Raw genomic sequence first — 144,179 nt, forward strand, 5'->3', positions numbered from 1 at the left:
AAAGAGGGTTGCAAGGGACATCCTGTGTGGAATGAGAAAACGCTCCCGTCATACTCTAGATAAAGATAGCTATCTGTGTGTAGAATTTCCTAGATGCAAATTGGTCTATTTTAACTTTATGAAACTCAGTAGTTGGCTTATATTATAAAGTGGTTTCCCAAAGTCTACAGAATAAAACTCAAAATGCTTTACATAAATGCCTTGGGCATAAGGTCCCTTTCTACCTTTCTCAGCTTTATCTCCTGTCCCTTCGCACAGGCTCTGTCAGCTCATGTCATTGTAAGTTTCTTGCAGTCTGCAAAATATATTTTGTTAATACTATTTCCTCTCCCCAAAATGAGATCCACACGTTGTGTCTCTGGCTAAAATATAATCTTTCTTGAAATTCAGCTTGTATCGTCCACTCCTTGGAGCTGTCCTGCTTTCTTCTTCCTTCTCTCCTGAACGAGGCAGTGTCATTTGTTGGTTCCTTTTATATCGAATCATGGAGGCTGAGAATTGGGGAGTTACTGGCAGCTTTTACAAAAGACTAAGATTTTGTAGTCACTAATTACCCTTTCTGTAAATACGGTACATCTATCTTTTAACCTGTTCATGTAATTAAAAAAAATTTTTTTTAACGTTTGTTCATTTTTGAGAGACACAGAGACAGAGCGTGAATGGGGGAGGGGCGCACACACACACACACACACACACACACACACACAGAATCCGAAGCAGGCTCCAGGCTCTGAGCTGTCAGCACAGAACCCGATGCGGGGCTCGAACCCATGAATTGTGAGATCATGACCTGAACCAACTGAGCCACCCAGGTGCCCCCTGTTCATGCAATTCACAGGAGTCAAAGTAGAAAACATCTGTGAAACACTAATAGCTTTAAAATAAAAAAAAGCTTACAAAAATAAAACACTAGTATAAATATTCTAATTACTATATTCTTTACTATATGTTCCTGAGGAAGAGGGCCTTACATTGAGCTCTGTGAAATGCACAATAGGGCCAAATTCTGGATAGAAGAGTGAGGTAGACATTTCAGTAATCAAATGTGTATTTGTCAATAGAGTCTTCTCAGTATCATCAAAATTTTGCTTCTGACACTATTAGTGTAAGTAAGGACTAATTTTCTAGTTCCAGAGATGGAGTGTGAGTAAAGACATGCGAGTTCTGTTCCCCCTCCCATCCCCCTGCGTTGCAGAGGGAAAAACAGGAAAGATTTTTGTTGACTCGGGTGGTGGGAGGGGTGGGTAGAGAGGTGGGGACCGGTTGGTTTTTGAAATGCATAGGTTTCCAAGGGACTAAATTCTTTTTCCACTGGCTGGAGTAGAGCACTGGCATTGGTGGTCTCAGCGGCCAGTGGAGTGGGCTCAGTGAAAGGGGTTGGTTATTCATCCTGTCACCCCAGACTGTCCCATAGTTGGGGACCCTGAACTCTGACTTAAGGAGCCAGCTGGATATACCTGTGCTTGTGTAAGCCTGGTAGGGCATTCGGGGTCTGGGCTGCCCAGATCCAAGTTTCTTCTTTTTCTTCTTCTTGCTTCTCCCCCTCCTCCTCTCTTTCTTCTTTTTTGTTTTAATTTATTTTTTTTAATGTTTATTTATTTTTGAGGGGCGGGGGAGAGGACATGAGTGGAGGCAGGGCAGAGAGAGAGGGGGCAGAGGATCCAAAGCGGGCTCTGCACTGACAGAAGCGAGCCCTATGTGGGGCTCGAACCCACGAACCGTGAGATCCTGACCTGAGCCGAAGTCGGACGCTCAACTGACTGAGCCACCCAGGTGCCCCTATGAGTTTGACTTTAAAGAAAAATTCCACATGTAAAGGGTACCATGCAATATGTGTCTTCCACTGTGTGGCTTATTTCAATTAGCATAATGCCCTCCAGGTTCATTCGTGATGTAGCAAATGGCAGGATTATTGTCTTTTTTTAAAGGCTGAATAATTTCAGCATGTATGTGTGTGCATGCGTGTGTGTATCACATTTTCTTTATTCATCTGTCAGTGAACACTTAGGTCGTTCCTATATCTTGGCTGTTGTGAATAATGCTGCAATCGACATGGGAGTACAAATATCTCTTTGAGATAATGATCTCATTTCCTTTGATTAAATAACCAGAAGTTGGATTGCTGGATCATATGGTAGTTATGTTTTTAGTTTTTTGAGGAACTTCCATACTGTTTTTCATAGTGGCTATGCCAAAATACATTCTGCCAAACGTACAAGGGTTTCCGTTTCTCCAGATCCTCACCAGCATTTGTTATCTCTTGTTTTATTGATAGTAGACATCCTAACAGGTATGAGGTGATATCTCATCATGGTTTTGACTTGCATTTCCTTGATGATTAATGATGTTGAGCACCTTTTTATGTACCTGTTGGCCATGTGTATGTCTTCTTTGGAAAATGTCTATTTAGGTATTTTGTCCAGTTTTAAATTGGGTTTATTTTATTTTATTTTATTTTATTTTGCTATTGAGGCGTATGGAGTCCTTGTATATTTTGGATATTAACTCCTTAATGGATATGTGATTTGCCAATATTTGCTCCCATTCCATAGGTTGCTTTTTTAGTTTGTTGATAGTTTCTTTTGCTGTGCGGAAGCTTTTTAGTTTGATTTAGTTCCACTTATTTATTTTTGCCTTTGTTACCTTTGCTTTTGTTGTCAAATGCAAAAAAATTCATGGCCAAGACCAATGTCAAGGAACTTACTCCCTGTTTTCCTCTGAGAGCTTTAAGTCATACGTTCAAATCTTAATCCATTTTGAGTTGATTTTTGTGTATGGTGTATGGTTTTCTGGGCTCTCTATTCTGTTTCATTTATCTATTTGTTTTTATGCTAATACCATATCGTTTTGATTACTGTAACTTTATAATACAGTTTCAAATCAGGAATTGTGATGCCTCCAGCTTTGTTCTTCTTTCTCAGGATTGCTTTGGCTATGGGGGCTCTTTTGTAGTTCTGTAAGAATTTTAGGATTTGTTATTCTATTTACGTGAAAAATGTTGTTGGGAGTTAAGTAAGGATTGCACTGAATCTGTGGATTGCTTTGGATAGTGTGGATACTTTAACAGTATTGATTTTTCCTGTCCATGAACATGGAATATCTTTCCATTTATTTGTGACTTCTTCAATTTCTTTCATCAGTGTTTCATAGTTTTCAGGGTATAGTTTTCAAGACCTTTCCCTTCCTGGTTAAATTTTTTTCTGAGTATTTTATTCTTTGATACTGTTGTAAATGGGATTGTTTTCCGAATTCCTCTTTCCAATAATTCATTGTTAGGGTACAGACACGCAGCTGATTTTTGTATATTGATTTTGTATCCTGCAACGTTACTGAATTTATTTGTTTTAATAGTTTCTTAGCAGAGTCTTTAGGGTTTTCTACATCTGTGAACAGAGAAAATTTCACTTCTTCCCTTCTAACTTGTATGCCCTTTCTTTCTTTCTATCTTGGCCGAATTGTTCTGTTTAGTAATGTCCCTGGTTCTGCACAACAGTGCTCTGTAGAGTAGCTTTGGCCATCAAGTAATTTTTTCAATGCTCACAACACTAGCACATCCATACTCATGCTTAAATATGCATCTAAATATTTGAATCGGTTACATATCTGCAAAACACTAGACGTTTTACTCGAGTCACGGGCAAATGATTATGGAAATGGAATCCAGTGACCTTGCTATTCAGGCCAGAGTAACGAATGACAGCTGATTATCTTAGCCTATATAGATCATTTTCTTGATTTTGGCTTTCAAGATGAGTTTTATCTTGATTGCAGCTACATGAAGGACCACCTTAGAACCTTCAAATCACAAATGGTAGTATTCAGAACTAGTGAGTGATAAAACATCTGGAGTGTTCTTCTGTCATTTATTCTGGTGAACCAATTAATTAAAAACTGTACAGTTAGGAAATAGAAATTGCAAATGTTTCTCATTACAAAAACTGTAATATTCTTTAACAACATTCTTTTGACAAAGTATAAAGCATAGCAACGTTCTAGTCACATTGATTCCCAGTTAGTAATGCCAAGCTTAGAATGACAGCTTTGGACTTGGATTGTATTTTATTAAGATGCTCAGAAACGTAATGAACAGAATCCAGAAGTCCTACATGACATATAATGTTTGTGATCAATATTAATGGGTTAAAAAAAAAGTCACTACTGTTTCACTTACTGTTACAATTTGAATGCTTAGAGCAACATTGGTTTGTGCTAACTTTTCTCAAGGGTAAGTACCAGGTAGAATGCTATGACTTCAGTGGAAACAAATTACATGATAAGTGGATTATATGAAGACCTACATTTTCTTTTCTGCAAAGATAGGCATGCGTTTGTAAGAGATAGAGACTAAATTTGAAATGAAGAAGTCACCCTATTTGGAATGGAAGAAAACAAAATCTATTTTAGTATCATTTTCTTTTTGGAAGATTTCCTTATTTTAATATATCAGCTCCATGGTGAAAAATTAAATTAGATTAATGTGATAGAGAAACTCATTGTATTTATGGGTTTGTATTGTGACTTAATCTTTGCATGAGTTTGGCCTCAGTCTTCCATTAAATAAAGATTTTAGAATATATTCTCCCTCCTTAATTTTTTTATTCTTACAGAGGAATCATGGTTAAAATAAGCCCTACAATCAACTGTTCAAGAAATCATTAGCTCCTTCAAATGCCCTGAAGTTTGAGGTATAGACAAAGTTAAAGATACACTTTAGGTAATGCTACTGATTTGTGAATTACAATTTTTTTTGAATTTATAAAATTTCACTTATAATGTCATAGATTATACTCTGCTTGAAACTATAAATTATTTGTTTAATATTTAGTAATTAAGACATTCACTGTAGACATATCTATCCATTATAATTTTTGAAAATATTAACAAGCGATGGGGATCTTTCCCCATCTACTTATTTCAAAATATACTATAGGTGATTATTACCATCTTCTTTTGCTTATTTTTTTTCTGTTGTTCAAGTACTTAGATCAAACTTTATTATTTTTTTTTAAAGTTTACTTATTTATTTTGAGAGCGAGAGAGCAGGGGAGGGGCAGAGAGAGAGAGGGAGAGAATCCCAAGCAGCCTCTGCACTGGCAGCTCAGAGCCCGACGTGGAGCTCGAACTCACGAACTGTGAGAATCTGAGTGGAAATCAAGAGTTGGATACTTAACCCGCGGGGCCACCCACACACCTCTAACTCTAGTTAAATTTAAGTAAGAATTTTCATTTGTTTTTTAAGCTAGTTTTACTTGTCATTTCTTAATGTTTATTTATTTTTGATACAGAGAGAGACAGAGCATGAACAGGGGAGGGTCAGAGAGAGAGGGAGACACAGAATCCGAAACAGGCTCCGGGCTCCAAGCTGTCAGCACAGAGCCCCACGCGGGGCTCGAACCCACAGACCGCGAGATCATGACCTGGGCCGAAGTCGGACGCTCAACCGACTGAGCCACCCAGGCACCCCTACTTGTCATTTCTTAAAATAAGTGATGGAAAATAAAATAATTTGGAAACGAAAGACTGATAACTCTGTCCCAAATTAGACACCACTCTCCAATAATGTGTAGAAACTAAACTACCTGTCCCTAGAATGATGCTGCCTTGGAACCAGATCCGTGTAGGGTGGCCCCGCCCTTCAAATAAGGAAGACGCAGAGGACCCTCCGGAGTCGGGATGATAGTCACCACCTGCCATTCAAAAAGCTTGAGCTCAGCTCTTTTTCTAGCAGTAATCATTTATCACTCATGATCCAACCAAAATCTTTGGCCCATTTCGGTTAAGAAAGTCAAGGCCAGATCTGACCCAGGATCCTGGCCTCAATAATACCATGTGCTATTGGATTACCTTTCCACTCACCATAACAGGCAAAAAAGAGGAGATCAGAGAACCATTCTTTGTACCTCCAACAGTCCCATTTTATTCAACACAGTTTATTTTGGTGTTTCTGATCTGAGTTGTATTTTACATCAACCCGCTTATTTTCAGTTCAAGGGATCCTTCAACTGAGATCGTTAAACAGACACAATTGTTTAGCTTCTTCCCCTTCTTCTTCTTCGTCTTCGTCTTCGTCTTCTTCTTCTAAATAAGCTGAATGTCAGAAGCCAAACCAGGGAATCTTCATGTCAAGGGGTTGCTTAGATCACAGTTCCTACTGTGAACATAGGTTCCACGTATGAGGTAGAGGGCTGGCTAGTGGTGAAAGAGGTCATTCTAAGGCATCCTTCACAGAATGAGATGTCATCTCAAAGGGATATATTGTCTCAGACACCTTTAATCCATCTTTTTCTTTAAGTGGGATGCATCCTATTTTCTTTTAAACCTCACAACCTCTAGCAAACAAGCTGGTATCTCCATAGTGCAAATTACAGAAATTGAGTTCAGAGTCAAAGGATTATCAAGTCGAAACTAAGAGCTAAGGGACTATGGACCCCGACCACTAAGTGAGGCTGATTTTAAAGGCCTGGAGTCAAGTACACAATGGGTATTGTTTCCTTGGAAACTCCAGCTCTCAGGCTTTTAAATGATCTTTTTAATGGTGTGGCTGCCTTTCCCATGAGGGGATCGCACCTTCCCAGTGGGTGCTCAGGAGTATTACCCTTTTGAATAGCCAACAGGGCCCCCCGCTGATTCATGACCGTTTGCAGAACAGGATCAGTCTCTGGGGTCCTTAATTTTTTTTCCTCTCCTGGTACAACAAGACGAATGCACTGAAACTGTGCCCAGGTTTTACTTCAACCATAGCATGAGATAAAGAGGATTTACAGGCAAAGAACTCCCTTGAACAGCAGCCAAAAAAGCAGATAACTTTTAAATAACACGATGTGGTGGAAGAAACTGCCTTGTGGCAATCTACTTTTGAGAAAAACAGCAACTATTTACAGTAAAGTGTTGGCAAACTGTGTGTGTTTAGGCTCTAGGAAAGGCGGAAGGTCACCACACTGCTTATGGGTTTTCTTTCATCGAGAACACTGACTTGAAGGTTACAGACAGAAGTTACATTTTTATTATTTATCTTCAACCAAGTTCAATTGATTTACAACAATCAGCCATATGACTCATTCACTTTGAATGGAAATGAATTCAAAGACGACATTAGAAGAAACGTACAATGAGAAATTATCTAAATTATACAAATGTACCCCCTCACTTGAAACAGATTCAGGCTTATAATAGATAATTGCTTTCTTCTACTGACGGGTTCTTTTCCTTTTCAGTATAAGGTGATTCATCTTCAGGTTTCCATAAATAGTGAACTCTCTTAATGTTCTTAAAGTCTAATTAGTTTTCAAAAATCCTTTTCAAACACATGTTTTGTGGAATATATCCACTGAATCAAATGAGGTTTGTTATGCTAAGACTCTCAAGTTGTTAACGTGGGAGAGCTGACAATGTCATGTGCTTTAATTAGCATCCAACACCACAGTCCTTATGGGTAGTGTGTGAGGGTAATAACACCTAAGGACACTGATTTTTTTTTTAAGTTTGTCCATTTTTGAGAGAGAGAGAGCGAGAGAGAGCAGGAGAGGGTCCGAGAGAGAGGGAGAGAGAGAATCCCAAGCAGGCTCCGCCCTGCCAGCACAGAGCCCAACAAGGGGCTCGAACCCACAAACTGTGAGCTCGAGACCTGAGCCGAAACCAAGAGCAGGTTGTTCAACCGACTGAGCCACTCAAGTGCTCCAGGACACTGATTTTTGAACACACATAATATGAAGGGACAAAACGTCTCCTAGCCACGGAAATAACCACATAGACCGTAACAGCATCCAGGGAAGAAAGATGGTGAGTCTGAGGCGAGTAATAATCCAGATGCGAAAGAAGCGTTGTCTACGCTACGGTAGGAGAATCCATTAGATGTCTCATCTCCCCTGGCCCTAGTTCACGTTCACCCGCAATATTCTGATAGCTAATTTGCTGCTCAAGTGCCTTAAGACCATGAAAGGAAGACCACTGGTTTAGAGGAAGTGACAGTGGTTTTCTTTACAAACTCTAATAGACACAGTTGGTGATCTCTGCAGGTGTGGACAGTGGCAAATTCCTGGACCAGGACTGTTGAAAACAAAATCCTATACATTCAACCCAGAACTTCTATCGGCCAGCAAGTCTTTAGATGAGCAGTTCTCAAACGTTTCGACATCATGGCATATGAGGAAATGGTAATACTTGTAAGTCCCCCTGAGGTGAACTTGAGGACATTTAAGGAGTCACTATGGGGCTTTGTGCAAAAATGATTGCATTCCCTTTATGTTACATATTGATGATAAGGCAAGAAAATAAAACTTAGCTGAAAATATTGAATATCGAGTTTGTAAAAAACTTACAGATAAAATGGCTTCACTCTTTTACATGAAAAGTGGAGTTGGGTCCTGAGAATATTTTACACACACACACACACACACACACACACCTGATTTGCAGCTCAAAACTGTTCCATGTAATTCCTGATCTGAACCTTTCACGTTCTTCATAGTTACCTTGGTCAGAAATTATGTTTACAGAAGCAGAGGTACCAAATAACAGATTATCACTTTTTCTTCCATGAATGGAAACTGTTTTCTTGCCCTTTATCTTTTATTTTTTTAATGTTTATTTATTTATTTTGAGAGAGAGAGAGAGAGAGAGAGAGAGAGAGTGAAAGCATGAGTTGGGGAGGGGCAGAGAGAGAGAGAGAGGGAGAGAGAGAATCCCAACCAGGCTCCTCCCTGTCAATGTGAAGACCAATGCAGGGTTCGATCTCATGAGCCATGAGATCATGACCTGAGCAGAAACCAAGAGTCGGCTACTTGACTGGCTGACTGAGACACCCAGGTGCCCCTGATCTTTGGTCTTTTAAAATCTTACTTTGGGGGTGCCTGGATGGCTCAGTTGGTTGGGCATCTGGTTCTTGATTTTGGCTCAGGTTATGATCTCGTGGTCCTGTGGATTCGAGCTCCACGTTGGGCTCTGTGCTGATGGTGCAGAGCCTGCTTGGGATTCTCTCTCTCTCTCTCTCTCTCTCTCTCTGTCTCTCTCTCCCTCTGTCCCTCCCCTGCTTGCACTGTCTCTGTCTCTCTCAAAATAAATAAACCTTCGCAGGTCTTAGAAAGCTATTATTGAAAAAAAAACCTAAAAATCTTCCTTCGTAGGTTTATCATTTTTAAAGAATGGAAGTCCCTTCTCTTTGACAAATGCAACATTGAAATGTTTTGTGATAATGAGTGGATTTTGAAGCCTTTAAAATGTTCTCATACTAAATATTTCAAAGTTTTCATGAAGTTTTTCTTCCAGCATAAAGATCTTGCCCCACTGGTCTTACTAATAATTTCGAGTTTGAATTCTAACAGTTACTAAACATCAGTCATGGTATTTTTCTTTGAACGCATCAATATTGACACTACACGTTCATTTATTTCATGGGGTCCTCCCAATCTTGGGTCAAGTTCTTTAAGAAGCTCAACAATATTAGTTAACACATTTTGAAGCCACCATACCAACCCTCATATGTGCAAAGTAAGAATCATTTACACCCACAATTTCAATGGCTCTTTCAGCTCAGAGACTCCAGAAATTTTTCCTTGGTCATCCTCTTGGGTATGAACTGGTAGTATATGTTTCTGATCTCAATTTTTTGCATAAAGCTCTAAACAAGTGTGACTGTAGTGGCTTGAATTCACCGTTTTGAAAATATCATTTAATGTGGAATAGAGAACCATGGAAAATCTTTATGCCAACATTTCTCTGCATTTGTAATTGAAACACGAAGGCTTTCCTTGATGGGATTTGGGGGGACCAACATTAGCTTAACAATGAAATCGTCAATACACACATCTAAGCCTTGTACCTGATATATATTATTTGTTTCGGTACATTGACTCAGCACTATAAGTAGCTTATCTCAAGCGCTTTGTTTTGGTACCTCTTTGCAGAATAAACAATGTTTTGCTGTAGCGTTTCTCGTTAGGTAGCCCAACTGGATCTATTAACTGGGCACACTTTGTAATGCCTGTAGATTCAGCAATCATTTTTGATATCTAGATTAGCGTTAGCTCCATGGCGACTCACACGTCACAAATGCATCTATTTGTGGCACTACTCAAAAGTGACGTGTTTTCTATGCCTTTACTTTGCTTGCCCCAAACATAGACCATTTTAACACAGGCTATTAAATTGAATAATCCTATACTTCGGTCTGTGAGCTGGCTTTAGCTATGAAATTGAGTCTAATCTCACACAAGTGTAACTGACGTCATAAAAAAAATGTCTTCTTTTTAAAAATTTAAGCTTGCAGATGCTTTAAGAAGTTCAAATCTTTTTCTCTTTGAAGAGATAAGCTTTGTGGAAGGGAGCTGGTCTGATGTGCTAGGCATTGCTGCTTCATTTGATAATTTTTCGATGACAAAAAAAAAAGGCTGAGGATTAAAAGAATTAATGAAGAGCATTAATGTGAATTTGAGATAAATCCTCATTATTCTGCGTGAAAGTGATTTAAGCTTCTTGATTCCTTGGCTTTCTTGGATGGCCACATCTGCAGTGTTTTGCCCCAGATTTACCGAGATATAATTGACACACAGCATTGTATTAAGTATAAGGTGTACCACGTGATGTTTTGATAGATATACATATTGCAAAATGAATATCACCACAAGGTTAGTGAACATATCCTTCACTTCACGTAATTACTATTTTATTGAGGTGGTGGTGGTGGTGAGATTGAAACTTTGTCCTCGTAGCAACTTTCAAGTGTACAATACAGTTATTGTTCACTACAGTCACCATGCTTTATCTTAGATCTCGGCAGCTTATGCATTTTCTAACTGAATGTCTGTACCCTTTGACCAACATCTCTCCATTTTTCCCGACCCCTCAACCCTGGCAACCACCATTCCACTCTGTTTCTGTGAGTTCAACGTTTTTAGATTTCAAATATAAGTGGGATCATACAGTATTTGTCTTTCTCTGTCTTATTTCACTTGGCATAATGCCCTCGAGGTCCATCCACGTTGTCGCAAATGGCAGGATTTCCTTCTTCTTTATAGCTGAATAGTATTCCATTGTATACACTTACTTTCTTTATCCTTTCATCTGTCTGTGGACATTTAGTTTGTTTCCACGTCTTGGTTATTGTGAATAGTGCTTTGCAACACTGTTTTGAAAGTCATCTCTGCTAGTTCAGTCCAGAACCTGTCACTCCAGCCCTTGCAACAATCCTATAAATCTCTAAATCCCTGCCAACTAGACTAGATTTTGCTGTCCGCAGTAGAACTTCAAATGATACAATGACTAGTACCAGAAGTGGTTGCTGACCTCAGAAATTCAAAGACATAAATCTGGAACTGGTTGTTTAATCTGAGTGGATCTGAAAACAGTGACGAGATCTGTTTACCTTGAGAGGATGTCTTATGGGACTCACATGTGGTCTCTTAGAGAGAAGTAACTTTTGGAGACAATTTTGACAGACCAAGCCGCTACTGACATGGCACAGTGTGGTGGACAAAAGCACCACCAGGGATGTGAGATGGGTGAAATCCTTCTAATTATATTTAGTAGTTCTGAGACAGGAAATGACAGCCTTAGACTTTTCAGTTTTAAGCCATGGCCAGAGAACGAGATAGCTCCAACGACTGCCATACGATGATATCTTATCTCTTGTAACCACAGTCTGGATCTGTAGATTTCTGATTTATCATGTGTGCTGAACTCATAGCTTCACCAGGTTTCTGAAAAGATCTAGAAGCAGTGACCAACCCAGTAGCAATGAGAAGCCCTCGTGTTTAACTTATGGTCTCTAAATTTAATTTTCCACTATGACGAACCTGGGCAGAAAATTTTTCCAAGTTATGTATGATAAGTGACTTGTCCCCAGAAATATAGAGGACTATTATGAGTCAATAGTAATAAGACAAACAACCTGTTATGAGTAGGACAAATGTTTGAACAAATACTTCACAAAATAAGTTATAGAAATGGTTAACAAAAACCTAGAATGAGCTCACCATTAGTCATGAAGGAAATACAAATTAAAACCAGAAGGATACACCACTACACATCCAACAGAATGGCTGAAATTTATAAATTTTTTAACGTCTATTTATTTTTGAGAGAGAGAGAGAGAGACAGAGACAGAGAGACAGAGAGAGAGGGCGAGCATGAGGGGAGGAGGGGCAGAGAGAGAGGGAGACACAGAATCCAAAGCAGGCTCCAGGGTCTGAGCTGTCAGCACAGGCTCCAATATGGGACTTGAACCCACAAACCGTGAGATCACGACCTGAGCCAAAGTTGGATACTCAACTGACTGAGCCACCCGGGCTCCCAGAATGGCTAAAATGGAAAGGCCTGCCAATACCAAGTGCTGTAGAACATAGGAAGCAATTGGATGGCTCACTCATTGGTGGTGAGTATGCAAATACAGTATAGATCCTTTGGAAAAACAGTTTGGCAAGTTCTCATAACATCAAGCGTACACATGGCATAAGACCCAGAAATCCCATTCTTGGGTATTTTCCCAAGGAAGGAGAAACATATGTTCACACAAAAACCTGTGTATAAATGTTTAGAGCAGATTTATTGATAACAGTCCAAAACTGGAAAGAACCCAAGTGTCCATCAACCAGTGATTGGATGTTGTATATCCGCGTAGTGCAGTCGTCCTCGGCAACAGAAAGGGACAAGCTCCTGACATATGTGCCACCATGAACAAATCTTAAAAGCTAAATTAAAGAAGCCAGACACAAGAGGTAGCATACTGCATGGTGCAACCGATAAGACATTTTAAAAATACAAAATTATGGGGAGAGAAAACAGACCAGTTTTTCCCGGAGAAGAGGGTTGGAGGGAGAGAGGTCTGACTTCAAACGGGCATGAAGGAAATTTGGGAGGGTGGAAATGCTGTGCATCTTCATTGTGATAACAGTTACACAGCTGAAAACATTTGCCCAAACTCATCCAGCCATATATGTTCAAGTAAAAAGGACCAAGGCTGGGGGACGGACAGAGGCAGGCAAGGGACGGAGTTTGGAAAAGTATGAGAGGAATTCAGGAGAGGGAGAGTTTTGTTTTGTTTTGTTTTTTTACTAAAGTCAATCAAAGGGTCTTGTATGACGATGGCATTTGAGCTGGGCTTCGTTAAGTAGAAATAAAAGAGTATTCCAGGGGTTACACAAGTTGCGGATGACCTGGCAAACAGTAGGTGCTTAATAAATATTTGTGGAATAGACGCAATGATGAAGGGACAGTGAGCGAAATCCAGAGGAGAAAAGTATGGAAAAATTGGGGGTGACAGTCGGCTTGGCTGGGGCTTGTGTTGGGGGAGAGAGGTGGGCGGTCCAAATAGGGAATGGGCAGACGGTTTTGCATACCAGGCTAATGAGTTCAGACTTTATTTTTAGGAAGCCGACTGAAGTTTGAATAGGGGAGTGACACGTCTAGAATGAGAAGTTCTGGAAGGCTGATCTGCCTCTGGTATGGTGTCTCGTATCGATGCAGGAATAGGAGGCAGAGAAGAACCGAAGCCATCAGACGCCAAAAATGGTGGCCCGGATTGGGGTGACCGTAAGGATTAAAGAGGAGGAATAGATTAGGAGACAAAATGAGGAGGGCCCGTTGACCTAACTGCTGATTGGAGTGGAGGAGGGTGGAGGACGAAGAAGGGAAACTGAGGTCTTAGGCCGTTGGGAAGGGTGGCATAAAGAGGAAAGAAAGGTGGAAGAGGAGGAGATTTTGGCGGGCCAACACAAGTGCCGTGAGGACAGACCGGACACCCTAGGGCCTGGAAAGTGGGCCACGCAGGGGTGCGGCTTAGGGGAGCCTGGACAGGGGACGGTGATGTGGCAGCCATCCGCGCAGATTCCGGCTGGGGCCTGTCTTTGGGAGAAAGCGCTAGCATCCCAGAGTACGCGAATCCAGAGCCGGTCCGCGGGCCAGAGGCTGAGGCTGGACTGCCTGCTGATTTCCCGTGTTCACCCGGACTGGCCGCGAAGAGCAGGGTTCCCGTGTCCACCCCGCGCAAAGCTCTGGACTCGGAGCTCAAGGCGCCTTCGCCGCAGACCGCTCACCCAAGGCGGGACGGGGGGCGCGCGCGCAGCCCAACGCGAGCTTTCAGGGCCGAGGCGCGCGCAGGCGCGGCCGGTGTCGCCTAGCAACCAAGAGCAACAGTGGCCTCGGAGGCGCGCGCGGGCGGCGGCGGGTGCGGTTCTCCGGGCGCGAGGGGCCGCGGCTCGGCGGGATTTGCCGGCAGGTAAAGGCGGGCGTGCGGCTGCGCGGCTACTCCCGCGGTTTGGAGGGGCCCGGGGCCGAGGTCCCCGCAGAATTTGGGCAAGGGGGAGGTGCCCAGCGCGTGGGGACCTCTGGGACAACCGACGGAACGAATGCCTCGTTGGGGGTTGTCGGTCCCTGCCCTGTGCGCCCAGTATCAGCCGGGCATCCGGGTGGGTTTCCTAAGCATCCTGGCCTCCTTCCGTTTAACAGGTGACAAAACAGGCCCCGAGAGGGGATCTGAGAGTCTAAGATTCCTTTCCGTGCCTCCCAGCAACTCAGGAAACGAGTCCCCACTGGCTGTAGTCTTCCCCCTTCCTTCACAGTTTTTAAAATAAGGCTCCTCCTCAGAAAACATTTAAGATCGCACAGGCTGAAAGCTCACAAAGAAGTACAAACGGTCGACAAATTTGTGGGGGGAAAGCGCGGCTCCTTTCTAATGACGGAGGAGGTGCCCATTTAAAGCAGATTTGTTTTTGTACTCAGTGCGGTGAAGTTCATGCCTTTCCATCCAGTTATTTGCCTTTCTCTTAAAGAAGCAGTTGAGGACGTGGATGAACATTTTATGTCTGAGGAGGTTCATTGCAGCCTTATCCATAATTTCAGGAAATGAGAAACAAATGTTCAACAATAGGGGACTGTCTAGATACATAGTGGATTTGACAATAGTATTTTAAATGACATGATATGCTGATTCACTGGAGATGATTGGAGCAATGAATGGAGACAGAGATTTCACGAACCTGTCCATTAGTGTAAAAAAGCAGTAGGAAAGGAGGGCACTTGTGGGGATGAGCCCTGGGTGTTGTCTGTAAGTGACGAAGCACGAGAATCTACCCCCAAAACCAAGAGCACACTGTACAGCCGGTATGTTAGCCAGTTTGACAATAAATTATATCAGAAAAAAAAAAAAAAAAAAAAGAAGAAGAATATGGTAGGCAAAGGGTTCCAGGAAAGGAAGTTGAGAATAGGAGATCGAAACCCATGTAGCATGGTAAAATCCCTATAGAAAACACACAAAAAGGAACTATCCTGAAACAGTGCTAATCTCCCTGAGTTTATTCCTGAGTAATTTTTTTTTTATTCCATGTGCCCTTCCTTGTTTTCCAAATTTTCTGTAATGAAATGTATTCTGTATAAGTGGATAGTAGACACAGAACTATACAGTTAAGCAGTGTTAAAATGGTAAATTTTATGTTGTGTATATTTTAGCACAATCGAAAACATCACTGGGAAGGGTGGTAAAATAGTCAAGGAAAGCAGGTGTGCTTCAAAAAGTCAAAGGGATTTTTTTTTTTTAAATTTTTAAAGTGTTTATTTTTGAAGGAGAGAGAGACGGAGTGTGAGCAGGGGAGGGGCAGGGAGAGTGGGAGACACAAAATCCGGAGCAGGCTCCAGGCTCTGAGCTGTCAGCACCGAGGGCCATGCGGGTTCTCTCGAACCCACAGACTTGAGAGATCATGACCTGAGCCAAAGTCAGATGCTTAACTGACTGAGCCACCCAGGCGCCCCAGGATTTGTTTTCTTAATGTGGCGTCTCTGGAGCTTTAGAGGCAAACAAATCTTTAAAGAATAAACTAACATAAGATAATGTGGTTGTATCATGTTGATTGTAAGTGAAATGTTGAATTTACAACGTTAAAAAAAAAACACCTTACGGTCATCTTTGAGGCTCATAGCCCCTGATCTATGTCAGCTAAATACTTTGTCCCCCATTAACTACTATACTCAATTTGGTAATAAAAACACAAACTAAATGCTTCCTACTTTACGGTACTGCCTGGGATCGACTCCATTGCTGTCGTCCTGTGTTAAGGCAATTCTAATCTCTGTACTCTTCAGTATGCCGTTACTCAAAGCCACTATCCTGAAATGGGAAAAAATCAGTTCCTGAGTGAAAATCAGATGATGTACAGTAATTTAATGCAAGTATAATTCAGTTCTTCTTTAAAATTATTTTTTTTAACGTTTATTTATTTTTGAGACAGACAGAGACAGAGCATGAATGGGGGAGGGGCAGAGAGAGAGGGAGACACAGAATCGGAAGCAGGCTCCAGGCTCTGAGCCATCAGCCCAGAGCCCGACGCGGGGCTTGAACTCACGGACCGCGAGATCGTGACCTGAGCTGAAGTCGGATGCTTAACCGACAGAGCCACCCAGGCGCCCCTAATTCAGTTCTTCTTAAACATTATTCATAAGGAGTTCTTCTGTAAATCAAAGGCTGCTCTACCTTGGAGTCGATTACGAAGCGCTCTAAAATTTCTTTTTCCTAGAGATTAATTGCAAGACAGATTTGCATTTGTCCAGAATGGTTTCTGTCCATCTGCCTGGAATATCATAAACACAAAATCTAGGGTCTGTGTGCTTTTCAAACACCTATGAAAGATGTTTGAGTTTTGAAAAAAGTATTGCCTCTAAAATCTGAAAAGAAACTTGAAAAATTAATGTAAATGGTTTAATATTAAGTTATATTTGAGAACAGTTTTCTCATTTTGCGAGAAGTTTGAGGTATACAACCTGCTGAATAATTTCAAATGCTTGATTTCAAAACTTTATGTGATGAAAATCGTATTTAATGGGGAATGTGGGTACATTTTAATGTTTTAATATACTGGATGTGAGGGAGGGCATCACAGTGTAAGCTTGCCCAGACCCTTAAAGATCTGGAAATTTATGTGACCTGAACTGAGGGATCTGGATGTCTTTCAGAAGCCCCTAGGAGTTTCTATGAACATGTGGCGTTTTAAAACATGTGATAAATTCTGGTTAGTGCCTCTAATGCTGAGAGTTGCTTTTGTCCCTTGAGAGACCATCTGAACCAATCCTGACATTGTAGATTCTCACCAAAGATTTTTGACTTCCCAGAATTTTCTGGAAACTGTACTAATTTCCCTGAGACAGGTTTGTAGCATCTAAGATTGCCCAAATGCCGAACATAACCTCCCATTGGAGAAAACTCGAAAGGTTTCTAGAGTTATTTATTCTAACAGTCCCCAACATCTTGGAAAGTCCTCTGTACCCAGGTGGGGTTACTGCTCTGTGGTTTATCAACTATCAGTACCAATCCTTTGACTTTTTGTCTGCACAGTTATGGACATATGAGGGCAGGTAGAAACAGGTCTTGCAAGCAGTAACCCCAACTTCTCCAGAATACATCTCTTCAGATTCTCAATTACTTTTTTTTTTTTTTATTGAGCTATGGATTATATTAGAGAAAACTTTTGGTTATTTGGGAAAATGACACCAACGTTAATTTGGAGTTGCCTTGTCTTGGGTATCAGTCACAAAATCATACTCCCAGGAAAAACAGAGTTAATGATTTTTATACATATCGAATACCTACCATGTACCAGATACTGTTGGGATAGATCAGTGCAGGAATGCAGACAAAAATCCCCCCCTTTGTGGCAGAACATTCTTGGAGCTCTCAAAAGTAAATTGGATTTAGTCTCCTAAGCACCCCATCAGTGAGCTATATGCATGGTAAACTGTTTCCCGTTATGTAAGTAAAAGTTATGTCCTGGGTGTGTTCTCTTCCTTACAAGCTGGAAGCCAGGACTGATGCCCAACAATCTTAACAGTGAGTTCCTTAAAAACTGTGGCGTTTGAAATACGACTGCAGGTAACGTATTTGTACACGTACGACCATTTCTACCTATTTCACATCATCTCTTTTTTAGGTAAAATTGCAATGAGGAAATAAATCTCCTTCGAAGGGCATCCACAGGTAACTGAGAGATTTGTGCATATACAAGGTACAAATGGCACTTTAACTAATTACTGCATCTTTTTCCAGAATGGGTAAAAAGGTAAAGAAGGAAGCAGAACCCCCTCCTAAGGATGTGGTAAGTTTCTGATTTTAAGACTAGTAGCACGTTAACAACCAGTTTTAAAAATAAATTGTTCCAACTGTTTGGCATGTACCAGCATATACATGAGTACACATTGGCAGAAGTCCAAGGTCTGAGTAATGATAAGATTAGTTAGAGAAATCTAACATTATATAAACAAACATTTACAACGTTGTCATTACATAATCAGCACAATTAGAGAGTAATTATTAGCTTTTCCAGGATGTGGAGGGCGTGTTTATGGGCCTAGTTAATGACCAAATAGTTTTGGTTTGTTCTTTTAAATATTTTAAATTGATATTTGCTGGTCCCTCGTTTATGTTAATCATCCGAGTGCGTTTTCCAAAATAACTAGGAGTTTATGCTATAGCTATTAGCTCTGTATATGAGGTTGTCTGAAGATGACCATTTGAACATCAGAAGGCTCGTATTTTCCATTTCTATGGAGAGAAAAGTCTGGGTTCATCATCTTTTTCTGTTCCAGATGTTTGAGTAATACATTGCCTAAAACACAAAGCCCTGTCTCTCTTTTTATTTTTTTTTAAATTTTTTTTTTAACGTTTATTTATTTTTGAGACAGAGAGAGACAGAGTATGAACGGGGGAGGGTCAGAGACAGACGGAGACACAGAATCTGAAACAGTCTCCAGGCTCTGAGCTGTCAGCACAGAGCCCGACGTGGAGCTCGAACTCACTAGCCGCGAGATCATGACCTGAGCCGAAGTCAGACGCCCAACCAACTGAGCCTCTCAGGCGCCCCATGTCTCTCTTTTTAAAAGTATGTTTTTATCTTATTTCTCTAAGGTTTATGAATTACCAAAAGATGATGTTAAAAATAAAAAATGAACTTGGACAGTTTTCAGATTAGAAACTTATTTTGAGGGACACCTGCCTGGCTCAGCCGGTGGAGCGTGTGACTCTGGATCTCGGGGTTGTGAATTCGAGCCCCACGTTGGGTATAGAGATTACTCAAAAATCAAATCTTAGGGGCACCTGGGTGGCTCAGGCAGTTGAGCGTCCGACTTCGGCTCAGGTCATGATCTCACGGTTCGCGAGTTCGAGCCCCGCGTCGGGCTCTGTGCTGACAGCTCGGAGCCTGGAGGCTGTTTTGGATTCTGTGTCTCCCTCTCTCTCTGCCCGTCTCCCGCTCCCTCAAAAATAAATAAACATTAAAATAAATGAAGAGATGAAAAATCTTTAAGGGCGAAAAGAAACTCATTTTGAAACAGACATTTGGTGTGATTTTCTTCAAATAAAATGTGACTGAAAACAAGTGTTTATGGTCCGTCAGTAGACTCACAGGGATTTTATAGTTTGAAGGAAGCTGGGCTTAGTGCAAGGTCTTTCCAACAGCACTGGAGCTTTGCGGTTACAAATGTGAGCTACGTCCCAGCTCTGCGTCTCCTGACCTGTGTTATTTGGCACAGTGTTGCCAAATGTGGCCATGTTCTTTCAGTTCTTGTTTGAAATTTCTTCAGTGTGAATTGTGAGGCCCAACTCATTTTGGTTGTTGTGTGAATTAAAATGAAGTAAAGCTCATCACGTTCTCAGTGCCTGGCACATAGTTAACGCTAGTAAATAAGACCTAATGTTGCGGGTCTCCTTTCGACTCTGATACACAGACCCACACAGACACACACCTATGTAACTTCCTATGTTTGATCCTTCAGTACAGTTGGGAACGAAGACTCCAGAAGTATCTGTCTGGGGGCACCTGGGTGGCTCAGTCGGTTAACCGTATGACTCTTGAGTTCGGCTCAGGTCATGATCTCACGGTTCCTGAGATCTGGCCCTGCACTGGGCTTTGTGCTGATACTGCGGAGCTGGCTTGGGATTCTCGCTCTCCCTCTCCCTCTCCACTGCTTCTGTGCACTCTCTCTCTCAAAATAAATAAACTTAAAAAAATAAAACGAGATGAAGGAGAAGCATCTGTCTGCTCAGGTCTAGGAACACTTTGCAGAGATAGATGCCCATTGTGGTTTACGGTACAGTTTCATCATTCCAGTTGCTCTCTTTTGGACATCCTCCTAAAATGTTCCAAATTCTCTTATTTTTTTTTCATTGCCACTTAAGTTTGAATTATCCCTTTTTGCTGCAAAATAGCATTTTTAGAAAAAAGATTTTATTTTTAAGTAATCCCTACACCCAGCATGGGGCTCGAACTCACAACCCCGACTGAGCCAGCCATTTTCCCCGGTCAATATCATTATTGACATCTTATTACCGGAAAGTGGACTAATGAACACAGTACTTGATGACAAACATTTTCTTTTTTTTTAAAAAAATTTTTTTTAACGTTTATTTATTTTTGAGATAGAGACAGAGCATGAATGGGGGAGGGTCAGAGAGAGGGAGACACAGAATCCGAAACAGGCTCCAGGCTCTGAGCTGTCAGCACAGAGCCCGACGCGGGGCTCGAACTCACGGACCGCGAGATCATGACCTGAGCCGAAGTCGGCCGCCCAACCGACTGAGCCACCCAGGCGCCCCGATGACAAACATTTTCTGATTAAAATTAGAATTAAGGGACCGTTAAACAATAGATATATTTGTCTAATACACTTTCTATAATTTTGTAATGTTTTGCTGGCTTGTCCTCTGTATTCCAGTCCTTGGGGGGCACAATCAAGGACTTGAGAAACAGTTTTAAACCTAGCGTTAACAGAAAACTAGCTCTTCTTTCTCAGTTCACGAGAGCCTTAGGGACAGCCAAAGCATGTGTAATGGCCAATGTCAAAGAAATTGCTGTCTATGTTTTCTTCTTGGAGTTTTATGCTTTTAGGTCTCATAGTTGCGTCTTTTCATCCATTCTGGGCTTATTTCTGTGTACGGTGTAAGAAAGTGCTCCAGTTTCATGGTTTGTGTGACCGTGTAAGCATGGGTTTATTTCCGGGCTCTCTCTTATGTTCCATTGATCTATGTGTCTTACTTCTGTGCCAGAATCATACTGTTTCGATGACGACCGCTTTGTAGTACGTCTTGAAATCTGGGATTGCGATACCTCCAGCTTTGTTCTAACTTCTCAAGGTTGCTTTGGCTATTTGGGATATTGTGTGGTTCCATACAAATTTTAGTATTATTTGTTCTAGTTCTGTGAGAAATGTTGTTGGTATTTTGATAGGGATTGCACTAAGTATCCATCCATAGATGAATGGGTAGAGAAGATGTGGTATATATATATATATATATATATATATATATACACACACACACACAATGGAATATTACCTAGACATAAAGAGGATGTGGTCTTGCTGTTTGCAACAATATGGATGGAGCTAGAGGGTATAATGCTACAGGAAGTAAGTCAGACAGAGAAAAATAAATACCCTGATTTCAGTCAAAAGTGGAATTTAAGGAAAAAAAGAGATAAACAACAACAAACAGACTTTAAATACAGGGAACAAACTAGTTAGTGGTTGCCAGAGGGGAGATAGGTGGGGAATGGGAGAGATTAAGAGTCTACTTATAGTGGGGCGCCTGGGTGACTCAGTCAAGCGTCTGACTTCGGCTCAGGTCGTGATCTTGACGTTCGTGAGTTCGAGCCCCGTGCTGGGCTGTGTGCTGACAGCTCGGAGCCTGGAACCTGCTTCAGATTCTGTGTCTCCCTCTCTTTCTGCCCTTCCCCTGTTCCCACTTTCTCTCTCTCTCTCAAAAATAAACATTAAAAAAGAGTATACTTACTGTGATGAGTACTGAAAAATGGATAGAATTGTTGAATCATTACATTGTACACCATAAGCTAGTATAACACCGTATGTTAATTATGCTTTTTAAAAAAGTAGAGTGATCCAAAAAAAAAAAGGACGTATATAACAATTACCAATGGGCCTTGACCATGGCCTTTCCTCTTAGTCCTTCCATACTTCTCTTACTCTGACTATATGTTAATAAAGCTGGCAGATTAGTGTTAACTATGTAACCACTTTCTATCTTGTGAATTCAAATACTTCAAAACAGTATACCACAATGTCAACTGTCTGAACTTGGCATTTGTGCCAAGGTATACCTCTTCAAAGTCTATGAAAGGGTTCTTGTACAGAGTATAAAAGAAAACCACATTTCAAAGATGGATATATAACTGCTTTAAAAAGTTAACTTTCCTGTGCCAACTAATAACAACTTGCTTCTTATTTCCAAAGATTCGTGTTGTTATTAGTCTTTTGTATACTAGTTAAAATGGGTAATGGGGACAGAAAGAAGAATGTTCAGTTATATGGTTAAAACAAAAAGCTCCCCTTGCTTTTCTTAATTTTCGAATCGTCAAAACATACATTTAATATACGCCCGTGTAGTTTATTGACCTCCATTCCTTCTCGTGAAAGCGACCACTAGCTAAGAAGATGCTTAGAGGCGGGGAAGATAACAGCTTGAACGACCGATGCAACTATAATCTACCTCCCCAAACATTTCCATGTCTGGCTGAAAGGTTGTTTGTGATGCTTTAACAAAAGGAAAACTTTCTATGGAATGATTGCGTAAGAGAATTACTAATAGAAACAACCTTAGAAGGCAATATTTACTATAAGGCAAGATATTTAGGGACTAAGGATCCAGGCTCTGGAATTATACCACCAGAGACTGAATCCTCACTCCATCTGGAGGCCAAGTTCCCGAACTCTGTATACTCCAGTGAGGATATAACGACAACCACTTCACATCTATTCACAGTGGGGAGGCAAGCTTAGGTAAATATGAGACGCTTAGAACAGCGCTTGGCACTAGATGAGAACTTGGTCAAAGTTGTTATTCTTTGTGATGTAATTGAGGGTACTGTTGATCATCCCACAAAACTTGAGAAGTTTTGCGCATTGTCAAGGGAGGCAGGGAGATCAGCTGTGGAAGACCAGCTGGCCACTAAAGTTCCTGGTGGCCTGGGGTGTGGCCCTCATGCTTCATGGTCAGGTTTTCAAGTTCATGAGCATGGAATTTTTATTTCCTTGATATTTCAGAGGCAACTGAGTTTCAGCAGACTAAATCCACAGTATCCAAACTCACAAGGGACTGTGACCTGGTTCTGGAATCTCACTGTCAAGTTAACTGAGCGTTTATGTATTTACGTTAATGGTTCTGCACCTTCTGTCCATAGTTAGGTGCAAATGGGGGGAGCTAAGCTCCCTGAGTGTTGAGTCAGAGCGTCAGGCGACAGCAGGATCTGCTTCCTCATGTGGGTGACCAAACCCAGTTCCTTGGAAGAGTGGGATGTCTCCAGTGACTTGTCTTCCCCGGACGCTCCCGTCAACCTCAGAATGCAACCCTTAACGCGTTGTCACGGGCTGCCAGAACTGCCTGGACTTATTTCAGAAATGAAGCTTCATGGGAATTAATTTTCCGACGTTTCTCCTACAGCACGGATTTTAGAAAGTCATGATTTAATAAAAATTAGTATAAATTAAGAAACATGCACAAAACCATATTCTAAAAAAATCTTGCTTACCTTGCTCTAAAAGTTTAATTCAAGTTGTAAAGAAACCTAGAGGCCATTTTGGCTGTTTTCATTTTAACCTTTACCCTTTTTACTGGATTTTAACTGATGTCTAGATGCTCTCTACTAAAAGTCCCTACTAGAGTGAGACAGTCCATTTCTGTTAATCTGTCTCTCTTTTCATGTATAATTGGTTTCCCCCCTGATCTGAGACCAGTGATGTAGCAAACACGCTCCAATAGCCGTCAAAAAAGCCTTTTCTTTGCCCTTCTTGGTACCATAAAAATTACGAGACTATCATGATTTATCTATTTTCACTGAGTTCAACTTTACAACTTTGTATTCTTTTAGGCCCGGCCTAATGTAGCAGTCACTAGTCACCTGCGGTTATTTAAATTTAAATTAATGATGATTAAAGGCATAGTAATTGAAATTAACAACTAAAAATAAAACGAAACATTCAGCACCTCAGTCACCTTACACTTCAAGTGCTCAAAGGCCACATGCGGCTGTGACTGCTATATTGGGCAAAGCAGAATCAGAACATTTGCAGTGTTGAACTTTGTGCTGGACAGCATTGTTCTAGAAGGTCTTGTGTCCTTAACAGAGATGTAAAAGTATCTCTGTAAGACTATGGCTGCGCTGATTGACTGAACTTAAAATTCAGAGTTTAGCCAAAATGCTTCCCCTTTATTTCACCCTTTCTGTAAATAACTTTGGTTCATCATTTGTTTTGTATACAGCGTGAAATTATAATTTCACAACCAGCTTGCTGGTGAGTGACTGTGAGTTCCTCACGGGAAAGCAGATGGGCTATGTAATTACAGCACAGTATCATTTATTTAGTTGTGTGGCATTCTGTGCTAGCTATCATTTGATTCTCAGCACCTTTTTAAATAAAAAATTACTATAATGCTGTAGGCTCTGTAGGAGAAACAGATGTCATGCCAAGTTTTCTCCGCTCTCTGCCAAATATTGGTATTTCTCCTCCTTTTACAGCTCTTTAGACTGTAACTCTCAGTCTGAACCTTCCCTTCAAGCCTCTTGTACCCCATGTTACCTTTTTCTTAACGACGACCAGCAGATAGGTCAAAATACCAAAGTGTTTTCTCCACCGCTGAAGAAGGGTTACAAATCTTTACGATGGGTTCGGGTTAAGTATATTTTCAGGTACTCCTTTGACAACTGCAGTCACTGTGTGGAGATCGTGACATAAGTATGTTTTAACAGAGCATATTTATTCACATGCTTATAACATCAGCTTTAAAAATATTGAACTATCAGTGGTCTCTGAAGTGCAAGTTCTGAAGTGGAAGGGAACTTTGTCCTGAGTGGGGGTGGATAGAGAAGACAGCCAGCAGAATGCCAGGGAAACTGTTGTGGGCGGCAAAGAGGATTTAAGGCTGTGATTCTCAAGGGTTGGGGGGGGGGGGTGCGGTCAGGGAGCCCTATGAGGGTGGGATGGCCACTGTGGACTCCCTCCCCACAAAAATGCCCACCAAAAGTTTTACATACAATTTTAGTGGAAGGATATATCCCTGAAGCCCACGGATGGCTCCACGAACCTCAGGTTTAGAACCTTCTTTTCTGACATCAAGAGACAGTACACGGTTAAAGCCCTCTCAGGCCACAAGCATAACACAGAAGTTTCCAGAGGTATTTTCATGCACGTCTTTATAAACATTTATTGAGTATTTCCACATCCTAGGTTTATTCTAAGTAATGGCGGTAGAGAAATTACACAGTCCTTTGCCGGAAGAAATTCATTCACTTATTAGACAAATATTGAGTGAATGCCACGTACAAGTGTTTTTCTACCTCCTGGGCATATACATGGGAGCAAAACAAAGTTCATAGCTTATATGCTAGTTAGGGGAAGCAGTCAATTAACAAATAATAATATAATTCAGGTAGTAATAAGATCAATGGGGAAAAATAAAGTAGGATATAAGGATGGGGAGGGATGGGGCTACTTTAAATAGAATCCAGGTCAGGGCAAGCTTTCTCAGTGGGGTCACATTTAAGAAAGACAAATGGAATGAGGAAGTCTGCTTTGCAAATATCTGGGAGAGAGCACCCTAGCTAGAGAGCACTGTAGCCATACTAAGACCTTACTTAGTATACTTGGGGAATGCCAAGAAGGTTGATGTGACTGGAGACTAGAAAGCAGGGAGCAGGAGATAGGGATTAAAGGTGGGAGGCTGGTGGTGATCACGGCCTTTTCCGCTATATTAAGGAGGTTGGATGTTTTCCTAATGTGCAAAAAGGGGAATCCATTGGAGGGTTACAAGTAGAGGATTAGTGACATCTCATTTATATTTGAAATGAAAAACATTAAGATCATTCTAGCTACGACGGGAAAAGTGGAAACTGGAAGACCAATATGGAGGCTATTACGGAGGAGCGATGAGCTATGCAGCCCGGTGGCCTGAGTAAGCAGCCATAATGAAGGCAGAAATGACAGGATTTGCTGATGGATTGCATGTGCGGTGTGAGAGGAGAGGAGGTGGGAGATGGTTCCAGGTTTTGGGCTTGAGCAACCCAGGAAATGACGGTAAACATACTGAAGAAGACACGTAAACCCAAGAAACAACGCAATGCATTAAGTGCTGTTACAGAGAAGTTCAGAGGAATATAGCTGTGAAACAAAACAAAACAAAACAAAACCTTCAAAGCAACAACTGCCACAACCACAACAACACCCCAAGGATTTTTTTTTTTTAAATATTATTTTTGAGAGAGACAGAGACAGAATGCGAGTGGGTTGGGGCAGAGAGAGAGGGAGACACAGAATCCAAAGCAGGCTCCAGGCTCCAAGCTGTCAGCACAGAGCCCGACGTGGGGCTCGAACTCTCGAGCTGTGAGATCATGACCTGAGCTGAAGTCGGTCGCTCAACTGACTGAGCCACCCAGGCACTCCCACCAAGGATTTTTAATACCCAAACTATCATGAAAAAAAGCAATAAAAAACTCATCCAGAAAGATGCAGGCCTGACAATTCAAGTAAGCCATAAGCTTCTACAGTTTCAAGCATTGTTTGTTATTTTAATTCTCTAGAAATGAGATTAAAATGTCAAGAAGTGATAAGTAACATGGTGTTCACTGTTGATGGTCTTAGAAATATTTTGGTGAACCAATGAGGATGAAAGTCAGAGTGGAGATGTTTAGCAGGAAGTATGAGGGGGAGAAAATGGAGGAAAATCAATAGTTCCTAAGAATTTTTTCATAGTTTTTTTTTTTAATGTTTATTTTTGAGAGAGAGACAGAGTGCAAGCAGGGGAGGGGCAGAGAGAAGGAGACAAAGAATCTGAAGCAGGATCCAGGCTTGAGCTGTCAGCACAGAGCCCGACACAGGGCTTGAACCCAGAAAATGTGAGATCATGACCTGAGCTGAAGCCAGACGCTCAACTGACTGAGCCACCCAGGCGCCCCAATAGCTCATAAGATTTTTGACTGTGGAAGGGAAGGAGAGCTAAGATAGCACCTGGAAGATGATTAATATCTAGGGAAATAATTACTTTTGTTTTAAAATAAGAGAGTTTTGAGACGTCAGAGTGTAGAGAGGCTAAGGTGGTGGAAGTTTGCAGAGTGCCAGAGAGGAGGGAAATATATAGGAAAATAGCTCCAGAAATTTAGTTAATGATTCCCTCGATTCTTTGAAGTCTAAGCTGCACAGGGCGAAACTCATGTTCATGACAAAGAACAGGCACGAACAACTATCAGAGAGCTACAAGAATAATGTTAAGATTCAGACCCGTCTGGAGGACATTCTAATTTTGATCCAAAAGATTGGAGAGATCTTGTTGAACATCTGGGGCATTAAGTAGAGCCCCCAGCAGGGTCATGCCTTAGTTGTAGTATGTCTAACCCAGCCCTAGAGCAACGGCTTCCTCAGACCTGCTGGAATAATGTTTTCAAATAGGCCTTACATAGATAAAGCTGAACCATAAATAAGACAACTGTCTAGCAGAACAAAATTCAACATCCCTTAAGAGAAGGACCCCCAGGGGTGCCTGGGTAACTCAATTGGTTAAGCGTCTGACTTAAGCTCAGGTCATGATCTTGGGGTTCACGAGTTTGAGCCCTACATTGGGCTCTGTGCTGACAGCTCAGAGCCTGGAGACTTCTTCGGATTCTGTGTCTCCCTCTCTTTCTCTGCCCCTCCCCTGCTCACGCTCTGTCTCTCTCTCTCAAAAATAAATAAACATAAAGAAAATAAAAAAAAGAGAAGGCCCCCAATACAATCCAGACACTCAACAACATAATTTTTACAATGTTCACTTGCCAGTAAAAATTATTACGTATGCAAAGAAAAATGTGACTCATATTCAGAAGAAAACTCAGTTGATAAACCAGTATAGGAGATAAAATTGGATAAAATTGGATAAAATTGGATAAAAAATCCAATTGTCCGAAAGAAGACGGAAAAAGGAACCAGGGAACAAATCAGAAAAGGAGAAAACAGGGCCGCCTGGGTGGCTCAGCTGATTGAGCGTCAGTCTCTCGGTTTTGGCTCAGGTCATGATCTCACAATTCATGAGTTCAAGTCCCTGGAACCTGCTCTGGATTCTGTGTCTCCCTCTCTCTTTGCCCCTCCCCTGCTCATGTTCTGTCTATCTCTCCTTCAAAAATAAATATTAAAAAAATTTTTTTAAGTGAGAGATTGTCAAGCTGAATAAAAAAACAAGATCCAAACTGTAAGCTGTCTATAAGAAATCTTTAAATATAAAGATATAGCTAGGTTAAAGGTCAAAATATGGAAAGAGATATACTGCAAACTAAAATCATAAGGAAGCTGGGGTGCCTATATTAATACTAGATGAATTATATAACAGGGCAAATAATATTACCAGAGAAAAAGAGACCCATATCATCATAATGAAAAGGTTCATTTGTAAGAGGAAAAATGGTCCTAAATATTGTTTACCTAATGACACTTGTTTAAAATAGATGAAGAAAAAAAGATCTCATTTGCCATAGCATCAGAAACCACAAAATATTCAGAGATAAGTTTAACAAAATAAATGCAGTGCCTATATGCTGAAAACTATAAAACATTGCCAAGACAAATTAAGGAGGACCTAAATAAGCGAAGAGATATACTATGTTGGATACAGATGCATTGCTAGTGGGAACCAAGATAGTAAAACTACTTTGGAAAAACCTTATTTTTTTGGAAAGTTAAACCTGTACTACCAGTCAAGCCAGAAATTCTACTCCTAGGTATTCACTCAAGAGAAATGAAAATATACATCTACAAGAAGACTTACATGGAAAAGCGCATTGCAGCTTTCATTCATAATGGTCCCAAGTGAAATAACCCAAAGGTCCATCACTAACTGAACGAATAAACAAATTGTTATGTTCATACAATGAGATACTACTCATCAGTAAAAAGGAATGAACCACGGATACGTGGAATAATACAGATGAATCTCATAATCATTCTGCCAAGTGAAAGGGGCCATACGTAAGGGGTACCTGTGCAATAATTTCATATTTAAAGAGTTGAAGTTAACCTACGGTGAAAGGATGCAGATCAGTGGTTGCCTAGAGGAGATATGGGAAAGGGAATCAGCCGCAGAGAGGCAGGAGAGAATATTTTGGGGTAATGGAAAGTTCCACATATTGTTTGGAGGGGGTTAGTTAGAGGTACCTATACATTTATTAAAACTCATCAGACTTAAACTTAGGTGCATTTTATTGAATCTAAATTGGCTCTCTGCAAAGTGGACTCCGAAGTAATGGGAATAATCCAATTGTTAGGAAGAAGTTGACTACTCAAGAGAAAAAAAGGATGATTAATGGTATGACGTAACTGACAATGTGTAAGTTCTATGAGAATAGGGGACTTGATTATCATGTTTAGTATGCTGTTCTGAGTGTGTGGCATTATTAGGGTTGAATGAGTGTTTATTGAATCAATGAGAGAATTAAAGGTGAATGGGTTAAAAATCCAAAGCACACATTAGATACTGGGCTTAGATAGTAGGAGAAACATTTTCTCTAAAGTAACAGAAGAAGATATAGACAGGTTTGAGACTCTTGTGAAATTATTGATCTTGAATTTACAGCAATACTAATTTTCCCTGTAGCTTAACATTCTCCAAGAATGCTTGGATGTCAGGGTACAAATGCAAAGAAAGAAAATTCTAGTATTTGTCCATATTCTAGAATTGATTTGATGACAAGACAGAAGGATGAAAAAAAAGTTTATTTAGGGTTTGGCAGGAGTGTTATTAAAACAATAGATCATAATCTAAGCAAGATAAGAAATAAAGTGGGAAAAGCAAATAAAGAAAAAAAAAGCAAATAAAAATAATACCAAGGATTGGTGAGGAGGTAGAACAACTGGAACTCTTTATCTTTAACTAGTGAGAATGAAAATTGATAAAAGTACTTTAGAAAACTGTTCAACAGTGTCTATGAAAGGTAAACGCGTGTCTACCCTATGACTCATCAAGTCCATTCCTAGGTATATGCCCAAGGGAAATGAGGGCATATATCCATAAAAAGACGTGTGCAAGAATATTCATTGCAGCTTTGTTCATGGTAGCCTCCAGCTGAAAGACAAGAACCTAAACTGGTATATTCATAAAAATGGAATAAGATATAGCCATAGGAAGTATGACTTAGTAATACAAAAATGTGACTGAATCTCAGAGACATTGTGCTGAGCTAAAGAGGGCGACATGAAAGAATACATGTTATATGAGCCTATTTATACAAAGTTGAAGAACAGGAAAAACTAATGGATGATTTTATTTTATTATTTATTTATTTACTTTTTTACTAAAGGATGATTTTATTTATTTATTTTTTTTAACATTTATTTATTTTTGAGACAGAGAGAGACACAGCATGAACGGGGGAGGGGCAGACAGAGAGGGAAACACAGAATCCGAAGCAGGCTCCAGGCTCTGAGCCATCAGCCCAGAGCCCGACGCGGGGCTCGAACCCGCAGACCGCGAGATCGTGACCTGAGCCGAAGTCGGACGCTTAACTGACTGAGCCACCCAGGCGCCCCTACTAAAGGATGATTTTAAAAGTCAGAATGGTTATCTTTCTGGGGGTGTTTTTGGAGGGGAAAGGAGTGTAAGGGAAATATTCAGAAGTGATAAGAATGTTCTGTGTCTTAGAGAGATAGATCTGAATTTGTATTCTGTAAGATCAAGTGGAAGACGTATATATCACTACACAAACAACAAATTTTGACAAGCTGACAATCTTAGTTACTGAGATCTATTTGCCTTACAGATGTTTATTTTGACCACTGATAATATTTGGTTTTATTCCTATCATTTTTAGGTTTTTGGTTTTTCTTTGCTATATTTTCATGTTGTGTTTCCCTTGTTTTTTCGTCCCTTTTTCTGAGTTGAGCAACTTTCTTTTGTAACCTTGTTCTTTTGGTAAATTGGAACTTTTACTATTTTTCTGTAGCCTATTAAACACACATATTTAAACCTGTTTTTTTATATCAAGGAAAAAATAAATAATAACTAGGCAATAACCCAGTTCTCTTTACCAAAACAATCTGGTTTCCTTTACCTGAGCTTTCTTGAGAAAAATCTAGAATTTTAATTCCAAATTATTTTTTTCCCTTATAATGTGTTATCACTACTTCAGAAATCCTTAAGAATTACATCATGATTCACAACATCATTATCATTCAATTTTACTATATATCTCATTGTATTTATTGAGATAGTACTATTGTTTTTATATCTTGTCTTCCCCAGTGCCGGCTGGAGCATTTACCAAGTAATTTCTTTAAGTATATAGTTAATGTACTTGTTGGGTTTGTGAATGCCTGCTGATTTTCAAGCCTCAATCCCCAAACGCTTTCCTCCCTTAAAATTTCTCGGGGTTTCCAGCTCGCTGTGCTCTCCCGATCAGTGTTGGAGCCAGTGTCTCCGCCACTGCTCTCTGCTCTGCTAGAGGCCATCTTGTCCCATTGGTTCACGTCACTGGAAACCCACAAGTACTGTAAGCTTGGTGCTTGTGGCAGACTTTCAACGAAGATTTGTCTCCCCAGAAAGAGTCTAAGAGGCTTGAGAACAAACACCATGACTTTTGTGACTCTCACAGTTTCTAGTAGAGAGTTAGACATATACAAACAGTGGCTTTAATTCGGATGTTCGATAACGCTGTCCCCAAATCCAATGGCCGTTTCCCCTGCGAGGGCTATTTTTATCCCAGCTGTGCCCTTTTAGGTCACAGCTTACTGCTACCTTCTCTGTCTTCTGTACTCTTCCAGCCTCCCTACTCAGAGTAATCTGTCTCTCCATTCTCTGCCTGAAACTGAACACCAATGTTTGTTATATCTCCAGACACAAGAAGATGTTCATTTAGAAAGGGACCGACGCAAAGAGCCAGCTAAAGCTTTGAAATTCAATTTTTTGTCTTTAACATAAGCAGAACACCCACCTTCACCAGTCTCTGGAAATGGAAGAAAAATAGCGTAACAATTTGTTTTCTCCTTGGCCAAAGAAAACCCACAGGAGTCATGCATTTGTTATTGTGTATTTTGGCTACCCACGAATTGTGAACATCTCAGAGCGGGATATAGGTCTTCCTAGAGCTCTATACTTTTTTTTTTTAGTGTTTTTATTTTATTTTTGAAAGAGAGAGAGTGAGTGCGAGTGGCAGGAGGGGCAGAGAGAGAGAAGGAGACACAGACTCCAAAGCAGGCTCCAGGCTCTGAGCTGTCAGCCGAGAGCTCGATGCGGGGCTCGAACTCACTGACCGTGAGATCATGACCTGAGCTGAAGTCGGACACCCAACCGACTGAGTCACCCAGGCGCCCCTATTTTTCCTTATGGCTTATTACCATTTGCCCTGTTTCAGATTTTGTCCGGTCTTACACTGTGTTATGTGCAGTTTTCTATTGCTTTTTAGTGATTTCACGTATGTAATTTCTGCTTTCTCAGGAAGAGTAGTGATTAGAAGCAGGTACTAATTCTGGAGACTGTCAGGGCATCAAATATATACAGGTACTAAAGGCTTCTTGTGTATCGACTAAGAATTATGCCAAGATATGTTATTTAATGACCTTCTATTATGTGCAGACAATGTACTAAATGCTTTACACACATGATCTCTAATCCTCTCCTTGCTCCTTTGAGGAGAGAGGTATTATTATGCTGTTTATACAGAAAGGGAAACCGTGTGAAATCCTTGCAGCTTAAGTAACTTTTTGGATTCCACACGGCTCAGTTGCAAAATTAGATCTGTCAGATTCTAAAATACTCTGCTCCTCCTGCCATCACCCCAGGAATTCCAAAGCCACCAATATTGGCAACCGTATCTCTATCAGTGATTTTTTTTTAAATAAAAACTTTACAATGCACTTAGTGGGCAGTGACCACATCCTTTTTGTATGGTTATGTTCTCTTCAAGTTTCTAGACGCCATTCCCTTTTTTGGTGTGATTTTTAAGGCTCATATGTGAACCTGATCGTTTTCTCTCTACATTTCAGTTTGATCCACTAACGATTGAAAGCAAAAAAGCAGCAACTGTGGTGTTAATGCTGAATTCCCCAGAAGAAGAAATTTTGGCTAAAGCATGTGAAGCCATTTATAGATTTGCTTTAAAAGGTTTGGCTTTTTCAGTTTATTTTTCTATTTCATTAGTTTCCTAAAATATTTACTACATAATGGGTACTCTCCTTAGTCTTTAATTCACTTCTTGTCAGATGAATTCTTTCAGACAACCAGAATATCACTTAATGCATTACCTGAAAGTAATATATCTCCCTAAGTGCCTAACTTAATCTCAAGGAGTAATTTAGTCGCTGCATAGAAGAGTCATGTTGAAGGTTTGATTGTAGTCTAAAAGATTGTAAGTCACAGGAGCTGAAAGAGCTCCCAATGGTCAAAGCTGGCACGATTTGAGCAGCAAAATAAAGTCGTATTGGATTATAACCCAAAGCATAAGGAAATGTTTATGAGCCTATACTGATAAAAATAAATAATTGAATAAGTAAATAATTGGGAGAGAAGAGGCAAATCTCCCACGCAGAAGAATTCCAAGTAATTTATGCACTCTGCCCTCAAGGAGGCAGAATATAACTTTTCACTCTTTAGGTATGAGCTTGGCATAGTGACTTCTTTCCAGAGAAGAATTGGAATTTTCTCTGCAATATGGAAGCAGGGAAGAAAGAGTAAGTTGACAGTGGAGAAACTTGACAAACACTATCTCAGCCAGGTGATCAAAATCAGCATCAACAGTGATAAGTCATATTGATAATAGGTGATCTCGACACGATGTAATGAAAGTGGCCCTTCCGTTATTTTTTCCCCCCAAATTTAAAACCCTCAAATCAGAACAGTTCCAAGTCAGGGACACTCTACAAATACCTAACCGGTACTCCTCAAAATGGTCACTGCCGTCAAAAACAAGAAAAGTCTGAGGAACTCTCATAGCCAAGAGGAGCTAAGGAAATACGATGACTGAATGTCATAGGAGACCCAGGGTAGGATCCTGGAACCGAGAAGGAACATTAGACTAGAAGTAAGGAGATCTGAATAAACATAGACTTTAACTAATAGTAACGTATCCATATTAGTTCATTAATTGTGACAAATGTACCTACTAATGTAAAATGTTAATAATGGAAAAATGGGTATGGGATATGTGGTAACTCTATACTATCCTCGCCATTTTTCTGTAAAACTAAAACTGTCGTAAAAAACTAAAGTTTATTTAAACACTGTAAATGTTACAGGTTAGATTCTATTGCAAGGTTTATTCATAGAGGGTTTATAAACGCAAATGATCATTATATTTTAGTTCATTCCAAGTGGTGATAAACTGAGACTTTTATTATACTGTGTAAGTTTTTTAAGTTTCTTTATTTTTGGGGGGGAGGGGCAGTGTGCAAGCAAGGGGGAGGGGGAGAGAGAGAGGGGAGAGAGAATCCCAAGCAGGCTCCATGCTGTCAGGGCAGAACCCAACATGGAGTTGGATCTCATGAACCATGAGATCATGACCTGAGCCAAATCAGGAGTCCGATGCTTAACCGACTGAACTACCCAGTCTGGTACTGAGAATACTTGAAGAGTTTAGTGTAACTTTGTAATTAAAAACAAACAAACAAACAAACAAAAACTTTTAAACTAAGAAGGGAGCAATTTGATTTTTAAGGAAATGATACTTTAAACATTATTTTTGGGACTTGTCGGAGAGAACAACAAATCATTCTGTTCGCAAATAGTGAAATATTCTCCTTGCTATACCACTCTAGTCATCGTTGGGAATCCAGATAAAAACCAGAATCATTGCTTCTGGCAGGAATGGTTCATGAGTAATTGCGTGGAATTCTGGGCTAGACTTCAGGGAGACTGGATCATGCAGTTATGGCAGCATGAGTCTCACTCAGCCATACAGAGTCATCAAATACCATCGCTTTGCATATGACATGAGGTAAAGAAACAGGCAGATTATGTGAAATCGACACAGAAAATATTGTTAAGTCTGGTGTTTTATACTAGCAGTATTTTCTATTTTTTAAAGATAAATGATGGGACTTTTCCCCCGGCCATGAAGGAGTAAGGGGTCAAATTTACTTTCCCAATTGAAACAAGTGAGAAAACAAAAACATACGAAATAACAGTTGGCCAAACACTGAGTATTAGGCGATGAAGGACAGTGACCATTGAGAGACAGGAAGTGAAGGAAATAAACTCTATGATTACATCAGCTTATTGATTTCAGAGAGTATCCAGACCACATCACAGGAAGGGTTAACCTGTACAGAGTCTGGTAGACACGGAGTTGAGAAGACAGATCTGAAAGCTAAGGGAGGCAAAGGAAGCAAGAGTTTTCAGGACGGTAACAGAGAGGAAAGAGTTGCCTAGAAAGCGAACTGGAGATTGGTAAAGGGTCCAACTCAAGACTGATCAGGGTGTACATGTATGGGAACTATTTGAAGTCGGACAAAGGACCTAACAGGATCAGAGCTAACGGTGCCTGGTGCTCACACAGGGCCACAAGTAGGGCTCGTTCCCCATCAGCCAGACTGGAAAACTGCAAGGATTCATGGACGATTGTATGGAACATACACAAGGGTCTTACTTCAATAGTTAGAAATAATTAGTGCTAGATCGAGCTCTGTTCTAGTACTATCTAGTGAATATTTAAAAAGCAAGACCTGAAGGGATCAAATTGTTTCCAGATAATTGTGTCCCAAAACAAATTTGAAGGATATAAAAATAACCATTTACCGACTAGGTAAAATTCACAGTGTCGGGCATCCAATAAAAAATTACCAGGCATGGGGCGCCTGGGTGGCGCAGTCGGTTAAGCGTCCGACTTCAGCCAGGTCAGATCTCGCGGTCCGTGAGTTCGAGCCCCGCGTCGGGCTCTGGGCTGATGGCTTGGAGCCTGGAGCCTGTTTCCGATTCTGTGTCTCCCTCTCTCTCTGCCCCTCCCCCGTTCATGCTCTGTCTCTCTCTGTCCCAAAAATAAATAAAAAACGTTGAAAAAAAAAAAAATTACCAGGCATGAAAAGAAGCAAGAAAATTCGACCCATAATGAGGATCTAAATCATCAGTAAATCAAAACTGACACAATGTATGTGTAACCGGAGCCTTTGAAAAAAATGTGAGAGGGACAGAAAAAGAATGAGAATAAATAATAGTTCCCAATTCCTCTAATTTAATGAAAACTCTAACCTTCTAGATCCAAGAAGCTCATAAAAGCCCAAGCACAATGAATATGAAGAAAATGATATACTAAGCTCTAACAAAACAAAATTGCTTAAAAAGAGTAATAAAGAGAAAATCTTAAAAGCAGTCAGAGGGAAAAACACATTACATTCAGAGAAACAAAAATAAGGATGACAATAGATTTATCATCCGAACTATGCAAGCAAGAAGTCAGTGGAGAGACATCTTTAACTAAAGCTGAAAAAATAAAGAAAGAAAAAGAAAGACTAAATAAAAAGAAAGAAAAAAAAAACTTTAAACCTAGAATTCTATTCCCAGCAAAAATACCTTTGAAAAACATAAGTGAAATAAAGTCTTTTTCAGACATTCAAGAGCCAAAGTAGTTTATTGCAAGTAGAACCACACTACTAATTATGGTAAAGTAGGTCCTTCAGGAAGATGACACCAGATGGAAATGTGGATCTACACACTATAATAACAATAAAGGTAGAACACTAGAAATTTAGCATATAAAGTTTTTCCTTATTATTTAAGTCACTTAAAAATCAAATTGGTTATTGAAAAAAAATTTAATGAAACATTTAATGTTTATTTTAATTTTGAGAGAGAGAGAGAGAAAGACAGTGAGAGAGAGAGCGAGAGAGAGAGAGAGAGAGAGAGAAACAGAGCAGGAATAGGGGAGGGGCAGAGAGAGAGAGAGAGAGAAGGAAACACAGAATCCAAAGCAGGTTCCGGGTTCCAAGCTGTCAGCACAGAGCCTGACGTGGGGCTCAAACTCACGAAAACCTTGAGATCATGACCTGAGCTGAAGTCGGATGCTTAACCGCCTGAGCCACCCAGGAGCCCCTCAAATTGGTTATTTCAAACAAAAATAATAATCATATACTGTGCAGCATGACACATTTGTATAAATAAGGTATATGACAACAACAGAACCAAGGGAGAAAAGGGAAAAATGGAAGTATACTATTATAAGGTTCATCTACCGTATGTCAAGTGGGATATCACCACTTGAAAGTAGACTGTGATAAGGATGTATACTACAGACCCCAATACAACACAAGTAACAAAATAAAGGGTGATATCAAGTAAGCCAACAAAGGAAACGAATCGGAATCATAACAATAATCTTCAATTCATAAAAAGAAGGCAGAAATGAAGAGGAGTAAAACAAAGAATGAGACACAAAAAACAAATAGATGGTAGACTTAAACCTTAAACAGATGACCGAACTAAATGTGAATGTCTGAGCCCCTCAGTCAACAGCGTGAGAGTGTGACATTGGATAAAAAGCAAGATCAGACTACATGCTGCCTTCAAGAAATGCACTTAGAATATAATGACACAGATAACAATAGTAAGAGGATGAAAAAAAAAGGTATCTGGGACGTGAGGGTGATCTGGCTGCGACATCTGTCACCCCATCGATCGCCACGGTTGATTCGGCTGATCTGGCTGGCTAGGCGGGTGTCCCCTTCCTGCCTCACCGCTCCACGTGCGTCCCCTCCCGAAGCCGTGAGCTCGGTCGAAGAGGACGACCTTCCCCTATAGAAGAGGACCGTTCTTTGGTCGAGGGTATACGATTAGCCGTGTTCCCCTCCTGGAACCTGTAAACAAGCTCTCAAGGTCCATTTGTAGGAGAACGTAGGGTAGTCAAGCTTCCAAGACTCCAGACACATCCAAATGAGGCACTGCACGTGGCAGTCGGCCTTTCTAAAAAAAAAAAAAAAAGATATCCTATGTTAGCACTAATCAAAAGAAAGCTGGAGTGGCTGTATTAATTATCAGAAAAATAAACAGCAAAAAGAAGAGTATCAGATAAAAAACCTCATTTTTATAAAAATAAGGAAAGAGTCAATTAATCAAGAAGCTATGAAAAACACCTGAGCACTTATGTCGTTAATGTCATACCTTCTAAATACATGAAGTTAGAAATGCAGGGAGAAATAAACATCCACAAGTATAGCTGAGGATTTTGATAACCTCTTAATAAATGAAAGAACAAGTGGATAGAAAATCTGTAAGGATATAAAAGATTTGCAGAGCAATATAAATGAATTTAACCTAATGGATATTTATAGAATACTCCAAGCAGAATGTACATTCTTTTCAAATGCACAGAGGAACATTTATGAAAGTAGGCAATATTCTGAGCCATAATACAAGCCTTAATAAATTTCTTTTTAAGCCTGAATGAATTTAAAAGGATTCCAATCATATAAAATATATGTCAGACCACAACAGAATGAAATTAAAAATCAATTACACAAAGGACTCTGGACAATCCTTAAATAGTTAGAAAGTAAACTGCACACTTCTAAATAATCTGTGGTTGAAAGAATTCAAAAGGAAAATCCAAATTGAAAATGAAAACACAACATATACAAATTTGTGGGATGCTACTAGAAGAGTATTTAGAGAGAAATTTATTGTACTAAATGCCAGCCAGAAAATAAGGTCTTGGGGCATCTGGGTGGTTCAGTCAGTTAAGCACCCAACTCTTGATACTGGCTCAGGTTGTGAACATGCAGTCATGAGACCGAGCCTCGTATTTGGCTTCATGCTGACCATGGAGCCTGCTTGAGATTCTCTCTCTCCCTCTCTCTCTCTGCCTCTCCTCCTCTCTCAAATAAATAAATAAACATTAAAAAAAGAAAGAAAATAAAGTCTCAAATCAATGACTTCAACTTCCACTTTAAGAAACTAGAAAAAGAAAAGCAAATTAAACCCAATTATTAGTAATAAGGATGTATGAGCAGAAATCAATGAAATAGAAAACAGAATAATGGACAAAAGTAATGAAACGAAAAGCTGGTTTTTTGAGAAGATCAATAATAATGAAACAGAGTCTTAAATGCAGAGAACAAACTGGTAGTTGTCAGAGGGGAGGTGGGTGGAGAGATGAGTAAAATAGGTAAAGGGGATTAAGAGGTATGAACTTTCTATTATAAAATCAACAAGTGAAATATGTGTGTGTGTGTGTGTGTGTGTGTGTGTGTGTGTGTATGACTCTTGAGCCAGGTTACTAAAAAGAGAGAAGGCAAATTATGAATACAGGAATGAAAGAGGGGACATCACTCTGGATCCTACAGATATTAAAAGGATAATATTAACATTATGAACAACTTAATGCCAATAAATTCTACAACTTAGATGAAGTAGGCAAATTTATTTTAAGACATAAACTCCCATAGCTCACTAAAGAAGATATAGATAGCCTGAATATCCCTATATCTATTACAGAAATTAAAATTTGTGGTTCAAAACTGTGTCACAAAAAAAGCTCCAGGTCCAAATATTTTCTCTCTGAATTCTACCAAATACTTAAAGAAGAGGTACTACCAGTTATATATAAACTCTTGCAGAAAATTGAGAAAGATGGAATAATCCCCTATTCATTCTGGGAAGTCACTATTACCCTGATACCCCAAACAGACAAAGTCATTATAGGAAAATAAATCTGCAGGTTAATATACCTCATAGATATAGATATAGATATAGATATAGATATAGGTATAGGTATAGATATAGATAAAGATCATGACCAACGAGATTTATTCCCAAATTGCAAGGTTGCTTTAACATTTGAAAATCAATCAAGGTATTTTACTATGTGTGGTAGGCAGAATAATAACTCCCCTAATCCCTGGAAGTTGTGAATATGTTATGTTACATGGCAAAGGCGAAATAAGGTTGTAGATATATTTAAGGTTGCTAATCAGCTGATCTTGAGAAGAGGAAAATATCTTGGATTATCCACGTGGGGCCTACATAATTATAAGGGTCCTTATAGGTGGCAGAAGGAGACAAGAGAGTCAGAGTCAGAGGAAAAGATGTGACAGTAGAAGCAGAGATCAGAGTGATGTGATTGCTGGCTTTAAAAATAGAAGATGCTCATTAGCCAAGGAATGTTCATGGGAAGAAATGAGAATGGGTTCTTGCCTAATACTTCAAAAAGGAACATAATCCTGTCCGCATCTCAAATTTAGCTCACTTGGCCAACTACATACTCCTGACTTCCAGACCATAGATAATATATTTGTGTTTTAAGCCACTAAGTTTTTGGTAATTTGTTATAGCAGCATTAGGATATGAATAGACTATATTTAAAACAAGAAAAACCATCTAATGATCTGAATAAATGCAAAGAATTATCTTTATAAAGTCCAGTGTCTCCTCCTGATAAAATATCTCAGCAAAGTAGGAGTAGTTACAGACTTCCTCTATGGCCAACTAACACTTAATAGTGAAAGGCTGAATGCTTTCCCCCTAAGATCAGGAACAAGAGAAACATGTCTGCTCTTGGCTGTATGGGAAGTTCTAATTAATGCAATCAGGTAAGAAAAAGAAACAAAAGGCATCCAGATTGGAAAAGATGAAGCAAAACTATATTTGATTTATAGACTATGATATCATCTTTTATATAGAAAAGTCTATTGAATCTACAAAAAAGCTACTAGAAATAATACATTAGCAAAGTTCCAATTGGAAGTTTAGCAAAGTTCCAATTCCAGGTTTCCAATTGGAAATCAACATGAAATTTAACACTATTTACAATAGCACCAAAAAGTATGAGATCACAGGATGAATCTGACAAAAGGTGGGAAAAAATCTGTACACTGAAAACTATAAAATATTTCTGGAAGAAATTAAAGAAGTTCTAAATGAATGGAAAGAGATACTGTATTAATGGCGTGAAAGATGTCAATTGTTAAGATGTCATTTTTCCCCAAATTGATCTATGTATTTAATGCAATTCCTACCAAAATCTGAGCAATTTTTTTGTAGAAATTGACAAGCTAATTCTAAAATTCATATGGAAATGCAAAGCTTCTAGTAAAAGTCAAAACAATCTTTTCAAAACAATTTTTTTGTGTTATTTTTATTTGAGAGAGAGAGAGAGCACGAGCAGGGGAGGGACAGAGAGACAGAATCTGAAGCAGGCTTCAGCCCAGAGCCTGATGCAGAGCTCAAATTCACAAGCAGTGAGATCATGACCTGAGCCGAGGTCAGATGCTTAGCCAACTGAGCCACCCAGACGCCCTGAAAGTGAAAACAATCTTGAAAAAGTAGCAACCTTGAGAACATACTCTTCCTGATTTAAGACTATTATAAAGCTACAGTAAGTAAGATAGCGTTATTGGCACAAAGATAAACAAATAGATCAAAGAAGCAGAATAAAGAAGCCATACATGGGCCCACATATATATGGACAATTTTTCTACCAAGATACAAAAGCAATACAGTAGAAAAAGTCAGTCTTTTTAGCAAATGGTTTTAGAATGAGATATCCACATAAAACTTAAAACTATAAAACTTCTAGAACACATAGGAGAAAACCTTTCTGACCTTGGGTTAGCCAAAAATTTCTTCGGTATGACACTAAAACATAATCCATAAGAGGACAGTTGACCGGATGTTATCAAATTTACCCTGAACCCACACACCTAACCAAAAAAAGATACACAGATGGCAAGTAAGTGTGTGAAAAGGTGTCGTATGTTAACCAGGAAGTTAAAGCAAGAGTGAAATATCCCCACACACCTATTAGAAGAACGGCTAAAATTCTAAACAGCATGAATCCATGGCAGCGTGAAGTGCTGGGGAAGATGTGGAACAACAGGAACTTTCATTCATTGCTGGTGGAAATCCAAAATAGTACAGCCACTTGGGAAGACCGTTTGGTAGTTTCTCGGAAAGCTAAACATAATCTTACGCATTTCTCAGAACCCATAGAGTTGTACCACACACTCAGTGAACTGTATTGTACATTGTCAACTCTAGTTAATAGCAACATATCAATATCGGTTCATCAATGGTAACAAATGTGCCACACGAATGCATGATGTTAATAATTAGGGAAGTGGGGGAGGGAAGAGAGATGGAGAGTATGCGAACTCTGTATGTTTCGTTCATTTTTTTTTTATAAACCTAAAACTGCTCAAAAAAAGGTCTAGTAATTTTCTTTTTAAAGATAGGCTATAGATCGCTAGAAAATCTTTGTCAATCATATATCTGATAAAGGACTTGCGTCCAGAACTCTCAAAACTCAGTAATAAAGTAAACCAAGTTTAAACATACATATGAGCCAGAGATTTGAATAGCCACGTGGTTAAAGGGCCATATGGATGGCAAAAAAGTGCCTTTGGCTCAACATCATTAGTCATGAGGGAAATACAAATTAAAACCATGATGAGATACTATTTCACAGCCACCGGGATGACTCCAATCAGAAAGATCGACAGAACTAGTGGCGAGGATATGGAGAAACCGGAACCCTCGTACATTGCTTATGAGGACGTAAAATGGTACCATCACCTTGGAAAACGGTTTGGTAGTTTCTGAAAAAGCTAAATGTACATCTACCAGATGATGCAGCCAAAGTGTGGTATATCCATATGATGATGTAGTACTCAGCAATAAAAATGATGAACTATGATACATATGATACGTGCTACAACATGGATTCATCTCAAAATCATCAGACTGAGCAAAACCAGACAATAACAAATTCATACTCTATGATTATCTAGAGTTCTGGGAAATGCCAAATAATGTATAGTAACAGGAGGAAGAGGTCACAAAGCGTCAAGAGGAAACTTTTGGGGCTGTTAGATATGTTTTTTTTTTTTCCTTAATGGTGCTGTTTGGTGTCATGGGTGTTAAACATGGGTCAAGATTTATCAAATTGTTCTCTTTAAGTTTCTACAGTCTATTGTATGTCAATGATGCCTCATAAACACTGTCAAAAAAGAATAAAAATAGAGGTAAAGATTACACAAACTATTAATTTTGCAAATCCTCTTTTGCTGGTCATAAAATTATAATACACAGCATTGTTTATAAACTGAGAAGAAATGTATCTTGATGAAGAAATAATTCAAGTTATGTAATAAAATTCTCAGAACAAAAATTTAAATACAAACTTAATTTTTATGACAATATGACATATAAAATATCTTTTTTATTTAAGCATAAGTATCTTAAAATTTATATTAAAGATTCATTTGACAAAATGTTTTCATCTAAGAAATTAAGTTTTAGAATTTCCTTAAGATGCAAATATTGGAAGATTTGAAAGAGAAGTTTGTGATAGTCAACAATGCATATTTCAACATGTTCTTAGCAGGCGACAAATCTGACCATTTAGAGACAGGGCAATTTCATTAGGAAGATATAGTCTGTGTGTTATCAGAATATGGACCTATAACTTAAAATATAAAAGACTCTAATTTTATGAGAAAACTGAGGCAAGACAAGTGAAAGGGACTTTGTTCTATCTCAAATTAATTTTGAAAGCGAGATCTATGTTTTCGTAGCCCATGAAATTAAAAAGCTGAAATTACTCAGGACCTAAACGTTGTTCCTGACTTTGTAGAACGATATCCCACTCATCAAGATATAGCTAAATTGCTTCTATAGTTCAGCAAGACTCTGGCATTACGTGGCCTTCTGGGGTTTCTTGCCACAGCTAAGGAGTCCCCAGTTACCCTGGCGGCTCCCCTCTGTGCGTGAACCTTCATGCTTGCTGCAGACACATCTTGAATGACAAAATAGGTGCTGTAACCCCAGTGGGTGAAAAACGAGCTCCCTGAACTCACCCCACCATCCCACTTTGACTTGAAGTGGGGTCCGTGTATGTTAATGAAGTCTCGTGATTAATTACGCCAGTACATGACCGGCGCTATGCTAGGCGCTGAGGATACGAGAGAATAGAACAGAAAGGGTATCTGTCCTCGTGGAAAATTAAGTTCTAGTGGGACAGGCAAACGAGGCAAGGAGATGGCTAAGTGGTATGAAGAAAATAGACTAGGGAAGAGGAAGAAAGGCTTGGACGTAGTGGTAACATTAGATAGGGTGGTCAGGGGAGACCCTCTGAGCAGGTGCAGTATGAACTGAGAACTGAATGACAAGAGGAAGCCAGCTCTTGAAATAAGCATCAGGAGGAAGGAAAGCAGCAAATGTCGAGGATCCCTGCGCTCTAAAGTTTATTCCGAGATATATGCGGAAATAAAGTGTATGTATATGCGGAAGCAAAGAGGAATGTGAAAGGCAAACAGCAAATAAGAAATTAAAATGGCACGAGGGAGAGTTTTGATGAGACTGATGATATCCATGCATGATTTGATTTTACCTGTGATATCAGGTGAAGAAAACAAAGCTACCCTCCTTGAACTTGGAGCTGTGGAACCTTTAACCAAGCTGCTCACCCACGAAGACAAAATTGTAAGAAGAAATGCTACCATGATATTTGGAATCCTGGCTTCTAATAGTAAGTATCAACTCTCAGAAATAATCTCATAACCTCATGTAATGCATTATCCTTTTTTAAAATTTAACTTTAAGGGGTTTGTTTTTAATTTTATTTGAACTGACTTTGATGTTAACGAAAAGTTAAATAAATATAATACAACAGATTATGATTTCACATTTTAAGAACATATTTTTCTTCTTGATTTTACTGTTTATTTTTGAGGTGGGGGAGGGGCAGAGAGAGTGGAAGACAGATGATCGGAAGCAGGCTTTTCACTGAAAGCACAGAGCCTGTTGCAGGGCTTGAACTCATGAACCGAAAGATCATGAGCTGAGCCAAAGTCAGATGCTTAACAGACTGAGCCACCCAGGAGCCCCGAGATATTTTTAAAATATAAAAACACATGCAAATGTATCCATGTAAAACTCTCAGAGTTGGTGACGTGGTAGGTTTGAGTCTAACAAGTTGAAGGGCACTCCTTGTCTCTTAAAATAGCTCTTTTCTGGAGTTAGCGTGACGTAATTTGTCCGCCCGTATGTAAGCTACACTTCGTATTTCATAGTGAAAGTAACCCAGGGCGAAGAGGTTTGATACATTTATTTTTTTGAAACTGCAAAATGTATTTTGCCAAAAATAATTTTAGACACGTATTTATTTCTTAAATCAGACCTATGACTTGAATATTTTCATATGTTTAATGTGGTGAAATGATAGTATTCGTTAAAATATGCTATCATGTCTGTTAGAATACTGCTTTGACGAAAACTCTGCCAATAAAGGCAGTCCCTGATTAATGAACAGGATGCCTGTGTCACTTGAAAGTCATTTTCATGTTATAATGGTAGGTTTCTGAGTTAGCCACTAAAGGCCTTGTGACTTTATAATAAAACATGACATTCTTGGTGAAGACTGAATGAACTCTAAACCGAAACCCAGGCAGTTAGGAATAAACATATCTGTCTGTCTCATGGCATGTGGCTAAAGTTATCATACTCTTCCCCCCCTCACCAGTCTCAGCAAAAGCACAAGCTCAGTTTCCTCCCTCAACTTCCTGACTCCCCCCCCCCCCACTTTCCTGAACCCTTGGTGAGACAGGATGGGAGAGGAAGGGGGGCTCCTTATTCCATGCTGTCCAGCAGGGACGGTGGCATTAATGTCACAGACAGGAAGATGGGAAGTGACGGGGAAGGAGAGTTTTAGGTGGCATCTGTGCCCTTACAGCCAACGCTGCCAAGACTGCGTGAACACTGCCTGCAGTTCTGGGGGGCTGATGGGGCCCCGCTGGGGCTGTTAGTGGAAGGGGATCTGGAGGCAAGTACGGGAGCTCTAATGGCGGCTGTTCTGGAAGGCAGGGGCTCTGGGGGTATTTCTGACTGCAGGATGAGGACAGTCGTGGGGGAGTGGATGCTCTACCAACCCAGATTTTGGTAACATTAGTCAACACTCACACAGCATTTGCAATGTGCCAGGCCCTGTCCAACATGCTATTTGTACGTTCAGTCATTTAATGAGGTCGGTGCTACGGTCATTCCCTTTATATGTGCGGCAACTGAGGTACAGAGAAGTTAAACAAGGTAGTAATCATTTGTATCGTGGGGCCTTCAGGAATTTGTCTCAGGGGCTGTCTGTGTACTAATTCCGCCGTGTTGAATGAGCCACCTTGAAAGTATTCATAATCAAAAAAGGGAACATGAAAATTTTTCTTATGTTTTATTCCGTTTACACGCCACGGGATTTGAGAAGCGGGGGTGCTTTGTAATACCTCTTATGCAACTCCTCGTTTTAAAAATAGAAAAGAGCTCTGAAAGGATTAGGTTCCTTGTGCATTCATGCGGGTGGTTAATAGAAGAAATCAGATCAGAGCTAGAATTAGAACTCTACTCTCTGGCTCCTAGCTTTCGTGGACTTGTATTCATCAACTATTCTCCGATCCGTAACATGAGTGCACATGCTAACTCAGGTCCTCCTACTACATGATTCTGGGGGAGAATGCGTGTCCTTTGGAAAGGAAAGTTATAATTTTCTGCTGAGACTTCTGCCTTCTAACTTAGTGTCTAGGTTTCTCTGACTTTTTTTTCCTATTTACTTTTGTTCTTGATTTCTCGTATTCATTTTATTTAGAATTTGCACCTTCCAGTACACGAGGAGCTTATAATCTGTGAAGCCCTCCAAATTGGTTTGCCACATTTTCCCGAGCAGGGTTTGTATGTTGCATTTCACGAGTTTCCAAAAGAGTCTGTGACCCTAAAATATTGAGAATGACCGTTGCATTTGAGTGCTCAGTGTGATGGCTCTCAGACCCGTCGAGCCACCCCCTGGGAGCCGGCTGGCTGGGCTGCGACCAGTGCTGGGGTGCAATCTGCTACCACGAAGCATAACACTGGAAAGAGTTTTGCTGTCTTGGCGGTTTCCAGCGAGCCCGTGGGTCTTAGATATGATGAATGAACCCTCCCGCCCCCTGACCAAGAGCTTTCTTTTGATTCCACGAATTGGGTAAAAAAAAAAAAAAAAAAAAAAAAAAAATCAAGGCATTTATGGGAATTGATTCATTTTCTACGTGAACGATCTGATGACACGATAACCTGCTTGGCGTCCTCAATGGCTCGTGTTCCTGCTTTGTCAGTACAGCCAATACATGAATAGCTTTTGCTTCACTGTCCATCCATGTCCAAGGCGACTAAGCTAGTCATTCACTCTAAACGAAAAGGCCTGGGGCACCTGGGTGGCTCAGTCGGTTAAGCATCTGACTTCGGCTCGGGTCATGATCTCACACTCCGTGAGTTCGAGCCCCGCCTCGGGCTCTGTGCTGACAGCTCAGAGCCTGGAGCCTCCTTCGGATGCTGTGTCTCCCTCTCTCTGCCCCTCCCCCACTCACACTCTGTCTCTCAAAAATGAATAAACGTTAAAGAAATTTTTTTAAATGAAAAGGCATGTTTCCAGACTAATTTGTAAACAAACGCACCTCTGGTGCCGCATGGTTAAGTCATCTTTAGACTGTCTTAAAATAACCGCTTTTTCTTTAGAGATTTGTATCTTCACATGCCTTTCACGTACTCAATGCTTTCACTATGTTCATAGTGGATGAACCAGTACGATGTTCCAACAGAATGCCTGGTGCTAAAAAGATTGCTGTGAGAGCAAACACATTCTTGATTTTTCTTCTTTGTCTTTTTTCTAAAGTGATTGAGTTATGAGCCTATGCTAATCCTGTGTCGTTCAAGACAAGCATTTAAATTACTGTGTTAAACCTTTTAATCAAAATGGAGTTGCTGTCTCTTACGCAGCCCCCCCTCCCTGGTTTGTATTTAGTTTGATGAGGCCGTATAACAGGGGCTCATTTAATGAAGTCAGCTAAAGAGAGAGTTCATTGCCATCCTTGAAGCCCAGATTTTACATTACTTATGGCAATCTGTAGAGCTTGCCATCTTAAGAAAAGGTTGATGTAAAAGAGTATATAAGGTCAAAAATAAATTGGATGGTTCATATCAGGCAACCAGAAAGTATAAATAAGAATGCAGTTACAACAGATTGCACGGGATGTCTGGGTGGCTCAGTCGGTTAAGCCTCTGACTTCAGCTCAGGTCACGATCTTGCCGTTTGTGTGTTTGAGCCCCATGTCGGGCTCTGTGCTGACACCTCAGAGCCTGGAGCCGGCTTCAGATTCCGTGTCTCCCTCTGTCTCTGCCCCTCCCCTGCTTGCTCTCTCTCGCTCTCAAAACTAAGTAAAAACATAAAAAAAATGTTTTTTAAAAAAACCCAGAGTGAATGAAGTTACTCCAGGAAGTGAAGGTGTTGGCAGTTCTGAACAACCTAAAATTGTATGTGTCCTAGAGTTTAGCTGGAACATATTTAAAGCAAATTTTCAAAAATGTATTTATTTATTTTGAGAGAGAGACAGCACAAGTGGGGGAGGAGCAGAGAGGAGCGACAGAATCCCAAGCAGGCTCCACGCCATCAGCGCAGAGCCCGATAGGGGGCTTGAACTCACAAACTGTGAAATCGTGACCTGAGCCGAGATCAAGAGTCAGACGCTTAGCCAACCGTGCCACCCAGGCGCCCCCAGCTAGAACATATTTTCGTGGACCAACCACAATAGATAGAGTTTCTATTCAGTTGCCCTATATGAGCGTGTTCTCTGTGGAGAAAGAAGGGGGCAGAGATCGATATTGTTTTTTCAAGTGATGAAAATAGGCACTTTTCCGTTATGTTTTGCTGACTTACCCTCAGGAAAAGAAAGATCCTTTAGGGACAATTGGGTGTCAAAAAGCAGAATAACAAACTGATCCGCTCTGCCACCGATTTATAGGCACTGCCACAGAATCTGAGCCCTCCGCTGAGCCAAGAGAAAAATGGTTTAGCGAAGAGCTCTACTGCATCTGTTACTGGACAGATTTGGCTAACTTCCTATCTAGAAGGGAATTTCGTGGCACGGGTTTCTGTGATGAAGACTTTTGAGTTGTTAGGGCAGAAGAACGTGAGGTGTCACATACGGGCCCAGCCAGGCGGCCTCGGCCTGCGGGAGCATTTCCTTCCTGCAGGGAAACGAGAGAAGCAGAGGGCACATGGAGCATCGGTGTTCTTGACCTCATGGTCAGTGTTGCAGCAGAAACTTTGAAATATATGGAAGGTTCTTTTGGATACCAAATGGAGAATGAACTGGAGATCTAAAAGCCCAGAAATATTTTGCATCAAGCATGTAAAAATAGACGGGTGTGGCCTTCTCATTTGGAAATACAGACACTGGACTCCTCAGAGCAGGAATACCAAGAACACAAGTTTTCTAGAAGGTGCACCAGCACACTTGGAAAGATCTCAGTAGGATGCCTTCACTTGGTTAATTCCCTGTCAAGGTATACTTTTTTTTTTTTTTAATTTTAGAGAGAGAGAGCAAGAGAAAGCATGAGCCAGGGAGAGGGACAGGGAGAGAGGGAGAGAATCTCCCGGGGCTGGATAACTGGATCCCATGACTTAGGATCATGGATCCCATGACCCTAGGATCATGGCAGAAATCAAGAGTTGGACACTCACCCGACGAAACCACCCAGGCGCCCCCGTTTTTTGAACCAGTGTTGACTGTAAAATAATGCCCTCCACTTTGGGACGCTACCCTTTCCAGAAGCTCTACTATTCTTTTGTACTTCGAGCTTTTTCACATACATATAAGCCAGCGATAAGTTTGCTGGCCCTCTTCCGCCATTTTGAACAGAAACAGAGCAAAAGGTGTCCAATAAAAGTCAAGTCTACCCAGTGGTTAATGAGGAAAAATCCATCCAGAGACTCTCTGCCGTGAAGTGAAATTTTCCAAAATCCTAATGATGCTAATTTCAGCTTACAAAGATAACTGACCAAGAACCACTGCAAAAACTAAATGAGTACCTTATTTCTTATGCCTTATTTCTCAGAAAACACGGGTTAAGGATGACAGCAGAGAAGTAGGGGCATGTCTGCCCGGCCTTAATTAGGCTCACGTGACTAGTACAGAAGTGAACTTTAAACAAATCAATATACTTGTCTTTAATCATTTTTGGCATCTCTGATAATCAAATGGAACACAACCAAGATATAGTAATCGAAAAGGCTGAGGATAATTCTTACTTGCGTTCTGCACAAGTTTTCTTAAAATCAAAATTTAAAAATACCCTTTCCAACAAAACAACACCAAAAGGAATTTCTACTATACGGTAAACAGATGTCGGGCGCAGTAACTCGGCTTTACTGATTAGTGTTCTAGGTACACTTGGCACTTTTCTGGTTATCTTTTCTAGTGTTGTCGGAAGGTAGTATATTTCGCTGATCAAGGAGAGGGGCTAGAGTCCGTCTAGGGTCCGACAGACCTGACCATGCTACCTGGTCTCACCACTGACTTGCTGATTTTGAGCCTCAGTTTCTTTATTTGTAAAATTAGGTAACAATAAAGCCTATCTCATAAGGGACTGTTTAAACAACCTCGCTGTTACTGATAATAATAAACATTAATACGCTGTTTCTTCTTTTGCAGACGATGTTAAAAAATTGTTAAGGGAACTAGATGTCATGAATTCCGTCATCGCTCAGCTTGCTCCAGAAGGTAGTTTTGCATCCCGCATCTGTTTCAAAAACGGGACTGGTTTGTTTCTCGCATTTCATTAAACTACTCCTCGGAAATAGCCTACGTAATATCACGTAAATTTTTTTTTTTCAACGTTTTTTATTTATTTTTGGGACAGAGCGAGACAGAGCATGAACGGGGGAGGGGCAGAGAGAGAGGGAGACACAGAATCGGAAACAGGCTCCAGGCTCCGAGCCATCAGCCCAGAGCCTGACGCGGGGCTCGAACTCACGGACCGCGAGATCGTGACCTGGCTGAAGTCGGACGCTTAACCGACTGCGCCACCCAGGCGCCCCTGAAAACGTGTTTTGAAGTAGTGGTTGCGGAAGCCTTTCGCACACTTGTGTTGTTTGTCTTTGATGTGCAGAGGAAGTGGTGATTCATGAGTTCGCCAGTCTTTGCCTGGCGAACATGTCTGCGGAGTATACCAGCAAAGTGCAGATATTGGAGCACGGCGGGTTAGAGCCACTCGTCAGACTGCTGGCCAGCCCAGACCCTGACGTGAAGAAGAACTCCGTTGAGTGCATTTACAACTTGACCCAGGTGAGGGTGATTTCTAAAAGCGGGTTTTGACCAAAGCTATTTATAGAATTGATTTGCCCAATAAAAAAGGCTCAAAGGTGTTAGAAACTCCTCAGTTTTGATTCACTGTTTTTTTTTTTTTTTTTTTTTTTTTCTGGTACTATTTAGGAGTTATCGCTTGGGGGAAAAAAAAGAATGGAGGTTGAGGGTAGATACCTTTGAACTTTCACATTTTATAAGCAGTTGTGTCCCATGAAAGGGCATTTTCTTTTTTGTATTCAGTTTTTCATTTTAATTCCAGTGCAGTCAACGTACAGTTTTATACTAGTTTCAAGGTATACAATTTAGTGATTGAACAATGATATACGTATTCCGGGCTCATCGCCGAAAGTGAACTCTTTAATCCCCATCCCCTAGTTCACCCACCCCCCACCCACCTCCCCTTTGGTAACCACCAGTTCTCTATAGTTAAGAATCTGTTTCTTGGTTTCTCTCTCTCTCTCTTTCTGTCTCTCTCTGTCTCTCTTTTTTGCCTTTGTTCATTTGTTTTGTTTCTTAAATTCTTAAATCGTACGGTATTTGTCTTTCTCGGACTGACTTATTTTGCTTAGCGTAATGCTCTAACTCCATCCGTGTTGTTGCATTATGGCAAGACTTCATTCTTTTTTTGACTGAATAATATCTCATTATTTATATCTCCATCAACAGGTGAATGGACTGCTTCAATAAGTTGGTTATTAGACATAATGCTGCAATAAACATAGGAATGCATGTATCCCTTTATAAATTGGGGTTTTTGAATATTTGGAGTAAATATCCAGGAGTGCAATTACTGCATCAGAGAGTAGTTCTGTTTTTTTAACTTTTTGAGGAACCTCCAGACTCCCTTCCACAGTGGCTGCACCAGTTTGCATTCCCACCAACAGAGAAGGGTTCTTTTTTCTCCACATCTTTGCTGACACCTGTTGTTTCTTGTGTTGTTGATTTTAGCCGTTCCGGCAGGTGTGAGGTGATAGCTCATTGTAGTTTTGATTTGCACTTCCTTGATGGTGAGTGACGTTGAGCATCTTTTCATGTGTCTGTTGGCCATCTGGATGTCTTCTTTGGAGAAGTGTCTGTTCATACTTCTACCCATGTTTAATTGGATTATTTGTTTTTTGGGTGTTGAATTGTGTGAGTTCTTTATATACTGTATTTTGGATACTAACCCTTTACTGGATATGCCATTTGCAAATACCTTCCCCTATTCGGAAGGTTACCTTTCAGTTTTGTTGATTGTTTCCTTTGCTTGTATAAACTTTTTATTTTGATGTGGTCTCAATAGTTTATTTTTGCTTTTGTTTCCCTTGCCTCAGGAGCCATATCTGGAAAGGTGTTGCTATGGCCAGTGTCAGAGAAATAATTGCCTGTGCTCTATTCAGAGATTTTTATGGTTTCCTGTCTCACATTTAGGTCCTTAATCCATTTTGAGTTTATTTTTGTGTATGGTGTAAGAACGTGGCCCAGTTTCATTATTTTGCATGTTACTGTCCAGTTTTCCCAACATCATTTATTGAAAAGACTCTCTCTCCCCTTGGATGTTTTTGCATCCTTTGCCAAAGATGAATTGACCATATAATTGTGGGTTTATTTCTGGGTTTTCTATGCTGTTCCATTGATCTGGGTGTCTACTTTTGTGTCAGTTACCATCCTATTCGATTACTACAGCTTTGTATATACGTTGAAGCCTGGAGTGGTGGTTCCTCCCATCTTGTTTTTCTTTTACAAGATTGCTTTGGCTATTTGGGGTCTTATGTGGTTCCATACAAATTTTAGGATTGTCTGTTCTAGAATGTTGTTGGCATTTTGATAAGGATTGCATTAAATGTAGAGATTGCTTTGGGTAGTATAGGCATTTTAACAGTATTTGTTCTTCTAATACATGCGCATGGAATATCTTTCCATTTCTTTGTGTTGTCTTCAATTTCCTTCAATGTTTCATCGTTTTCAGAGTACAGGTCTATGAAAGGGCATTTTAGAAGTGTATGTAAATTTTCAAAGAATAGAATGGCTTGCAAATTAAGGCAGGATGAAAGTAGATAAATGTATTTCTTCTTGAAACGTGGAATCTAATACATTGAACGAGGTTTCACCCATGCAGACTTATTGACCTAACCTTGGTGATCTAAGCACATTGGATGCAATGCATGCCGTATTCAGTGTACCAAGATTTTTGGATTAGACTTATTTATTGGTGAAGACCCAATGAGTTGAGTATGCTGAACAGAGCTCATTGTCCATAATTGCAAGGTGCTTTGTCACCGAACTGTTTTTCCTTTGTTATGGAAAGAAACAGCCTGCCTTGGCCTCTTCTACCTGTGCTGTCCTGTGTCCCCACCCCTCCCGCAGCCCCTCAAGGCACCGCCCCCCCACAGCAGGTCAGCTTCCTGACACTTTGAACAGCCTTCTCTGTTTCTTTTGCTGCTCAGGTTCCTGAACAATTTGCCCACACATTTGATTAGCTTTGCTTAGATCAACTGAAAATACCAAAATGCCATTTGAAAGAGCTAGCAGTAGAATATAAAAGGAAGAGATAGTGAAGTGAAGGTAAAGGAGAGTTCACCGAGAGGTGGAGTATCGAGACAAATTATATAGAAAGAGAGACAAATGGGCTATGCCTGAAGGCGGCAAGAGCATTCCCGGCCTCAGAAGTCATTGCCCCAGGCTGGGCACTCACTGGCCTCTACCCTGGCTCCTCCCTGCTCCACTGTCCCCCTTCTCTTATCCCACAGGCCTAAATAACGCAGTCAGTGGGTTAGTATCTTTCATCCCAAGACTCCTCGTAGCTCTTACTTCCCTATAGTTTTTTAATCAAAGAGAAATGAAAAGACTTGCCTTCACTATTCTTCACAACAGAAGTACTGGTGAATAACAGCATGTTAATTTCCTCCGCCCGCCGTAACAAACTACCCCAGACACGGTGGCTTAAAACAACAGGAATTTCTCTCAGTGCTGGAGGCTGGAGGTCCGACCTTGAGGTGTCAGCAGGGCCCTGCCCCCACGGCCGCTCTGGGAAGCATCCTCCCGGCCTCTTCCTAGCTTCTGGTGGTGGCCGTCAATCCCTGGCGGTCATTGATGTACAGCTGCCATCATTGCAATCTCTCCCTCTGTTGTGCCTCCTCTTATTTATTAAAAAAAAATTTTTTTTAAATGTTTATTTCTTTTTGAGAGAGAGTGAGACAGAGAGTGAGCAGGGGAGGGGCAGAGAGAGAGGGAGACACAGAATCCGAAGCAGGCTGCAGGCTCTGAGCCCCAACGCGGGGCTCGAACTCACAAACTGAGATCATGACCTGAGCCAACGTCGGACACTCAACCAACTGAGCCACCAGGGCACCCCATGCTTCCTCTTCTTTTAAAGACCCCAGTCCTCTAAGGACACCATTAAGTACCCACCCTGCTCCACTATGACATTATCTTAACTAATAACATCTCTACTGGCCCTGTTTCTACATAAGGTCATGTTTTGAGATACCGAGGGTTAGGAGTTCAACATATATTTTGGGGGGACACAATTCAACCCACAGCAAACAACTTTCTACAGTTTTTATGCCTGTAGGAAGCATGCACTGAAGGATGGATAGAGAAAAGCTAAGCTGTTAATGGGACCTTTTCCACCTTAATACTATTTGACATTTATGATATTTTGATTTTAAGTGTCATGATTAGTAGTCAGAGTTTGGGCGCTTTTCATGACTTTTTGCTTGGTTTTCTCCACTGCTCACCCCAACTAGCCCTCTCCCCACCACTCACATACACAGAATTGCAGACACACAGGGCAGAGCAACTCACCTAGACTCTAACGACCCCTTGATATTATAAACGTCTTGTATAAAGGTCATGTGTCTGAACTCAACCTGGTATAAATTTGCGTGCACAGGGCCTGCCAGCAGCACTGTGTGCATGTAAGCATTTCATAAATAATCCATTTGGATGAAGATAATAAGGAATTGATGGCATCATTTCATTTTATCAAATACTATTTGAAACAGGGTATAGAGTGTGAAAAGAATTTGATTATGCGCAGATTTACTGTAGTGCTGTTAGTAACGAAAGGACTTTGCTGGATAATAAAGAAACAATAGGTACTGCAAAAATCATAGATCACATCTACTTCCTGTTATTGACAATGTCTGCATAGTTAAAATGAATATTTAGGTGTTGTCGATGGAGAGTTTTTCTTACTGTGTGAGTGACTTTGGAAGGGAATCTGGAATAAAAGATGGGAAATTTAAAACTTACAATGTCCTTTGTTAGACCATAGAGGTTCTCCATTCTTGTGACTGACTATATTTTGCTTTAAATTTTACTTATTTGATCATTTGTATCTCATGGCAGGATTTTCAGTGTCGAGCGGCACTTCAAGAACTAAATGCAATCCCCCCTATATTAGATCTCTTGAAGTCAGAATATCCAGTTATTCAGTTGTTGGCTCTCAAAACCTTAGGTATTATTACAAATGATAAGGAGGCACGAACAACGCTGAGAGACAATCAAGGAGTGGACCACCTTATTAAAATCCTAGAAACTAAGGTATTTGAAACTTTCATTCAACTTTCTATGAGGAAATGTATCTCTCCTACATGTTGCTATAAAATCCGAATGTAGAATGCTTTTTAAAATAAAATTTTATTATATTTAAGCATAGTGTTCAGTAAAATGGATTAATTAATTTGTTTATTGCTACATTGTTTATCAGCATGGTTAAATCAGATTAATGATAGAGGCCATTACAAAAGACTTTTTTGGGGCGCCTGGGTGGCTCGGTCGGTTAAGCGTCCGACTTCGGCTCAGGTCATGATCTCACAGTCCGTGAGTTTGAGCCCCGCGTCGGGCTCTGTGCTGACCGCTCAGAGCCTGGAGCCTGTTTCAGATTCTGTGTCTCCCTCTCTCTCTGCCCCTCCCCTGTTCATGCTCTGTCTCTCTCTGTCTCAAAAATAAATAAACGTTAAAAAAAAAATTAAAAAAAAAAAAGAAGCAGCCAAACTGTTAAAAAAAAAAAAAAAGACTTTTTTTGAGGGGCACCTGGGTGGCTCATTGGTTAAGCGTCTGACTCTTGGCTTCAGCTCAGGTCAGGATCTCATGGTTTGTGAGTTCAAGACCTGCATCAGGCTCCATGCTGACAGTGCAGAGCCTGCTGGGGATTCTGTCTCCTTCTCTCTCTGCCCCTCCCCTACTTGCTCTCTAAATGAATTAAAATTAAAAAAATAGAATAATTTTATTCTTCTGGTTTAGAAATTTAAGATTTTTAAATTCTTGTTTAGGATCTTCTTCATGATTTCCTGAAATACCTAGAATTAGTCTTTTAGGCTTTATCAGCCATAGTTTTCTCTAGGATAAAGCAGGAAGGGTTATTTACTCCCCATTGGGGAGAATCATCTGCATTACTTAGTCTACTGATTTATATAGTATGTTCATCTAGAGAAATACCTTCATGGAAACATCTAGAATAATGTTTAACCAAATATCTGGATACCGTGGCCTAGCCAAGTTAAAACATGAAAATTAATCATCACGAGTCAATTTGGCATCCATACATATCTCCTTAAATCCTACTTAATCTCAAAATCAAGGCAATAGCAAGGTCCTTGCATGCCTAGCATGATGTAACTATCCTGTGTACAACCAGAATATACTAACCCTTTCCCCAGAAGAGGATGCAATGTCCTTGGGGGATATTTAGTCTTCTCCTTGATATCCTGTAACTTAAATACTATGAAGTAAAATTAAGAATAACTACTAACTTGTAAAGTCAATACATCTTATGTTGCCTGAGGGGATAAGAGAGGGAAAAAATACCCACACTATTTCACAGACACACACACACACACACACGCGCACACACACACACTCATAGCAAAATAAGGAAGAAATACTCATGGCGGTTACAACCCTCTTGTCTACAAGTGGCCACATGGTGGTAGTTGGTATGGATAACTATCTTCCTCCACTACCCATTCCACATTTCCTTTTCCTTCAGCAAGCACTTCAACCGGATGTGGTTCTTCACCCGGTGGGGTGATCTGTATCTTCATACCTGAGGGTCTGGGCCATTCAGGAGGCCTGCTTGGATTAGGTTATTGTAGTTTTCTTTCAACCTTATTCACGGAGCATGGTAATACTAAGAGATACCCGAAGGACTTCCTGTATCCCAGATATACTCTTCTTCCTGTATTCCGGATACACTCTGGTGTGGAGTAGCAGTCCAGTTTCCCCTTGGTAGTTGGGATCAGCCACCCTAGCAGCCCGGTAACTTCCTTCATTGCCTGCTTATGTGGAGGCATGGGGAGGCCGAAGTGGCTGGGGGAAGTTTTAACTTCTAGTCCAGTGGAATCATTGTCGTGCCTCTTGGCGGAAGCGTTCTCTCCTTTGGAACTAAGACCTCTAGGCCAACAGAGCATGAGTTCTGGGAGAGAGCAAGCAAAGATATGGCAAATGGGCCACTAGGGGGTAACAATGCTACGACACCCGTTTCCACCCCCTGATTCCTCGACCCACCATCACTGGCTATGGGAGATCCAGCACCGTATATTGGCCACTGACTCAGAACATGTATAAAGTGGAGAACCGTGCCCCGGCCCTGCCAGGTATCGCCACCCACTTCACTGGCACCGTAACTGTCTTCAAAAGGCCACTCTGTTGAGCCAGCTGCTTCGGGATGGTGGGATATGGGCATGGACCCACTGTCACCCTTGGTTTGCTGTGAAGAGAGCTCCCTGACCAGAAGCATTGCTGTGTTGGAGCCCATGATAGTGGAGGCAAGAAGTCACAGACTTACAACACTTCCCTCGACCGGCTGGAGATTTTAGGGAATATGCTTTCCTTCAGCTCCTGTCTGCTTTTTCAAAGAATATTTTCTTCGGATTTTAAAATGTTTGGCGGTACGAGGTTGTATGAGCAACTCCACTGGGCTAGTATTGCTGCAAGCGTCTTTATCTGTGAAAAAATGATCCTGTATCTGTGAAACGTTTTGGAGCAGGGGGAGCAAGAAGAGACGGGGCAAACTGTGAGGGAGAGTGATGTTATGATAACTAAACAGAACTGCTTCCTTGGGCATCTGTCACAGCAGCGTTAATGAGGTTATGTTCTGACTGACCTTCTGAAGTTGTATTCGCTTTTATTATTAGGAATTGAATGACCTTCATATAGAAGCGCTTTCCGTGATAGCCAATTGCCTTGAAGATATGGATACTTTGGTGCTGATTCAGCAGACCGGGGGTCTTAAGAAGCTCCTGTCCTTTGCAGAAAATTCTACAATTCCTGATATTCAGAAGAATGCAGCAAAAGCAATTACTAAAGCAGCTTATGATCGTATGTCTCATTTTATATAAACTAAGCACACATGCTTCCTCTTGTATTCTTGGCTTTGATTAGTACTAACAAGCACTAGAGTATTTGTCTGCTTTTAATTAATTTTTAAAGTTTATTTCTTGTGAGAGAGAGGGAGAGCGTGTGCGTGCGTGCACGTGTGGGGGAGAGGCAGAGAGACAGGGAGAGAAAGAATCCCAAGGAGGCTCTGTGCCGATGCGGGGCTTGATCTCATGAACTATGAGATCATGACCTGAGCCGAAGTCAAGAGTGGGACGCCTAACCAACTGAGCCAACCGGGCACCCCAGTATTTGTCGGCTTTTAAATGAACGTTGGAGAATAGTGCTTACTATTTAAGGTCAAGATTCATCTCAATGCCAATTAGTAAAAGTAGAAATTGCTTTGTCAGGGACATAATTAACTCAATATGATTTAATTATGAATCTTTTTTTTAAAGCAATTCATTCCTAAGTTAAGCCTTTATTTCCCCTTGATTCTGAAATTTTACAGCATCCATGCCTTGCTTGTGATCCTGAAAAACGTTGTTTCAATATACCCACGTTCGGAATTATATCTGTACAGTAATTTCAACTTCAGCTGGAGACAGGCAGTGATATAGCCATGTGATATGGCTGGGAAAAATAATATGCTCACACTGTATACATAATACAATTTTCATTTCAGTGGCAAGCTATGTTGGCATAAATCTGTAAAATATGAGAGATTAATTACATCACAAGCACTGAAGATGAAATTATAGTTTTAATTTATGTATATTTGGAGTATTTTATTTAATAAAAGATGTGATTTTATTTTCCTCCTTCCACATCACTCCTCTTCTAAATGATGACAGTTTTGACTAGTTTAAATGATTTGTTTCTAAACATAGACACCCACATCTGTACATATATATGCCTATGTGTATATTATGGGACCCACTTCCTTTTCAATCCATACTGAGTTCTTCAAGGCAGAGTTTCACAGCAGTAAGCCGAATGTCACCGTCCAGTACGGAGTTAATATAGAGGGGACTTGTGAGTTGCGTTATGAATGCCAAATCTAGACAGGTTGTAAAATCAAGGTTTTTAATGTTGGCAAAAGTTGCTTGGCTCGGTGTTCTATCAAATGGAACTTAGACCTTATTGTGCCTGGTCAGTTCTGTTTTCCAGCTATCCCAGGTCTTCTTAGCTGTCTGAGACCAAAAGAGAGGACGATGGCAAGAGACAGACGATATCAAAGCCAAAATTTTTGCGACTTCTCTTTTGTGTGGTTGGACCATTTAAAGCCGGGCACAGCCCCTCTTGGGATAGTGAGTTTCATGAATTTATGACAGCAGTGGGAAGAGCCCTGGGTGGAGAGTCCCCGGTGGTCTAGTTTTACCACTGGTCCCGCTACCTGCAGTGCAATGACCTAAGTTGTAACTATGAATGAACCACAGCCTCTCTGGACCTATTTACTAATTCATTTACTAATTATTTATTGAGCCCCCCCCCCCACTTTGGGTCAATAAACCCAGAAGGGGCAAGGAAGCAGGTGATCACACTGTGCTTGATGGTGGAAGGACAGGATCACCTGGGAGGGCCACCTAAAGTCAGGTTGGATCAGATAGGTTTTCCCGACATAAGTAATTTACCAGCCACGACATAAAGTAAATAATAGAAATTGTCTGGGCAAAGAAGGTCCTGATGGGATGGGGAAGGATCACCAGTGCTCTAAGGAGAAGGAACAGGGTATAAAGGCCAGAGGAGGGACAGAGCATGGTAAATTCTAGAACTGAAAGTTTTCAGAACGGCTAGTGAATAGAATGCAGCAGAAAATTGAAAGTGATGGCTGTGGAAGTAATGAGGAGCCAGATGCTAATGCGCGATAGAAGCCAAGTAAGGACTTTGGACCTTATTTTGATGGCAACAAAGAGCCATTGAAGTGGCTTAGAAAGGTGAGGGACCATTGCAGATGCTCACTTTTAAGAGAAAGAGCTCTCTTGCTGCAAAGTGGGGGAGAGATTCGAAGTGTGCTGGACCGGACCCAGAAAGACCAGGAAGAGGACTACTGTGGCATCTAGGTGGAAGGTGAAAGTTTCCTGAAACAGACATTTGCAAGGAGAACCCCCATGACAGTGCTTGGCACATCGGGAGGGTCGGTCCATAAGTGTTCGATGAGTGACCACATGGGTTGGAGGAGGAAGAAGGTGATGTCAAGGACAAGACCAGGTTTCTGGCTAGGACAGCTGGGAGTAGAATGGTGCCATTCACAGAAATGGGGAACTCAAGAAGAGAAGCTGGTGTTGATTAAAGGAAAGGAAATGAGTTCTAGTCTTTAAAAAAAAAAAATGGTAGCAAGATATACATAATGTTAAATTTAGCGTCTTAACCATTTTTAAGCTCAGCGGTATTAAGTACATTCACGCTGTTGGGCCGCCGTCTCCACCGTCCATCTCCCGAGCTCTTTTCGTCTTGCAGAACAGACAGCTTGTACCCATGAAGCAAGAACTCCCCACTTCTCCCCCCCTGTGGTCCCCACCAACCACCACCCTTTCTGTTTCTGTGATTTTGACTATTCTAAGTACTGATACAAGTGGAACTGTAAAATACTAGTCCTTTGGTGACTGGCTTATTTCACTTGGCGTGACCCATCTCAGGTTCCTCCATGTCCCAGCATGCATCAGAGCTTCCTTCCCCTTTGGGGCGCCTGGGTGGCTCAGTCGGTTGTGCATCGGACTTCAGCTCAGGTCATGATCTCGTGGTTTGTGAGTCTCGAGCCCCGCGTCGGGCTCTGTGCTGACCGCTGGGAGCCTGGAACCCGCTTCGGATTCTGTGCCTCCCTCTCTCTCTGCCCCTCCCCTGCTTGTGCTCTGTCTCTCAAAAATGAATAAATGTAAAAAAAAAAAAAAATTCAAAAAAAAAAAAAAAAAAGAACTTCCTTCCCTTTTAAGGCTACATAGTATTCTGTATGTATACATCACATTTTGTTGACCTGTTCATCTGTTAATGGACACTTGGGTTTCTTCTACTGTTTGGCTATTGTGAATGATGCCGCTATGAACATACATATACAAATAGCTTTTCAAGTCCCCGCTTTCCAGTTATTTCGGGTATATACTCATGACTGGAATTGCTGGATCATATGGTAATTCTGTGTTAAATATGTTGAGGAACTGCGTACTGTTTTCCACAGCAGCTGCACCCATTGTACACGCCCGCCAACAGGGCACAAGCATTCCAATTCTCCACATTCTCACCCATACCTGCTGTTTTTTTAATTTATTTGGTTAGTTAGTTAGTCAGTAGCCATACTCATTTGTGTGAAGTGGTGTCTCACTGTGTTTTAGTTTGTATTTCTCTAATGATCAGTGACGTTGAGCTTTTTTTTTTCCATGTGCTTATTTTCTTTGGAGAAAGGCTTATTTAAATCCTTTGCCCATTTTTTTTTTTTTAAACCAGGTTGTTATTGAGTTGTAGGAGTTCTTTCTATATTCGGGATATTAACTCCTTATCAGATGTATGGTTTGCAAACATGTTCTCCCATTCCGTGGGTTGCCTTTTCATACTATTGATTGTGTCCCTTGATGCACTGTTTTTAATTCTGGTGGAGTCCAATTTATCTCGTTTTTCTTTCGTTTCCTATGCCGTTGGTGTTATTTCCAAAAAATCATTAATAAATCCAATGTCATGAAAAATTTCCCCTATGTTTTCTTGTAAGAATTTTATAGTTTTATCTCTTATGTTTAGGTCTTTGATCCATTTTTGAGTTGTTTTTGTGTATGGTGTGGTAGGGTCCAACTTCATTCTCTTGCGTGTGGAAATCCAGTTTTCCTAGCACCATTTGGTGAAATCCATTCTTTATTTGTAATACAAAGAAACTCAACCAGATAGTCTTTAAATCCCATCTGGCGCTTAATGTTTTATGAATCTACTTCCTTATGTTAGTTCTAAAATGACTACATCCCAGTTCCAAATTGTGTCTCCTCACTATTTTAGAATCAAATGACTAAATCTGTATTGATTTCATCTATGCCATTTGTGATTTTTTTTCATGTTTCCTTTAACCATTATTTTTCCAGACGGAAGAATCTTCAGTTAGCCTTTCCCCATACATCATGTCCTTATGCTATCCTGTGATCATTCTCTTACTTTTTCTGGATTTTCTCTTATTCATGATATCCTCTTTGAAGTGGGGTGATGTATATTACGAACAGCATTTTAGAAACATGCACCATCATTTTATGTAATATAAAGATTTGGTTATCGTAGGATTATTTTCAATTTCAGTTTTATGAAGCAAGGATTTTTTTTTTTATGGGTGCAAAACCTTTTTTTTTTCTTTTTTTAATTTAATTTTATTTTTTCAATATATGAAATTTATTGTCAAATTGGTTTCCATATAACACCCAGTGCTCATCCCAAAAGGTGCCCTCCTCAATACCCATCACCCACCCTCCCCTCCCTCCCACCCCCCATCAACCCTCAGTTTGTTCCCAGTTTTTAACAGTCTCTTATGCTTTGGCTCTCTCCCACTCTAACCTCTTTTTTTTTTTTTTTTCCTTCCCCTCCCCCATGGGTTTCTGTTAAGTTTCTCAGGATCCACATAAGAGTGAAACCATATGGTATCTGTCTTTCTCTGTATGGCTTACATCACTTAGCATCACACTCTCCAGTTCCATCCACGTTGCTACAAAAGGCCATATTTCATTCTTTCTCATTGCCACGTAGTATTCCATTGTGTATATAAACCACAATTTCTTTATCCATTCATCAGTTGATGGACATTTAGGCTCTTTCCATAATTTGGCTATTGTTGAGAGTGCTGCTCTAAACATTGGGGTACAAGTGCCCCTATGCATCAGTACTCCTGTATCCCTTGGGTAAATTCCTAGCAGTGCTATTGAAGCAAGGATTTTAATCAGCCTTTTGACCATATCAGCAAACTGGGCCAACCCTTGAGTGAAAGACCTACAGTGAGCCCCAGATCCCATTTCTCCAGCAGGACCCAGAGTTCAAAGTCTTCCATTTTAAATTCTAACATTTTTTTGATTTGTAGTTTAAAAAATGCAAGTTTTGCTTTGAAAATAATATTGCATTGTCACCGAGGCCTAGTATATGATCTATGGATCTCTTTGCCTACTACTTAGCAAATATTTATTGTATGCCTGCTATATGCAAGGCACTGTTCTAGAAGATAAAGGTAAACAATGAATAAAATAAGGGAATAGATGCTTGTTGACTAGACAAAAAGGTGTATTACCAGCTCTTTAAACTCCAGATGAGTTAAATAAAGAGACACATGAAGGGACTACTTTCAGAAGTACAGTCAGGGTTAAGGGAACAAACAAGGGATAGCGAGGTCCCCACAGATTAGCAATATTGTGAAACCATCACTCGCTAGATCCAGAGGCAAGGGGATGAACCATCGTTAGGTTTATTTCTACAACTATTGTATTTGTTTCACCTTCTTCCTGACCGTGTTTGCTGTTTTCGGCTTTTCATTTTTCTATGTTGTCTTCTTTGCTTTCTTCCTTTTTTTGTTATATAGATGAAAGGAAATTTTAAATGACTTTTTTAAAGATAGAGTGGCTATAGTTATTGAAGACATTTAACTTTTTTGCTTCCATAACTCTTCCCTTTCCTGATGTTTGTAAATTTCATAGGGGGGTTATAGATTCTCCTCTCTAAAAAATCTATGTAATTTGGGGGCACCTGGGTGGCTCAGTGAGTTGAGCATCTGACTCTTGATTTCAGCTCAGGTCGCGATCGGGTTGTGGGATCGAGTTCCGCACCAGGCTGAGTGTGGAGCCTGCTTGAGATTCTCTCTCTCTTTCTCTCTCTCTCTTTCTCTCTCCCTCTGCCTCTCTCCCCCATGCATTCTTTCTGTAAAAAATGAATACATAAATACATTTTAAAAAATCTATATAATTCTCTTTTTTATGGATCATTTTGCCGTTATACACTCAATTTTTTCCACACTTATCGTTATTTACATATTGAATCCACTTCAATGTACATTGTAAATTTCTCATGATAAAACATGCCCATTCTTAAGATTTTATTTAGGAAAAAAGCACATAGGACAGTTTGGCTGGGTCTGGAACTGTTACATCACAGCATTGTCTCCAATTTTCTACGAACCTTTTTTTTGTAGCGTCTGAGTCTAAGGGCAGTCTGATTTCCATTCTTCTTTATAGAAAATATTTTCTTTTTGTATTTGTGCTGAATCCCTTATCCTATAAGTTAAAAAAAACTTTTTCAAAATGTGTCTGATACATACCCACCCCCTCTCTCTGCCTGAAACAGAAAAGTCTTGTCATCTACTGAATCGTGGTTTGGGATTTGTTTTTTGTTTTCTAACTTAGGAAACTTTTTTCCTATTATACTTTTGGTTATTACTTTTGTTTTATTTACTGTTTTTTTTTTCCCCAGGAATATTTATTATTTTAGCCCGTCTCTGTTCTCTTTCTTCCATACCTATTACACATTCCTAATTGTGGTTTTTAATGTTTTGATGGTTTTTTTTTTTTTTTCATCAACTAGGCCTAGTTACAATAATCAGACAAGACCTGCAGGATGCCCTTGCTTATTTACCCCGTCAACTGAGACGGCAATGGAGTCCTTTAGCCCAGTTTTGGATGATGATGAGGCTTTCCCACTAATGTGGCATTACAACACTGGGGTGCTATTTTCTCCTGGTCCTAGTGGTTATATAGGAGGAAACTGATACAAATTTAGAACATTCTGAGGAGCCCATAATTGTTCATTGACCAGGAGTAGTTTACAGAAATTTGTTTCTTCCTGACTTGTCCCTGACCCACGGCCCTCTCTTTCCCCCCTTTTCTTCTCAATCGGCTTCTTTGAAAGACTAGTTAATTTTAAATAACTTCACCTCTTCATCTCATCTCCATCCCTCGACCGACTGCATGTGACTTCAGCTTCTCCCATTCTGCCAAAATAGTCGTTGTAGGATTTGACATCGACTTCCCAACTCCTAAATCCTACAGCCGAGCCGCATCGTTTACCTGATGATCTCTTCTATTTGTTGTTTATTTACTTCCTTACGCTGTTTACTTGGCCAGATCGACGATAACCACTTCTTCCCTGCCTCCCTTCTATACTGTGCCTTCTTTTCAAGCCCTACCTGTGTTTCTTATCTACCCCTTTTTATACCAAATGTTGCCTGCCTTGACTTCTCTCTGCCAGACCCAGCCAGATCTAGGATGCTTTATTTTATATTAACTAGTGACAATGAAAAACTAAAAACTTACTAAGGAATAACAAAATTCTCTCCTAATATTTCTGTATTGGAAGTAAATAATCATGAAGTCTCAAAATAATTTTCCACAGTTAGAAAACCCCAGAAGAGAGCACAGGCAGTAATTTCTCTGACATCAGCTGTAGCCGCATTTTTCTAGATGTCTCCCGAGGCAAGGGAAACAAACGCAAAAATAAGCTATTGGGACTACATCAAAATGAAAAGCTTCTGTACAGCATAGGGAACAATCGCCAAGACTAAAAGACAACCTACTGAATGAGAGAATATATTTGCACAGTTAGAAAACTCCATTTATAAGTAGGTTTTCACAAATATTGCTCCTTATCCTGTTATTAAGAATAATGTAACCATCAGTATTCACGTAAAACTTTCTTTCTTACTTTTTCATCATCAAAAATGTTTTGTAAGTTAGGGAATGCATTGTCATTGCACGTCAAAAACACACAGACACGTAATACATATTCTTTAACAAAATTTTTTTTTAATGTTTATTTATTTTTGAGAGAGAGAGAGCAAGGGAGGGGCAGAGAGAGGGAGACACAGAATCCGAAGCAGGCCCCAGGCTCTGAACTCTGAGCTTCAGCACAGAGACCAATGGGGGGCTCGAACTCACAACCGTGTGATCATAACCTGAGCCAAAGTTGGACGGACGCTTAAGCCATTGAGCCACCCGGCGCCCCTTAATACACATTCTTTAAGTTTTGTTTGTTGAGTACTTTTGAACATGCGTCCCCACAGTCGAAAGCCCAGATCAGTCAGTTTTTGACCTGGGACCGGGAGGAGGAAGGTGTTAATTACCACGTTGCCAGGAGGTTTATGAACTGACATTAACATCTCAGCAGGAGCAAAGGTGGCGCCATAGCAACTTCCCCAGAGCGCGGGTGAAGAAAAGCATCATTACGTGCAGATTTATTTCCAGTTACAAAGCCTCACGCTTTTTATTTTAGTGATACTGCACAAATGTTATCTTTAAAGGACATTACTCTATTAGTAGCATAATTACCTTGCCATCTTTATTATCTGTATAATTAAAACATAAATACTTTACTTCTCGGTGCAGCAATTCAGTGAAGGTACTTGGTTAATATGTTAATTCATCTTTTAAATCTATTATGGCCACACTGCAGTCAGCACTTTTGAGGTTTGGTGAACGCAGCTGGATTTTGAGAACACTCCCAGCAGGGCTGAGAAACTAATTGCCCGTGGTATTTAGATTATTTTTAAAAAGATATTTCCAAGAATTGCGTATATACTGGTTTTTGAATGCGACAACCACATACTCCAAAGTTAGTCTTGACAAATTAATTCTTCTGGCTGATTTTCCTGGTAGAATTTATGCTCAGAGTGTTCTGTTTAGTAAAGTGAATTTAGAGCTATCAGGGAAATCTTAATTATGAATCTAAGCATTTTAGGTCAAAGACTCTAGAAGAGTTTCAGATCTTTTTTATTCAGGGAATACTAATCAGGACTACATATATTTTAAAACCTTTCAGAAGCCACATACTTGAGATTTAAGTATTAATCGCACCATTTACAAAAGTAAAACAGTCATGACCTGCCTGAATCCTCAGTTTAAGTGAAAGGAGCAAGGGATTAAAACGATAGGATTACAGGACATGGTTCATAATTGGTTTAAGACAAATGAACAGAAGTGTTAGTGATGTAGCCAGTGCCAGTTGTGACCAGGTTGCTGTGTTTGGAATGAACAAAGGCCAAAAGTGATTGCAAAGGTGGTGACATGTGAATGTGGTTCCCCTTCTGCAAAAAAAGGGGCAATTTGAAAAAACTCACAGTTAAAAGAAGACAGAGATCCTCTATTAACTTTAAAGTGGACAAGCAGTTATGATAAGTTCTGAGAATATTCCTAGAAACACAAGTTAGTTGTAATATATGTAAACGATGAATTAGTTCCTCGTGCAGAAGTCACATACGATCGAAATTAGTAGGGCGGTTTTTGCAGAGATTTTTTATTCTAACAGAATAGTCTCCTCTTACGTATATCAACATCCTAAGAGCATATCTTACACGTTCTTCTATTTTAACCACGTAAATTGACTTCAAAGGGTAATTAATGGAAAGTCAAACCTACGATGACGCTTTTTGGAGGACTGTAAACAAATTAGCAAAGAATTATTTGTAAGCTGGTTCTTTTCAAGCTAGTCTCTGATTCCTCTTATGGCATTAAAATTGAGTTTGGTTTAATATATCTTTTTTCTAGTACATGCCTTTAATAAAGAGTAACTTACGGGATGCCTGGATGGCTCAGTTGGTTGATCATGTGACTCTTGATTTTGGCTCAGGTCATGATCTCATGGTTTGTGAGATCAAGCCCCACGTCGGGCTCTGACCTGACAGCATGGAGATTCTGTCTTAAGATTCCGTCTCTCTCTCTCTCTCTCTCTCTCTCTCTGCCCTGCTCCCCCACTTGTGGGGTCTCTCTCTCTCTAAAAATAAAAACATTAAAATAATAAAAATAAAAATTTAAAAATAGCTGTAGAACACAAAACAAAAAAATGAGGTTTTAACGTTCTAATTTAGTTTAATGCAGTGCTTGCTTAGTATAGTAATGAGGTTGTCATTTATTTAAAAAAACGAAAGGAAATCAAGAGAAAAACAGTAGGGAACAAAAAGAACATTGAAAGTATTTTCAATGTTCTTTTTGTTCATTTTTCATTAAGTGTTTCATAATGGGGTGAATATCATGGTATGTTCTTAGAGTCACAATTTTATTTGTTTTCAAATAAAAAAAAACCATGCTAATGTATGTTTAGGTTATATCAATGGCAATTTGGCAATTAAATATTTATTGTAATTTTTGCTGCAACAGCATTTATTGTAACTTGAGACAAAAATGATTATGATTTTTTGATATAAGATTATAAATCCCGAAGACTTGGGCTCATTCTCTTTTATTCATTTTTACTTTCTCCACTTCTCTCCTTTTCTCTTGAGTACCCAGCATGCCAGTTTGTATGTCTTAGGCATTCTTCAAATGTTGAGTTTTGTATTTAAAATAAACATCAGATAAACAGGGTTTTGTCCTTTCTAAAAAAAAAAGCCTTTATTTATTTACTTTGAGAAAAAGAGACAGACAGAGCTGGGGAGGGGCAGAGAGAGGGAGAGAGAGAATCCCAAGCAGGGTCCACCCTGCCAGCACGGAGCCCCGTGCGAGCTCGAACTCATAAACTGGGAGATCATGACCAGAGCCCGAATCTAGTATTAGGCGCTTCACCGACTGAGTCACCCATGCGCCCCAAACAGGGTTTTTGTCCTTAGTGAGAAGACAGCATTGTGTGAACACGGCACCGTGCCAGGCAGCATGACAGGCGTTAAATAAATTTTCGCTAAATCTGAAACTTGCCTCTTTCTTATGGTAGAATTTTCTTTGCCCTAGTACTGATATCATACAAGGGAACAGGAACTTAAGCTTTAATATTCATAAGTCACTTTGCATAGTCACTGTGTTCTAGAGGTCGAGTGGGGGAATATTTTATTTAGTGTAGAGCTTTGTGACTGAGGCTAAGAAACGGCTGGAACCTCCTGTCACATTTTAGATGAGGAAGTAGTTACCCTTGCATGGTTTTTTGCGGCAAAAATCCTGATTAATTTTTTTCCTTTTGGTTTATGAAAGCTGAGAATAGAAAACTTTTTCACGAACAAGAGGTTGAAAAATGCCTCGTAGCCCTTTTGGGTTCTGAAAACGACGGAACTAAAATTGCTGCTTCCCAAGCGATCTCGGCAATGTGTGAGAATACGGGCAGCAAGGAATTTTTCAATAACCAGGGTAAGCAAAGCAGAAAAAACCATTTCGAACATTTTTAGGTCCCCAGTTGTAGTTTAGCTGGGTATTCACAAAACCACATCTTCCCTCTCTTTTTCTGTAGGGATTCCACAGTTAATCGTGCTGCTGAAGAGTGACAGTGAAGAAGTGAGGGAGGCCGCCTCCCTGGCCCTGGCCAATCTAACCACATGCCATCCCGCTAATGCAAAGTAAGGAGAAACTCAACGCTGACTTGTTTAGGGGTATCTAACAGTCCAGGATGTTCTCATTTTAATATTTTGGCTTTCCAGGCAATTTACATATTCTTTCAGATGTTCTCTCTTGGGTTACTCCTCAGGAATCCTTATGAAAGTCAGAGTCATCAGATGGCCCTGATTTTCAAAGATGCTGCAAAATTTTGACTCTTCCGGGCTGATTGGGAAAATGGGTGAGCCATCTGGTTCAGCTCACAGTCTAACTTTTGTGGACGATTCCAGAAGAAACAAAACGGGATGGCTGCTGGAAATATTAAAGGCAACTTTGTAGAAACATTTGATAAATCTAGAGAAAATTTAAAAGATCCGTTTTATTTATTTATTTCTTAGAGTTTATTTATTTATTTTTGAGAGAGAGAGAAAGAGGGGGGAGACACAGAATCCAAATCCCAAGCAGGCTCCAGGCTGAGCCGTCGGCACAGAGCCCAACATGGGGCTAGAACTCACGAGCTGTGAGATCATGACCTGAGCTGCAGTAGGACGCTTACCCGACTGAGCCACCCAGGCGCCCCTACAAGACCCATTTTAAAAGGACATAAATATTAGGTAAATCTGGAAACATTTTAAAAAGTCAATGGAGGGGCACCTGGGTGGCTCAGTCGGTTAAGCGTCCGACTTCAGCTCAGGTCACGATCTCGCGGTCCGTGAGTTCGAGCCCCGCATCGGGCTCTGGGCTGACGGCTCAGAGCCTGGAGCCTGCTTCCCATTCTGTGTCTCCCTCTCTCTCTGTCCCTCCCCCATTCATATTCTGTCTCTCTCTGTCTCAAAAATAAATAAATGTTAAAAAAAATGTTTAAAAAAGTCAATGGAAAGCAATATATTTATGGGTAAACACTATGTGGAAAGATTGGAAAGGAGTGCCCTCTATATTCTAAGCAGTGTGGTATGTGATCTATATTCAGCACAAACTTTAATTACCAAGATGATCTGTCAGCAGATGAGGAAACCGAGGCTCTGCAAGGTTACCTAATTTTCCTGGGTACACACATCTATTAAAATGGCTGAGCTGGAAATTAAATCTGGAATCTGTGTTCTTTCCTCCACAGAAGATTGCCTTATAAAAGAGCGAGAACTTCTTGAAAGAAACGTTCATAAATAAAATAATTATTTACCCTCCCTGTATCTCATTTGGTATGTTTATTATTAAGGATTGTCTAGAGAAACAGAACCAATAGGACATAATATACAGACATGAGAAGGTTTATTATAGGAACTGGCTTATGTGATTATGGAGGCCAAGAAGTTTCATCATCTGCCATCTGTAAACTGGGGAACCAGGAAAGATGATCTCTTGGTATAATTCAGTGTGAATCTGAAAGCCTGAGAGCCGGGGAAGCCGGTGTTCCAGGCTGGAAAAGATGAATGCTCCAGCTTAGGCAGAGAGCAATTCACCCTGCCACCTTTTCGTTCCATTCGGACCCTCAACGGATTAGACGATGCCCACCCCCATTGGTGAGGGCCACCTTTACTCAGTCTCCTGACTCAAATGCTAACCTCTTCCAGAAACACCTTCACATATGCACTCAGAAGTAATATTTTACCAGCTATCTGGGTATTGTTTCGCCCAGTCAAGTTGACACATAAAATCCACCATCACGATACGTAAGTTATTAACTTTTGTGTATTATTGCTTTACGGCATTGTGGCTGAGATTACTCTTTTCTAACTTGAAATCGATCTTCCTCTACCTCCATCATATACTTAATCTATTTCTTACCCTTCCTACCCTTTCTTTCCCTTTCTCTACTCCCACACAGTATTTTATGAGATCTTAATGGAATGACTAAAAATCTAACAATGCCCGATTAAAATACAGCCAAAAGAGGATAAGCATCAGAACAAAACTGTGTTCCTTTAATAGCTCCAATCTTTGACATAGCAATTTCCTAAATTCAGGGTCATCATTATCTATGTGAAAGTACACAAATTTCTAGAATATTGAGTCATAATAAGTAGCAATTTGAAAATAGCATTGTTCCAGGATAGTGGTGCCAGTGAAAAGTCTTACCAGTGACATTAAAACACTTCTATCTTGGGTGCATTTAGATTGATATATTATCTAAAATACTTTAATAGGCCTCCAGAGTGTATAGATGTCTTAATTTGATGTGAGTTTGCCTGGCTTATATAATTTCACAGTTTTATACAAAATCATAGAAAATTAGGATGTGAAGTAGCTTCTGAAAGAGGCTCCTTCAGACTTTCTCTTGCAATTCAGTCATCTGTTACACAGAACTTTGTCATCCGACTCTATGGTTCCATGTTGTCAACACAGAAAGGTCAACTAAGACTAAATGTTGCCACGCGTCTCTTTATTTTTGTGATTTATTTTTATTTTTATAAAATTTTAATGGCAGGTATTTCTTTAACCTATTATATACTGTCCATTCTGATCATTTTTTTCAATATGTGTTTGGTATGGGAAATGGGATGTGAATGAAAATGGTTGTCTCTTGAGATATCTCTTATGGCTATGGATATCTGTCTCTCTTGAGACCTATATACTCTTTACTTTGGACTTTTGGAGCTAAAAGATATTGAAAATGAATGTTTTGGAGGAGGAAATGGAGTCAGATTTGACATATTTGTGCCAAATGCTGAAGACTGGAGTTGGCAAAGATTCTACAGTCAACCAAAAGGAATGAAAACAAATAAACCACATTGCCTATCCTTCTAGCAAGCCTCCTAGAGCATTAATTAGAACCAAAACAGAAGAGACAATAACCATGATTGATTATTTTTAATCAAAAGTGTATTCTACTCAGATTGTCTTTAAAAACATATTAGCTTAAACTCTGCATTGGTGAATATTTCTGGCATCACATTTTAGAAGCAGGGCCTTGGATCACTTTTCTTAGCTGCTGGGGTGGGGGGGCAGCACGTGAGGGCATGGGGGGCACATGGGGAAGGGGAAGGCCTGAGTTGTGACTCTGCTGCTGGGGGGGGGGGGGGGGGGGGGGGGGGGGGAGAAGGTGGGTTGTGTCTGGGGGGCGGGGGGGGGGGGTGAGATTGGGGGGTAGAAAGAATGTTGCTTTTCTGCCACACCTAAGTAGTAAGAAAAGGCAAAAACCCAGAGCTAATGTCTTTCAGGTGCAGTGGGTAGCTGTTCGGATACCTGATAATTGCCAGCCTAATTAAAAAGAAAAATTTGCAATTAAGCATTGTGAATACTAATTTTGTTTGTTAGAAGACAACCTCTTCTCTGACATTCATATCTCAATGTGCCTAAAGTGGATTTCTAATTATTTTTTTTTAATTTTTTATTATTCAAGTTTATTTATTTATTTTGAGAGAGAGCAGGGAGGGGTAGAGAGAGAGAGAGAGAGAAAGAGAATCCCAAGCAGGCTCTCTGCTGCCAGTGCAGACAGAGCCTGATGTTGGGTTCGAACTCACAAACTGTGAGATCATGACCTGACCAGAAATGGAGAGTCACATGCTCAACCAACTGAACCACCCAGGAGCCCCTGGATTTCTAATTCTTAAAGTCAGGGCACCTTCTGGAATTGGAGGCCCGTTTTATGCATTGAGTGATCTCTGGTATGTTATGATTACACGTAATGCTGGCGTAATTTCCTTTATGTAACAACGGATTTGGGGGGGAAAGTGGACTCACACCGAAAACACGACGGAAAGTGAAAGGACAGTGAAAAACCAGAAGGTCTGACATCAACCAATGCCCGTAATTGAGAACAGAAAGTGATCGTTTGTATTGTTGTGTTTTTACATGATTTGGACCACAGAAGCAACAGTGGAAACTTACCTCTAAGACTTTTCTATTTGTACTTTTCATTCTTTATTATCTGCAAGGTAAAGATCACTTAAAGTGGATAAAAATATGGAAAGGCCATGAACACAAATAAAATTAACAATTTGAGGGGCCCCTGGGTGGCTCAGTTGGTTGAGTGACCGACGGGCTCATCGTGATCTTGCCATTGACGAATTCAAGCCCTGTGCCGGGCTCTGTACTGACAGTGTAGTGCCTGCTTCAGATCCTCTGTTCCCCCTCTCTCTCTACCCATTCCCCACTCGTACACTCTCACTCTCTCTCAAAAATAAACAAACATTTAAAAAAAATAACAATTTGAAGGCATAGGAAAAAAAGGACAAGAACAGCCAGATTAACTTATTTTATTTAATGTTTATTTATTTTGAGAGAGAGAGAGAGAACATGAGCGAGCACGTTGGGGGGTGGCATAGAGAGAGAGGGAAAGGGAGGGAGAATCCCAAACAGGCTCTGAACTGTGAGCCCAGAGCCCGATGTGGGCCTCAGTCTCAAGGTCCGTGAGATCATGACCTGAGCTGAAACCAAGAGCCAGACGCTTAACCGACCGGGCCACCCAGGCGCCCCTAACCATATTTGCTTATTTAAAGTGATAGAAGGAGAAAGAAAAGTGAAATCATTTATAAGCGAATAAATAAAAAGTGAGAAGGCTAAGACAACCCTTGTAGGAAGAAATAGATGAAAATAGAAACCTAAGAGCAATAATGAATTCTATATGAAAAGGTAACCCATTTAGTCACTTTGGGCACCTCTCCTTGCTTCGTTCACTGCTAATCTTTCTGACAATTCTCCATTTGTAATACTTCTTGGAAAGGAGAAAGTTGTTGATTTTTGATCCAGGAAATAGCATCTCAGCGAAATTTCGAGTGATCTTTACTTGCGCTCTCCTGTCCAATTATTCATATTAAAGTTGTACATGATTTACACAAATAGTGAGGGAATTATTATTCGTGGTTGACGTTCTTCTGAGGAGCAGAGTCCACACATTACAAGAATATTTTAAACTGTTAATTTATAACATCACTGCCATCTGTTGGATCTGATCAGAATTAGAGGTTTTGAGTTATCTGAAGACTAAAAAGACTTTCATGTTTTTCGTTTTCCTTTCCAACACGAAGTGAATTTTGGCTATTAGTAAACGAGGAAAAGATTAGAAAATAGTATGGTTGTTGGCAGGATAGCTTTCAAACGATGCAGTTATTTTAGGAAATAAGACAAGGAATACAATAAAAATACAAAGAGTAGGGGCGCTTGGGTGGCTCAGCTGGTTTAGCCTCCAACCTTGGCTCAGGTCACGGTCCCACAGTTCGTGGGTTTGAGCCCTGCATCCGGCTCTCCGCTGTCATCACAAAGCCCACTTAGGATCCTCTGTCCCCCTCTCTCTCTGTCCCTCCCCCGCTTGCACTCTCTCTCAAAAAATAAATAAAAACATTTAAAAAAATATGAAAAGTAATAATACAATTAATACCCATAGATAAGTAGGTAATAACTGGTTTTGCCATAGAAAACACAATCTAGTCTCCGTTGTTTGTTCACAGATCATACCAACTCCTGATTCTTCCTGCTTATTCTGTGTTACCTCCGTGAAGAACTGGGTGATTTCCCTTAAGCTTAGAGGCCTTCTTATCTCCATTTCTTTTCTTTTTTTTTTTTTTTAATTTTTTGTACCCCTTCTTGGGCTTTCCACAACAGCAGTGACTTAAGAGAGTTCTAAATGACAGCACATATAATGGTTACCCACCCCTCCCCCCCCCAAAATGATTGATTACTGGGCCACTGCTGGTCTGCATGACACGAGGGTCAAAGAGCTCTTCTGTGGGGACCCTTCTACTGCTGTGTGACCTATAAGTAAGGAGTATACCCCAAAGGGATCCCAGAAAGAGCCACAGTGCCCCCAGGTTGTACGGGTGTATGTTTGAGTAGTTTGGGAACTTTTGAATGTTTTTTTTTATTATCTGTGGATAACCTGTCATTTCGTATTACTCTTCACTAACGGAGAAATAAAGCATTGACTGAATAGTTTTAAGCCCTAGCAGAATTATTCGTGGAGTACCGTGCCTAAGAAAGCCATGTAACGTGTAGAGAAACCATTTAAAAGGTATGTCATGGACAGAACTTAACACAGAACTTCAAGAAAAGGACTTCATTTTATTCACAGTGACCCGACTCCCTGTCAGTCATTTGGCATTGGCGTTATCGGGGAAGATTCTGGCCCGAAGTGATTTTCTTCTTGGAATGTTAAATCTCTGTAGTGTGTATAAAAAGCACTTTCAAAGCTTTTTTTTTTTTTTTTTTCCATTCCCATCCCATTAAATAGAGTGAGGAGAAGGTAATACATATTTATTTTTATAAATACCTCTTTATTTGTAGACTCAAGTGTAGACCAACGCTGTTTCTTAGAATGGCCTGTGTTGTGCATGTGGGGCTGCACCGAATGACGAGAGTCCTTTTGAAGGAGAAAAAACAGTCTCTCTTAAAGTTGGCAAAACACCACAAAGTTCACCTCCATCTCTGCCCTTCTACAGGAAGAGGTGGGATGTATGGCTTTGAGATGGCTGGAGTTGTGTCATTCCACCCTTTGAAATTAAAAAAAAAAAATGTTTTTTAATGTTTATTTACTTGAGAGAGAGAGAGAGAGAGAGAGAGAGAGAGAGAGAATGCGAGCGGGGGAGGGGCAGAGAGAGAGGGAGACACAGGCCCCAGGCTCCGAGCCATCAGGACAGAGCTCGACGCGGGGCTCGAACCTGAGCTGAAGTCGGCCGCTCAACCGACTGAGCCACCCAGGAGCCCCCCACCCTTTGAAATGTTAACGTCTGTTCTAGAGCATACTTTGTGCCCAATACACACAGGTTCACTTAGAAGAGGTAATCTTGTCACGGTGACTACTTTGTTACTAAAAAAACATTGACTATAGAACGAATCCACTGTGATTTACAAAATTAAAATGCGGTCTCACGAAAAATGCAAACTCATGTCATAGACTCGATGTGTCCAGTCTAAGATAGACTTAAGAATGCTGCAGCTGTACAGTTATTGTCTTTATTGCATGAGGGTTTTTCCCTGGGAAAATGTTTCTAGGGCTCTGTTTTCCCTGCCGAGCAGTGAAGGGAACCGTGTCTTTATACTGACCCCTAGTGGTACTTAAGGAGGAAGTTGGGGGAGGGGCAAAAAATTGGCAAGGGAAAGATTGCTCTGTATTTTTGTGGAAGACACATTAATTTAATTTGAAACACCCTCTGGTGTGTCTAAAGTAATAGCTTAAAACATTATTAAAATATTGTGATCTGGCAAGCATTTCATTGTGTTGCTTTTAAAGAGAGAATATTCTACCACTAACAGTGTGTTAATGCTTGAGTTTGTCTTTGGTCCTTTGTAAGGGGCAGTCGTTTAAAAATGTTCTGACACATTCACAGTTCTGGTGGCTGAGTATGTGCCGTGATATATAACCACACAGGATTAATATAATATGCTTGGACAGCATCAGTTAATCGCATCGTTATCGTAATTACTCTAGAGTTGATTTTTCGCTCTTGACTGTGTACCGTGGAAAAGAATATTTTGTGTTAAAATGCCTGTTAGTATCACTTTGTCGTAAGATGCTACCTCCTTTGAATTAGAATGCTCACAATATGAGCGACCTACAAGATAAATAAGCTAGTTTATAACCTTTTAGGAAATTCAGTTTTGTGCATAAGGATGTTTTAAACTTTTGTATTAAGGTTGATCCCTCAAAGAACTCAATGTGTTATTTACCATTTTAAAAGACTTCTGAAGTTAACAGATGAAATAAATGGGAAGAGTCTTTGAGGTAAATTTAAAATTTCTTCTTTTTTTTAAAGTTTATTTATTTTGAGAGAGAGAACACGAGCGGGGAAGGGGCAGAGAGAGAGAGAGAGGGAGAGAGAGAATCCTAAGCAGCCTCCATGCTGATGGCACAGAGCCTAATACGGGGCTTGATCTCAGGAACCATGAGATCATGACCTGAGCTGAAACCAAAGTTGGACACTTAACTGACTGAGCCACCCAGGCACCCCTTAATATTTATTCTTGTGTTATTTCCATCCAAGTTTACTGAGTGGATACTTTTCTTTTCTACCTTGATTCCTTCTCTGGCCGGAAAAAAATCATACTGGATTTGAAGAAAGAATGAAAAGTTGGATTTTGCAGTAAACCAAGTTGATTCCGTATCCCCATTTTGTGTTCCTTGTTGTCTAGTCAACTTTCACAAACTGTTTAAACTTTATCGGCTACCAGTTTTGTGAAACTCTGTGAATCCCATGAAGTGATCAATTAGAAAATTATCTATGCTGCTTTTATTACCCAGAGAGCAGATGCTAACATTTGCATTAACCTTATTTTAAAGTTGCTGGTACCTCTTTCCAGTTTAATTCCCAGCAGTACTGATTTTCCTAGAAAACTATCAAATTATTGTGCGATTTTTTTTTCTCTTGCCCTCTCAGTTTGAAGCAGTAGTTAAAACCTACATAAATTCCATTTTTACTTATCCTTGACGTTTCATATTAATCATTTTCTGTGTGTTTTCTTCTTCTCTGGAAATGGCTTTTCTTGATCATTGACTGCACCTAACTGGGAAAGGCTTGGGTGGGATCCCGAGAATGTCCCAGCTCCAGCCCTGCAAGTGTTGGAGATTTGACCACTTAGCCGAAGAGTTGTTTGAAAATGAGAATTTCATACACACTGGCAAATTTGGAAATATGGTGTTTTTCCGTGGTCCGAGAAATCGAGACAGGATATGGGAAAATCCCTGCACCAAGGCTCACTGAACAGGAGTAGACAATGGTGGTGATGACAGTTGGGCCAGGCATTAAGCTAAGTTCCTGAAATGGAATATGTTACTAAATCCTCGAAGCAGTGCCATGAGGCAGGGATAATTGTTAGGTCCACGTTGCAGATGAGGAAACAGAGGCACGGTCTTTGCTCAGGGTCACGGCGGTGGGGTCGAGCTATGCCGAAGCGGACTGCTCTGTACATCCTTAGGGAGTTTGCCACAGTGGAAACTTCTAGTCTGCACTCCTGCAACTGCTCTTTCTCTCTGCCTCCTGCTCAGTGTCTGAGTCTGAACTTTTCCAGATCGTCACTGAAATGCTTTTCTTTGCTTTCCTGATCTCTTTGAATTCTTCCAGACTGGAACAGCCGTGACTCCTTGAACTCCAGTAGGGTGCTTGGGAGGCATGAGCTTTCATTTCCTCCTTTCCTTCCTCCCCTCCTTCCTCTTCTCCCAGCTTCCTTTCCCTGTTATCCCTCCTCCACTTCCTCTTCTTCCCCCTCCTTCTATAAAGGGAATAAAGAAAAGGGAAAAAATATATCCAATGGTCACTAAGAATTTCCCCACTATGCTACATATCAGAATGGCCCATGGCCCACCTCATTTCTCATTCCCTGAGGAATGATGAAATGAACCAGGTAGATCTTGGCGCTTTTTTTTTTCCTTTTTCCTGGAAAAAAAACCCCACCGTACTTTTTTAAAGCTTCAGAGATCGATGGTTATAAAAGGTTATAGACTATAAGTCAGACCACCATAGTTTTAATCCTGTGTTGGTTGATTGACTTGCCTGGTGGTTAAGTCTTAGTCTCTCTAAATTTTCTCTCTCTCTTAACTATAAAACAAAGAAAAGTGAGCCTAGATTACCTATTATATTTTGGGTATCTGAATAATTACCCTCTGTCTAGTATCCTAGGGCGTTTGGAACAAAGCTTCCACTAGGAAGGATGGGATTGTTCTTGACCTCTTTTATTGTTTTATCTCAAAGGTGAAGGAGGTTATTACTTATGAATTTAGGTTTCTTTTGTAATTCTCTCACCGGTACCCAAGTGTTCTTTATGTCTGTTCTTAGCTGCAGGGATACCGTAGGGAACACAACAAAGGTTCCACGAAACTGCTGTCGTGAAACTTACGTGTTGGATGGGAGACAGAGACCATAGACGAGTAACTTTAAGAAGGTAATTTCAGAAGTGATAACAGCATCAGTTAAATAAAACAGCACAATGTCAGAGAGAGGGGCACACATGACACCAGGGTTGTGAAAGGGGTCGAGGGAATGACATAATGCTCGTCAAAGATGGCCTCTCCAGAAGAAGGTGACATTAGAGCTGATGAGAATAAGGCAGCCCCAGCAAGTGCTGTCACACGAAAGCACGCAGCGTCCTTATGATTTAGTTAAGAAAACCAACAACACGGTACCTCTAATTACTTTGGGATTGCGTCCCTTGTCATGTGCAGATATGCAAAGAGACTGATTTCCAGGCTAAACAGAAACATTTGGTAACCGCAAAAGCCATTTATTGCGAATATTCGAACACCTTGACCATTATTCCTATTTTATCAGGAGACAAGTCAGCCATGTAAAATGAAGACAGTTGTTCTTTCCTGATGGCAGCTAGTTAATTATTGGCAGCCATTCCAGCTTTTGAAACAGAAGGTGGCATGTATGGAAGGGAGTATTGTGATTGGACAGATAGGTCAATAAGGATTCCATGTCACTCGTAAGAAAATTGCATTTGAAATCCCTAGACTTTGGTTGACTGCCTCGTAATTGGTAACAAAAACCTGCATGCTGTTTTGAAGGTGCTGGGTCAGCCTCTACTAGGTGCTTTGCAACTAGCCATTATCTCTTTGGAAACCATGATGTCATAGCAACTAGAGCAGAAAAGCACACTCTGAAGGTCTCAAAATTATGCCACTCAGATACACCAACGTGATAGAAGCAATTTGGTTTCTCATCCTTTAAAAAATTTTTTTTGCGTTTTTCCTATTTTGCTATGGAGTGTAAAACGTCGTGCATTTGTTTTTGTGGCTGGGTTTTATTTTAAAAATTGTATGTTGCTTAAAAACCCTTCATTTTGAGCATTTGCCTACAATTCATTGTGATTCTCTCCCTTACTGCTGATAAGCTTCTTTAAATAATATTTCTTTAAAAGGAGAACTCTCTTGGCTACTTTTGTCTATCCTGGAGCTCAGCCAGAGCTGGGGCATGTATCCCGTTCTCCTGCAACCGGGGGGCTGCAGCGGGGTCTTAGTTCTTTTCGATGCGCTCAGAAATCGATCAACTTCACGAATACGCTCGACTTCTTGGATCATTACTTTTGTTGAAAAATTGGCTGGAACCAGAGTCAGGAATCCTGTTCACAGCATTCCAGATCTGGCTGTGATACCCGAGAGACCCGTTTATCATAACGGCCAGCGTCCCATCCCCAAGCACCTGTACAGCCTCACTGGGAGCCCGCAAGGCTTAACCGCGCCAGCCCTGAGCCGGCGGCATATGCACCTCTCCTGACCACTCGCGGTGTGTCTGTTGCCAATATGTCTTCCTTGGTGTGACGAACCTCGCGGAGACATATGAAAAGTCACGCTGGTGAGAATGGTTGTAATCACTGTTAACAAACAAGGTTCTGATTGCCAATATCACCATCTGTTCCATCGGGTTCCACATATTACCCTGTATGTGGGCTCTGTTAAACAGATTTCTGCACTGCCCAAGGTCACCCTTGATTCACGTAACCAGCCTTCGCAGACAGGTTAAACGTGAACCTCCAAACTGCAGCGAGGGTTTTCTGAGAAGTACCAAATAGCGTCATCTGATGATGGGACCCGAGTAAACAGGTCCACGATGTCTGCAAAGACAAAACGTAGACATCCTTTGGCACATGAAATGGATATATCCCTAAGAGGTTGTCTAAAGCGTAAGATGCCATGTGCTAAACCCCACATGATAATTACTTCACGGAAATAATTAGAGTAGCATTGGGGGTGGGGAGGGCAGCCGTAGGTGATATGAGCAGAGACCTCAACTTGGTTGGGTCCTATGCCTTCTTGCAAACTTAAAGCTGAGCCGGGCATTTTCCCTCACCCTCTCGCGACTCCTACTGAGGTTTTCTTCATTGCTCCCCTTGAGCTGAGTCAAGTCAGTTTAGGTATATTGATCTTCTCAGCCCTGGGGATATAAATAGGACTCAAGCCCTGCCTCTAAGAAGGGGGAGCCAGGTGTAGACATAGCAAGAGGAGGCAGTGAATAACAAAAGGAGGCGGCGATGGACAAGAACGGACAAGAACGACTCCACACAGGAAGGGACAGTTGAGCAGGTTTTGAAGGGTGAGCTACAGTCCCCCAGGCAGAGGTGTGGAGGGATAGGGACCTGCCTTTTGGGCAGAGAAAACATGAGTGCAAAGACACAGACGTGAAATAGCATAGTATCTTCAGGGAGCCATAAAGAGACACTTACTTGAGCACAATGTTCTTAGTGCCCATGCCCGTAAATCTTGGGGCTCCAGGATTTAAATTTTTATTTTTAATGTTTTTATTTATTTTTGAAGGAGAAAGAGAGACAGAGCATGAGCAGGGGAGGAGCAGAGAGAGAGGGAGACACAGGATTTGAAGCAGGGTCCAGGCTCTAAGCTGTCAACACAGAGCCCGATGCGGGGCTCGAACCCACAAGCTATGAGATCGTGCCCTGAGCCAAAGCCGGACGCTCAATCGACTGAGCCACCCAGGCGCCCCGGGGCTCCAGGATTTAAACGAGAAACTTTGGGCTAAGCTCCTTCCCACAACAAGCTTCTATAAAATAGTATTTCAAGATTGCTGCTGCTCTGTGTGACCATTTGCGCCAAAACATCATTTTAAAAAATGTCTCTATGTTTAGCAAACAAATGATCTTAAGCTCATGTGGAATAGAGCCCTGATCCAGTTGGGGGGTTATGCTTCCTAGAGGAAGGGGCATTTGTGTTGAACTTGGCAAGGCGAATAGGAATTTTCCGGGGGAAGAGTTTGATAGGAAGTCAGAACGGCGTTCTGGAACATCCAGAGGGGAGACAGAGCCCGGTGGCGGTAGCGTGATGCAGGTCCCCAGCGAGGCCCAGACCACAGAGCCACAGGAAGAGGTGAGAGGCCTCGGGCGGCGGTGGGGGAGGCAGGTTGGCTCCTGCAGGGACTTGGAGGCAAAGTGAGAAATTTGGAACTTCATCCTGAGCAATGGGAAACCAGAAACATTTTAAGTAGGGGAGACGTCTGATTGTATGTACTATATATTTCACTGTATATATAATTATAATAACCTGATTCTGGGGCGCCTGGTGGCTCAGTCGGTTAGGTGTCCGACTTAGGCTCAGGTCATGATCTCGCGGTCCCTGAGTTCGAGCCCCGTGTCGGGCTCTGTACTGACAGTTCAGAGCCTGGAGCCTGTTTCGGATTCTGTGTCTCCCTCTCTCACTGACCCTCCCCCACTCATGCTCTGTCTCTCTCTGTCTCAAAAATAAATAAACGTTAAAAAAGAAAATAAAAAAAAAATAACCTGACTCTGATTTTATGTATTATGTATATTACTATATGTATAATTATAATAATCCGATTACTTATTTATTTTTAAATGTTCGTTCATTTTTTAGAGAGATAGTGTGAGTGGGTGAGGGGCAGAGGGAGAGGAGGGGAGAGGGGCAGAGGATCCGAAGCAGGCTCTGCGCTGACAGCAGCGAGCCCAGGGGGCTCGAACTCAGGAACCGGGAGATGATAACGCGAGTCCAAGTTGGTCACTTGACCGACCGAGCCACCCAGGTGTCCTGGATTATTATTTTAAAAGCTCGCTTCAGCTGTAAATTGGAGAAAGGATTGGAGGGGGAGAGGAGAGACCGCTTAGAAGAGCATATCAATTCACAAGAGAGGATGTGGACTGGATTGGATCGGAGAGATACAGCTGGAGAAAAGAGAGAGGTTCGAGAAATATGGGGGAGGAAACCAGTCAGGACTTGGTAATAAATTGGATACACATGACGTGTCGAACTTCACTTCTGTTTACATATATCAAGTGATACAAACAGATGTTTTTATACATTCCCATATTTGAGTTTTAGTTTTTTTAATGCCCATTTTAAACTCTTACTTGATTAAACTCCAACTGGTGGAGGTTAATGATAGTAAGAATCAAAATATTTTCGGATTATCATGATGACATATGGCCCTACAATTCTGGATTTTGTAACAAAGCAGTTTGACTTCCGTCCCATTCATTTGGAGGATGCTATAGACTATCTAGGAAACGGAAATGTGTTTTTAAAATATGACAGGCTTCAGCTTGTGTGCACATTAGACACAGAAAAATAGAACGTATTGGGTCTGAATCACAAAATTAATGCCATTCTTTTTTTTTTTAAGAAAACTATAAATTCTGTGCTCTATTTCTATAAATGAAATTAGGGTTTGTTTGTTTTTGTTTTTTTTTTTTAGGTAAGAATAATAAGCTGGATTTTTTTTTTCACCATAATAATTTCATCTCGGTTACGCTTTTTACACTTGAACGGAGTGCACACAGCACATTACAGGCAGGGATCTACCCACAATGCAAGTAGTTCTCCCAGCTGCACGCGTGCGATTTGTCTTTCAGCGTTGGCAGTTATGTTCCATTTAGTAAAAGCTCTATTCCACTGAGTACTAGAATCTTTGGTTTCTTAAACAGCTAGGATTTTATGTACTTCTCTTTACTGGCTCATAAAGAGCACAGAAAAGAGCCAGAAGATAGGGATACAAAGGAACCAAGGCAACATATGCCTTTGTCCAGGAAAAAGGAAGAAGCCAAAATGAAACACAAAGGCTGTGGGCAGAGGTACATCTGATGAAAATTCCTGTATCTCGTAGCCCTTTTTTTTTTTTTTAAACAAATAAGAGAAATCAAAACGATGGAGTGTGATCCTATGTATTTACTTAAATTTTCCATACAAAAGACAAAGCCCTTGAGAATTGCCTGGTATGCATTTACCTAAAATACTCGTACCTCCTGTCTCGGTTGCCATTGAAATACCTCCACTGTCGGCTCCTCCTTTATTCTCCGGGATGTTTTAAAAGGTGAATCCCGTCAAAGGAAAAATCGCCAAGTGGCAAAGGAATTGTGCATTCTCACCAAGGCATAGTTTGCAATGATTAAAAACTACAAAGTAATTCGGCTGAAGGGACTGATCGATTGCATTAGGTGCCTGGAAAACAAGTCAGAGAAATAAAATGAGTTTGGAGCAGGTTTACGTCTCTAATGAGTAGAAAACATGCGTAATTTCAAATGCTTGCTGGCAGTAAGAAAGAATGGGAGACACCACAAGAAGGATTAAATATGTACCAAGGACTAGAGCATGGGTAAAAGTGGAAACAGACACTCTTGACTTTGCCTTCGTATCAATATGGTGTGTTTCCCGGATGGATTTATGCACACCAAGGGTGGGAGGTGCCTTGAGGGTTAGTACCAACCGACCCGGCCTTCTCCAGAGCCTTAGTCATTTTGTCCCCACCTAGTTGCTGTCGGTTCCGTCCACCTCTGAGCTGGTCTGTGTGACAATCATAGCTTCTTTGCTCCTCGGTGATATTTCATTTACATTCTGTACTCTCTTGGGCAATTGTGATAACTTTTTTCTTATCAATAAGTTATCAATAGATAACTCTATTCTTTTTTTTTTTTTTTTTTAGTTTTTTAAAATATTTATTTATTTATTGGAAGAGAGAGAGAGAGAGAGAGAAAGAGAGAGAGAGAGAGCAAGCTAGGGAGGGGCAGAGAGAGAGGGAGAAAAATCCCAAGCAAGATCCACACTGTCAGCGCAGAACCCGACACAGGGCTCAAACTCACAATCTGTGAGATCATGACCTTGACCTGAGCCCAAACCAAGAGCCGGACGCTTAACTGACTGAGCCACCCAGGCGCCCGGATAACTCCTATTCTTGAGGTTGTCACTTCTTCACAATCAGCAAATTTAAGTGACGACCAAATTAAATTTAATTCATCAGAATACAGGGTGGTGGGCTGAATCATATAGCCTCACTTTTTTTTTTTTCTTCCACTTTTGGTTCTTAATATGATCCTAAGTGGAATGTGTCAAATATAAACCTTAAAGAGATGTTCATATTATTGAAGTCTCAGGTATGTTTTTTGTTGTCTTGATTACCTCCATTCCCACGATGATGCAAGCGGATTTTTAACAAGAATTCGGGGTCTTCCGTTGAAACTAGGATGCTCTGTATCTTATTGTTTGGAACATCTCTCGTCTGAAGCAGTTCCAAATAGTAAGGAGCATAATTAAATCATCGTCCACTTGTTAAAATGATTTCTTTTTTTATTTTTGCTCCTTTATGAGCTTTTTAAGTAATTAGAAAGCAAGGACTATAGAAAGCATGGCGTTCTTAAAAAGAGATTTCGGCTTATTACTTGTCAGACTGTTAATATCCTTACGGATGACTGTGGTCTCTTTATAGCAGAAATAGGAAATTTACCAACTGAATATGCCAACATTACTGACAGTAGTTAGTAGTTATCATGTCAGGAGTATGACTTTGATCTTTGATGTTTAATCTGTAAAAGCAACATTCACCTCCAAAATGTTTTGCTGGCTCCAAATGTGTTACCCTCTGCCCACAATTAACAGCCTCATTTAAATACGGGGAAGATGAACTAAAGAATCTTAACTTAAACCAGGAGCATTCCCTCCACACTCATTCCTACTATTTATTTATTTTTCTTTTTTTTTCATGTTTATTTTTGAAAGAGAGACAGGGCGTGAGCGGGGGAGGGGCGGAGAGAGAGGGAGACACAGAATCCGAAGCAGGCTCCAGGCTCCGAGCTGTCAGCACAGAGCCCGAGGCGGGGCTCGAACCCATGGACCCTGAGACCATTCCTACTATTTAAAGCTTTGCGGGGCACCTGGGTGAGTCAGTCATTGGAGCATCTGACTTCAGCTCAGGTCATGATCTCATGCTTCATGAGTTTGAGCCCCGCATCAGGCTCTGTGCTGACAGCTCAGAGCCTGGATCCTGCTTCGGATTCTGTGTCTCCCTCTCTCTCTGACCTTCCCCCACTCACTCTCTCTCTCTCTCTCTCTCTCTTTCAAAGATCAATAAACATTAAAAAAAATTAAAAATTAAAAGCTTTGCTTTCCTACCGGATGGGAATATCTTGATCGACTTTCTCCGAATAGAACTTCCTGATCTTACAAGTATCACTGAGTTAAAAAATGAACAGTAGTAAGAGGATTTCTAAGATGTCGTCATGCCTTTTTCTCTAACTACAAGCTGCAGAAGTAGGAAAGGGGTAATTGAAATTCATTGTTAACCGACATTTTCCCGACATCACTAGCACCTCCATGCCGGGTTCAGCGCAGGGCAAATTAATTTCTTTCCCAAACGGTTTGTATCAGGACTCAGTTGCGGCAGAGGTTCAGGTGTACATGCCAAAGACAACGTCCTGAACTCGGATGAATGACGCTCATTTCTCCTCCGCTTCCCCAGGGCTGTCGCTGAAGCTGACGGTGTTGATCCGTTAGTAAACATCCTGTCGAGCAGACGGGACGGAGCCGTCGCCAACGCGGCTACAGTGCTAGCGAACGTGGCAATGCAGGAGCCTCTGCGCGCGGGCCTCCAGAGCCACGGCGTCACGAGCGCCCTCCTGGGCCCGCTGCGTTCCGCGAACACGGTCGTGCAGAGCAAAGCGGCTCTCACCGTGGCCGCAACTGCGTGCGATGTGGAGGCCCGGACAGAGGTGAGAGCTTTTGCTGACCTGGAGTCTCTCATTTTTCCACCCATCGGTGGATTACTCAAACACTTTCAAGGGTTCGAACCTACCCATCCTTTAGGTCCTTCAAAAGTGGTGCAACCCTTCAACTATGGACTCTGGGTGATAATAACGCGTCAGTGTATGTTCGCCGGTGGTAACCAATGTCCCAATCCGGTAGGGGACTTGATAATGGGGAAGCCGCACGTGTGGGGGCGGCGAGTGTGGGAAATCTCCGTCCCGCGGCTCAGTTTTGCTGTGAACCTAAAACTGCTCCACAAAGACCAAAATCTGCTACATCGGGGCAATACTTTGGAAAACAAATCGGCAGTATCTAGGCGCCAGGAAGCATTGTTTATAATATCTACACGACGGGAAACACACCAGTTGTCCAGTTTTGAAGAGAATGGTCAAATAAATTTGTGGTATATTCACAAAACGGAATTTCACATCAGTGAGAATGAATGACCTGTAGTTACAGACAGCAACAGGGATGCATCTCAAGCACAATGCCGAGCAAAATCAAATTGCAAAAGAATACACGTTCCAGATGCTATTTATGTGGCATTTGGAAATATACAGATCTAAGCAATACGTTGTTTAGGTAAACAGACACGTAAGTTAAAACTATAGAGACAAGCTAGAGAATGATTAACCCCCAATGCAAGAAATCCTCCTGGGGGCTCAAGGGAGTGGATGCACTTCAGAGGAGCAAACAGGGGCTCAAGGTCATTTGAAAGTGTCATTCCTTAAGCTGAGCGTTAGACAGGTGTGCCTTTACTATGACGCTTTATATCGTACATATGAATTCCACACACTCTTGTGTTTTTTGTATATTTCAAAGTTTTGAAACCTAGAATTTCATTTTTTTACAAGTGGATCATATTTATTTTTCTCTTGCTTCTCCCATATTTGCTTGTCACCTGGCACTCACTCAAACAGCCTAAGACTTTGTTCCTCTCCTGCCAATAATATAAATAACAACAGCTAACACTTGCTATGCGGTGGGCACTGTGCTCAGCACTTGACAGACATTTAGCCTCCCTCATGACAGGCTGATTCGTAATCCCCATTTTACAGATGTGGAAAACGAGGCTTAAAGACGTAGTGGGCTCAAAGCAGAGTTCGTAAGTTGGAAAATCAGGGATGCAATCTGGACCCCAAGCTGCTGCACTGTGCTCCCTGCCCAGACAACTAACAAATCTCTTCTCCTCGGTCCCTTAGGTTATCTATTCTATCCTGTGTCTTTGTTCCCATTGATTCGGTTCATTTGTATTCATCCATCAAGGCGCTAAGATTACCGAATATTTATTTTATATGTCTACTGTGTGCCGGGTACTATGCTGGGCTTCAGCAACAGAACGATAAAAGCATATTGGTCACACCTCCATGCGGTCTGCAGAATAGTCCATCCATCTCCTGGAATACTGCAGATCAGTCTACCGCTTCCCCCCCCCCCCCTCCGGGCTCCTGCTTCCCACACTGCCTCCAGGCTGATCTTTCAAATTTGTGACCCTCATCGCCTCATTGCAAGTCCCCGCCGCCCCGGGGGGGAAAAAGTTCAGCGGCTTCGAGGGATGCGCAACGGCTGTCACTGACCCGCACCTACCCACCTGCGCCTAACGCCTCTTCCCAGGCGGAACTCCATACTCCAGAAATACCATTCCATTTGTAATTCTGTCCATATGCTCTGCTCTCCTAGTTTCACCTCTTTGATTTCTCCCTTTGGAAAACCAGTGTCACTTTTGTCCGCCTGCTAAAATCCTGCTTTTCCCGCAAAACCCATCTCCGCCATCCTGCCTTCCATGACAGCCCTCGAACCCGGGAATATCCTCTGCTATTGTGCCCGTTACCCCCATGCATGCTTCCCTTGTCTGTTGCGCATCTATGGTTCCTGTGTGAAAGACTATAAGCTCCTCGAGGCTGTGGGGAAGGGAACTGAGAGTTTTTCTTTCCTGTTGTCGATGTCATTAACATATATCTGACGCAGAGGGCATGCTTAATAAGCAGTAGTTGAATGAATGAGGAAACGAATGTAGGAATTCATAAATGAGATCTTTGCCGAAAGAACACACGGACGTAGACCGTCGTGTGTTATACTCGGAAGTAAAGATGTTCCGAAGTTTGAGTTGCGTGAGATGCTTCAGGGAAACTTTTCCAAGCTGTGCATGTTGCACGTGCTAAAGTATCATCTCTGAGAGGAAACTACCCCTGGACACTGACCGAAAATGACCGAATCAAGTAGCTCTTCTCCCACAAGGGCTCTCGTCTTCAGCTACTGCACATAGAAACTGATAGACTATTCTTTTTCTTTGGTCCTCTAGGCTCAGATAATGCAATATTGCATTTCAGGCAGTAGATAAGAGCTCTGTCAGATCTTTTTTTTTTTTTTTTTTTTTCCTCCTTGGACTAATTCTATACATGAGTAATTACCTTTAGTACCTGAATTTCCTTTAATACCGTGATTAGTGCTGCCCGATTTTCATTCTATTCTTTTCTTCGTCTCTTTTTCACTTTTTGGAGAAATGACGAAAAGACGCTGTGCAGTGATAACAAAAATTGCTCTTTTTCTAGGGAATTGCTACAACACTGCCCTGGCCACACTGATGGTCTGGTGGTAGTATACGGTGGCACGTAGTGTATCAGTTCCCCCTGCCCAGCCTTAGGGACCGTGTTAGTTTCCTCTTGCCGCTGTAACCACCACGTTGTGGCTTAAAGTAATATAAACCTATCATCTTACAGTTTAGAAAGCCAGAAGCCGAAACCGGGTCTTAAGGGTTAAAATCAAGGTGTTGGCAGGGGCGTGTTCCTTTGGGAGACTCTGGGGGGGAATGTGTCTCCTGGCCCTTTCTAGCTTTTACCATCCACCTCCATCCCTGGGCTGTGGCCCCTTCCTGCGTCTTCAAAGGGTATTTGTCCAATCGCTGCTTCTCCACACCCCCTTTCTTGCCTCCGGGCACCCTCCTTTCCATCCTCTAAAGACCCTTGTAGTTAAATTGGGCCCACCTGTTGATCGGGGACAATCTCCCCATCTCAAAATTGTTAGCTTGTCACATCTGCAAAATCCCTTCCAGGGAAGAGGACACCTCTGGGGGACCATCATCCTGCCTCCCCCAGGGCCACGTGAACATTCAGGTTGAGGAGCAGAGTGAATGAAAGTAGGGCGCGAAGATAATAGGCTGTCCGCCCAGTCTCCCTCCCACCAAAGATCAGGACACCCTCCCTCCATGATGTCCCTGGGGGCCTCCTCTTGACCGTGCACAGAAATCTGGGCTCCTGTCTATAAGGTTTTACAGGAGATCTTTCACCCCGGGCTGTAAAAATTCCAATTATGCACAGATCCTAACATGCTCGTACATAGTCAAAATCTCTTCACCACCCAACAAGGCGATTACAGAAACAAACAAACAAAAAACCCCACGAATGTTTATATTGTGTCCTCCCAACGTGTACACTTGCAGTTTCTACTTTTAGTTAAGGAATTCGGGTGGCCTGGAGCCGCTGGTCGAGCTCCTGCGCTCGAAGAATGATGAAGTAAGAAGGCACGCCAGCTGGGCCGTGATGGTCTGCGCCAACGACGAGCTCACGGCTGTCGAACTTTGCAAGCTCGGGTGAGTGGGGCTGCCTCGAGTTTCTGGCTCAGATGGAGAGCAGAGGAGGAAGGCGGACAGTCTTCAGGCCCAAGGAAGGGCAGGCAGGGCACTGGGGAGCTGGGCTGGGCACCGCGAGCCTCCCAGAAAGGACAGCCTGGTGGGAGCAGGATCATCTGGGCTCCTCCCAACCCCTGGAGACCTCCCTCCCCGCCCCCCCTCCGCGACAAAACCAGCTTGACTGTCTCCCTGTCCGTTTTTCATCCTGATAAACACCTCTCTTCCACTCTGCAATCTCGAAACGACACCTCTGCCTGGCTACTTTTTTTTTTTTTTTTTTTTTTAAGTTTCTTTTCCTTTTTAAGTTTATTTATTTATTTTGAGAGAGGGGGAGGCAGAGGATCCCGAGCAGGCTCCTCGCCGCCGTCGGTGCAGAGCCTGACGCCGGGCTTGAACTCACCAACCCGTGAGGTCATGACTTAAGAGCAAACCAAGAGTCTGTTTCTTACTGGACTGAGCCGCCCAGGCGCCCCTGTCTCTCCACGTTGGAAGCCAAAATAAAATGCGTGAGCCGTGACTGCCTCAGAATTCTGCATTTAACCAAACCGACAAACAGGCTTTTTAAGGTTCCACTGACAGGTTTCCCCATTTCTAACCATCTTTATTTATATTTGTGTACATTACTTTATCTAAAAGGGTGAGATGTCGGGGCGGCCTGGGGGGCTCAGTCGGTTAAGCGTCCGACTTCAGCTCAGGTCATGATCTCAAGGTTTGTGTGTTCGAGCCCCACATCGGGCTCTGTGCTGACAGCTCGGAGCCTGGAGCCTGTTTCAGATTCTGTGTGTCCCCCTCTTCCTCTGCCCCTCCCCCACTCATGCTCTGTCCCTCTCTCAAAAAACAAACATTAAAACAGAAATAAATAGAAAAAAAGGGTGAGGTGTCTTTAACCTTTCCATCTCAATTCTTCACTCAGGGTCTTAGCTACGGATATACATGGGAATTTAATGTTGGATTGCTTGTTTAGAGCAAATAATGCTCTTTTCTTTTATTGACAGGGCTTTAGATATCCTTGAAGAAGTTAATCTATCAGTAAGTCGAAAAAATAAATTCAGTGAGGCAGCTTATAACAAATTGCTCAACAACAACCTGTCTCTGAAATATAGCCTGACTGGCTACTTGTCATCAAGTAACATAATTAGTGACGGATTCTATGATTACGGTCGGGTAAGTGACAGCACTAATTTGTATTTCAGTATGTGCGATCGTTTCTTTAGTCACGATGCCATTACATTGCAATTTTATAACCACCTAGCAGAATGTATATTTTTATAGACAGAAACTTGGGAATCAGAGCTTTATTCTTAACTCTGTCTGCTATAAGATTTTGCATTTATGTACAGTTTTACCTAGAATCTGATTACCTGTAGTAGAAACCAGCTTGCTGATGCTACTCTCGAGTTTCAGAGAAAATATAAAAGAAGGAGCACTTTCTGTTTGGGGGTTCTGTTATTTCCAGGGCTCAGCTCAGCGATCAGTATAGAAGTATAAGTGTTTTGTTTTAATTAAAAAAATTTTTTTTAACGTTTATTCATTTTTGAGAGAGTTAGAGACACAGAGCGTGAGCGGGGGAGGGGCAGAGAGAGAGGGAGACACAGAAGCCGAAGCAGGCTCCAGGCTCCGAGCTGTCAGCACAGAGCCCGACTCGGGGCTCGAACTCACGAGCCGTGAGATCAGGACCTGAGCTGAAGTCAGAGGCTTAACCGACTGAGCCTCTCAGGCACCCCTTGTTTTATTAGTCATAATCTAACTGAAATTAACCAAAGCGTATTACCAGATTTTAAAATGTAATATAGAAGAATGTTATTTAAGCTGCATTTCTGATTCTGATTTTAAAACCAATATACAGTGTAATGCAGTGTGGACGTCCAGAGAAATGGGAAGCTGAAAATTAGAATCTTGAGGACTTTCTGGCATTGCGGCTTAAGTTAGCATCTTCCTTTCTTCTGGAGACCAACAGCAATGAGGAGAATAGGGGAACTTTTTTAAATCTACAAATCCCATATTAAGCAAACCTAGGAAGCAGATATGATCCACAGACTTCAAAAAAAAAAAAAAACATAAGGGGGTGCCGGGTGGCTCAGGCAGCTGAGCGTTGTCCTCTTGGTTTGTGTTCAGCTCATGCATGATCCCAGGGTCATGGGATTGAGCCCCGCGTCAGGCTCCATGCTGAGTGTGGAGGCTACTTGGATTCCCTCTCTTTCCCCCCCGCCCCCCTCTTGCACCTGTGTGTGTGCTGGCACTCTCTCTCTCTTTCTCTCTAAAATTACAAAAAAAAAAAAAGTAGGAGTGACTGAAATTCCCTGAGATCAAGCAGAAGGGGTACAGGAGAAAAATGAAAAGGGGAAAAAATAAGCCCAGAGAGGGACGAGGGAGCCAGCGGCGGCAGGCCTCAGAAAGCACCATCAGCAATCCATACTGCCTCAGGTGATGGGAGAGCTCAGGGGTGCACAAGCCAAATGCTGGGTTTGCCGGGCAGGTGCAGGACCCGAGCACCTGGGATGAGCAAGGCAGGCAGCGGAAGCCTTCTTGGATCAGGGTGGTTCAGAAAGGCAGAGGAGACAGGGCCATGAAGGAATCACAGAGCCGAGCCGTATTTGCAAGAAACACTCTGCCATGCTAACAGTTCTAGAGACATTAAAATTTTTTTATTTTATTTTATTAAATTTTTTACAAAGTTTATTTTGTAGGGAGGGGAGCAAACGGGAGAGGGCCAGAGAGAAGGGGAGACAGAATCCCATCAGTGCAGAGCCTGATACGGGGTTTGAACTCACGAACCATGAGATCACGACCTGAACAGAAATCTAGAGTCAGTCGTATTTTATTTTATTTTATTTTATGTTATTTTATTTTATTTTATTTTATTTATTTTTATTATTTTATTTAATTTTTAATTATTTTACGTTTATTTATTTTGAGAGACAACACAAGTGGGGTAAGGGCAGAGAGAGAGGGGAGAGAGAGCGTCCCAAGCAGGCTCCGCGCCGCCTTCACAGAGCCCGATATGGGGCTTGAACTCACAAACCATGGGATCATGACCTGAGCTGAAACCAAGAGCTGGACACTCAACCAACTAAGCCACCCAGGCACCCCTATTTTTAAAGTAATCTTTACAATGTGGGGCTCGAACTCATGCTCCTGAGGTAAAGAGTCACGTGCTTTACCGGCTGAGCCAGGCACGTGCCCCAAGAGGCATTTCGAATAATGAAAATGGCTAGCCTAAAACTGGACTCTTGATCCTCCTTCTGACTTCCCCTAGCACATTATTAGTGCAAAGATGCTTTGAGAGAAATGAGGAAATGGGCAGAAAAACCAACAGAGAACACTTACCAGGAAAATGTTGCTATGGATCAGATAAAACTGTGACAAAATGTATTTGCTCACGAGTTTTAAAAAAATTTAATGAAACAATATTTTTTATAAAGGAGAATTCTCTGGGGTGCCTGGGTGGCTCAGTTGGTTGAGCGTCCGACTTCGGCTCAGATCATGATCTCGCGGTTCACGAGTTCGAGCCCCGCGTCGGGCTCTGTGCTGACAGCTCGGAGACTGGAGCCTGTTTCAGATTCTGTGTCTCCCTCTCTCTCTGTCCCTCCTCCGCTCATGCTCTGTCTCTCTCTCTCTCTCTCTCAAAAATAAATAAACATTCAAAAAATTTTATTTTAAAAATAAAGGAGAATTCTCTGATTCATTCATTCAGTAAATATTAAGTTTCTAATATTGTAGGTTGGAATAGTCAGTGAATAAAAGAGACATATCTCTACTTCCGTGGCACCGGTGAGAGGAAAGAGTCAATAAATAGGAAAGATAACAAATAAAGAAATTATATCACACGATCAAAATGCATTAAATTTGATATAATCAAATATATAAATTTGATATAATCAAATATTAAATTTGATATAATCAAATATATAATTTGATATAATCAAAAAATGATTAAATTTGATATCAAAATTATATCACACGATCAGAGCATTGGGGGCAAAAATAGATCAGAGGCAAGATAAGGGGGCTCTATGGTGCTGGGGGTTGCTGGGGGTTGCTGGGGGTTGATGTTCATAATTTTAGAAATCGTGATCAGGTAGGCCTCACAGGGAGGGTCATACTTGAGCAAAAACTACAAGGTGAGGGATTGAGCCATGGAGATGGCTCGGGGAAGAGCTTTCTGGGCAGAAGAAACAGCTTGTACAGAAGCCATAAGGTGTAAACATGCTTGGCAGATTTGAGAAACAGCAAGGTCAGTATAGAGCTGAATGAACCAAGGAGCACGATAGTGAGGACTAAATCAGAGAGATACAGAGAGATCAGATCATGTTAAGTCTTGTAGACCATTGGAAGGATTTTGGCTTTTACTTTGAATGAAGTGGGAAAACTTGGCAGACAGAGTTCTGGGCAGAAAAATGACATGATCTGTCTGATATATATATGTTTTTGTTTGCTTTCTGAGAGAAAGAGAGAGAGAGAGAGACAGAGCATGAGTGGGGGAGAGGCAGAGAGAGAAGGAGACAGAGAATCGGAAAGCAGGCTCCAGGCTCTGAGGCATCAGCACAGAGCTCGATGCGGGGCTCAAATCCCCAAACCATGAGATCATGATGTGGGCCAAGGTCGGACACTTAACCAACTGAACCACCACGACGCCCCATGATCTGTCTGGTCTTTAAAGGATCCTAAAAAGTGTCTTGGATGAGAGAGGGATCTAATTATAGTATGATTGGAAAAAGACCTCAGAAAATGGTGTGGTCTAACCCGCCTCACCAGGCTGGTAAAATTGCTAATATAGGACTTTGTCTAGCCTATTTTTAGATAGCCTCGCAATATTTTTAGTGATCTCTTTAGTAATTAGTTACTCTGACAGACAACAGATTCTCCCAGAGTGATCAGTTCTTAAATTATCTGCAGATAAATCCTGGCACCAAACTTTTGCCTTTGAAGGATCTCTGCTTACAAGAACCAAGTGATCAACGTGCTGTACTTTTAGTGAACAGTAAATCATCTGATGTGTGAGTCTCTCGGGGGTGGACGGATGCAGGGAAGCATAATGGTTTTTGTTTGTCCATCATCACGTGAATATGTAAAGATTCGCAGGATGGCACCTTTTCGTCCCCTGTATTTAGCGTCACCCTGAAAATCAACACTGGTCCGTAAATTTGTAGCCTGACCTAGTAAAGACCATGGAAATCACCACCAACGTGGTTTTTCCACTCAATTCCAGATGTATTTCTGTAGTCAGTGCCTATTCCCTTCCCGGTAACATGAAGTTAATTGAAGAAAGTATAAATAGACAGGAGCAAACCGAAGCGAGTTGTGTTTACAGGGCTCCAGAACTGTATGCAGGACTATAATGCTGCCCGGGGCTTTTAAAAAATATAAAATAAGAAGTAAATAATAAAGCTGAAAATGCAAGCTTCAGAATTTTAAAAAATGGTCACGGATACCTATATATATCTACATATTTTATGGGACACATTTTATAAAAATATTTCCTGTTCCAGTTCATGAAAACCTTTACAATATTCTTTGTCTTACCTTTATGCATTTATTAGGTCACTGTTAAAAGTCAGCTCCAAATATGATTTTCAAAAAAAAAAACAAAAACAAAAAAAACCCTGTCTTTTGTAGGCAGATCCAATATTGACAAATCAAGTATTTTAACTTGTGTATAATTTCAAATATGTAAAATTTTAGTTCTCCGCCTCCATCTATGGAAGATAAATCATCAGATGTTGGTTATGGTCGGAGCATTTCTTCTTCGTCTTCCTTTAGAAGAGCAAGCAAAGAAAAGACCAAGTAAGAAAATGGTATTTTGTCTGGACTCAATTCTCCCCTCAATGTGGGAGAAAAAAAAAAAAAAAAAAAAAAAATTTGTGTGGTAGATCTTGGCAACGTAATTCTTTTCATCCTTATAGTAATATAATTTCATCATTGCTTAAAAAATTTTTTTTAATGTTTATTTATTTTGAGAGAGAGAGATAGAGAGCAAGCAGGGGAGGGGCCGAGAGAGGGAGACAGAGAATCCCAAGCAGGCTTGCACTGTCAGCGCAGAGCCAGATGCAGGGCTCGAACTCACGAACTGTGAGCCAGGCTCACGACCTGAGCCGAAATCAAGAGTCGGATGCCTAACCGACTGAGCCACCCAGGTGCCCCTCGTAATTGCTTTTTCAAATTGCCACGGAAAACATCTCTGGAAAAGTAGCTAGTGAGACTGGCTTTACGTCCTGTGTGCCATGAACATACACTGAGCTCTGGACCACGGGACACAGTGGCCGTGGGCAGACTTTGTGTTACTATTTGTAGATGGAAGAGTGCCTCGTGCCCTGCTTCACCCCTGCCTTGACGGCAAAGGGATCGCGGCATGTCACGGCAATGACAAATGCCTTCTAACTTATGAGACGCCTTGCACATGTAATGTTTTCTTATTTTTCATGTGACTGAAATCGATCATGAGTTTTTTCATACAATCAGAAAAAATAGTTATCATTTTAGTACCGGATTTGGATCTCCCACAGAAGAGAAATCCGAGCCTCCTTCCGGACAAAATACTGCTCTTAGCAAAGGCACCACAAAAGAAAGAGGATCAAGGTAGGGGATGTGTGATTACGTTCTCTTCCTAATTGTGATCATGTCAGGCTTTGACTCCCCAGCAGAGTTGGGGAATGGAAGGGGTGGCTTTTAAATGGGAAGCTTTGCTTCTGGAATCGGCATGTTGTGCGAAGCGAGACTCATGAGCTGTAATTAAAAAGAAACTTACTTCGTTTTTGTCTCTTGCAACCTCTTTAAAACTTAACCGGAGGGAATTTCTTCTTCTGCCTCTGGGTGAGAACTCGGGTCACTTTGATCACTATACAGTCCTACCAGCACTTTAATTCAAAAACGACCACAGAAACAGCAGTCCTAGTGACTCATTTACAAGTCCAACCTGGCGTAGAGATCGGTGTAAAATGAACCCTGTGCCCTCCCCCTGGCTGCCTTTGTGGGTGGTGAGCCACACACGCTGGCGTGTGGTTCTCTCTCCCTCTCTCTCTCTGTCTTCCTCTCTCTCTCTGCCTTATGCCTCCACCTCCCCTCCCCATCCAGCTCACCCAGAGAAACCTCTGACCTTCAGGAGGCAGCGAGAGGGGGGAGAGGGACATAGGACCAAGTGTTTACATGATGGAACGATTACAGTGTGGTTTCATGCTTTTTAGGCCTGGCATGTTTTAAACATGCTTTCGGTATGTGTACGTATTTTTAAACATATTATTTCTCTAATGAGCACTTTCCTGGATTCCTCAAAAACCCACGTGGACCTCTTGCCACGCTCCGTGACCCTTTAATTATTGTTGACTTAAGCCCTTCAGAACCACTGTGGTATTGGAGGCCATCTAGCACACATGTCCAGCATCCGCTTTCTAAACGGGGACTGCCCCCGAAGGTCTCCCAAGGTGCAGACAGCGGTTTGCTCTCTTCCTCAGACCTCAGAGCTATTTATTTTCTGTTTCGGACTTCATTCTCTACTGTGAGTCTCCGTGGCTCATTCTTCTCATCTCTGCTTCTAATCTGCGCCTGTCGTTCTAGGCCTGATACTTTTTGCCCTTCCCTCCCCTCCCCTCCCTTTTTTCCCCCTCGCTTTTCTTCCCGGCTTTCCATTCCTCCTTAGGCTTCTCACCCTCACCTCTACTGCACAGGCAGCAACTTGAGGACAAGAACATAGGCTGATTGGAGTATTTCCCTTTTCATCCCCAGTGTTTAGCCTAGCGCTTGGTTGGCACACATAGGCCTCCGTGTTTATTCAAGAGAACAGAAATCTGAAATTGACAGGAAAGGGTTATTTTTGACAAGGTCCACCCGCCTAAGCCGTGTGTCTTGAACAAATTGGCTACCTTCTCTTTGCCCGAGTCCCCTCATCGGTGAAACGGGCGTAACCTAGGCTGTTGTGACGATTAAATAAATTAGCACATGAACAGTCCATAGAGCAGTGCCTGGCACAAAGTAAACACTCAACAAATGCTAGTACTGTTGTGCGAAACAGTTACAAGGAGCCCAAATCCACTCAACCCTTGCAGGGACGTAGAGGAATCTCCAGGGTCCAATGTGGGAAATGCAGCCATCCCCAAAACGACAGGAGCTGGGATGAAGTCCGTAACTGTAGGCTCTCTCTGGCTTTCTCCCTCTCTTTCTCTCTCTCCCTCTCTCCACGTGCGTGGTATCTTATTTACAGACCCTTTGTTATCCTCCTTGACCCTCTTTTGGTTATTGCCTCACCCATAACTGTAGCGTATGTGACTTTCGTTTGCCATGGGACAGACCTGGCTCCAGTTCCAAGCAAACTTTCCATTCTAAAGCCCAACAACTATCAGGTGCAAATTTGTAAGAGGGACCACCTTCTCTTCAGTGGCCAAAGCATTGGCTGGCTTTGGGGCAGGTGTCTCCCTTTGGTCTACCCAGCCATGGCCCTGGGGAAAAATCAGCTTTCTGCCCCCTTGATCGGAGAGGGTAGACACTTGTCTGATGAGTGACCGTTATGCGTATACTGTACCTATCATCATCAATCAAAGTGTATCTTCCCTCTGATATCTCTGATATCACATCAGCTTAAATCTTTGCTGATTCTGCTGTTCTTGGCTCTTTCGCACTATCTTATTTTTCTTACAGCCCCGTCTGGTTCTTTTTTTTTATTAATTAAAAAAAAAAATTTTTTTTTTTTTTTAAATAAAGCTACCGTTGACATTTATGTGCCCCTTTCCTGAGTCCTGGCTTCTCTATCCTGCTGGCCTGGAAACAGTGCGTTTCTAACGAAACTCATTGTTCCCCCAACTCCCAAACCTCCTTCTCCTCCTCTGTTCCCAATGCTGATGAATGTTAACTCCCGTGCAATTGCTCAAGCTTTGGCATCATCTTAAAATCCTTCTTCTCCTTACTCCCCTTCACTGAATGAGCCTCAGCCCTATGCACTCGATGTCTTCAGTGCCTCTTAAGTCATTGTTTCCCTTCGGTTTCACCTTTACCTCCCCTCTTCAGGCCTTTGTATTATATCTCAGCACACTAACCCCCTTACTGTAAGATCCGCCTGCATTTTATTTAGCCCTCCATAAACCCATCCTCCATGCGACCACCCCTGCCCCCACCGAATTAACTTCCCAAACTGAAAGGCTCATCATATTACTCTGCCCAAAACGCTTTCCTATCATTCTCCAGATGAAGTCCAAACAGCAATTGTGTAGGCATGGCAAACTCCTGAAAAAATAAAAATAAAAAATAATAACCAAAAAAAATTTATAGATTAAATACAAATTCTTTTTTTTTTAATTTTTTTTTTTTAATGTTTATTTATTGTTGAGACAGAGAGAGACAGAGCATGAACGGGGGAGGGTCAGAGAGAGGGAGACACAGAATCGGAAGCAGGCTCCAGGCGCTGAGCCGGCAGCACAGAGCCCGACGCGGGGCTCGAACTCACGGACCGAGAGATCATGACCTGAGCCGGAGTCGGCCGCTCAACCGACTGAGCCACCCAGGCGCCCCACAAATTCTTTCAAATATCGAAGGCTTGTTGTTGAAAGGAATAGCGGTTTGACTCCCTGGCAATATGCCCCGGGGAGAATAAGTATAAACAAGTGAGGATCATTATTTCTTCTCACACCATTTCCGGTCTCCTCCTTGTCTCTGCATACTCTTGCCTCTTACTCCCCACTGAGAGATAAGCCCTGACGTGCTCCTAACATTCAGACAGGTTGTTAGCATACAGGAGAACCTACATTTGGATTCGGTCAACACTGGTCCTTGGTTTTCTCATCTCTAAAATGGAAGTGATGATTCCTTCCTCGCAGAGGTGCTGTAAGAGTAAGTGAAACAGTGTTTGTCGAGTGCCTAAACCATTGCCTGGCATACTTAAGTGATCCATATACGTCCAGTCCCTTTCCCCTCCTTATTCCTGGGTCCACTGGGGGGATAGATTGGTCGTAATCGTGTTGCCCTGTTGTCTCTCTTTTGGTAAGCCCTTCTTGTCTTGTTCCTGTGAGAACTTTGGACCCCTGACGATAGAGTAACACATTTTAACTCTACTCATCTGATAATGTCGTAGAGAATGTGCGATGTTAACAAAAAGTTACTGAGAGGTACTGCCGACAATGACGAGACATCTAGAACCACAAAGTGGCCAAAGTCTTGAAAGGAAGAGAGGGGACAGGAAATGGGCAAACCAGTTATGTGTGTGGTGGCCCAATACAGACAGGGGAAGTATGATTTGTCTCTTTCTCCTCAATAATATTATCACCATATACCATGTAAATTAAAATCCTTAAGCAACAGTCTCTCGCTGGGTGACTAGCAACTATATTGTTCTTCTGTGCGAAGCGTTCGGCTGTTCCCTCCGTCACAGCAAAACACTAATAGGAGACGTGATTGGTTTTGCCTTTATCCAGCCGCCATCTTGATAATTTCCTAGCCTTCACTGAATCCGACAAACCTAATATGCCCTCTAAAGCTTTTCTTTATAAAGACCATTCCCCTCCCAATAAACACCTACTGTACCTATTTGTGAGTGTATCAGAAGTTCTATCTGTAGCATATTTTTGTATTCAGACCAGGTTTCATAAATATTTAAGTTGATTGCACATGAGTTTATGATACACACTTAAAAGTTTATTGCTTTCCTGTCTCTATTTTGTTTCCTTCCAGTCTGTTCATCTCTGGAGTCTTTTAGAAATTTACAACATATACTTAAACATTTCTGCCGCTCAATCTTGATCCTCATCATAACGATTTCCTAAAACATTGTTATTTTTTGAAGAATTTCCCTCAACTGCTTTTTTTTTTTTAACCTTCGCTTAGCCATTTTTCCCCCTTCCTCCCAAATCTTGACTAACTGCAAAAGTCTTTCAGAAATAGATATTGTTTCTTAATCACATTTAACATCTTAATCACGCTTAAATACCTTCTCACCTTCTTTTCTTGAATTTTTTCATTCATTCAGCAAACACTTATTGTATTAGGTATCAGGAGTTGTTCCCACGTTAGAGATACAGCAGTGAACATAAACCTTTGTTTTCATAGAACTTACATCCTACTGGGGACACTGACAAATAAGAAAATAAACCACACACACGCACACACACACACGTATGCACACATACATCCTTCTAAACCCGGAATACATTCTGTGTCCACTTTATACAATACTCTCTCCTCATCTTTTTGGAATAGACTGGGGGGAACAGGACACCTAACTGGGATAGATTTCTGGAACATCTCGAATTTCTTATTTTTACCACTCATGTGGAATTTATCGAATACTACCTGGTATTGTGATAATTTTTCATAGACCCAAATCTTCCTGCCTAAATTGAAACCCCACGTGGGCCAGCTTCATGACTTCCGTTTCTCCCAGCAGCCTTGCCTTATAACTTATATGTCCAAATAGTTGATGGAATCAAAAAGGAGCAAGTGATTAAACTTTGAAAATGTCAGTACACAGTTTGGAGCCAGACAAATGTCTCTTTCTGTTTAGCTATCTGCCTTCTCATCCACCGATGAACATAGAAAATATCCTTATTGCTTTGGATTTCCACAGTAACTCTCTGTTTTCTGAGGTAGTTTTGCTAAAGTCTTGGTAAGAAAGGTAAAAGTTCCACTATCTTTAATCGCAAATTGGTGTTCTTTCTGAGGGTTAATTTTACGAGAGTTAATTTTGTAATTTCTTAGCACTTGTCTCCATAGTGATTTAGAAATGGAATTCATTTGGGGTGCCTGGGTGGCTCAGTTGGTTAAGTGTCTGACTTCAGCTCAGGGCATGATCTCATGGTTCATGATCTTACGGTTCGTAGGTTTGAGCCCCACATCAGGCTCACTGCTGTCAGCCTGTCCGTGCAGAGCCCGGAGCCTGCTTCAGACTCTGTGTCTCCCTCTCTCTCTCTGCCCCTCCCCTGCTTGCGCTCTGTCTCTCTCTGTCTCTCAAAAATAAATAAATGTTTTAAAAAAAAAGAAGAAGAAGAAGAAGAAGAAATAAAATCCATTTAAGTATTGAAGCCCTTATTGACATACCCAGGCAGGCTTCATGGGAAAGAGGTCCAAATGAAGTACTTCTGTTTGTAGCAGCAGGAAACTACAGTTCAGAGGCTCCTGTAAATTATCCCTTTTTACTCACTCAATAGGATTGCCCTCCATGATGTGCTAAGTCCTGCGTGCTGGCTCTCGTCTGCTACGTACCAAATGATTCTCCTCTCGCACCTCAGCACACTCAGAAATACACCTGCTTTGTGTTATAGGTGTTCTGAGTCAAGCTGTCCAATCTCATAAAGCTACCCTGTAACTTTAGGAGCAGGTAAATCTAAATATGCTTTTCACCATTCTAATTGACCTTTCTCGTGGTGGCTCCCAATTTACTAAAATCTTACTATGTATGTGAAGATGTTCTATTTATTTGTCTTGCAAAAGAAGAAATGTGTTCAAAAATTTTTAAGTGTTATTTGTTTTTGAGAGAGAGATAGTGCAAGCGTGAGAAGGGCAGAGAGAGAGAGAGAGAGAGACACAGAATCTGCAGCGGACTCCAGGCTCTGAGCTGTCAGCACAGAGCCGGACGTGGGGCTCAACCCCACAAACTGTGAGATCATGACCTGAGCCAAAGTCCAACGCTTAACCAATTGAACTACCCAGGCGCCCCAAGAAAGGTATTCAGATGATAGAGCTGGAAATATTAATTTTTGCTTAGAAATTTTATCATAATATATGGGGAGTACATTTTAGACTCTACTTAGCTGCAGTAAATAGAATATTGAATTAAAAAATACAAAACGTTGGGTATTTGTGGTGATTATAGAGTTTTGTGTAATGCTCCAAAAGCAATTAATAAGATTATTTTTTGTATTTCTTCCTCCAAATGAATTAAAGAGAAAACTCACATGGCCTTTGTTTGCCCCCCCCCTTCATCCTGTACTACGAGAAATATTTAAAGATAATTCCTGCTTCTAATTTACTGCTAGTGGAACAAAATGCAAAATAGTTGCAAAGACACAATTTAGGAGCTTCACCTGGCCGGGCCCCATTTTCTTAGCTAGGGGATGGGTGTGTGTCTGTGTGTGTCTATATATAATATATGATATATGATATGTGATAATGTGATATGTGATGTGATATGTAATACATAATATGTAATACATAATGTGTAATATATTGTCTATATATAATATATGATATATGATATGTGATATGTGATATGTGATGTGATATGTAATACATAATATGTAATATATAATATGTAATACATAATATGTAATATATTGTCTATATATAATATATGTTATATATAATATATGTTATATATAATATATGTTATATATAATATAATATAATATAATATAATATAATATAATATAATATATTATGGCTAAGGTTTATTTTAGTAAAAGATACAATGCAGGAACAGCAGGAAAAAAACAGACGTAAGCAAAGGCTATAGAAGTTCACATGGAGGTTTCCTCGTCCCCCCTCCGGTTCTGCTAGCATAACAAGGGCTGCAATTTTCTCGTGACGTAGCTCCACCCGAGGAAGTGCCCCTGAATCGTGGGATCTGAATTCATATCGGGAAATTCCAATTTGAGTGACGGTGCATTTCTCGGAGGCCACAAGGAAGTGGCACGTGTCTCAACTGCCAAAGGCATCCACCACGTGATCTCTCTCGGGTGAAACTGTCCTTTAACAATGAAGAGGGGGAGGTAAAGACATTCCCCAGTGAAGGAACACAAAGAATTGCGTTTTAAAAACTGGTTAACGGCCTCCAGGACAATCAACTGTGACCGCTGGCAATGCCTTTTCCACCGACAGGAATCCTTTGCGTCTCTGCTACACATGTTAACTAGCAAATTCTCTCGGGTTGAAACTATTAATTAAGAGTAGATTTTAATTAGGCAGTATCTTTACTGTTTATTAAGTACATTTCAGTTTTCGTAAGTGCAGAACTAAGTACATTTCTTTAGATAAACTTCAGGTAAGTCTTCACCCCTGCATGACATGGAAATTCTGTGCTATCCGTATTTTGGTTTGCTTTTTTCCATGTTTTGGGTAATTTAAAAAAAATTTTTTTTTAAAGTTTATTTACTTTTGAGAGAGAGACACACACACGGGAGTGTGAACAGGGGAGGGGCGGAGAGAGAGAGGGAGACATAGAAGCCAAAGCAGGCTCTAGGCTCTGAGCTGTCAGCACCAAATCCTACGCGGGGCTCGAACTCACAAACCGTGAGATCATGACCTGAGCCGAAGTCGGACGCTTAAGGGACTGGGCCACCCAGGTACCCCCGGGGAATTTTTCTTAAAAATGGTGATCCAAACTCTTCTTGCTGAAGGGCCCAACTGAAGCAAGAGATGATGTAAGACTGGCTTCGACTCCCTGAGGAAGCAACCTATTTTCTCCCAATTCAATAAATGCTTCTTGCATACCTACTGTGCACCAGACGTCTTGCTAAGCAATTATACGGAAGACCAACGTACGATTTTCGTGTGTACCAATCAGGCAGTGTTACCTTGAAAGTTAATTTCTCCTGCATAATGTGGAGGCTATAACACTCCATCACCGTCATCGAAAATTTGAAAACGGCATATGATAGGGTCATTGAGGTTTAAAATAATCTATTTCTGTGGGGTTCTTTAGATTACTCAGAGCACAGTTGGTGTGGTTCATTTTGTGACGTTGATTGCTGCTGTGTACTCTCAAAGGAAAGGCCGAGGGAAAAAAGAGGAGGAAAGAGTGAAGGAGGAAGAAGAGGTTTCGACATTACCAAAATTGATGGGAGAAGGAAGCCCCGAGAAAGAATGGTATCCTCCCTTCGATCCTGACTTCCGTGTTTACGTGTATGAAGTGACCAAATCAATATTTCCCATAACCAATATTAAGGAACAGATTGAGGTCCTTGCAAGGTAAGTCAGCTGTCTCTGTCTATTCATGCACATTTTCAGTTTCTGAGGAAAAGTTTCTGATGTTAGCGGTTTGCATTTTTTAGCCAGTTTTCAGGTGACTCCGTCATAATAACTGCACCCCACCACTGACTCTGAAGCAGAAACACAATCAATTGAAAAAACGCTCCATTTCTATTTTACGTCCTATTTCCACCAAGAATCAGAGCTAGGAGCTGGAAATTGCTTCAAGAAAAATGCTTTTGCTTTTGTCATTTTCTCCAGCGAAACCACTAAAGCCATCCTTCAATGTGATCCTAAGGAATGAATCAAGTGTGAAAATTAAATGACTCCGTAGGTAGATGGGGTGCTCACAATTTAAAGGAATCGTATCGTGAATTATTTGTAGACTCAAAAATTATGTTCTAATACAAACAACCATCACTGATTTTTATGTCCTATGTCTGATATTTTGCACTGCACGTTGCTCTAACGTGGGGGTGTGAGTGTTCTGAGGGATGGCTATTTGGGCAGGCTCAACACCCTGCAGACGTCAGTGAGGCTGCCTTCTTTTCCTTAAAAAAATTTTTTTAATGTTCATTTATTTTTGAGAGAGAGACACAGAGCAGGAGCGGGGAGGGGGCAGAGATCAAGGGAGACACAGAATCCGAGGCAGGCTCCAGGTTCCGAGCTGTCAGCACGGAGCCTGACGCGGGGCTCGAACTCACGAACTGTGAGATCGTGACCTGAGCCGAAGTCGGACGCCCAACCGAGTGAGCCACCCAGGCGCCCCTGATCCTGCCTTCTTAATTGGAGCATTTAGTGTGAGTCCGCTAAGAGAAACCTGAGACCTTGACGTGGTAGCTGTGAGGGGTTAGGAATCACTTCAAGTGGAGGGTGGCCTTCGCCACTGGCACCAAGAAGGAGCAGGTGAGTTAGGTGAGCAGGTGGATCCTGCAACAGCTGGGGCCTCCGTGGGAGCTTGTACCCTCTCCAAGTTGAAGTGCACTGCACTCATCAAACCTGGATGTGACAACCGCAAGAAACAACAGCCGCCAGATCATTGACTTCTCGTCAGCCAGAACCGGAAGAGAACATTTTTGGCTGCTGGCGTTTTTCGGGTGTCCTTGAGAAGTGATGACTCAAGCAGAACTCTGATCTAGCTCATTTCAGCATTTGCCAAACGTCCTCGTGCTTTGTTCCTATCGGGAATACTTTTCATCATTCCCAAATAATTGTGGGTTTTTCGTTGTTTTTTTTCTTTTTAAACCTGAGCCCGCACCAAGACGGGGATGCTGAGATTTGCCCCCGAGCTGTTGGTCCCCAGCATTGATCACGGTCTGCCTGGCTGGGTCGTGCGACAGCTTTCTCCCCCACCTTTCCTCCTGTTTTCGGCCGTTGTTCTTCCTCGCTTGGTTCTCGGTACAGCAAGACGAAAGTTTTTCTTAAAATGTGCAACTCTGCCTCTACTCCAAGATGCAGTATAGCCTTAGTTGACAGAGGATTTTTGTAGACGTGTTTACTGACCTCTTCAGGGAGAGCCTCCAATGAGGAGAAACCCCCGGGGCACATCCATTCCAACTCCTCACCCAACTTATTTTTCCTTCTGCCTTCTTCCTCTCTTCCTCTCACTTTAGTGTTACCTAAACGCCATCTTTCTCTAAATCAAAAAAAAAAAAAACCCAAAAACAAATTAATCAAATATATCTATATTTTTAAGTTTATGTTTTTATTTTGAGAGAGAGAGAGAGAGAGCCCCACCAGGGCAGGGGTAGAGAGAGGGAGGGAGAGAGAGACAGAATCCCAAGCAGGCTCTGCGCTGTCAGCGCTCAGAGCCCAATGCAAGGCTCAAACCCATGAACTGTGGGACCGTGACCTGAGCAAAAAACCACGAGTCAGACGCTTGACCGACTGAGCCACCCAGGCGCCCCCCAAAATAATAAAATTTAACAGGGAAAAATTAGAAAACTTGAAAATATTTGGGAATCCAAAGGAAAAATTTCCAATGTGTGCACGTTATCTCTTAAGTTCAAATTTGTTAAAAGAAGGGCCGTGTATGTTAGCACGATGCCTTGGGTTTCAGATTGAAGCATTTGTGAATATTTTTTCAAGGGCAAGATAAAGCTTTAAAACTGTGTTGATAGGAACTTTGTGTGATATGATTTGTTTCTTCTTATAAATATTGCGAAGATTAGCATTCATTTCTTCCTTTGTGTTGAATGAAATTGTGAGAGTGTCCGTCTCTATGTGATAGTTTGAATAGAGTGAGCCTAATGTTAACGCACTTATAGTAAGTTTAAAAAGTAAAGCAAATAAAGCCAGAGGAAATGCAGCTTTGACACATACAACTGTACGTAGAGTTACACTCAAAGCATCTAAAATGGGATGTGAAACTCGATTGATTGGATCTCAATGTCATTGACACAGGTACGTGGCAGAAAAAATGGGTGGTAAAATGTCAAAGGAGAAACTCCATAATTTCAGCTGGGAACTCCATATCAGTGAGCTAAAATTTCAACTTAAATCCAATGTTGTGCCAATTGGACAGATCAAAAAAGGAATCTTCTATCATCGAGCTTTGCTTTTCAAGGTATTTGAGATATTTTGCCTCATTTGCCTTTAGGTAAAAATGTTTGTCTTTCTCATAATAGTGTGAGCCACTTGCTAACATTTACACACACACACACACGCACACACGCGTATATATTTGCCAGACTACCGGAAGCATATTCATTCAATATTTATCATACACCTGCTACAGGTCAAGGGCTCTTCTAAGGTCTGGGAATATGGATCTCTTAAAGCGATAGCCCCTGCATACACACAAGGGCTAGACTTGTGGGTTCTCAGGTGATGTCAGGGAAAGCTTCAGGGGAGGAAGTGATGTGTAGCCTGAGTATTAGAGAATACATAGGATTTCATCGGGTAAAGAAGGAAGACAAGAACATTCTAAACAAAGCAAACATTTTATACAAGATGACAGGAATGAGAGTCCATGGTCGACTTGAGGAATGTAGCATAGTTGGTCTGGAAAAAGGAAAGAGGACGGGTCAGATGCAGCTAAAGGGCCGGATTATAAAGCGCCATGTGAATTTGCACTTGATCCTAAAATCTGTGAGTGGCCACCGAAAGCTGTTAAGGGGAGAGCATGATTTAAAAAATACATATATAGGGGCGCCTGGGTGGCTCTGTCGGTTGAGCGTCCGACTTCGGCTCAGGTCGCGATCTCACGGTCCGTGAATTCGAGCCCCGTGTCGGGCTCTGTGCTGACAGCTCAGAGCCTGGAGCCTGTTTCAGATTCTGTGTCTCCCTCTGTCTCTGCTCCTCCCCTGTTCATGCTCTGTCTCAAAAATAAATAAACGTTAAAAAAAAAATTTAAAAAAAATAAAAAATAAATTAAAAACACATATATATGTATATATATGTATATATGTACAGAGAGGTTTAAGAGCTAAACAGAAAGCAATTGGCGTCTGCCTAGGTGCGGTGTGAGGGACTGCATTCGAAGAACAAAAAGATTTTCAGGCTCTGGGCGGGGCAACCGTTAATGTTGGCATCGTTCACTGAGGGGGACACGAGAGGAGGGTCAGGTTCAAGAAAGAGGGGGTAATTTTTTTTTCCTCCACTGTATCAAGCGTCTGGAATATAATAAGAGCTGCAAAAATGGTTTCTGAACTGTAGACTGAATGTATACAATTCCTACTTCCTCCCAAATACCTACAAACCTCTTTACATCCATGTGTATCTTGCCTCCAGTTCCAAGCTAATTCTATATATAATTGGAGTGCCAACTTTCCCCAGTTTCTTTTTTTCCTTAAGTTTTATTTATTTTGAGAGAGAGAGAGAGCGAGGGAGAGCGTGTGAGGGAGGGGCAGAGAGAATGGGAGAGGGAGAACCCAAGCGGGCTCCACTCCATCAGTGTAGAGCCCAACTCGGGGCTTGAACCCACAAACTGTGAGATCATGACCCAAGCCAAAACCGAGAGAGAACGGGACACTTAACCAACGGAGCTCCCCTTGTGCTCCCCAATCTTCCTTATTTTCTTGGGTTTCTTGCTCTAGCAAATTCTTCTCTTCTGCCTTGAATCTTTCTCTCTCTCTGTTTCTCCTTTAAAATCTAAACTTAAGTCTACAATATTTAAAGAGGAAATATAAATCTTTTCTCGTAATAACTACAACTATTCCTGTAGCTCCTATCATCATGACCACCATCATTTTGAGCTACGTGACAGACACTTGATTAATGCAATTGTGAAAACTCTGAAAAATACCAAAAGTCGAAATTACTATCCTTGTTTGAAAGACAAGAAAACTGAACTGAGAGAGGGGATTTACCCAAGGTCAGCGAGAGGCACAGCTCAACTCTGAACCCGTGTCGATCTGAATCAAACCTACCATATTTTTTCTATCTAGATAATTCTCAGTCTTCGTCAAAATTCAGAGTCATCTCGGTACCTTGTCCCTCTTTGGCTCACCTCGTTCTTCTCCTTCAGGCCACTGCGGTCTCTCGCCTTGGCTCCCTCTCAGGAAGAACCACAGGAATCTATTGTCTGTCTTACTTGGTATGTCAAAGACTTTGTCACTCGTCCTTCTTATTCCCTGACAGCACTCTTCTTGAGTAACTTTTGTTCTCTCTCTCCACCTCATCTCAGTCTCCTCTGGTGACCTCTTTCCTCTAACGTTCTTTTAAGTGTTGGGGTCCCGCAACGTTCCGACACAGACTCTTCTCCCTTCTCACTCTATGTGCTTCATATGGTGAGGTCATGCTCTCACGTGGCCTTAAATACTAACTAGATGCCGCGGGTGTCCAGATTCTTCCCTCTGTCCCACAAACCTCTCCTGATCCCACATCCGTGTGCCTGTTTACCCTCCAGGCTGCACCTGAGTGTCTCACAGGCACTGTATTAGTGTGATCATCTGCTCAAACAAAATACCGTACATTGGGGGGCCTAACCAATAAATAGTTATTTCTCACGATAATGGAGGCTGAGAAGTCTCAGCTCAAGGTGAGAACGGAGCCAGCGTCTGGTGAGGACCCTCTTCCTGGTTTCCAGTGGCCACTTTCTTCCTTTGCCCTCACAGGATGGACGGACCGGGGGCTCTGGTCTCTTCCTCCTCCTACAAGCCCTCCCAATACCATCACACTGGGGGTCAAGGCTTCAACAAATGAGTTGGAGCGGAGGAGACATAAACATTCAGTCCGTAGCATTATGCCAAACTGGATCCATTACCCTCAGACCTCGGTTGAGTCATCCAATTCATTATCCTGATCTTTCCCACCACTGACATCCCAACCACTGATAAATACCCACTGATAAAATCTCTTACCCTCTACCTCCGTAAATCATTCACTCCTCTGAATACTCTTCATCTCCTCCATTTTCTTCCAGTTTGTTGCCTCCTTTTTGGTTTCGCTTTCCCACCCCTAGGCGCCTAGAGAAATCATCCATGGACCTTAGAATTCGCTCACTAACTTCCCTCATCCTCTTGACCCCATCCTTCCTCTCCCCTGCCTCGCCAGTCCACCCTGGGCCAGTCTGATGGCTTGCCCTTTCCACGGTGCCGCCCAGGCTGTGGAACAGGACAGTGGGGGGACGCCACAGCCACCTCAGGGTGCCCAACTCAGGTGGACATTCAGGTGTCACCCTTTTCCATCTCCTGGTCACAGGCTTTTCTCTTTTTTCCTCAGCAGCTGTGCCCCACATCTGTCTTTCCTCCTACTAACACTTTTCATTGTTTCCCACCTCACAAAGAAAATCCAGACTTTCAGATGAGAACTCATTCAGCTCAGTGGGAGGCAGCGTCACCCTGAGGTTAGGACTCAGACTCTGGAGACCGATCCCCTGCCTTCCACGTTAGGTCACCACTTACTGTGACCTCCTTGGGGAAAATTATCTGACCTTGGTTTTACTCTCCATAAAATGGGAAATGCAATAGTATCTATTTCACAGGATCATTGTGATGATTTAAAGTGCCTTGCCATGGAGTTTAAGAGGTCAGTAACCATTATTTTGGAAAGCATGTTTATTTTTGGCTCTCTACCCCGCAAGACAGTGTGTAAGATGATTCTGGTACCGATTCCAATGGGGGAGGGGTGGCGGGGATCGGGGTGGGCAGTTTCTATACATTCAGGTAATCCTCTGACCTCAGCTGGGTCAGTTCAACTCGATTCTGACACTACCTGCCTGGAGATGATGTCAGATCCCACAGGTTAAGGGCTCAGCCCTACAAGACTGTCCCCTCCCGGCCACACACGTTTCAGCCACCAGTCACAAGCCCAGGTTGTCATCTGTGCCTCTGACCAACAGATTGGAGGTTCCCCTGGACACAGCCCCCTCAGGGTTGATTAATTTGTTAGAGCGGCTCCCAGAACTCAGACACATTTTCCTGACTTGATCGGCAGTTTGTTAGAAAAGGATGTAACTCAGGAACAGCCAGATGGACGAATTGCATGAAGAATGGTATGGGGTTGGGGCGCCTGGGTGGCTCAGTCGGTTGAGCATCCGACTTCGGCTCAGGTCATGATCTCGCAGTTCGTGGGTTCGAGCCCTGCGTCGGGCTCTGTGCTGACAGCTCGGAGCCTGGAGCCTGCTTCGGCTTCTGTGTCTCCCTCTCTCTCTGCCCCTCCCCCGCTCATGCTCTGTCTCTCTCTGTCTCAAAAATAAATAAAAACATTAAAAAAAAATTAAAAAAGGAATGGTATGGGGAGAGGGCTTGGAGCCTCCGTGTCCCCTCCAGGCACACCACTCTCCCCGAATCTCCATGTGGTCACCAAACCGGCCCTTCTCCAGAACCTCTCCTTTTGGATTTTTATAGAGGCTTCATTACATAGTCATGATTGATGAAGTCATTGGCCACCGGGGACTGATTCAACCTGCAACCCCCTCCCCTCCCCAGAGGTCAGGAGGTGGAGCTGAAAGTTCTAACCCTCCAGTCGCAAGATTGGTTCGCCTGCCAAACCATCCCCACCCTTGGGGGTGGTCCAAAAGCCACCTCATTAAGAAAAGACACTTATGGCGCTCATCACTTAGGAAATCCCAAGGGTTTAGGAGTTCTGTGCGGAAACGGACGAAGACCAAACGTGTATTTCGTATCATAAATGACAATACCACGGAGTGCCATACATTTGGATACTGTTATGTGAGAGTTGACTGTTTACCAGGCAGGCTCAGCCTAGATAGGAGGTACGGCCTGAAAAATGACGACCATGTCTTAATCGTCTTGGTCCACCCAAGACTGCCTGGTGCCATCACGACACAGTACGTAATCAGTAAGTCACATGAATATATAAACAGGTGATTAAAACAACGCGATTCCTGCCTCCTCTGGCTAGGAGCATTTATTGAGCACCTGCTCTGTGCGGGGCTCACAGCCCTAAGCACTTGACACGTTTTAATCTACTTCATCCTTATAACCTGCTAAGCAGGAGGCTCTACCGTTATCCTCATTTCCCAGACGAAGAAACGGAGGCACAGAGAGGCTGAGCCCTTTGTTTGCGGTGACAGCAGCCAGGGAGCGGCTGAGCCGAAATTCAAACCCAGGCAAGTCTGAGCCAGCTCTCTCAATCCATCATGATGTGGCAAAGAAGTTTCCAGATTATTATTTTTTAACGTTTGCTTATTAATTTGAGAGAGACAGAGAGAGAGATGGAGAGTGTGAGCAGGGGAGGAGCAGAGAGAGAGGGAGACACAGAATCTGAAACAGGCTCCAGGCTCTGAGCTGTCAGCACAGGGTCCAACGTGGGGCTCGTACCCACCTTACGGTGAGATCGTGACCTGGTCAAGAATCGGATGCTTCACCGACTGAGTCACCCGGGCGCCCCAGTTTCCAGATTATTTTGAAGGTACTTTGTAAATAACCTCAAAACCAGGACGAACTGAAGAGACCACTTCCAAGGAACATTACACAACTCAGGAAGTGGCAGCAGGCAGCCCCAGCAGAGCAGGACCGTCCCCAGCCAACCAGCTCCTCCTCCTGCTCACGGCACGATTTCCATCGCACAGAACAAATCAGCAAGAAATAGGTTCCCACCAATTTGATCCCTCCATTCAATCCCACTGCATATCACACCCCCAGAGCAGCCTAGAAGCATGGAAAGATTGATAGATGCACTAGTGTTGAAAACCCGCGGAATAGCTTTTCTCCAATGACGTTATCAATCTTGTGCTGATACAATGCCGTGTAACTGCCTGAAAAATGTCACTTCCCAGCAGGACCTACACAGAGATTTTTGAGGCTACAGGATCTCGAGGAAGAAGGGAACTTGTCACATTTTATTGGTTCCTATCACAATATTCCACGTGTTTTTTGGTTTTTTTCTTCCAGCCTCCTTTCTAAGCATTTCTTTGCAAGAGTCGTAGATTTCCCCTTCAACAAGATGGGTCTTAGAGCTCAGGATTTTTTTTCTCCCCTCCTCTCCCTCCTCACTTTTGGTCGATCTTGTGTTTTCTCCCACAGGCTCTGGCTGATAAAATTGGCATTGGCTGCTCTCTGGTTCGTGGGGAGTATGGCAGAGCTTGGAATGAAGTTCAGTTGATGAATGAATCTCGTAAGGGACTGATCGGGGCTCTCCCTCCTCCTGAGGTCTACATAGTTGACCTCATGTTCCATCCAGGCGGGCTGATGAAGTTAAGGAGTAGAGAGGCAGATCTTTACAGATACCTCTAAACGATCAAATGACCAAACGGGGGTTCACGGGAGAGAAGTTCATTAGATACGCTTTCTCTGAAGTTCACCAATTGGTTTTATTTCTTTAAATAAAAGTATGAGAAATGTTCTTTCTGTCTGCGTAGAAATGAGGACACTGGGATTGAACTTGGTTGTGTTTCTGATTTCAGTCTCTTGGCAAGAGTTCAGTCTGATTGGATCATTTTATGCTCCCTGGCCCTCATGTAAAGTTTATTATTGTCAAAATTAATCCTCTCCACTGTTTCCTAAGGAGCCTCTGTGCCCTTTGGGAATCATGTGTAAAACCACCCAGCTGCTGTTCCCGGGACAATACCGTGGCCTCATGACTGTCATCCTTCATGCCCAGAATGCTTCAGGGACACTTGGCTAAATACACTCAATGGTATTCAATGTCTTCCGTCACCTTGTCCCACTTTTGTAAAGTAGGATTATTGATAGTTCGAACATTTCTAGATTGATTTTAGTACTATAAATTCCTTTCTACAAATTTGTGTTCGTATTTTTTAAAGTGTATTTCTGTCAATAACACCATTTAATATCCTTCACTGACCCAAAAATCTTTCTCAAACCTGTTCCCGTGAACTGTTTGTCTTCTGTCCTGTCTTGGATTACTTGAAACTATACCTCCAGTTCAAAACAATTCTGATTTCCTTTTACACGTTTTAATGCTGGGTCACGAAAAGAGTATTTTAAATGTATTTAGCTTAAAAATTCTTTCTTTAGAAAACTTTTAAATGTAGAAATCGAGTAAATCTTTGTCAGAAATTGTGTTTTCGGTATTCAGAACAAAATGGGGAACAGACACACATTTCAAATGATGAATAAAAACTAGTAATGGGATGACTCTCATCAAATATATATATCTTAGTCTGGCTTTGAGTCTCAAGTTTATTGTAACCGTTTTACTCGAAGGTTTTTAAAAGTCAGCTTGATTTTAGAAGTGAAGGCTGAGATGATTCTGTATGAACCGATGTGTAACTTCAAAGAATTTGTATTTCCTTATTTCAGAATAAAGCTCTTTATATCAAATGGTGGGGCAATTACATTTATCATGCAATTTCATGAACTGAAGCATAGATTATAGGATGCAAACCCGTCTAAGCATTTTCAAGTCTGTTTTGATCCAGAACGCATTTAAAGTGGATTACAGAGATATGTAAGATGTAACAAGGTAAAAATAAATGAAAAACAGGCCTAAGTGTCGGAAAGAAAGTTCACCAGGGCCAGGAATAAGCTTAGAATTCAAACGCATCCATGAAAATCCCATGCATTTGTTAGCAGTGGGTGAAAATTTGACGCTAAGCTCTCCGGCAGACAATGCAGAGGGAAATGCTATCAGTTACATGATTTATAATAGGGTCCGCTCGCTAAAAGCACAAAGCGGTTTCTCAGGAGGAACAAAGACCAGGGAATTTCCTCTTTGGGAGTTTCATACAGATGACAAATGTAATATAGAAAATAACATCTTTGAAAAACAACCTCCTAGTAAGTTCTGAAAAGGGTTTTCGTAGGCGATGGCCTAACAGCAAAATGGATTCCATTCAGAGTCCCTGTGCTACGGTCCAGGTAGACATTACATTTTCCAGCCTGGTACAGGCCAAGGGTTACCCCCCTCTCCCCTTTTTTTCATCTTTGAAACATTTGTGTATAACGTCTCTCTCAGCGAGGCTCTAGGTAATTACTGAACAGGAATGAGTTTCAATTATATTTTCAGACAGTCCTTTGAAGTTTATCTATTTTGTGTTACCACGAGACAATACATTCACAATAGCCACACACAGCATAAAATACCTAGAAATAGATTTAATAGGAAATACATAAGAAAAACTGTAAAATTTTAACGAGATCTGAATTAATGAAGATACACACCATTTTCCTTGATGGAAACTCAGCAGTACAAAGATTTTAATGCTTCCCATATTAATATGTGCATTTAGGATCTCATTCAGAATCCCGACACATTTTCTTTTCTGGAAACTGACAAATAGTAAACTTTATCTGGAAGAATGAATGCATATGCATGCCAATAATATTTGAAAGTAAGAAAACAAAGAATTGGTTTCATCATATACCAGGACATATATTAAAAGGCAGTAATAGGGGCGCCTGGGTGGCTCAGTCGGTTAAGCATCCGACTTCAGCTCAGGTCACGATCTCACGGTCCGTGAGTTTGAGCGCCGTGTCGGGCTCTGGGCTGACGGCTCAGAGCCTGGAGCCTGCTTCTGATTCTGTGTCTCCCTCTCTCTCTCTGCTCCTCCCCTGTTCATGCTCTGTCTCTCTCTGTCTCAAAAATAAATAAACGTTAAAAAAAAAAAAGGCAGTAATAAATTAGTATGGTATGGACATAAAAATAGAAAAATATTAACAGTACAGACACAGATACATATAATATATATATGTATATATATATTCACATATATATATATATACATATACATATATATATAGGGATTTAGTATTGATAAAAATCGCTTCTCTGCCAGAAACAAGGCACAGTGATAGCCTATTCAGTAAGTGACAATGGGAATACTTTTCCCAAAGGAAGATCCTTTCTATAATGACGGATAAATGAGAAGCCACAGAAGAAAATATCTGACAAGTTTGGCTCCGTAAATCTTTCAAATTCCTGTGTAGAAAAATACAGCATCAGCAAAAATATTTCTGTTCAGCAAAATAAAATGTAAGCAAAATCATAGTCAGGGAGTAAAATATTTGCAGCATATGTATCAGACATTATGTCAGTGTCCTTAACAAACAAAGAGCTTCTATAAACCAATGAGCAAAAGATAATCCACTCGGAGAATAGTCAAAGACAACGGTGTTTAAGTAGGGACATCCATACAGTGGTAATAAACAATCGCCAGATCTCAGTAGCCTGTCCTTTGTCGTATTACATGTCAAACACAGGTCAGTAAAGGAGGCTCTGTTTTCACACAGTCACCCAAGGACCCACGCTGACAGCAGCCCTCTGCTTTATAGCAGTATGACCCGGAACACATGACTGTCTAAGCCACTGCAGTGGGGGCAGAAAGTGCTGAGGATCTCTTTCGGGAATTAGGTGCTTTGGGTTGAAATAACAGGTTATTTGATCAGAACTAGACCCAGGAAACATGGGGAAATATCTGGAACCAAGGAGATGTGAGTTGGAATCCTACTCTGTCACTTAAAAGCTGTGAATACCCCGCAGGTGTTGTGGTTGTGAGGTTTCAGAACAATGTATTATAAAGTAGCGTGTTGTTCTCTTCTGGAGGTCAAACCATTTCATTAAAATTAATACCTAACTTTTAAAAGCAGCTATTAATTGAATACAGAAATGGACAGGTAAATAGAATCCTCTCCCCAGGCTTCCCTCCCCGGCTCTTGAGCAGGTATCCTAAATGAGGATTCGAGTCTACACTGCACTTTTATGAAATACACATCAGATTTCAAATGCACTAATTCCTTGTCAAAGAAGCACCATTGTCGTCCACGAAAAATACTTTTCTGGATGCTCAAAATACTACGCGAAGTCAAATGGATACTGACCTTTTCTTTTTATTGGCACAGAATTCTTCAAATATGGTAACTTGTTTCTCAACAAGATTATCACCGCGATATTCCTCTGCAGAAGGTGTAATCTGGAGATACGATGCATCAGGAGATGGTGTGTTTTCCTTTAGAACTCTCCATTTATTTTAAATTTTTTAATGTTTTTATTTTTGAGAGAAAGAGAGACACAGAGACACAGAGACACAGAGAGAAAGAGACAGAGCATGACTAGGAGAGGGGCAGAGAGAGGGAGACAACAGAATCCAAAGCAGGCTCCAGGCTCTGAGCCATCAGCACAGAGCCCGATGCGGGCTGAACTCCCGGACCGTGAGATCATGACCTGAGCCGAGGTCGGACGTTTCACCCACTGAGCCACCCAGGCGCCCCTCCTTTAGAACTCTTCAAAGAAACGCTGTAATACATATACTAGTTGTTTCTTTCTTTTCCTAACTCAGCACTAATAAGGTAGGATAAACAGGCTCTACGAAAATTACATGGAAAATATCACTGTTTGGGGTGTAATCTTAAAGCAATACAATAGTAACAAATCACTTATCTACAATTTAGTATTTAAAAGTACTATTCTTTAAAATTACCTGAATATTTTTATATTGATAACTAGCAAAAGCTTTGCTTGGGCTTATACTCTTAAAACCCTGAATATATATTATTTTAATAATAAAAGTGGACCTGACTTCAAAAGACAGCCATCAAAGTGTGAGCTGGGAATATATTAATATAATGAATTCAAATAAGGCTCTCACGGAACTCAGGCAGTACAGGAGACCTGTAGTGATCTGCCAATAAACAACCCACAAATAACCATTTTTAAAATATTAAGTATTGTTGGAAAGGGTAAAGAAATTCTGCTGTGATTTTACTAATGAATTCAATAGGCCCTTATTATCGAGAAGCAATATAATAGCGGGGGTAAAGGCCTAGATTTTAGGGTCAGAGCTGAAGTTAAGTTGTGCGTCTTTTTCTACCTGTGTGACCTGGACAAAGTTACTCAACCTCTCTGTTCCTCAGTTTACCCTTTTGGAAAATGGGGAGACACAATAACAAACATGTGCATATTGTTTCCTATGTGTCAAGAGAAGCTAAGTAACTTATCCAAAAATCACTCGGCTAAGAAGCAGCAAAGTTTTAAATTTGAACCTGATTTGTTTCCAGAGGCTATGCTCCCAATAGTATGTGCCTAATAATCCCGCTGTTCAGTTGAAAGGCGACCATGGTGCGAATGTGTGTGTGATTAGGGGCAGGAAGGGGTGTGGATATGGGAGTACACGCCCGCGTGTGCGTGCATGTGTGTATGTGGGTGTGTTTATAGCTCGTTTTCCTCACATTGCTCACACAGTGTTCTGTTCACGCCTCTTCCTTTAGCACATTTTGAGGGAATTCTTTATTCTATTTGGCTCCTGGGCCGGTCCGTCAACCCTTACTTCCAGTGACGTGCATTTTGAGGGTATGGACGGGCAAGCAGTTGTGCTTTACCTCACTTAGTCTCCGAGCACCTGGCTAAAAATTTAAGGGAGACTCTCACGCTGGCATTTTTGTCTTCCTTGGTTTCTTTAGGCTGTAAGATGGACCTACTTGATGTTAATCCAATGGACCCCAGAGCAGTGGCCTTATTTTTCTACAAGGATGAGGACAAACGTGGCCCGTCTAGGAAAGAAATGTTCCTAACTTCTGGAGGGTGAAGGGTCTGAGGGTTTACTCCAGGGGCAAGCTAACTGCCACAGTTTCTTGGCTGCTGGCATCAGACACGAGACTCCTGGGTCAAAGACAAAGGACTTCGTTACTCACCGCACAGCAAGCAGCATGAGCCAAGCACAGTGTGTCCGTTCTCTCTGCTCCCAAGTCTCGTGGGGACGACCTGGATAGACCCAGACGCATGCCGGCAAGTGCAGTGGATTGTGCGTCGGGAGAGGGACCTTGCTCTTACAGAACCCAGTCTTTTGTAATGGGCAGTAAGCATAGCCGCCCTGTCACCAGAGGGAGACACTATATCTTCCCAGGCTGTGTGCCAACATCCTTGAAAAGAGAGTCAAGGCAGAACAAAGGCAGTCAGGAAGCCTCTGAGTGTAAGACATGCAGAAACAAAGGAGAGTCATGGAGAATTCTCTCCCAGGCACTTGATCAATTCTTATGGTATAAAAGGTGTTATGGAATTTCTTATCTATAAAATAGAGAGATAGTCGACACATGGTTATGGAAACCTACCCTAGCCATTATCTCTATAGTTATATATATATATATATATATTTTTAATTTTTTTAAGTATATTTGTTTTTGAGAGAAAGAGTGCAAATGGGGGAGGGGCAGAGAGAGAGAAAGAGAGGCAGAGAGAGAGAGGGAGAGAGAGAATTTCAAGCAGGCTCCACGCTGTTAGCACAGAGCCCGATGCGGGGCTCAAACTCGAGAACCGTGAGACCGTGACCAGAGCCAAAACCAAGAGTCGGACACTTAACCGACTGAGCCACTCAGACACCCTGAGATACACCTCTTTATAACATTTTACATAAATAAAACTTTATTATGTATCCGTAATTGAATATCAGCTCAATGACTTATATATCAGCTCGATGACTCTTGAGTCGAATTTTCTTTCTAAAGGAGTGTTGGTGAGAGAGTGTGATAGTTATCCTCCGTATCATCCCCCCTAATCTTTTGTTTACAAGTTCAAATTCAGAGAAGCCTCACTTTCTCCCCTGAGCTTCCCGGGATGCCTTTTGCTCTTCTGATGACCTCTATAATGCTGTCTTTGGCACTCACTCTGGCTTTTCCCCGTATGCTCACTGCCTGGGCCCACCATTTTCGTAAAGCAAGTAAACATCAGGTACTGTTTCCGAGCAACAGAAAAACTTGGGAGTCAGAGGAACTTGGGTGCGAGCCCTCCTTCTACCATTCTCAACTGTGGGATGTTGAGCAAATGTTTTGGTTTTCTTGTCTTTAAAATGAGGATGTAATAGGGACGCCTGGGTGACACAGTCGGTTAAGCACCAGACCCTTGGTCTGGGCACAGGTCATGATCTCAAGGTTTCATGAGTTCGAGCCCCACAGCAGGCTCTGCCCCGACAGTGCTGTGGAGGCTGCTTGGGATTCTCTCTCTCTCTCCCTCTCTCTCTGCCCCTCCTCGATTGTATGCTCCGCCTCTCTCTCTCAAAATAAATAAACTTAAAAAAATTTTAAATGAGGATGTAATAACACCAGCGACCTCACCAGGTTGCCCTGCGGAAGAAATAATAAGAAAGTGCCTGTAACTTGCACAGTGCAGGGCCAAACACGGTAAGCAGACAACTGTTAGCTATTATGCTTTGATCTCTCCCAACGAAACGGGAGATTATTTCGCGTCTGACAGACACCTTACTGGCAGATTTACTAGCACGAGATGAGTTGAGCGGTATTTGTTGACTGTCTTGATGCCTGAAACGAGCTGACTTTAAAAACTAAAAATGGGCTTTTCAGCCGTTTTCAGTTTCCCCTGGATACTTTCGAAAGTAGCGGTGCGGTCAGGAGGAGTACTCTCATTTCCAGGTAAAACGCCTTCTCCCCTTCGGGGTAGGGGAGGCAATGACCGCACAGCCGCTTGTGAAGTTGTGCAACAGGAAGTGAAAATTCAGAAAGGCTCGCGGTCTTTGGAGCGGACGCCCCCACACCACCCTCATCGCGCATGCGTGCATCCCCACGTAACCCGCCCCTTGCCTGCCCGCAGGATGCAACCTGTCGTGGCTGCTTCGTTAGGCGAGAACAGAGCGTGGCTTCCACGGCTTAATGACTTTGTATTGCTGCTTGGCCCAGCTCGTCTGTGACTGTGAGTGACTCATCTCGCACGTTTCCCTTCCAACGTACCGTTTGCGTCGCGAGGACCACTCAGGTCCTTGTTAATTTGCTAACCGTGCGTAGAGCTCCAGATTGGCTCAGATCTTTCCGTCATCGGAAACCTGCACAGGAGAAGGCCCTTGTTCTTACACGTCCCCAGTAATCGGCATCTGCTTTGGGTCTATTTCAGGCGCGAGTGTCTGGGTCTGACCTCAGGGCCATGAGCTGAGCGCCATCAATTTCCTTTTCCAGCTCCTAGGTATCAGCCCCCAAATCCTGCAGACAGTCGGACTCTGATTATCTTGAGAAAGTCCCAGTTTGTTTTACACAACAACAGCTGGCATACAAATGGAATCAAGCACTTTTAAGTAGTCATTAATCATACTGATGAGAACAGCTGAACCAAACAGTGTTCTCTCTAAGTACTTACACATCTGACATACAAATCAAGCGATCGTCCAATTAGTTATTTATAGGTTCCTTTCTTTGAAAAATCTTAATGTCTGTCTTTCCTTTTTGATATTCCATAGTCTTTACTTTTAGAGGGAAAAAAACCTTGAAAAACCCAGATGAATGCATTTATATCTATATTATCAAGTCATTTATCTGCTAAATCACTGAGCGATTTCGTTTATTTGCTTCCCAGAAAAAAAAAAATCTTTAATCTCTTTTAACTTTGTTAATACGCATAAGAGAAATGAGGAAAGAGAGGTACATATGATAGACGCTTACAGAACAGAAAGCTTGACTTGTATCCCTTCTATGCAATTATTTATTCCTTTAAGAATTAGGATGAGAGAGAAAACTTGGCTGAATGAGATGAGATTTTCCTTATTCAGTTTGAATTTTCCCTAGCTAAGTAGGACAATCATAAAATAAAAAGTAAAAAGGGAGCTCAGAATTGCCAGAGAGGGACATCAGTGCCCCACTCAGAGGTAATAATATGGAACCCACCCTAGCGGGCTTTAGGGATTAGCACAAAATTTAGCATCAGGAAAGCCCTCTCCATGCCCGGGAGCCATGATTACTAGCTACATAGACATTACTGGTGAGTTAAAAACATTTATGGGATAACTCAAACGCTCCCTTCTTGCTCATGTTCTTTACTCAATGAGTGCCCTGGGACTCAGGATTGCCATGTGGCGCCATTCAGAGACTATGCTCACAGATATGAAATCCCATAGAAAGCAAATGGAGAAACGAGGAAGGCTTTGGTATATCTCTTAAATACTAGCCATCCGATTCCTTCTAGGCTTAGTCGGGGGTTCATCGTTCCATTATTGACAGAGTCCCGGAGGCCTGGGCTCTCTATCCCCCCATCTGGGGGATGGCGTCTGGCTGGGAACATAGTCCAGAGCCGTAAAGTAAATCACTCCAGGGAAGAAACCAAATCTTGCCTTAGCTTGTCGCTGGCCGAGCCTCGGAGCCTGGGAGAGGACACTCAGAGGGTAGCCTCCCCCAGGACATGTTCCGTTATCATTTTTCACGTACAGTTGGCATCTCTGTCGAAGACACCACGTAAAAAGGACACAAGAACCCGCAGAGGTCAGCTACGAACTAGAAAATTCCACAGAGAAGGTCAGAGTGGATCTTTAGCAAGTGTTCCAAAGTGTTCCCTCAGCTCAGGTTTCAATGTCAAGGGTTAAGTGTGGGTATGAAGACATTAATCCAAGCAGAGATTTGCACGTTACCGTTCCTCAAAGTTAAAGAGAAACAAAAGAACGGAACTTTTTTTGTTAAGTACGTTCTACAGTTAACATGGGGCTTGAACTCACACCCCCCCCCCCCAGAGGTCATGAGTTGCATGCTTTACGGACAGAACCAGCCAGGCTCCCCCAAACTTTTTTTTTTTTTAATGAACGGATTCGTTTCCATAAGGAGACAATTTAAAAAATATAAGAAATGAGTTGTCTAAGAAATTTGTCACCCACGCTACGCTGAATGCCTAGGTTGCAAGGTGCCATCGGCTTTAACATTTTGTTATTCCAGTTTTGTTGTTTGCTGATGACAGGGTTCACGGCAACTTGGCATACTGAAAATTTTTAGCTGACGGAATTTTGAGTAACGGCAGGTGCGGGAAGGTCTCCCCGACCTCCCCGGTGGCCCCCAAAACAGGTCATGAGACCCTCACATGAGAGGTGCCCTCCCTATACCCAGAGGAAAGGAACATCCTCATCTCCAAAGACTGAACAGGGCGCTGAGAGGAATTCAGACAAAGAGGACTCGCTAAGTTTCCTCCAAGTTGACTGCAATTAGCTCGTATCCTTTTGTCCTACCGTGTTCTCCCACAACTTTCCACCGTCCTCCAAGCCTAGTGTAAAAACACACAGGGTTCACCTTTCTCGGGTCTTCTTTTTCTTATGAAGGCTCCTGGGTCATGTAAAGCCTATGTTAAATACATTTGTGTCCTTTTGTCTGGTGAACCAGAATTTTGTGAGTCCCATCTACGGAGCTCCAGCCAGAGAACCTACGAGGGTAGGTGGACAAAGACCTTTCCCTCCCCTGCACTGAACCGGGGCAGGCTTGAGTTGGTTGACTCATCTCCTCGTCTTTTTGTTTATTTGTTTTTAAATGGTTATTTATTTTGAGAGAGAGAGAGAGAGAGAGAGAGAGAGAGAGAGAAGAATCCCAAGCAGGCTCTGTGCTGTTGACCCGACACAGAGCTCAATCTCATGAACGGTAAGATCACGACCTGAGCCCAAGTCAGTAGTCGGGCACCCAACCGACTAAGTCACCCAGCCACCCCTCCTTGTCTTTTTAGACTCATGCCATTGAGACAGGTAATCACTGAAATCCTTGGACCCTGAGAATATTTAGATAATGGGCTCCCAGTGCCCGTTGGTATGCTATTTTTATTCTTGGGGCTTGGGTATGTGGTTTCCACAGGGAGTAATATCTGTACCCTCCCTTTTGGAGAAATAGACTCACTCACTCCCCAGTCTCCTAATTATGGATGTAAATTGTGAGCACGTTATGATTAGCATAACGCCTGGAAAGGTATCTCATTATAATTTTTTAAAGTTTTATGCACAGCTGTAAGCAAAATCCGAAATGACCATCGTGGGAGACGTGTGTCGGGGCATCGGCTGATACCGCGGTCATCAGGTTCATTGCCTAGCTCTGCTACTAAGTGACTGGTCTTGGGCAGGCGACTCTGGCTCTCAGTTTCTTTGCCCAGAAGATGGCAATGACAATAATCCCTGCTCATCAGGTTGTTGTGAGAATCGAACAGATGAATAAACACAAAGCTGTCAACAACGGTGCCTGGCACAGAGAATGAACCCGGTGAATGTCCGCTCTCCTCAGCCCCTTCACACCATGCCTGGGGACCCAGATTTTCAGACAGAATCCGCATAAAGGGGAATCTGCGGATTGAAACAATCCACAGCCTCCTTTCATTCAGTGCGGGCCGCCCTGGATGGAAGGAGAACCGTGGCGCAAATCGCCTCCCCGACCGAACCTGAAAACCTCTCTCTCCTCCCCGGCGGTGTGTAAGGGCGAGTTGGGGTGAGGACAGCTACTCCCTCCCACTTCTGCATCTGAAAAAACAAGACTAGGAAAATCTACCCGAATGGTTTCTGACAGCCCTAGGAGTATGATAAAAGGCTTCTTTTTTCTTAAAAGAAAAATCACTTTTAATCACTCGGTGTCAGGAGCCGGGAACTTTCTGTTGTGAAATAACCCGAGCTCCCGCTTCCTTTGCTCCCCCTGCAGAGCCCCGGGCGGGAGGAGGCAAGGGCGTCTGGGCAGAGCCCTTGAAACTCAAGGGCAAGGGAGGGCCCGGAAGGTCCAGGGTTTCCTGATCTCCAGGGCTGCAGACGACAGCTGGGCTTTCCAGGAATTCGGTCCTGCAAAGCAGGGAGGGTCCTCACGTCTGTACTTGAGATTCCCAGTGTGCTGGCTCACCAGGTGCACCCGTGGCAAACCTCGTGGGGGGCAAAAGCTGGTTTCCCAGCCCAGTTTCCACCCTTTTCTCCCAGCACACCCCCCTCCACCCCCACACACCCTCAGGTTCATCAGAGGCTGCTCTCTGGAGGCCCATTAATTCCAAAGCCTTCTTTCTAGAATGATGAACTCTTCAGAATCTGCATTGTTTTACTCTTTTTTTAATGTTGATTTATTTTTGAGAGAGAGAAAGACAGAGTGTGAGCGGGAGAGGGGCAGAGAGAGAGGGAGACACAGAATCCGAAGGAGGCTCCAGGCTCCGAGCCGTCAGCACAGAGCCCGACGCGGGGCTGGAACCCATGAACGGCAAGATCATGACCTGAGCCGAAGTCAAAAGCTTAACCACCTGAGCCACCCAGGTGCCCCAGAATCTGCATTTTAAAGGTACAAAAAACTTGAGGCCAAATGAGTGACTCCTTAATTGTGGAAGTTCAAGTCTCAGTGAATGTCCTCAAGTGCATTCCTTTGTTCTTGAGAAATACGTGCTCGTGATAGGGGATACGGAAAACGGAGCAAAGAAGTTTTCTATCGAGAAGAGTATTTGTGTTTTGATAGATTTCTTTCCAGCCTATTAATCTGTACTTTTTAAAAACCTTAATGGCCTACTGAATATGCAGATTTTGTTCCTATCCAACATAGATCACAGCTATTTAGGAAGGACACTGGGGGAGAAGGGCTGGAACAAGAGGGATCCTTCTGGCGTCCAGAAGTCGTGCTACAGTCAGCAGCTCCGTGCCCTGGACACCTGCCATCGTCCCTCCCCTTGTTCAAGGGAAAGCCCGGCAATAAGCAAAGTGGGGAGAAAAGAACTTGGCCATGGTACGTTTCCTGCCTCCTCTTCCTGTGCTTTGAGCCACTGGCCCCTTCTCAAAGGCCTTGGCTTTGTGGAATAGCAGCCACAACCCGTGACAAGCTGGGTGATAAATAGGATATTGATGGGCAATTACCTGACACCAAATAGCTCCATAAATCAACGCGCTAGAAGCTGGTACCACAGTCAAGGGCAGCTCTCAGTGAATGCAGGCCCCACAGCCCCACGAGGTGACGCCGGGGAGCAGAGGCAGGGCCCCTTTGGAGCACCTTTCGGAGAATGGAGATCTCCTACATGGGGAGCAGATGCCCCCCCGCTCCTGCCACGCTGCAGCTGCCAGGTCAGGGTTCGTGTGGCCTCAGGAGGGGTTCCAGCCCAAATGGGGCTGAGTTCTTGCTTTGGTGCCTTCCCGCTACGGTCAGCTCCGTGATCTCTCGCAACCTTCTCCTGCATGGGGAGTTTAAAAATGATTAGCAGGTACCGGGGTGGCTCAGTCGGTTAAGCATCCGACTTCGGCTCAGGTCATGATCTCACGGTCCGTGGGTTCGAGCCCCGTGTCGGAGTCTGTGCTGACGGCTCAGAGCCTGGAGCCTGCTCTGGATTCTGGGTCTCCCTCTCTCTCTGTCCCTTCCCCAGCTCGCGCTCTGTCTCTCCCTCTCTCTCAAAAATAAACCAACATTAAAAAAATTTTTTTTTGTAATTAGTGTCTCAGGATTCTGAAAGTAATACAGTCTCATTGTGGAGACTTGTTAAGAGGTTAGACAAATATATAAAGAAGCAACTGTCACTCACAGTCCCGTGACCAGGGGTAACTAACCTCTGTTAATATTTTGTCCCCTTACAGGCTTACAAAAAATGGTATACCCGTAATCCTGGGTGCTACAAAGCTGTGCATTTTCATCCTCTGGCCCCATCACCACCCATTCAAGGACAAAGCTCCCCTCCCCTCCCCACCACCGGGGGGCCAATTCATCTTTTCCTCCTTCAAAAGGCGGGGAGTGCAAATGTCCGGCAACCACTCACTGTCTTGCCACAAGATGGCTCCAGAAGCTTCGAGCTGCCCTGATGCCTGACATGCTGAGTCCTCCCCGCTCAGTCTTATTCCAGACACTGCAGGATGTGCCATACCACCCACAAAATGTCCACCCAGGCAGAAAAGAACATTCCACTACAAAAAGAAGAAGGAGAAGAAGAAGAGAGAGAAAGAGAAAGAAAGAGAGAGAGAAAGAAAGAAAGAAAGAAAGAGAAGAAGAAGAGAGAGAAAGAGAAAGAAAGAAAGAAAGAAAGAAAGAAAGAAAGAAAGAAAAAAAGAAAAAGAAAACGAAAAACTTGGAAATCTGATCAGGCGCTCCAGGCGGAGACGTTTGCCAGAGAGAATGACAAGCCACTCTCCTGACTGTCCCCGGGGAAAACCTTTACAGACTTCTCTCCAGTGGGGCTCCTTCCTGGGAGGAAAAGAAGATCGAACAAAGGCTTTGCTCCCTCACTCCTACGGGAGTCATTCTTAGAAATAATAAATGAAGTCAGATTGAGAGACTTAATAAAGTCCTCTAATACAGGTATTTTGCAGTTAATGACTGAGGCTTTCTTTAAAGCCCCTTTGCAACAACATTTTAAATCCAGAAAAAGCAGGAATTGCTGGAAATGAACACTCCTTGATGCCTCATCTTTCAGCCAGTATATGCAGACCAGTACAGGGCACGGATGTTTTCCACTTGCTGTGGGGATATATCTCATTTCTCATAAGGTTCCTTATCCATTACAGCCTACGTGGAATTTACCCGTTGTGTTTCCGCAGTCACACAAGCGTGTCTAAATGAAAAACACACCTTCTCGGGCCCTCTAACAAAATCAATCCCTCAGCAGGAGAGTGAAAGCTTGTCTAGATCTTGCATTGAAATGCACATTTGCATGCTAATTACCCAGAAAGCCCTCAAATTCACCGAGGTGTTATGGAAATGCTAAGTCAGAATTCTAGGAGCCCAGGAACAGGGAACGGTTTTGATGGAAACAACTGGAGTACAATTTATGTTCAAAGTCATTTCTAGAATCCGCTTGAGTTGGATTCGTCGTGTCCAGATGAACCAGAGACCGGTCTTCTCGAAGTTGGTTTGACCGTGAGCAGCAAACAGCTCACTTTTGTTTCTATGCCATTTACAGCCTAGGGACGCCTTTTCACTCAGGCTCCAAAGTCTGTGTGCCTGAGTAGGAGAAAACTCAAACATCAAAACTCACAGACCGCTGCAAAGAAGCACTCAGTCACAGCTCCAAAGGTTCTGTTCGATGGCTAAAAACACATTGTTTTCAAATAGGGTGATAATTGAAAAGAATTATTCTCTGATTGAATAAAATGAAGCTGCGTCTATTCAGCAAAATCAATCTGCGAACACAGTTTGCAAACTGCTTTCTTCCCCTGGAAACGACAAAGTGTTCATACATACAAATGAAAAGCAAAAAGCTTTTTGGTTTTCTTGATTTTCTCCATTCTCTATATATTTGAGGGGAGTGGGAAACATTTTTCCTTCTCCCTTCTCGGGAGGATGCTCTGTTTCTTTTGTTTTGCCGTTTGTTTTTCTTTCTGTTTTCCTTCTGGAAGGTTTTGAAACCCCCAGGAACGCCAAATAGAAGGGGACATTTTTCTTAAGTCTGTGGTGGTGTTTTATGCTCTGACTTGGTTTTCTACTTGTGCCAATGTATCTTCTGTTCGGAATGTTCTCTCACACACCAGTGGTGTCAGAGGGGCAGCACTCCCACATTCACCAAAAACTCCGGCAAGGCAGGGCCAGTGTGCCTGCCTTCCTAATCCTGAGTCCAAACCAGCCTCATAACTTGAATGGAGCACACAGGTTACCCACTTTCTTGTCCTCTTAGTTCAAAATCTCTCTCTCAGAATTATTTGCGCTTTTAAATCTTGAATTAAAATCATGCATTGGGACCCAAAAGACTCGTTCACCTTTTTGCATTGTTCTCCCAGAACCAGGGATCCTCAGTGGTGCGTGGGGGTGGAACAGTAACAAAGAGGCCAGGGTGTAGAAGCATGCGGTGTAGACAATGTTTTATGGGTCTACACCGTGATATTAGCACGTTCCGAACACCAGTCAATAGTACACCGGGTTATTAAAACCTTTTTTCTATACAAAATGAGGGGATTATGAGAAATCCAAGAAATAGTCTAGCGGTTATCTCTCCATGGTAAACATAATGTAATGGCAGCTATTTTTAGAGGCGGTTGACTCAGTTTCTCCCCAAGATACGAAGCTCCCCTGCCAAGATGAGTGTCAACCACACTGGTGATCAGAGGACTGTGCCTCCCTAACCAAAGCGGAACCTATCTTTCCTCTATACCGTCCTCCCCTCCTCCATCATTTAATTCATTCATAAAACAACTATGAAGAACCTGTTGTCCAACAATCATACTAAAAATTCACCCAGAAAGGGTTCCACCGTCCTAGAAAATAGATCTGCTCCCACTGACGAAGATTCTTTCCTTGACCAAACTTGGGACAGGATCCTCCGCTCCCTCTTTTAAGTAAGTCTCATCCTTGGACCTTGTCTTTGACCTGCCTCGTCCAGTTGTAGCAAAAAATCCTGCCGAGTCGGTTTGGTAAGGATTCTCCCATCCTTGGTATCTTGCCTGCATCGAGCATCCGGTCAAATGGGTTTAGCAAGAATCCCTTCTTAAAAACAAGACAATGGGTCCAAAATGGAGTTGCTTGTGCTAAGACTCACGTCACTAAACCTGTGAGAGTCTTCATTCTGTACAACTCCTTGGAGATTGTTTCTGTCTGCTAGATGGGATGCGATGTGATTCATGGATCGTTGCATTAAGCCACTAAGATCTTTAAAAGATGCAATTGAATTTTGCTTTTTACCACCCCTACCCTTGATGTCTCTTCTTAGTGATTTGCCATCCATTGACTCCCCCCCACCCCACTCTGTTCCTTGGCTATAAAATCTCTAGCTGTCTTTACTGTATTTGGAGTTCAGCCTGATTTTCTCTCCCCTACCTCTCAGCGATAGCCTTGACACCTTGCAATAGTCCCCAATAAACCTTTTCTTATCCTTTTAACAAATGCCAGAATGATTTTTTCCTAGCAACCCAAATAGCTGAGTACTTAAAGCTTATTTAGACCTTATGTATATGAATAGTCCATTGATATTCTGTTTTTATTCTTTCTGAAAGAACTTTTATATATTACCTTCTGACTGCACATATGCCATCGTTAAAGAAGGAAATGACGTCGGGGCGCCTGGGTGCCTCAGTTGGTTAAGTGTCCGACTTTGGCTCAGGTCATGATCTCGCGGTTCGTGGGTTCGAGCCCCCGCGTCGGGCTCTGTGCTGACAGGCAGATCCTGGAGCCTGCTTCGGGTTCTGTGTCTCCCTCTCTCTCTGCCCCTCCCCCACTCACACTCTCTCTCTCTCTCTCTCTCTCACTCTCTCTCAAAAATGAATAAACAATAAAAAATTTTAAAAAAAGGAAGTGACAAGTCGTAACATCTTTAAGGCAACCAAAGCGTGCCAGAGAAAATGAGTATTTCAAATCTACACTTGATAAAAGCCACTGCCCTAGTTAGACTCAATAATGACAAGAGAGATTTAAAGCTTGAAGAATTCCTAGAGACCATCTTGTTCAACCTTCTTATTTTACGGGGGAAAACTAAGACTCAGAGAAGCAAAGTGATTCGCTAAAGGTTTTTAAGAAGTTCCTGGCAATGCTCGTCCCGAATACAGGTCTCCGCACTCCCAGGGAAGTTGGCTTTCCGTTCCTGAGGGAGGTGCGAAACCCGACCAACTGGCCCCTCAAGAGCAAAGAAAATGTCTTCTTTTTTGTGGCCTCCACCAGATCCTGTCTCCAGGCCCCAGTCCGCTCCCCCAGGAGTCAGCCCAGCCCTGGGTGCCAAGAGAGTGTCGAATGCGGGTGAGGAGGTCAGTGCTGGGCCCAAGTGCAAGGGTGAGGCTCTTGTCTACGCTCTGCAGAGGACTCGTGTCTTACCTGTGAGATGAAAAGGCCGGACCAGGTCTTTCTGGCTTACCAAGCACTGTCACATGGGAGTCCACAGGACGGCCACAGACACCTGGGAGGCAGGTCCATCCACACCTAAGAGAAGTGAAGAGAGAACCTCAGATCGGGGAGGTTTTTTGTTTTTGTTTTTTTTAATTTTTTTTTTAACATTTATTTATTTTTTTTTTTTGAGATAGAGAGAGACAAAGCATGAAAGGGGGAGGGTCAGAGAGAGGCAGACACAGAATCTGAAACAGGATCCAGGCTCTGAGCTGTCAGCACAGAGCCCGACGCGGGGCTCGAACTCACGAACTGCGAGATCATGACCTGAGCCGAAGTCGGCTGCTTAACCGACTGAGCCACCCAGGCGCCCCTCGGGGAGGTTTTTACATAACCACTGAGTGTCACCTTTCTGAATCTTTTTACCACAATGATTCATGATAAACCCTCCTTATTCCATCACTGGTACACTTAAAAAAATAATTTCTAGTGATCATAGTTAGACTCCTCGGACTGTGTCCACATTATAGATTTCCCCAAGGAGTTCAAATAATCCAGAAATCAGGATGGATTCCTGGACTTGAGCAGTATCCCCAGTGACCCGCCGCCTCCTTGGCAGAATCCCCTGGGGAATGTCCCGTCCTGGGACCCCTCCTTCCTCCTGGCAACTTCATGGGAATACTCCCACTGTCTGGCCGAATCAGAAACTGGCTGATGTGAGGGCACTCTTGCGACGTGGGAAGAGAACGATTTCTCTCTGCCTGGAGTGTGTAAAACATGAACAGCATAGTGTAGAGTAGCTCTTAAATCATTTATATTTTCCCTTTTTATGATGCCATTGCAAATTAGCTATTTTTTGCATTTGTAATTAGAGGCTGGAACAGATGGGGAGGTCGTGGTTCAGGGAGATAAATTTGCAGCCATCCACTGGCTGCTGGGTACCCCTCGCTGTAAGTCATCCAAATGCCTCCCGGGAAGCCCGGGTGCCAGGACCTGGGCCTTGTTCCCCACCCCCACCTCCAGCAATCTCTTTCCCAGTTGGGGAGACTCCTGCTTGCCAGTTGTAACTTCTTCCCAGTTATCGAGGGGAAGGAAGCATCAAAAGTAGAAACTACAGGGGCGCCTGGCTCAGTAGTTAAATTGGTTAAGCGTCCAACTTCAGCTCAGGTCATGATCTCATGGTTTGCAGGTTCGAGCCCCGCATCGGGCTCTGCGCTGACAGCTCAGAGCCTGGAGCCTGCTTCAGATTCTGTGTCTCCCTCTGTTTTTGCCCTTCTCCCTGCTCATGCTCTGTCTCTCCGTCTCTCTCAAAAATAAATAAACATTAAAAAAAAAAAAAAAGAATAGTTTTGGGGCTCCTGGGTGGCTGGTTAAGCATCTGACTTCGGCTCAGGTCACCATCTCACGGTTCCTGGGTTCGAGTCCCGCGTCGGGCTCTGTGCTGACAGCTTAGAGCCTGGAACCTGCTTTGGATTCTGTGTCTCCCTCTCTCTCTGTCTCTCTCTGCCCCTCCCCTGTTCACACTCTGTCTCTCTCTCTCTCTCTCTGTCTCCAAACTAAACATTAAAAAATATATTTTTTAAAGAAGTAGAAGCTACGTTTCCCACAAATCCCTTCAGCCCTCAAGTGTATTTGGAACACACAGCAAGCACGCTACTCATGACCTGTGAACCCCGGGCGTCAGTTTGAAAGTCACAAAACTAGTTTTCAAACGAGAGCGGATCACAAGTCAAGAAGCACAAGTCAAGGAGGAAGGGTTGCGGCTAATCATCAACCATCTCATTTTGCCTGAAAGCTATTTCTGAAGGAATAACCGGCTCACGGGTCCTGAGTTCTGAGCACGGTGTCTGCCTCATGCTTAATAAATGCCTGGGGAAGGGTGCTTGGCTGGGCAAATAAAACACGTAGGAGTGGAAAGGTAATTGTGTTGTATGAGGTGACTTTGTTGTGTGAGGCTCTTCCTGGAGCATCCAATCAAACCCAGGATTCTTTCACGTCGGGCTGAGCCCCTGGGCTCCGTGGGCGGCCAAGCTGGGACGCGGAGGCTCACTGTCCCCCCCCCTCCCGGGAAGGCTCCAGCTCTCGCTGCCCCCAGCCGGGCTGCGCCACCCGGGGAAATCTCTTCTTTCCCAGAACATCTCCTCTGCTCTGAGAGCACATCCAGCTGCAATCAAGCCACTGGAAGGCCTCAGAAAATGAAAGGTAAACTGGCCGAAAAGGCTCAGCTCCTCTTTCAGCCCCCAGGAAGAGGTTTACGTTGGGGGTGGTATTGGATAGCGGCTGGGGCCCCGTGAACGCATCGCTACCACCACAAATCAGCCCGTTGCATTCTTAGATGACACTGGCCAAATAAACTCTGGGATTGCAAGGCGCTGCCTTTTGTTGAAACGTAAAACGAGGCGGGGAAACTGGATACGGGACACGGGCATGAGAATCAGGAACGGGTCTGAAATCCGCTTGGAGTCCTGCTTCTGTTCTCTCTGCCGTGAAAGTACAGTTTGGGTTACATGGCATATGGGTAATACCTCGCGGCCCGCCCTTACAATTGTTCCTGTCCAACTTGACCCAGCCTGCAAAGAGCTGCTGACAGCCAACAGCTGAAGGAAGACGTTTCGACCGGCCCTGGCGAGCAGATGTTTGTGTGCTGGGGTCTTAGATGGGTGACGGCATTTTCGACGCTCTTTGTAAACTAAAACCTGACATTTGTTACCGTTTGGAGAAAACAATATCGTAAAGAAAGAGCTTCTAAGAAAGAATAAACCACGCTCGGGAGTGGGTTTGAACTTCGGAAGAGCACTCGCCCCAATACCCGGAGCAGCAAGGAAAAAACTGAGATTTGCCACTTGCCATTTGATGTCTCTTTGGGGGGCGGGGGGGGGGGGGCCGAATCCCAGCATCTTTCAGTTAAATGCTTGACGTGACAGATTTCGCTTCCACATCCCCTCCCGTCCCACTTCTCCCCAAGATGACATCCGGGGGGTCAGTGGTCTGCAGAGCCACTGGGTCTGTGAGATGGATCATGGAGAACGGCAGGCTCCCGGCCTGCCTTTCAAGGAAGGGGGGGTGGGGACACTAAGCTGTCACCGTGGTCACAACCATTAGCCTCTGGCCACAAATTCCATGTGTTCTCTGGCTTCTCTGTTCCAAGCCTCTGTCAGCCATTGAGCCCTCCAGCCCCTCTTGCTGGAGCATGCGGTAGGTTCTAGATCCCCCCACAAACTCTGTAAAGGCTGGGCAAAGCTTTGGGGTGCCTGAGTGGCTCTGTCGGCTGAGCATCCAAGTTCGGCGCAGGTCATGATCTTGCAGCTCGTGAGTTCGAGCCCCGCGTCGGGCTCTGTGCTGACAGCTCGGAGCCTGCAGCCGGCTGCTTCGGATTCTGGGCCTCCCTCTCTCCGCCCCTCCCCCACTCACGCTCTGCGTCTCCAAGTCTCTCAAAAATGAATGAACGATACAAAAATTAAAAAAAAAAAAAAAAAAAAAAAAAAAGATTGGGCAAAGCCAGAAGCACTAAGTGCTATGGCCACTGGCCCAGACACGCGTCCCCCCACCTCCAAAGCTGCACGGCAGCTCCCGGGCAGGGTGTTGAGCAAAATGCAGGCGTCCTTTGGAGGCTTACAGCCTCCTCCATCCTGTACCCAGGAAAACGGGCCGCTGGTTCCTGATGTGCTCAGGTTTTCCAAAATCTACAGAACGCCTCTTGCCTACCCTGTCCCTCCTACTCAAGAGCTGAAAGAACACGAAGCTTGGCATTTGACCTTCCCATCTTACTTATTCTCCGACCTTCCACCCTCCACCAGTGGGGAGAATGCACGCTCCTTTTACTTTCACATCCGCCTTCTTTACTCCAGCCTCATGATGAGCTGGTGTTTCATTGAGCGATTGCTGTGTAACCAGCAACGATAAATCCTAGCGGCATATAACTTTGAGCACTTACTGAGCTGACAGGCCGGTGGGCATGCTGAGGTCGGCTGATCTAGGCGGGCCTCCCCTGGGCTGGCTGTGCTCTGTGGCCCTCAGCCCCTTCTCAGCCCAGAGGGCCTGCCCAAGCCTGTGCTTCTCCGGGAAACGGCTACCTCACGAGAGCCGCACGCGGAAACACCCAAGGTGTCTTAAGACTCGGTCCAGAACTTGCACGCTCACTTGTACCCCACTCTTTTGGCCAAGACAAGTTCCATGGGCAAACACAAGGTCGAGCGGTTGGGGAATGTACTCTGCTCCTTTGGTGGAAAAAATCGCAAAGTCACGGGGCGAAAGGAGTGAATGTGGGGGGGGGGGGGAAACGGTCTGGGGACAAGGATACGCGGTATCACACTATGTGCTCAGGGAGAGAGACCGGCTTGCTAATGATGGAATGTTTGGGGACGTCACTCAAAACTTTGAGATCTATTGTGTGCGTCCATATCCCAGAGCCAAAAATGGTTACTTGCCCTGGTAGGTAGAGTAACTGACCCTTGGGAAACCCGCTTTCTCTTTCCCCATCTCACGGGTAGGTCACAAGCAGGAATCTTCGCCAGCCTGCCAAGGTGTACGGGTTGTTTATGGAAGGTGTTCCACTCCCCCGGCATCACCCACGCTGAATGCACACCTTGCAAAGAAGACAGCTTCTCCACAGCAGCGGTATCCTGGCCTTGTGATGTGTCCTCTGACACTTAGATGATCTCCAGCGTCCAGATTCTGAAGAAAGCTGCTCATCGAGCCACGGGCTAGATCAAGTCCGTTAATGTATCCATTTAATGAACACGCATTCAGTATTCAGTGCCAGGCAAGTGCTATCCCCCTTCCTGTACACAGAGATTACATATCACATGTAACAGATTCATCGTAGGAGAAACAGAGTTTTCTCTGCCCAACCCGAGGATCCACAGCAGCTACGACTTTATCAGAAACTCTGGGTATGGGAAGACAACCTCAAATGATAATAGTTCGAATAGAAATCACGATCTTCTGAAGTTGAACATTGTACGAGGTTAGATGTTATCTCTGTCTCCAGAATTGCCTGATTATTTAAGATTAAACGTAACAATATACAATAGATATTAAAGCCAAAGGGGGCATATGATTTACTAAGGAATATAAAGGGGGCCGAGAACTCATTTTAAATGGGAAGCATAATATTTTGAATACTTACTTTCCATTTAATTCTCTCTACAATCCTTTGAAGATGCTATTATTATTTTCCTTTTAGAGATGAAACCTGAGGCTGGAAATTTGGAGACCTTGTCCAAGCCCAGGGTTACTTGGATAATGAATGGCGGGGGGGGGAGGGGAGGGTCCTTGATTCCGTCTAGAAATATGTGGTCAAGAGTCTCTCACTTTCCCCTCCAGGTCTTAGCTGAGCCTCGAGGTCTCCTACACTAATTTCGCAGGAATTTGTAAATTGCTACAATTTAAGGTTACTATTTTAGCGTCTGGAAGGCACGACATCTGGGAGATACAGTTTTTCTAGGAGGCTGGACCAATATACAAAAATATTCACAGTGGTTCTCTCCTAGGTAGTGGGATTTCAGGTGATTTTCGTTTCTACTTTTCTTTGTGCTTTTCTGTATCAATATTACATTTACATTGAGTAGAAAATTGACACTTTTTCTCGTTCATTTTTTATTATTTTGGAAAGTAGTTATTTTTCATAAAAATGTGTTACTGATGAACACAGAGTGGGTTTATTGCTGTTATTTTTAATGTATTAACAGACATTTAACTTCCTCAGTTTTAATTTCTTTTTTTAATGTTTTTTAAAAATATTTTTATTTTGGAGAGACAGAGTGTGAGTGGGCAGGGGGCAGGGAAAAAGGGAGACACACAATCCGAAGCAGGCTCCAGGCTCTGAGCTGTCCGCACAGAACCTGACGTGGGGCTCGAACTCAGGAACTGCGAGATCATGACCTGAGCCGAAGTCGGACGCTTAGCCGACTGAGCCACCCAGGCGCCCCGTTTTAATTTCTAATACGGTAAATCATAATAGATATGTCCTACAGAAACAATACTCTTTGGTGTCCTTCATAATAGAATGTAGGGGCACCCGGGGGGCTCAGTTGGTTGAGCGTCCAACTTTGCCTCAGGTCCTGATCTCGAGGTTCAAGCCCCACGTTGGGCTCGTTGCTGTCAGTGCAGAGCCCGCCTCAAATCCTCTGTCCCCCTCTCTGTCTGCCCTTCCCCTGCTTGCACGCTCCCAAAAATAAATAAATACTTAAAAAATATTAGAATATAAAGGGGTCCTGAGACAGGAGGATTTGGGAACGGTGACAAAAGGGCACCACAGGGTTTGGAGGTGGGGATTCTGAATCCGAGTTCCAGTTTTGTCACTTCTCTGAATTTGATTTTAGGAAAGATACCTAAGGGAGGTAGGAGTCAGACTGTATGGGGTCGTAATGTGGCTCCACCCGTGCTGGCAGTGTGACCTTGGCCGAGTCGGTTCACTTTGGTAAACCCAGGTAACTAGAATGCTGGTTCATCAGATTGCTCTGAGGATTACACGGCACGATCCTTTCCAAGTGTTTACACCCGTTCCCAGAGGGTAGCAAGAGCCCCGTCAATGCCAGCCGCGACTTGTTCGTCTGAAACACCTTCCAACAGGAAAAGTTCCTTCCTCTTTCATGAGCTCACGGTTCCAAATTGTCAGTCACAACGTGGGACTCCAAAAGACTGGAAGCCACTGCAGAACTGGCCTTCCGCACCATCATCACCTCCTGCTTCCATCAGGTCCGGCCCTGAAGGCGAAATGGATCATCGCTGTTTTCCCGAAAGAGGATGTGAGGAAGACACGTGACTCCAAGGCAAGAGAAAAATCGTGAGGTTGCGGTTGACCAGGGAGGGGCCTGGGAGGACCGGAGAGGCCCAGACGGCCAGGCCCACCGGATGCCCACAACCTCTGGGCCTGGAGACATCCGGCTCCCCTAATTAAGGCCAACCCTGGCTCCTTCCCTGAACCTCCCCGCCCCCACTGCCCCTCCATTCGCTCCACAAAAACACCATATCCCAGTGGCCCTGGAGCTCCCCAGTCCCACAGCATGCAGCCTTCCCTGCTTTCCCCTCCTTTGTCCTCTCCCCTCCCCTCCTCCTCTCCCTCCTCCTCCTCCTCCTCCTGTCCTTTCCCCCTCACTAGCTCGCCAGCTACCACTCCCTTCTCCCCCTCCTGACCCTCCCATCCGCGGGCTGGCGGGGCTCTTCTCTGTCAAACCCATTCACCGCCAGATGAAGGCCTTCCAGGAACAGTTCCAGAGCCTTCGGGGGGTGGGGGGCATCCCAACACCGGGGCTGGCAGCCGGCGGGCTCTTTGCAGAAAGGTGAACCATTCCGAGGCGCTGGGCGCCCCCTAGTGGGCCCTTCGTTACGCCAACCCCGCAGACACCACAACCTCGCTCTCCCGAGGGGAAAGACGCCTTCCCCTCCGGGAAAAGAAGGTTCAGAGGACACGGATCCCGTTCTAATCCCACGACAAAACCACCTCTGCTCCCTCCCGCGCCAAAACAGTTTCCTAAGAAGGTACACGGCGCAAAGCGGAAAGTTGTCAGGCCGGGAGCTCGCGCGCTTTCCTGCAGCCTTCCGTTTGTCCAGGGCACCTGGGAAGGCTCCCCAGCACGAAAACACGGCGAAACGCCGCGGAGCCAAAGCGCGATGCGGGGAAGCGCCTGGAAGGAGCCACGGGCCCGAGTCACGTGGGTCCGGCGGTGGCTGGGGTTTGACTCCTGGGCGCTGCGAGCCTGCTGGTTTACACCCAGATGTGAGGGCAGGGGCGCGGAGGGTGCCCTTCGGGGTGTGTGTGTGTGTGTGTGTGTGCAAGCGAGCCGGTCACTGTTCGCTGGGCATCCCGCTTCCCCGCCCGCGGTTGCCCACCCCACGTAGTACCTACGACCCGACCCCGATAGGGAACATTTCTCTGCTCTGAGCTTAACACACCCCCTTTGAGGAACCACACTGTGCCAGGCCCCACACCCACCTCCGGAGGTCCCAGAGGACTCCCGGCCCCGGACTCTGCTCTCTCCATTGCTGAGACCCCGTTCTCTTTATATTTTTTAAAGTTTATTTATTTATTTTGGAAGAGAGCGCGCGCCGGCACGCACAAGCAGGAGAGGGGCAGACAGAGAGAGGGAGACGGAATCCTAAGCAGGCGCCACGCTATCAGCACGGAGCCCACGCGGGTTCGAACCCACCAACCCCTGCGTGAGACCATGACCTGAGCCCAAGTCGAGAGTCAAGACACTTGACCCACTGAGCCACCCAGGCGTCCCCGCCCCATTCTCTTTAAATGGCAGATTGTTCCCACTGAAAAAATCCCTCCCGCACAGTTAGCCCAGGATCGAAGCATATTGCTGTAACCTGTAACTTAAAATTTTTTTTTTAATGTGTATTCATGTTTGAGAGAGACAGAGTGTGAGTGGGAGAGGGGCGGAGAGAGCCGGAGACACAGAATCCGAAGCAGGCTCCAGGCTCTGAGCTGTCAGCACAGAGCCCGATGTGGGGCTCGAACCCACGAACCCTGAGATCATGACCTGAGCCGAAGTCAGACAGACGCTCAACCGACTGAGCCACCCAGGGTCCCCTAACTTGTAACTTTTAAAGCCAGCTTGTCATAACCTGGGACTCTAGGAGACATCATCATGAAATCATAAAGCTTGTGTTTAGCCAACTGATATGTTCGTGTATCAATCATTCATGCAATCCGGGGCAAATGCAATTTTAACAGATCTCAGTACACACATAAGCTCGGAGAACCTCTCCATTAATAACTGTCTGCTTGTTCTGGGAGATTGGAGAGACCTCTCCTCAGCTACAGGCTCAAGTTCACAGTCAGCTGGGAATGGTATTTCCATTTAGGTAACATTAGTAGACACGTGGAGGTTCCTGACAATTGGCAGGACATAAATATGTGACCAGTGCGACTGTTTTTTAACAGGTTCACGCAGGCAGTGATTACCCCTTGGTCTTATTTGACACATGCTAATTCCTACCTTGTGCGAACTGATTTGATTTGAGGTCCCCGGGTCTTACAGTGATAGCAGGGAAGTTAGGAGGAATACACAATGACATTTCCCGAGAAAGAACAATTCCCACACGTGTTCCAGAGGAAGAACAGGGCACGGTTAGGATATGGTGGTGACGGCTGCTTGAGGCACAGGGAGGAACTGGGGGCAGGTGGGCAGGGACTCCTATACTCTGGCACCAACCTTTTCCTCAGTAGTTACCCATCTCATTAGCCGAAGAAAGCTCAACGAAAGGAAAAGACTCTCTCCTGGTCGGGCCGAGTATATACACTCTCCTGGCCATTCCTAGCGGTTTAAACCCAGAAAGATCTCTTAAGAACGCTGAGGCCAGCACTGCTCTTTTAATGGCACATTCTGATATAAAGTTCTTGTCAGTTTCATAGAAACCGTTGTAAAACGCAGACCATGGGGCGTCCGGGTGGCTCGGTCGGTTGGGCGTCCGACTTCGGCTCAGGTCACGATCTCACAGCTCGTGGGTTGGAGCCCCGCGTCGGGCTCTGTGCTGACAGCTCGGAGCCCGGAGCCTGCCTCGGATTCTGTGTCTCCCTCTCTCTCTGCCCCTAACCCACTCGCATTCTGTCCCTGTCTCTCTCAAAAATAAATAAACATTAAAAAAAAAAAGAAAAACAATGCAGACCCGCATGTACATTTAAGACGAGAGCCATCGAGGCTGTGTCTCGAGCACATGGAAAAAGAGAGAGGAGGCAAGGATTGGTAATTCGAGTGCTAAAACACTGCTGTCTGCAGTATCCGTTGATTGCAACTCAAGAAATAATGCACCCCGCGTAGATCTAGTTTTTTCTTTTTCTCCATTGCGCCCTTGGTCATGGTTGGGTAATCAGCTGTGGGCTCTGCCCACATTCAGACAACTCTCCAGAAGACTAGCTACCAACTACCCAATTTGTTGACATCATTGTCCAATTGTAAACAGTCAAGTAATTACACCATTAACCGGGCTAAGGAGCAATGCCCCCCAAACCACAAGCCACTTTAAAAGAAAAGCAATCTTTAATGTTCCCGTCATTAACTACCACCTTGCATTAGCTAAACCAGGGCATGCCTCTGACACAGGAAGCTAAAGTGTGTTCATTGCTCGCACAGCATGATTCTACTCAAGGCCCTCGTTCTCCCACTAGACTGAGAGAGCGGTGGTCTCAGACTTCAGCGGGCATCAGAACTGCCTGCATTCTGCTCACGACCGGCCCCACTCTCGGAGGGCCCGATTCAGTAGGTCTGGGGTCAGGCCTGAGAATCTGCATTTGCAGCAAGTTCCCAGGGTCGACTGACTCTGCCAGTCTGGGGCCACCCTTTGAGAACCACTGACCTAGAATCTAAAGAAATCTTCCACTTGGGCTAGCTTTTGTTTCCCAACTTTTGCATACCAAGGCACACAGCGGATACTACTCTCTCCTGAGAAGGTAACTACCATCTTGGTTAATAACTGAAGGAGATAGGCAGTTTTGAGAATTTCTAGAGACCCCTCATTTATAACCTATGGGAGTTTCCATTGTTAGCCTTCTTCGTGCCCCAGAGAGATTATCACTGGGAATAAGGAAAATACTAGATTCTGAAATGGGTTGCCTTCCAGTAACAGCTGTCAACACATTGAGGGCATTTGAGCCAAATAAAGTCACACTCAACTGTTTTCTCTCCTTTTCTATACACCGAATATTTTCCCAGTCAGCAGAATCTCTAAGATATCTGGGACAAAGAATGAAAAGCAAAGAGTTAAGATCTAAATGCAGCAATTCAAAAGCAAGGAAGGAGATTTAGACGTAGACAATAGCTTTATTTTCTAAACTGCCCACTTTAGCACAGGATTTTTTTTTTTTTTTTTTTTTTTTTTTTTGAGAGAGAGAGAAAGACCACGTATGAGCAGGGGAGAGGGGCAGAGGGAGAGAGAGAGACAGACAGAAAGGGAGACTCTTAAACAGGCTCCACGCTCAGCACAGAGCCCGATGTGGGGCTCGATCCCATGATCCTGGCATCATGACCTGAGCCAAAATCAGGAGTGGGATTCTCAACCAACCGAGCCACCCGGGAGCCCGTAGCACAGGATTTTTAAATTGGAAAAGAGATAGCAAATTCTACCCATATCTGCTAATGACTCTTCATTGACTCACTGGCCCCAAGCCCTGTAGATTTGTAGCTTGATAATACAAACGAGCTAACGTATAATTATATGTGTAATTAATGTGTAATTAATGTGTAATTATATACTCAGAGCGCAGTTTTAGCTCAATCCTTTGTACCAGAAAGATGCCGTCAACCGTGAGCCTCATGAAGTCACAGCCTGGAAGGTTTGACACCCTCAGCGAAGAGCTTAGCCCCAGTCCATGTTCATTCAATGATTATTTGCCATGGTCATAGTCCATGATGGCGGCCACAAAGCAAGGGCCACCTCTATAACTGCCTGGGTAGGACTCTTCATGATGAGACTGTTTAAAAACAAAACAAAAAAACCCCGAGAGAATGAACACATCCTAGGCTTGTAAATATTCAGTTGTAAATTTTGATGTTTGTTGCAAGTTCTGTCTTGTAGTTTCACAACTAAGCTTGACATCGTTCGGCATATTTGATTACATCGTGTGCTTTCTTTATATATGATGGTGAGCCTGGGGTTTTCGAGAGTGATGGCCACAGTTTCCTTGAGTTTCCAGACTGCGTGTGTCACGGTCTAATGAGGTCATGAGGTACGGGGTCCTGCACTTCAGCGCTGTGAGCTGGAAGAAGAAGAAGGAAGCATGCCAGGAACGATGAGAAGGGAGACCTCACGGAGCAAAGACTGGACAGGAGCTGGGAACAGGGGTGGGAACTGGAGGCAGGAGGTTGGAAAGGTGCGGGGTCTGCAGACAAAGCAACCGTACGACGAGGGTGTTCCTTCCGAGCATAGGCTGCTTGTTTGGAAAGTCTGGACTTACAGCTCTTCCCAGTGGGAATTTCCTCAGCATTGAAGACAAAGGGCCACGCTTCCCATCCGAATCGGAAGACCCTGATTGCATCTTTTGGCGTCTACACAGGGCAGCCCTGCGCTCAGGGCACTCAATAAAGAACAGCTGTTATAATGAACTATTTGTCAGGGACTGGCGCTTGACTGCTTTGCGACATCGCTCTATTCGAGCTTGTTATTCACCCGCGTGGTGGTAAAAAGGCAGAGAGTCAGGTGTTGTTTTGTAGGAATCAGAGTGATAGTTCTGTCTCCGGAACCCTAAAGCTGTCAAACGTGATGTGTGTGCTTTCTTTTGCTGTTTATATATTTCCATGCCGCCTTGTTCTATAAATAATTTGGAAAGGCTTAGGATCTGCATGCCACTTTTTTCAAAAAAAAAAAAAAAAGCTTATTTTGAGAGAAAGAGAGTGAGCACACATGAGTGGAACAGGGGCAGAGAGAGAGGGAGGAAGGGGATCCCAAGTAGGCTCCACGCTGCCAGCGCAGAGCCCGATGCGGGGCTCGAACTCGCAAACCGTGCGATCATGACCTGAGCGAAAGCAGGAGTCACCCGCTTAACTGACTGAACCACCCGGGGAACCCCTGCATGTCACTTTAAATTAGAGAATGTGATGTAAGTGATGAATCACTAAATTCTACTCCTGAAGCCAATATTACACTATGTGTTAACTAACTAGAATTTAAATAAAAATTTGGAAAATAAATTCTACTTTTGCAACAACAACAAAAAAATTAGAGGATGTGAATTAGAAGTCAAACTGAGGGACTATATGGGTGGAATTGGAAGATATGACCAGAAAGTCCCAGGCAATTTCCAGAATGGGAGACTAGGCCAGAAATTGGGCCCTGGGCTTTTCAGCAGCCAAAGAAAAAGAGGAGAAATGCAAAATTCATGTTGTCTAGCAAAAGAAAACATACCAGTTCATCAGAAGAAAGACTTTCCCCAATTAAAAAAAAATCTT

At 42.6% G+C, this 144,179-nt stretch overlaps 1 protein-coding gene across 9 annotated transcripts; it reads left to right on the top strand.

Annotated features, from left to right (window-relative positions):
* The first annotated feature begins 14,122 nt into the window (after window positions 1-14,122).
* On the top strand, window positions 14,123-119,932 carry ARMC3 (armadillo repeat containing 3). Of its 9 annotated transcripts, none has more exons than XM_049624692.1 (20): window positions 14,237-14,439; window positions 17,907-17,953; window positions 18,023-18,071; window positions 32,980-33,097; window positions 44,316-44,441; window positions 50,422-50,490; window positions 50,879-51,054; window positions 55,408-55,602; window positions 58,197-58,380; window positions 69,270-69,422; window positions 69,523-69,628; window positions 86,723-86,972; window positions 90,459-90,595; window positions 91,630-91,798; window positions 95,531-95,631; window positions 96,317-96,418; window positions 97,094-97,210; window positions 105,314-105,514; window positions 107,918-108,080; window positions 119,281-119,932. In XM_049624692.1, exons 3-20 carry the CDS (start codon window positions 18,024-18,026, stop codon window positions 119,389-119,391), a joined length of 2,526 nt encoding a protein of 841 aa, XP_049480649.1. In that variant the 5' UTR covers window positions 14,237-14,439; window positions 17,907-17,953; window position 18,023; the 3' UTR covers window positions 119,392-119,932. The 9 variants fall into 9 exon arrangements, with proteins under 9 accessions (XP_049480652.1, XP_049480645.1, XP_049480646.1 ...); XM_049624687.1 differs by lacking the exon at window positions 119,281-119,932 and adding an exon at window positions 113,947-115,044 and having other exon boundaries at window positions 14,238-14,439; XM_049624690.1 differs by lacking the exon at window positions 119,281-119,932 and adding an exon at window positions 113,947-115,044 and having other exon boundaries at window positions 14,239-14,439; window positions 97,103-97,210.
* The last annotated feature ends 24,247 nt before the right edge of the window (window positions 119,933-144,179 follow it).

Source organism: Panthera uncia, chromosome B4, assembly GCF_023721935.1.
Source record: "Panthera uncia isolate 11264 chromosome B4, Puncia_PCG_1.0, whole genome shotgun sequence".
Classification (NCBI taxonomy): Eukaryota; Metazoa; Chordata; class Mammalia; order Carnivora; family Felidae; genus Panthera; species Panthera uncia.

Excerpts from the sequence above, each read along its gene's own strand:
- ARMC3 (XM_049624695.1), top strand. The coding sequence starts at position 18,024 with ATGGGTAAAAAGGTAAAGAAGGAAGCAGAACCCCCTCCTAAGGATGTG. Across the intron at positions 91,799-95,530 it reads GATTCTATGATTACGGTCGG|ATAAATCCTGGCACCAAACT; the intron begins GTAAGTGACAGC and ends AATTATCTGCAG. Across the intron at positions 108,081-113,946 it reads ATCGAGCTTTGCTTTTCAAG|GCTCTGGCTGATAAAATTGG; the intron begins GTATTTGAGATA and ends TTTCTCCCACAG.